The sequence below is a fragment of the Felis catus genome, chromosome B2 (assembly GCF_018350175.1).
Source record: "Felis catus isolate Fca126 chromosome B2, F.catus_Fca126_mat1.0, whole genome shotgun sequence".
NCBI classification, from domain to species: Eukaryota; Metazoa; Chordata; class Mammalia; order Carnivora; family Felidae; genus Felis; species Felis catus.
Window position 1 is genome coordinate 228499 of NC_058372.1, and position 116085 is coordinate 344583.

The window sequence follows — 116085 nt, forward strand, 5'->3', positions numbered from 1 at the left end:
AGGCCCCTCTCCCGGCCTCCTCTCCCAGCCTCCAGTCCCAGCCTCCTCTCCCGGCCTCCCCTCCCGGCCTCCTCTCCCGGCCTCCAGTGCCAGCCTCCTCTCCCAGCCTCCTCTCCCAGCCTCTAGTCCTGGCCTCCTTTCCTGGCCTCCAGTGCCAGCCTCCTCTCTCAGCCCCCTCTCCTGGCCTCCAGTCCCAGCCTCCTCTCCCGGCCTCCAGTCCCAGCCTCCTCTCCCAGCCTCCTTTCCCAGCCTTCTCTCCCGGCCTCTAGTCCCAGCCTCCTCTCTTGGCCTCCTCTCCCAGCCTCCTTTCCTGGTCTCCTCTCCCAACCTCCTCTCCCGGCCTCCAGTCCAACCTCCTCTCCCAGCCTCTTCTCCTAGCCTCCTCTCCCGGCCTCCTTTCCCAGCCTCCTCTCCCGGCCTCCTCTCCCGGCCTCCTCTCCTGGCCTCCAGTGCCAGCCTCCTCTCCCAGACTCCTTTCCTGGCCTCCTCTCCCCCAGCCTCCTCTCCTGTCCTCCAGACAGGTGCTCCTCCTGAGCCCCAGGCCCAGGTGACGGTCAAACAACCGTGGTTCTTCATCCGATCCCCTGCGTCCTTGGATAAAACCAAAGAAAACTCCCACTGTCACACGGACTGCTCACCCCTTCCCACCGGCCCGCCCCTCCGGAGGGTGCAGCCGTCAGTCCCCTGCGATGGCCAGGCCTGGAAGTGTGGCCAGTCCCAGCTGAGATGTGCCACAGTGTAAAATACACTCCGATATCAAAGACTTAGCACCAGTTAGAAAGAGCACAAAATCTCTCATTTCTTATCTTTAGAGCAATCACGTGTTGAAATGATAGTATTTGGGGTTAACAAAACATTAAAATTAATTTCACTTTTTAGAATATGGCTACTAAGGAAGTTTGCTTGGCTCACGCTGTATTTCTACGTGGGACACACAGCTCTGAGTGCATATTATGGCCGTCCACCTTCCTCCTGCTGCCTTGGGCAAGAATAACCCAGCTTTGCCCAAGCCCCACACTGACAGCATGGGTGTCATTGGGCTGGGGGGTAGGAGTGTGGGGTGTGCAGTCACCATAAATGAGTGCTGGCCGCTGCTCTTTTTCTCTGTCTCCCCCACGGGGGGTTTGGTGCAGCCTCCTTGGAAGCCTGTGGCAGGCCGCTGGGGGCATCACTGGGGAAGCTGTCTGGGCTGTGCTGCCCTGAGCACCGCCTTATCTGGGTCCCGACACCCCCTACCTGCCCACTGCTTGCCCTGGGCCCGCTGATACCTGTAATCTCCCTGGGCACAGCTGGCCACGTTGCAGGGGCTGGGCTGGCATCTCTGCTCTCTGACTCAGTCTCCCTCCCACCCCCAAAGGAGGGACCTATCTGTCAAGTGTGGGCGGCCGAGATAGCAGCACTGACGTGCGTGTGGATGAACAGGAGGGAACGCTGAGCCCCAGGCTGCGGACACCAGCCCAGAGAGTAACCGAGGTCACCTCTGCAGCTGCGGCTCTTCGTCCCCCCTCTCCTCTGCTGCTTGTCCGTCTGGGACCGTCACATCTGTGGCTTTGGGACAGGGACAGAAGACCCTGGGTGTGTAGGCGGATGCCTTGCCTCTGGGCACGTGTGTGTGCAGGTGACCATGAGGGTGCCCGTGCGTGTGTGAGATGTGCCGTGTGTCCTGACCGCTTCCCCAGCCAAGCAGAGAGGGCGACCTTGAGGAGCCAGTGGGCACAGCAGCACCATGGCCTCGGCCGCCTCTGTGAGCAGTCTGGTGGATGAGGTCAGCTGCCCCATCTGCCAAGGCACCCTCAGGGAGCCGGTCACCATTGACTGCGGCCACAACTTCTGCCGCGGCTGCCTGACCCGCTACTGTGAGGTCCCGGGCCCGGAGCCAGAGGAGTCCCTCGCCTGCCCGCTCTGCAAGCAGCCCTTCCGCCCGGCGGGCTTGCGGCCCAACTGGCAGCTGGCCAGCGTGGTGGACAACATCGAGCGCCTCAGGCTGGCGCCCACGCCGGGCCTGGACGAGGAGGACGTGTGCAAGGAGCACGGGGAGAAGATCTACTTCTTCTGCGAGGACGATGAGACGCAGCTGTGCGTGCTGTGCCGTGAGGCCTGGGCGCACCGGGCCCACACTGTGCGCTTCCTGGAGGACGCAGCCGGGCCCTACCGGGTAGGAGTCTGTCTCCCCCACTCTGTCAGCATGCAGGCAGCTCCGGGTGCAGGGTCGGTGTTTGTGCGTCCGCACGTTCTGAGCTGTTCACTCACGGCCGACATGTAGCTCGGTGAACGTGCACCGAGCGACGGAGTGGCCATGACGTGAGAGTGTGTGTCCGCACACAGGGCCTCAGGACACAGGGTTTGTATGTGAGGGAATGAGGCCCAAACAGTACGGAACAGGCAGGAGTGTTTGCGTGTTCACCAGTGCGCGTGGGAAGGGGGGGGCGGCTGACTGAGTGTGTAAGTGTACTGTGGGAGTGGTCATGTCTGTGAGTAAATGCATGTTTGCACGCAGGTTGGGTACACGTATGTGGGGTGCAGCTTTATCTTTCATTAAATCTGAGCACCTTTGAGTCACTCACACACTGTTTCAGCAAACGTGGGTGTGTGCACGCATTGGACGGCGAGGGTCCTAACTGTACTTCCGAACGTACACCTACGTGTGTGTACCTCTACCCAACTCTGTTCTAGAGCAAGCAATGTTTAAAACAATTACGGACTATTCTCACATCATCCGAGTTTCTTCTCCCTTCCAGAATCACACGCAGGAAATTGACTGTATTCACAAGAAAAGGTTGTTTGAATTCGTTTCCTCAAGATCAGGGAGAAAGTGGGAATACTTTCAAAGCAGGGCTTGTCGAGCTCAGGACAGTCCCACAGACAGCTTACCAAAGGCGAAACAAGTCGGGGTGCTTATCCTGAAGACAGGAAGGCTCAGGGGGGGAAACCAAGGCACAGCAGGTGCTGGCACAGGTGAAGAGGACAGCTTCGATCACAATTCTTGGAAAGCGGAGCAAGAAGAAAAAGACCCCTCAGGCCACCAACCCCTGGAGGCAGGGGGTTGGATGGGATGACCCCTCTTTACAAGTCGATGCTTCCGTCTTAAATGGTTCATGCTCCTTCTCTCCAGGAGCAGATACAGAAGTGTCTTGAGGGTCTAAGAAAAGAGAGAGAAGAGATTCAAAGAATCCAGGCAAGAGAGAACCAGAGGACCCAAGTCCTGCTGGTAGGTCCGTGTCCCTTCCCAGACCCCTTTCCTCCGTCCGGACCCAGGTGGCCTGGCACGGAGGGCTTCCAAGTCACTCTGCGTGTGAACCCTGACTCCCTCGTGCAAATCTCTGTCCCGAATTTATCTTCCTGTGAGATTAAAGTTGTCATGACCTCATGGAATTGCCATAGAACCGAATGAGATTTTGTGTATAATGAGCTCAGTGCCGTGCATAGAGTGCACGTTGTGAAGGGCAGGGGATTGGGCGTCCCCATCACCTCCTCATCACCTCCCCTCGGGCACGTGTGCGCGTAGAAGCCCCGGCGGACGGGGCGACAGCCGTGCTGGGGGATCAGTGCAGCCGCGGGAGGGATGCCGTACTGTCTAGGGACCTGGGGGTTGGGGCTCTGAGTTTCCACCAAGCCCCGGAGGGCATGAACCTGGGCCAGAGGGAGAAGGCAGTGAACCAAGGAAGGAAAAGAAAGCTGAGGAAGGGAAAGAAGGAAGAGAAATGACCCCCCTGGCCTCTCCTCCTGCCCCTTCAGTCGCAGGTGGCCACCAAGAGGCAGAAAGTGATTTTCGAGTTTGCGTATCTGAGCCAGTTCCTGGAGGAACAGCAAAGCGTCCTCCTGGCCCAGCTGGAGGCGCTGGATGCGGACATCTTGAGGCAACGGGAGGAGTTCGACGTGCTGGTCAGTGAGGAGATCTGCCGCTTTGGCAGCCTGATCTCAGAACTGGAGGAGAAGAATGAGAGGCCAGCGCGAGGGCTCCTGACGGTGAGGCCTGGTCCCACGTGCTCGCCTCTGAACCCCTGCACCTGCACCCCCTCCCTCACAGGCCTTTGACTGTTCATCCCACTGCCCATCGGCAGGGAGAGCTCTGTTCGTGCCGACCTCTCGGGTGGTTTGTGAGGGTCCAACAGGAAAGTGCGGCTGAACGCGGCACTAAGCATCGAGTGCTTTGCAGGCACCAGGAGCTCTTTCCAGGGCATCCTGTGCCATGTCACCCCCACTGGTCAGGAAGTTCTTCCCGGTGCATTTCACTTCTGCACACAGGAGGGAAGACACGCGGCTCCCTGCTGGGGGTGCTGAGAAAGCAGGGGGCCTGGGCCTCCAGCCGGCAGCCAGGTCGCCGAACTGTATGGATCCATAAGATACAGGGCTTGGTGTCTGGGATCCTGATGCCTTGTAAACCCTAAAGCTCTGTGACTCTGGGATCGGGGGCCCTTTGCCTACCGGGGAACACGGTGTTTGTCTTTTCTGGGTATAAGGAAGTGGGGACTGATCTGCTCTCCCCTCTTTCTCGCAGGACATCAGAAGTACTCTGCTCAGGTGAGTCGTGGGCTGCCCTCCCCACTCCCGCTTGCGCACAAGCACGCTTCACCCCATGTCTGCACACGGCACCCTCATGTCAGGGGCAAAAGCCCTCAAATGCATGTCCACACGCAGCTGCCGAGAGTAGGTAGTGGAGTCCATCCCAGAGGAAGAAGCTCTGCCCATGGGAACTGCACCTTCACGCCTGGTCGGCAGGCAGCCGGCTGAGTCTGGGGACATTGCCATGGGGAACGACGATTCCCAAATCCCGACCTTCGTGTGCCCCTAGATGTGAGACCAGGAAGTGCCGGAGACCAGAGGCTGTGTCCCCCGAGCTGGGCCAGAGGATTCGGGACTTCCCACAGCAGGCCGTCCCACTGCAGAGGAAGGTGAAGCTGTTTCTGGGTAAGAGGACCCGTGAAGCCTGGGCTGGGAATGCCCTCTGCGTGGCCTGCCCCATGCTCGAGTGACGTCTGGCAAGGCTTATGCCCCTCTCCTGTCTTATCCGCACATCTTTATAAAATATGCTCGTCAGTGGCACCTGGGCGGCTCAGTCAGTTAAGCGTCCGACTTCAGCTCAGCTCATGATCTCACGGTCCGTGAGTTCGAGCCCCGCCTGGGGCTCTGTGCTGACAGCTCAGAGCCTGGAGCCTGCTTCAGAGTCTGTGTCTCCCCCTCTCTGCCCCTCTCCTGCTCATGCTCTGTCTCTCTCGGTCTCTCGATAATAAATAAACGTTAAAAAATTAAAAATAAAATATGCTTGTCAGGATAACGTGACAATGAGAAGAGATAATGAAGATGAAGATTTCTGAAAAGATTTAACTGATTGGAAAAATAATTAAATAAATCTGATCTATTGGCATTAACCATTATAAAATAATAATGGTTAACAAAACCTGTCATTCTCAATACTTTAAAAAAGAGGCATGATAATTTTTTTTTTAATTTTTCTTAATGTTTATTTTTGAGAGAGAGAAAGACAGAACACTAGTGGGGGAGGGGCAGAGGGAAAGGGAGACACAGAATCCGAAGCAGGCTCCAGGCTCCCAGCTGCCAGCACAGAGCCTGACGTGGGGCTTGAAGTCACCAGCTGCAAGGTCATGACCTGAGCCGAATTCGGACACTTAACCAACTGAGCCACCCAGGTGCCCTGCATAAGTTTTTCTTATATAAAGTTTACGTATTTATTTTGAGAGCGAGACAGGGAGAGAGCAAGCGGGGGAGCGGCAGAGAGAGAGGGAGAGAGAATCCCAAGCGGGCTCCAAGATGTCAGCTCCGAGCCCGACGTGGGTCTTGATCTCACAAACCGTGAGCGTCAGAGGCTCAGCTGACTGAGCCATGCAGGCTCCTCTGCACGATAAGGTTTTGATGGTGAACACTGCTCATTAATAACCAGCAGCACTATTTCTCTCTGCCCTGCGTGGCTGACCTGTCTCCCTCCCCTTCCTCCCACACGGCTGGGCACACGGGTGGGAGACCCCAGAAAGGTTGTGGTGACGAGAAAAGGTGTGAATGCTCAGAAGCGGGTCAGGCCTGTGGCTCTCAGCCCACACCCACAGGACATCAGGAACGCTGCCCCTGGTCTCTGAACGGCCCGCCCGGAAGAGGCCTGCACTCAGTCCACCCTACAAGTCCGCCCAGAGGACTGGCAATGAAGAGCATTGTACTCTAATCAAAGGCTGGCCGTTGCCTATTCCAGAAATCATTTACAAGGAAAACAAGAAATAAATTAACCCCTTATCTGCTCTTGGAGTAGACGTTTCCGGAGCACCTCACATGTCCTGAGCTCAGTGAGGTCTACCCAGGGCAAGGGCAGTGACCCACGACCTCACCCTGGGATCCTGCTAGGAGCCCATGTCCTCGGCCATCCGAGTCGCAGTCAGGCTTTGGCAAGCGCTGCAGGGATCTGAGGCCAGGTTTTGAACCACTAAACCTTTGTCCCTTCTCTCTCTGGGGCTCAGTTTCCTCTTTGTGAAATGTTCTGTGGTTTTGTGAGACTAAGGGAATCTCATCTTGTTTCGCGTCCTCTCTACAGAGAAACTCTGCTTCGAGTTGGACTATGAGCCAGGTGAGCAGCGGGTGTCAGAACGGGAGGGCATGGGAATCTGAAATCGAAACGGAAAATTTTGCAGGGCTCTACGCTGGGCATGGCCAGAGTCCCCTGCCCACACGTGAGGAGGGGGGAGAAAGGTTATATGGGACTGGGACAAGGTGTTATCAGGGAAGGCTTCCCGGATGAGGGGACTCTGATCTGGTTCTACAATTAACAAGTGACCCGGTGACACACACACTGCTGTGCCTGATGTGCACAGTGACTCCAGCAGGTGGGAGGGAGGGCCTTCAGGTCTTCTCTGGAGGTGCTGAGTGAGTGGCCATCTCTGTCCCTCCGGGCTTTCCCCACAGCGTGCCTCTCTCTGGACCCCCACACCTCGCACCCGAAGCTCCTGCTGTCTGAGGACCACCAGCGGGCTCAGTTCTCCTACAAATGGCAGAACTCGCCGGACAACCCAGAGCGTTTCGACCGGGCCACCTGCGTCCTGGCCCGCGGTGGCTTCACAGGGGGGCGGCACACGTGGCTGGTAAAGCTGGACCTGGCCCACGGGGGCAGCTGCACGGTGGGTGTGGCCCGTGAGGATGTGCGGCGGAAGGGGGAGCTGAGGCAGCGGCCCGAGGAGGGCGTGTGGGCCGTGAGGCTGGCCTGGGGCTTCGTCTCAGCTCTGGGCTCCTTCCCCACGCGGCTGGCCCTGGAGGAGCAGCCCCGGCAGGTGCGGGTGTCCCTGGACTACGAGGTGGGCTGGGTGACCTTCACCAACGCTGTCAGCCAGCAGCCCATCTACACCTTCACTGCCTCCTTCACCCAGAAGGTCCTCCCCTTCTTCGGGCTCTGGGGCCGAGGCTCCAGCTTCTCCCTGAGTTCCTGAGAGGGCACGGCTGCCCTCCTCCAAGTCCAGGCTCACCCGGGGGAACAGAAATGTGTCGGCTGAGGACTTTGCAAGGACCAGGGCAGTGCCCTGCAGTCTGCTGACCCACCTCTCTCTGGGACCCCCAGCAGAGGCCAGCGCATGCGGGGGGAGGACCCTGGTGAGTCCCAGGTCTGGAGCTCTACCCCAGCCTGAGACCAACCGGCTGTGTGATCACAGGCAGGGCACAGGCCTACGTCACGTCTTCTCCCAAAAACATCAGGTTCGTTCCCTCACACCCTCCAGAATCATTTAGTGTGTGCTGACCGTGAACCAGGCAGGATGGCAACCCCTGGCGGTCTGAAAAGGAAAAGGAAAAACTTCGGGATCTGAAGGAACGCACACACCAGACAGAGGACATGGGAGTGATGGAGGCTGGGGACGGGCCGCCCTGGTGGTTGGGGAGCTCAGAGGATGGGCCCTGGCCCCCCGGGAGGGCTTTCTGGAAAGGACGGCTCTGAGAGATGAGTGTGTTCAGAGGGGGAAGAAGGGATGGCTGACTGGTGGCCCCAGGCCATATTGGGCCGCAGTCCTTATGAGACACTGACGCCACTGAGGCCTCCCTCCACTGGGGGGCTCTTTCGCCTGAGACCAAGGTGTGGGCCTTGCTGGGAGGCGAGGCCATAACCCACGGACCCTACATTCCCCTGCAGAGAATCTTACTCCACTCTGCTGATCGCCACCTGGGGCCTGGAAAGGGTGGGCAGGGGTGAGGCTTAGCTGTGGAGCCAAGATGCAGGGGTGCAGAATAGCAGGTGGGGGGGGGCGGGGTGCTGGGTAAACTGCACCAGAGTTCACACAGCTCCAGGCATCAGGGGGAGAGGAGGGAGCCAGCTCAGGGAAGGGCACGTGCAGGACGCCAGGAGAGACCAGGCCGCGTGGGGCCACGTGGTACGGGGGATGCCGTCCGGTGCGGACCTGGGACAGGCACGAGCACTAGAGTGTGGAGAAGGACTTCAGTCGCCCCGGGTGGAATGTTAACTCCTGTGTGCAATAAAAGCATTGTCTTCATGCATTTTAGTCACTGTCTTCCTTTCTGCCTGGACATAGCCCTCACCACAACCCCTTAGTGTTACCTGTGTTCGCTCTGCTTCCATACCAACTAAATGTTGGGCCACCTCCTCACTGGCGCCCAGGTCGGCAGGTGGAAGAGGCAAGGGCACCGGGAGCTGGAACTGCGGGGGGACTGATGGCTCCCTCCGGGCGTATTCATAGTGTTTCATATAAAATGTTGTATATTCAAAACAACGGACACATAACAAGTCTCTGTATGATGATAATACACATCCAAAATCCCAACACCCGGGGTTCCACCAGAAAGCGGATTGTGTTTTTCTGTTTATTTTTACTGGTGTTAGCGGGGTCCCCACCTGCGGGGGGCCTGACACGCATCACGCCCCCTAACCTTGGCCACTCCACAAGGCGCATCCCCTTCGTGTCCCGTCTTCAAGGGAAGGAAGCCAAGGCCTGGTGAGTTTGGGCTGTGTGTGCAGCAGAGGTGGTGCTCCCAGGGCCGTAATGCTCGTCTGACTAACGGGTCTTAACCCCTACACGGCACCGCCCTGTTCCAAGACAGGTGCGGTGGGTCCCGGTGAGCAAGTCGGTGCGGCCACAGTCCGCACGACGACTGGGACTCAGGACGACAGGACCTATTTCTCATGCTGAGCAACACAACCACTCGTGCGTGAAAACGCTAACGCTGCCGCTCCGCCCCTCACCCCTGCTGGTGACGCTTACCTGACCTGGAGGGTGGTGTCCGTGCAGGGGAAGAGGGTAGATCCTGAAACACGGTGACTCCGTGAAGCTCCGTGCTCTGCTTGTCACAGATCTGCTCGCGGGGTCCCCCCTCGAAGGGCTGATGCTCCGCATCACCTCCTCCAGGACCCCACAGGTCTGCACCTGAGTTTTCACAACTTACACTCCACTCCACGACTAAGAATGGAGGCTCTCTCAAGTTAGTGCAGAATACCAGGAAAACAGACATGCAAAGAAGGAAAATGGGATTTTCCACCCCAGGCCTCATGGGAAGGTACGGCTGGGGCGCCGGGAGCACAAAACCAGGCCTCAGAGCACGGACTAGAGATTTTAAAATGCTGATAATAATAATAATAATAATAGCAGACACACGCAGCCCTCCCTCTGGCCTGTCACCACATTGAGTATTTTATACGCTGACTCTCACCACAACCCTGCAGGGTCGGCCGACAACCGTCCCCGACGGGCAGGTGGCTAAGGGCAAGCGGGCACATCCCATGGCGCACACTAGGGCTCAGGTGATGTGGCTCCACGTCCACGCTCAGGGCCACCACCCAATACTGCATTTGTGTGTCTGGAACTGCTAGAAAAGGACATGAGGCCCAGAGACAGGGCGACCCTGGGGCCACTCAGCAGGACGTGTCACCACACTTGCTCCAATACGTGGCTGCGTGCCTGCTTTCTTCCGCTACGGGTCCTCTGGTGCCTAGTGACATGTTCATCATGGTCCCACTTTGAATTTCCAGGAGAACCTGATGTGCAATGAATTATCATCCCTCACCCCACAGGCTGGCCTGGCCATGCCTCTGCTGGTCGGGCCAGCGGAGGACAGAGAGCCAGGCAGTCACCTGCAGGGGGAGTGAGACCCTGAGGCCTCCAGCCTCTTCCCAGCCCTGGTGGGATATTTGTGGACAATTCTGTGTGACATTAGTCCTAACCATGATGCAGGTGTTCTCAGCTGTCACCTGCAGGGCTACTCTTGGCTAACGTCCTGTTCCCTGATTCCAGGTCTCCTGTTCCTCTGATTCCTACAGCTTCCTGCCAACTCACTGTCCCCTCTCTTTTCTGAACATCCACACCAGAGCCTTCTCAGGCCCCTGCCCCAGGTCCCCTACTCCCTGCCCCGACTCCATGCCATGCAAGAGTCAGAGAGGTTTACCTTAAATGCTTCGACACCACATGAGGGTCAGAGGGCATGATGTGACCCAAGTCTCACAGCCAGCAAACCCCAGGACAGCACCCCTCCCAACACACACACCAGGCTGTTCCAGAGACACACAGGGGCCAGAACAGGGAGCCAGACCCCCCCCTACAGATGCTTGGAGGGGGCCCTTCCCCAGACTCCGCGAACTTCACCGGACCTGCAGACAGTCTCTCCTCTTCCTGTGCCCTTAGCCAATGATGTTCCGCCATAACTTTTCCTAGCTTCAGGTTCCTGTGGTGGAACCACTTCTAGAGAGATGTACATGCCTGTGTGTCAGCCCCAGAGAGGCAGGTTGCTGGAGGGGGCAGATATGGGGGCCCTGAGCCCGGGATGAGGAAGAATAAAATTCTGCCCAAAACCAGAGAGTCCTAGAGGCGCCAAGCTTGGGTTGAGAGGACCAGAGCTCACTGAGTGGAGGACGGTGGGGTGAAGGGAGCAGAGCTCACTGAGGGGAGGACGGTGTGAACAAGCAGTGGGTAATTTTTTAAAGTGTTTACACAAAGAGAACTTAGTAACAGAACATTTTCCCCTTGACTCAGGGTGTTATTCTCCCAACACCTAAATGCCATGTGCTGATTCCCGAGACGCTTCACCCCAGGGAAGCCAGTCTTGCGGGACTGACTTAGCAGTTGTGCAGCCTCTGGTGCCGGGTCCCCCCCCGCCTGCCGCCCCAGTCCTGGTGATGGTAGACCAGGGCCTCTGTGGGACACAGACCCACAGCCCGAGGAGGCTCAGCCTCTGTCTGAATCTTAAATCAGCATCTCGTTGGGTCCCTGTGTCCCTGGAGCTTGGGACATACTCAATGGTTTCTGTTCCTAAAAAAGTTTGCTTCCAGGTTTTCGATAAACAAAAATGAAGAAGTCTGGTGCTGATATCGACATAGGCCTTTAAGAATTAAAGTAGAAGGAGAAGGTGGGGGTGTCGCTGAGGGCTCTGGAAACATGCTTTTCATAACCCTTTTTAGATCGGTTACCAAAGGCACAGAAGACCCACAAAGCCGTGGTGGTGATGCTGTATGGTACGGGGACAAGATCACACAGAAAACAGAAGAAGGCAGAGCTTGCAGACAGACCTATGTTTACAAAGGAGGTTGAATTTCGGATATAAATCAGTGAGAGAAGGGACAGAATCTGGACAAGACCACGTTGTGAAAACTGGCTTCCAACAGTAGAGAAACATCCAGCCAGTTCCTCCCTGGAGCCGTATGTGAAGGTCGCGTCTAGACAGGTTAAAGACCCAAGTGTAAAAGTGAAACTCTTAACGTTTGTAGAAAATAATGTTAGAGAACAAACTGTGGCCTGAGGGTAGGGAAAGACGTCTGAAAAGGAACCCCAAAAGCACAAACTATGAGGGAGTCATTTGATTACATCAGCATCCAATACTGCGGTCCAGTGACAACAGCAGGGACAACGCTAACAGGGAAAGGCCAGGCTGAGAGATGATACCCACACGTCTGAAGCCAAAGAGACTCAGGTGTGGAATATAAAAAGGAAAGCCTACAAATCAGTAAGAAGGCAGGAACCCAACAGAAAAGTTTGCAAAGAACACAAGTAGTTAAATCACAGAGGAGCACCCGGAAATGCCCACGTGCGTGTGAATGGACACGCAGACTCACCAGTGATTAGACAGATGGGAACTAACGCAACAAAACTAACAAAGAGCAGACAGCTGAATAACGGGGGACGTGGGGACACATCTGTGACATACGGACCACCCAGCAGGCTGGGCACAGCTGTGCTGGTGAGGGCACTGCCCTGCACACACCTTCCTCTGTGCCCCAGGGGCTGGTTTCTGGGTAGACGTCCCAGGAGCTCCTAGGCTCACAGCAGCATCACTGTGGTACCAGGGACATGGGTTCATGTCGAGCCCAGCCCTGGGAACGGGGGAGGGCAAGGTGACAGATGCTCGTGGACACGGGGACCATGTGACACGCAGAACGTGGGCTGACCCTAATAATGTGCAGAGTAGAAACACAAGAGATAGGTGAGCCTATGGCAGTATTTTGTGAATTCAGCACGCCACACAAAAGTACATTTTTCCAAGCCACCTACAAATAAAAATCCAGCAAAGAGTTGCCACGGGCAGGGGACGGTAATTAAGCAGAAAAACAAGTAAAACAAGACGACAGTTGTGGGCTGGAGATAAGGATGTGCTGCTAACTGAAGAGTGTGGCTTCATTTACCACATCCTCCCACAGAGGTCAGAAAAATAGATTTTAGATTCTTTTGTTCCTGTCGCCTGTTTATGAGGAATGCCTTTTATCTTTACTGTTTGTTTGTTTTTTTTTTTTTTTTTGGTCTCATTTCTTCTTGTAAACTCTCATTGCGTTGGTGAAGAAGGGATGTGCGGGTGGGGGTGGGAGTTCAGAGGTGACTTCGGCCCGAGTCTGTGGGTGAAATCGAGGTCAAGGTCCAGAGGTCGGCAGAGATGTCCAAACAGGGAGACGGAAAATGGCAGTGGGCAGAGGTGACCGGGATGCTACTGGGTGTCACCCGCGGATGGCAGAGCAGAGCTGAGGTGGGCGGGGAGGGGTCCATGTGAATGGAAAGCTCCAGCAAGCCGACAGACCTTCCCCTGGCCACCCTCGCAGCCCACCTTCTGGGCCTCACCTCCTCAGACGCTCTTTCAAAGCCTCTGCTTCAAAGGTCACGGGCTCCCCGGGAATGAGGGCCCCGGGGGCTCCTTCCCAGGCCTCCCCACTCATGGAGGTGACTGTCCCCTGTCCCACCCAGTTGCCCCCACACGCCCATCCCCCCAGCACTGCCCAGCTCCTTCTTCACCTTTCCGGGAAAGGAGGCTTTCCTGGGCTGCTTCCCTAAGGCTTCTCTATCTCCAGCCTATGCCCTCCATTTTCATCCTGATTCCCCAAACTGTCAACCCCATGTTTCCAGCCGAGAGCTAAGTCTCTCAGGCACCATGGGGGGCTCAGATCGGCCAGGCCATCGCCCCCACTGCTGTGCTGTGCGGTCTCCGTATTTCTGTCCCTGGACTCATCATCTGCTGCCATCGCCCCTGACACCTCAGTCCCATTTTCATCTTGACCTGAGTTATCCTCTCTTCCAAAGGGCCTCTCGTTACCAAAGATAAGCCAGAGCTCCTAACCCCGCGGCCTGGCTCTCGGGGACCTGCCTGCCCCCCCGTCCGTTCCCAGTGCTTCCCCACCAACCACAGGAACTGTGTGTGCTGCCTAAACACACTCTTGTGGCCTCACCTTCCCTCCGCCAGGAGCACTATCTGCCCCTCCCTGTTGGAATCGCGCCTGACTGTCTCCAAGGTCCAGGTCAAAAAGCCACAGTCTCTCCTCCTGGTGCACTTTAAATTTAATAGAGTCTGACGTCACGTACAAACACTGTATGAATGAAAACAGGAAGCAAAGATAGTAATAAAGATAAATGCATGAAATAATCAAAGATAATATAGATCTACCATTTATAATGTTCAAATGAATAAGGTAAAGTTCCCTTTTTTTAATGGAACCATCCAATTTTTACATTAAAGTAATATTTAAGTGATGAATCGCTACGTTCTGCTTCAGAAACCACTACTACTCTATTTAACTTGAAATTAAATAAATAAATTTTAAAAAGAAAAATAAATATTTAGTGGGTGAATGTCACATGAATATGCATTCATTATAATTAAAAATCAAAATTGAGGGCACCTGGGTGGCTCAGTCAGTTAAGCATCCGACTCTTAATTTCAGCTCTGGTCATGATCTCACGGTTCATGAGTTCAAGCCTCGCATCAGGCTCTTCACTGACAGTGAGGAGGCTGCTTGGGATTCTCTCTCCCTTGGCCCCTCCCTGCTCACTCACTCACTCTCAAAATAAATAAACTTAAAAAAAATCAAAATCAAAATTGTACAAACGTTTGCTTTCCTAAAAATACCTCAGAGAGAAAAGGACAGATTGAAATATAGGAATTAGTGCTACACCTCTTTTGTCATAATGAATATTTTTTAAAGGTTTGTGATCCTACCAGATATCAGATAAAATGTGGCTTCACAGTAAAAAACTGACTGAAAAGAGCCTTGAATAGTAATGAAAAATGAGAACCTAGCAATACTGAACCTCCTTCCCAAAAGGTTTACTCGCAAAATGTGTAACAGAAGAAGTGGTTAACAGACCAAAGGTACATTTTCCTGATACACTAGCCAAAACAAACTACCACCTTTCAAAGAGTATGCTCCTGGGGAGCCTGGGTGGCTCAGTCGGTTGAGCGTCCAACTTCGGCTCAGGTCATGATCTCACAGTCCATGAGTTCGAGCCCCTCATCTGGCTCTGTGCTGACAGCTCGGAGCCTGGAGCTTGCTTCGGATTCTGTGTCTCCTTCTCTCTCTGACCCTCCCCTGTTCATGCTCTGTCTCTCTCTGTCTCAAAAATAAATAAACATTAAAAAATTAAAAAAAAAAGAGTATGCTCCTTATGAGGCCAAAAGTGTCCCAAAATATGGATGAGAATGCAATCACCCATGGGGACACCTGGGAGGCTCAGTCAGTTAAGCGTCCAACTTTGGCTCAGGTCATGATCTCATGATTCAGATGTTCAAGCTCCGAGTTGGGCTGTGGGCCAACAGCTCAGAGACTGGAGCCTGCTTCGGATTCTCTCTCTCTGCCCCTCCCCTGCTCACACTCTGTCTCTCTCTCTCTCAAATATAAATAAACACAAAAAATTTTTTTAAAAAGAATGGAATCACTCATTATGTTTTATGAGGGAAAAGGTGTTGATGAAGAAACCTGACGATGTCCACAGAGTCATGCATCTAGAAAAATGTCAGGAAATTAGCTTCCGGGAAATACAAGCTTAACAGACTCTCATTTGAATCTGCAAACACCAACTGCCTAAAAATAAACCTTATAAGATATATAAGTACTGCCAATATACAGTTTAAATAAAGGCAATTTAACATCTGATTCAGAAACGTAAAGGAAAATGCTTCACAACATACTCTGCTATTGGTTGCAAAGGTGAAACGAGGCCTCAAAAGTCATAATTCTTGATGCAAACAGGTTAATGCAAAGCCAGTTGCAGTGAGGGTCTCTCTGTGAACCTGCCAGCCTGCGTCAGAAAACTCCTCTGCTGGGAAGCCATCTACGAAAGATGAGTACACGAAAAGATGCTGCTGGAGTCTTTTAAATGCCATAAAGCAACAATTATCAAAACTACATAATCACTTCAGAACAGAAAAAAAATCAACAGGCTGGAACAAAAAAATATATCCTGGGGCGCCTGGGTGGCTCAGTCGGTTGAGCGTCCGACTTCGGCTCAGGTCACGATCTCGCGGTCCGCGAGTTCGAGCCCCGTGTCGAGCTCTGGGCTGATGGCTCGGAGCCTGGAGCCTGCTTCCAGTTCTGTGTCTCCACTCTCTCTGCCCCTTCCCTGTTCATGCTCTGTCTCTCTCTGCCTCAAAAATAAATAAACGTTAAAAAAAATTAAAAAAAATTTATCCTGCTACGATAAAAAATTTATGCCAAACTATGGATGTGGAAAAGACCCACTATTGCAGAAACGATTCGGGGACAGCTGGAAACCAGCACAAAGAAGAATTAACATGAAGTCACATAACGCAGTATGTTGGATTCCAAATAACCCAGGAGTTGACTAATCTCTAAAATGAAATGAAACAGAACAGTATAATCATTGAGATAAATTTCTGGATAGGACATGGTGATGACATTTTTTTAAAAGAATAGAACTGATTTAAATACAAATTTCTAAAATTTTTGCCCCCAGAACGCAATAAAACAGAAAAGAAATAACCAGAATAAGAAGAATGGAAGTTAGACATAGCAAATACAGTTTGTTACCCGAAAGACAAACGACTCTGATGCAGTCACGTAACATCGGTGCCCTGGTTTCAGGGTGAAGTGTAGACCGTGTGTCGACCTGGAGATTAAAGCCTCACCAACAATATTCACAGTCCGGCGGCTGTCAAGGGCTCCAACAAGCACAGACACCGCACAGGGAAGCGGTCACCGTCTCTGTTTAATTTACAAAACGTCATTCAAAGAAACAGAGACAGGTGAGGGTCACAGTGAGGCCTGATTTCAGGATTGTGCAAGGATGCCCACAAACACAGCCAGGCCCTGCTGGGATCCCTTATCTCGCCTCTGCGGCTGCCCCTTCCAGACAAGCCCATCCCTGGACAAACCGTCCTCACTTGGCCTTATGAACACACGGAATCCCTGGTTTCACAGCTCACACTGGGGTCCAGACACCTGCCAGCCCTCCTTCACTCCTCCCTGGCATCTCTTCCCTCAGCTACACACACATCCTCCTCCTTGCTCTGCACACCTTGCACACCCCACACCGCAAACACTGTCCCTGCGGCACTAAGGAGGTGAACCCTTCACGCGTACCTTGTCCCAGAACAACCCCCACGCTGACCCTCTCCTGCCCTTGCCTGGCACTCAGCATTGTCCGACCCACTCTGCCACATCTACCCTCTCTCTCTCTTCCCTCTCTCCCCTCTCCCCTTCTCCTTCTCCTCCTCCTCTTCCTCCTTCTCCTCCTCCTCCTCCTCCTCCTCCTCCTCCTTCTCCTTCTCCTTCTCCTTCTCCTTCTCCTTCTCCTTCTCCTCCTCTTCCTCCTCCTTCTCCTTCTTCTCTCTCTCTCTCTCTCAGCATCTGGAACTCTTCTCAAGACCTCATCCTGCAGGCTCTTCCTCCCTAGACGCTCTTTGGGAATATCACATCAATTTCCTTGAATTTGCACTTCATTTGGTGGATCCCGTGCTGGGTCCTGGGGACTCTACCCCAGGCTCTCTGGAGACCTGCGTCTCATACCCAACTCCAAATCTAACACCCAGCTTACACTCAACTTGTCCTACATGACCCGATGCTTCCTTCTCACCTGCTCTCTGTTCCTTCTCCTTCCATCATCCACCCCCGTGCTATTGGGACATCCTGTAAATTCAAACTCTAATTACAAATTCTTCAAATACAACAAGGCTTTTCCGGACTTGCACCCATGCCTGGTCTTCCCATTGGTCAGCTTTTCTTCTAGGTCTCAGCTGGGAGTCACCTTCTCCAGGAAGCCCTCACCAACCGTGCTAATGTGGGTCACCCATGACTCCATCTCAGACCCCTGTCTGCTTTCCTCACAGCTCAAAAAACACTAGCTTTTGTGTCTGTCTCCCTCCCCAAGCTGCAAGGGCCCCAGCAGCAGGGACGGCATCTGTCTTGTTCACTCTATTCCCAGAATATGTTGTCATTTTTAACACACTTTAGGAACTTATTTGTCTTTCGCAAGTGAACAAACATTGTTATTTATTTCGGGCTTCCTGTCCTAATGTAAAGGCACCCTGAGGGCGAGGATTCTGAATCATGTCTGCACTTCCTACACCAGCATGGCACGCTGCACAGTGCACGGAGCTGAACGGGCCACTGGTGAGCGAACAGATTTTCCATCCTGCACCAGGCTGGTCAGTAGGTTGGAGAGGTCTCCCTGTGCTCTGCACGGACGGGAAATAGTGTCGGCAGCCAAGACCTGGCCTCAGGCTTCTGCATGATTTCTCCACCTTCACCTGCAATCTGGACTCCTCACCCTAAATTATAACATGTTCTCAACAAGTCAAGTGTGCAAAAGGTTTTGGATATTCATCTTTCATTATTGGATAGAAAGGCACAATAGTGAAAATACGTCGATTTTCCATCCAAGCAAGTGCTCACTAGATCGGGGCTGGAGGGTGGGCAGGTTTGTAAAAATAATGCTAAAACTAATGGGAAAAATAAGCACAATGGATATCCACGAAAATTCTAAAAAACAAGAGTATCCTGAGGGTTCTAAGACCCACCTGACATTAAAACATTACAAAGATGCAGTGTTTAGATGGTTTGGCACACAGGCAGGAACAGACAGAAGAACAGAGGAGAATAGATAGTTGAGAAAATATGCACGTTTATATAAATATAAAGCATACTGTGAGGCTGGCATTCAAATCAGGGGGGAACTGTGGGTTATTTGAGAAAAGGTGGTGGGAAAAAATGATCAGAACTTGGAAGTTACATCACATTGTCACCAAAATGTACCCTGGATGTTCCAAGACGTACGTTGGAGGATATTCACTGAAACATCCCATGTGACCGCAAAACAAAGCAGTAACCTGGAAATAACTCAATGTCTGCCAATTCGTGGTTCACTCATAGAAGTGAATACCATGTGGTTGTTGAAAAAGAATTCATCTTTATGTACTAATAGAAAAATGGGAAAATATCCAACATGTACTTTTAGTTTTTATTTTATTTTTTAATTTTGTTAATGTTTTATTTATTTTTTGAGAGAGAGAGAGAGACGTAGCACGAGCAGGGGAGGGGCAGAGAGAGCGGGAGACACAGAATGCAAAGCAGGCTCCAGGCTCTGAGCTGTCAGCACAGAGCCCGACATGGGGCTCGAACCCACGAACTGTGAGATCATGACCTGAGCCAAAGTCAGACATTCACTGAGCTACCCAGACACCCCTCCAACATGCACTTTTAAATGACGAAAATGAGTTAGAAAAAAAATTAGAAAATCTGTGTGTGTGTGTGTGTGTGTGTGTGTTCCAAAGAGTAGATTCACACACGCAATTTTCTGGAAGGATGATACACAAAAAACTAACAATGGTTACCTCCGGGAAACAGGAAGATTTTTTTTTTTTTACTTCACACCTTACAGTGTTGTCTGAATGTATCACCAAGAATATGTAACTTTTATGATAAACAAATTGAATAGGATAAAAATAACCACTAAAGGAGGAAGGGAGGGGGAGAAGGAAGGAAGGAAGGAAGGAAGGAAGGAAGGAAGGAAGGAAGAGAAGGAAGGAAGGAAGGAAGGAAGGAAGGAAGGAAGGAAGGAAGGGAAGGAAGGAAGGAAGGGAAGGAAGGAAGGAAGGAAGGAAGGAAGGAAGGAAGGAAGAGAAGGAAGGAAGGAAGGAAGGGAGAGAAGGAAGGAAGGAAGGAAGGAAGGAAGGAAGGAAGGAAGGAAGAGAAGGAAGGAAGGGAGGGAGGGAGGAAGGGAGGGAGGGAAGGGAGGGAGGGAGGGAGAGAAGGAAGGAAGGAAGGGAGGGAGGAAGGGAGGGAGGGAAGGGGGAGGAAGGGAGGGAGGAAGAGAAAGACAGAATCATGTACTAATTTCCAGGCTTTGATACATTTGCAAGATAGATAAATACTGTATTATTTCACTCATGTACAGTATTTAAGAAACAAAACAAATGAGCAAAGGAAAAAGAGAGAGAGAGACAAGCCAAGAAACAGACCCTTAACTGCAGAGAACATACTGGTGGTTCCCAGAGAGGAGGTGGGTGATGAGGAAGAAGGATGCACCTGTTGTGAGGAGCACTGGGTGACGGGTGGACGTGTGGAATCACACTACATTGTGCACGTGACACTGATACTACACTGTTGACTATACTGGAATTTAAATTTTAAAAACCATGATTACAAAAGTCTCATAAAATATACATATATCTGCAGGATAATTATCAGGGATGCAAAGCCTGATGACATTTCTCACCAAATGTCTAGTTCAACCAGGGGAACCATATAGTCTCAGTCCTGGGGGCTGTCAGGCCCACGTCCAGCCTACAGACGAGCATAAAATGAAATTACATTTCAGATATTTCTATATGAAATCGTCAGGGAAAATGTATTACAAAACTGTTGTTAAATAAAGATGGAATCGAAAGGCATAGAGTTAACAATATACAGGAAATATAGGCATGGTCGGCAGTTAGAAGCGTTTTTGTGGATGCTTTGATGTTTGTGGTCAGCTTTTTAATATTTGTAATTTGTCGTCATTGCAAGTAAATATGTACTTTAGCTCCTAATTTTACAAATTCTCATTTTTGGATCCTTTCTCTGGAAAAGGCCCAACGATGTGTCAGCTCCAGCCCACAAACCTGGAGCGCCCCCCCCGCCCCAACGAAGGTCGGGAGATGGTGAGTGTCACGCAGCCAGCACCGCGGACTCGAGGCCCTAACGCAGAACTGGGGGCGGGGTCCGCGCGGCGGGGTAGGTGCAGTGGGGGTGCGCAGAGGCAGGTGCTGCAGCAGGCGCGGCGGCAGGTGTCAGGTCCGCAGAGGCAGGCGCGCCCCCAGCACCACGATCCGGCCCGCGCTCCCCGCAGTTTTCCGTCCTACCCGCGCACCTGCCAAGTTCCAGGCAACGCTTTACCTCCACTGAAAGTGGGGCAATATAATCAGGATTGCCCCCAAATCCGTCGTGCTTTTTTAAACGCACTCAGTCCCCTACGCGCGGAGGGCGCGCTCCTGGCTCATTCGCGCGCGCGCCCAACGGCGGTCCGTGCCCCAACAACCCCAACGTTCCCAACTGCCACCCGACCACAGCCCCCCAACGACAGACGGTCACCCGACCACGGCCACCCGGCCACCCTACACTCGGCCGCTCACCGGACGGGCCAGCAGCCCCTGGCCCGCCCGACGCCGCAGGCCTGTGAACCTGGGTCTCGACCCTCCAGACAGAGAGACTCGCCCCCCAGCGCCCTGAGGGTGGTCACCAAGCAAGTTCCGTAAGTGACTCTGGAAAAGATTAACACTTGATTTCCCACAAGAGAGGCAGCCTCAGAAACCGGCCTCTGAACTTTGCCCTGCAGGACCTCAGCCTTTCAACTCACCCCGGTTCTGGCCCATTTATCAAGAGCCCTAGGAACCGTGGGGCCCAAACCGATGGAATGGAAAAGCTTTGCTCAGACGCGGAGCCCGCGGAAATCTTTGTTCACTTACAGGTTTTTAATGCATCATTAGCACCACTGCGTGTGTCCTGTTTGGCTCCTCTTTCTGCCTCTAGAGCTTGCTCAGCTCCCATCACCGTGTCGCGTCCTGGTCTGCAAACTGAGACCTATCAGGGGCTCTGGTGCCACAGGGCATCCCCTTATGCTGGTGTTGCACTGAAGCTAGAATTTTTGGGTTCCAGCCTATGCACTGAGCCTGGGAAGGAGGACATCTCCGAGCCCAGCTCTTCTGGAAGCTAGAAATGAGTCCCAGCCCTGACGGGGGTGCGGGGTGGGGGTGGGGCTATAAGCGTGCACAAGGAAAGTCCCTGCGGACTTGACTACTGAAGAAAACAGGTTTTCCAAAGGAAGCTCCACAGGAGGACAAAGCGCCAGAAAACCCGAGGCCTGGATCAGAAGCGTTTCCGTTTCCGCCGGCCGCCAGGGGTGCACTGAGCACCTCCCGCTTCCTGTAAGTGCAGACAACTAAAGAATCTGGATAAAATATTTTCAGAGTACTCCAAAAATGGAAAGTTTGGGGAAGGAAAGGGCACTGTAGAGGTGAGCCGGGCGCTTGGGGCTGCTTCTGGGACATTTGCTGGTTCTGCAGATTGTGGACTTCCCGGGCTGTATTTTCGGCAGCCTTTGAAGGAACTAGAAGTGAAGTCCCAGGCCCCAAAATGTCGTGTTGAACTTGTTTAAGGCGACTCTAGACTGCCAGTGTCAAAAACGAACATCTTTCTGGGTGTGGTAGGCCTAGTATTTCTACAGATATGTTTTCACATATCTAGCTCACAGGTGGAAATCACCAGGCCCCAGAGGGGAAGAGACCAGCAGGACGGGAAGCAGAAATGAGAGAAGAGAAGGAGACCCACAGAGGACTTCAGACATTGGGGTCACTGGACACGGACAGTGCTATATTGGAGAAAATAAAGGCCAAGCTGGAAAGATCCAGCAGAGAACTAGGAATTACAAGATGCACAGCAGATTTAGCGAGGGGAGCAAGACTGAGGCCGTGCTGGGCACGACAGTCATACAGTCATGGGAACGGGGTGTGGTGGCCTTGCTGGTGCATCTGTGACCAGGAATTGGAAAGATCACAGCCACGTGGAGAGAGTCGCTGACCATTTCCAGTTCAGCTTCTCTCAAGACAAAATGATATAACCAAAAAAATGAAACGATGTAATTTTTACGATGTAATTTAATTTTTAAAAGGTTATATACATTCACTTGATTCAAACATTAATACACAAGGGGCGCCTGGGTGGCTGAGTCAGTTAAGTGACCAACTCTTGATTTTGGCTCAGGTCATGATATCACAGTTCATGGGTTCAAGCCCCACATTGGGCTCTGCACTGACAGCACAGAGGCTGCTTGGGATTCTCTCTCTCTCTCTCTGTGCCTCCCTCCTCTCTCCCTCTGTCTCTCAAAATAAATACTTTTTAAATGTTTTAAAAAATTAGTACATGAAAAGATGTACATCAAAAAATTTACAACCACCCCGCCTCTGTTCACACCTCTGCCATGACCCTCTCCTTGCCCCACAGGGAAACACGTTTATTAGTTTCCTTTGTGTCCTCTCATTGTGTCTTTATAAAAGGAGTGAATCAAGTATATATTTGTATTTCTCCCTTTTATTAAGGAAAATTTGCACAGTAAACACTGTTGTATTTTTACTTAAGAATATAGCCTGAAGATTTTTGTCTAACCCTCTATAAAATGTCTCAGTTTAATATAGCAACAAAAATTAGCGATTTTGCACCAGCTTGGGTGCTGATGATGGCCAGATGGGGAAACAAGGTCATGTGAGAACCTTTATGCTCAGTGTTAAAGGGAGAACTTTCCCAGGACTGGGCTCTGGGCAGGGTTACACTGCCACCCTGTGTGTGGTGTGTGGCTGCCTCCCCACCTGTGACAGCTGCCGGGCCACCTTTCCCACGTTTTGTTGTGATGCAGGATGTTAAGTTGGGAGTGTCTGGGCAGCCAGGGCCAGCAGCTGTCCCGTGCTACCTTGGCCAGAGATATCGCTGGAGACTGGGGAGGGGGAGGGTCAACCTGCCCCTGCAGACTCAGCAGAAAGTCTTAAGTTGATTTCATAAACTGGACCATGAAACTGACCTGGGACCAGCAGCAAGCGGCAATCAGGTCCCTAGGGAGCTAATGGGTACCAGGACACTGTGAAGCCAAGAGTAAGCCAGACAGGGGCGCCTGGGTGGCTTGGGCAGTTACGCGTCCAACTTTGGCGCAAGTCATGATTTCACAGTTTGTGAGTTTGAGCCCCGCATCAGGCTCTGTGCTGACAGCTCAGAGCTTGGAGCCTGCTTTGGATTCTGTGTCTCCCTCTCTCCCTGCCCCTCCCCTGCTCATGCTCTGTCTCAAAAATAAACATTGAAAAAATTTTTTAAAGAGTAAGCTAGACAAATAGGGAGGCATTTCTTGTTTGCAACAGAAGCTGTCCATTTTAAAAGCCCCCCTAAATTATCCAACATGTAAAGCAAACCAATAAAATGTAAATTTTGACACTTGGGTTAAAAAAAATTGACAAATGACATTTGATCTCAAGATAGCTGGGAGAGTTTCTTTTCCGGGGAGAATTTCAGACCCTTTGGAAACATTGACCTTTTTACCTGACTCTCCAGGGTCAGCAGCGTCTGATCAAAGGTACATTCTTTATGTACAGGAAAGTCCTAGGCCAAGGTCAGGAGAGGCCCCCTAACTACTCCCATGCCCACCCCACCCCGAGGCAACCGTGCAGAGAAGCTTGTCTAAGATTCAGGAAAATGGAGAAGATAACTCCAGCCAATGGGGAAGGAAGATTACTTAGTGTCACTAGATAAAGTACAGAGAGGATGCTCAGATAAACTTGAACTTCAGATAATTTTTTAGTATAAGTATGTCTCAAATAATTGCACTATCACCTGAAATTCAGATCTAGCTGGGCATTCTGTGCTTTTATGTGCAAGATCTGGCAAGCCTACTTGTCAAGTGTGGGTCCAGAATATCTGTCTGACTGGAGAAGGTAGTGTGTCCTGAGAGGGGGTTCAGGTGGAGGGCAGGGGCCCCTGGTGGCCTGTAAACACCAGCAGAACTTCAGACTCCATCCTGGAGGAAATAGGAGGTGATTTGGTTTTTCAGTAATATTGAGGGTTTGTCTAGTTGTAAAAACAAGTGTGCTAACTGCAATATACGTGGACAGCACAGAAGAGTGTAGGTTAGCTGTGCACCTGCCAAGCAGCAGGGGCAGCTGTGACATCTCACTGTTAACTGTCTGCAGGGTGTCGCGTAGTTAGTACCCGCTGGGCCTGATTCACGCTCTACTGAAAACTGGGCCCCTACCTCCTACCCCCTCCTGCTCTACTTTTCCTCCATGATCCGTACTATCTTCTAACGTGCATGGCGTCTGGTTAGCCCAGTCTGGCTGTCCCTGGTGGGTGATGTCACCAGTGCTTAGAACTGCGTCTGGCACGTGGAAATGCTGAACACCTGTGATCAGGTGCACAGTCATTTTCTCTGAATGTTCTCACAAGCTGCCAGCACGCAGCCCAGAGAGATTGCCAGGGCCCCGCCCACCTGAGGGTCGTGAAGTTGCCTGCATGGAGAGTTTGTGATGTGTCTGGAGGGAGGTGCAAGAGGTGGGGAGAACCCCGCCCCCCCCCACACACACACACGCTGGTGAGGACCTGGGAACTCAGAGCTGGGGGTGAGACAGAGGACGGCTCCCGAGCCATACAGGAGTTAGTCTGGGCGGTGCAAGCAGCATACTTACTGTCTCACAGCTGTGGGGGTTACAAGTCCATGATCAGTGTGGTTTGGGGCCCCTCCCCTTGGCTTGCCACTGTCCAGTTTCTTGCTATGTCCTCACATGGACTTTGCTCTGTACGGGGCATCTCTGATATCTCTGTGTCCTGATCCTCGCTCGTGAGGACACCAGTCAGACCAGATTAGAGCCCACCCTGGCGGTGTTACCATGCCTCCAGACGGCAGCTGCATAGAGAAGTAGTAGGGTTAGGGCTTCACCAGGTGCATTTCAGCCCAAAAAGATCTGAAGTGTGGAGGCCATGGGAGAGGCAGGCCTCAGCACCAGCCTAGCGTTCAGAAGGCAGGTGTCCTGCACACCCGAGTCCCCTCTGCTAACACCTCCCGCCACAGGATTTTCCAGCTACTGTCCTGGGTTCCTCCTGGAAGGCGGTCCAGTCTGTGGGTGTCTTTGTCAAGATGTGGCTCTCAGAGTGGGGAATTACAAAGGTCTCTGTGCTGGGATCCGGGCACAGCAATTCTGTGGTACAAAAAGCTAAAACAGTCCGATGTCTTCTGACAGGAGTCTGTTTAGATCCTCAGCTGCAATCATATTTATGTTTCTGACCACTTTTCTCTGATGTCATATATTGCAGAAGTAGCATAATTATGGAGGGTAGGCAGACTGTGTTCAGGTTCTCCGGAGAGACAGAGCCAACAGGATGCATAGAGAGAGCTTTAGAAGACTGGCTCATACCACTGTGGGGCTGGCAGGCTGGAATTCCGTGGGGCCGGCCGGCAGGTGGAGCCCCCAGGACCCGTTGATGTAGCGCCTGGAGGCAGAATTCTCTTTTCCAGGGGAACCTCAACTGATTGATGAAGCCCACCCACCCTAGGGAGGCTCATCTGCTTTACTCACCTAAACGTATCTTCACAGCAGCATCTACACTAGCCTTGACCAAATATCTGGGTACTGAAGTTTGGCTAAATTGACACACGAAATTAATTAACCAGGCCCTCACGTAGGCCAATCCAATGATTGAAACACTATATTCCTTCTTTGGAGAAATGTCTGTTCATGTCTTCTGCCCATTTAAAAAAATTTTTATGTTTATTTATTTTTGAGACGGACAGAGACACAGTGCAAGCAGGGGAGGGGCAGAGGGAGAGGGAGAGGGAGGCACAGAATCCGAAACAGGCTCCAGGCTCCGAGCTGTCAGCACAGAGCCCGACACAGGGCTCGAACCCACAAACTGCGAGATCATGACCTGAGCTGAAGTCGGATGCTTAACCGACTGAGCCACCCAAGTGCCCCATCTTCTGCCCATTTTTAATTGGATTATTTGGGTTTTAGGTATTGAGTTGTATAAGTTCTTAACATATTTTAGATACTAACTCTTATGATTTCACCCATAGGGGGAATTTAAGAAACAAAACAAATGAGCAAAGGGAAAAAAACAGAGAGAGGCAAACCAAGAAACAGACTCTTAACTGCAGAGAACATACTGGTGGTGACCAGGGGGGAGGTGGGGGGATGGGGGGGAATGGGTGATGGGGATTAAGGATGCTCCGGTGATGAGCACTGGGTGTTGTATGGACATGTGGAATCACTGTATTGTATACCTGAAACTAATATTATATAACATAACACTATGTTAACTAACTAGAATTAAAATAAAACACTTAAGGGGCGCCTGGGTGGCGCAGTCGGTTGGGCGTCCAACTTCAGCCAGGTCACGATCTCGCGGTCCGTGAGTTCGAGCCCCGCGTCAGGCTCTGGGCTGATGGCTCGGAGCCTGGAGCCTGTTTCCGATTCTGTGTCTGCCTCTCTCTCTGCGCCTCCCCCGTTCATGCTCTGTCTCTCTGTCCCAAAAAATAAATAAAAACGTTGAAGAAAAAAAATTTTAAAAATAAAACACTTAATTTTAAAAACTGAAAAAAAAATTAAAATGAACAAATGAGTCAAGTAAGGACGAGGTCTCTCTGGATTCTCCCCCTCACCTCCCACCCCACTCCTGCACCTGGGGCAGGGGGTTCAGGCAGCTGGGGGTTTCTCCCAGCAAGAGGGAGCCTGCCAGGGTGTCTCCCCACCTGCACTGGCCCAGCCGCCTCTACGTTTATGCTCATGTCTTTTAATGGGTCTCTCAAGGGAGTAAAAGGAACGTCACATTTTGTTGGATTTTTTTTAATTGCATAATTGATCTTGTTTGTGAGCAATTCAGGCCCATGTTGTATAGCATGCATTAACTATTACTTACAAATGGACTTCATTACTCCATGCATTTATTTTTAGGGTTGTTTTTCTCTGTTGTTTGTTTTAACAGGCCTGGTTTTTGTAGAGGACTTTAAACTTTGTACTCCTGTTAAGCGGGGTCATATGATAACCTCACTCAATCTACCAAGTCATTTTAATCATCAAGATATTTTAAACAGAGATGTTTTTATTTATTTCAATTTCTAATTCCTATTTTCAGCTAAGCACAATCTCTCTCTCCTAGGGAAACCAGGTGCAGGGAGTCTCTGTCCTCTTACCTTATTACTCCTCCACAGTCCTTGACTTACCTGGACTCTGAAACCCTTTTCGGAATCTGGCTTACATTTTACTTTTCCGATAACATGCTTTCTAGTTGCCAGTTGACTGCATTTTATATCACTTGCCTTCATGCTTTCTGATATAAGACAGTGACCATTCACATTCCTACCAGCAAAGTATGAAGGGCCCTTTTCCCCCCACATCCTTAACAGCTTTGGAAGTTTAAAAAAAAATTGCCAATCTGGGGAGTACAAAGTTTTATCTCATTATTATGTCTGTATCTCATTGTTTGTATTTTCCTGAGTAGTAGGGAGTTTGAACTTCTTTATTTTAAAATTTAAGAATTGCTTTGAATATATATTTATATCCTGTATTCATTTCTTATGTTTTTTCTTTTTTAACTAAATTGTTTTATTTTGGAAAAAAATATGGAGAAGAATAGAAAGTAGTAATAAGCACCCTTGTAACCATAGGCTAGAATTAACGAATGTAAACATTTGCCAAATTTGCTTTAGAGTTTTGTCAAATAAAATGAAATGTTAGAGATAAATTGGAGGCTCTGCTCCTCTCCCTCTGTCCCCAAGAGGAAATGCACCTGCGCACCGAACATGTGCCTGCCTAGGCATGCACCTGTGCCTCCGTCACATACACATGAAACCACGGCCCTATGCAGTGCTTGGTGTGTTTGTAGATGTGTATAAATGACCTCACGCTTGTTACTGTTTGAGACCTGCCATATGAATAAATGCAGAACCGAGGTTTTCGACCAGAGGCTTTGTCCCCCAGGGCAGAAAGGAAGGGCCACTAGTGAGTAACATGAAGACATATGAAAGCGTACAGCACACTGGGAAAGATGCAGACATAGTCAGATTCGGAATATCCTCACAATGTAACAGCGGTGTGTTCACCACTTACCGCCAGCATAAAGGTTAAAAGACAAAAGTATTATTTTCTAAGTTTATCTATTTTGACAGAGAGCACAAGTTGGGGTGGAGAAGAAAGAGAAGAGAAAGAACCCCAAGCAGGCTCCACACTGTCAGCACAGAGCCCGATATGAGGCTGGATCCCACAAACTGTGAGATCATGACCTGAGTCTAAACCAAGAGTCTGATGCTTAACCAACTGAGCCACCCAGGTGCCCCTAAAGGACAAAAGTATTGGGGCACCTGGGTGGCTCAGTCGGCTGAGTGTCTGATTTCCGCTCAGGTCATAATCTCATGATTTGTGAGTTCAAACCCCGCATTGTGAGTTCGAGCCCTGCATCAGGCTCTGTGCTCCTGAAATCAATGTTGCACTATATGCTAACTAATTTGGATGTAAATTTTAAAAAATTAAAAAGAAAAATTTTAAAAAAATTTTTAAAAGGACAAAAATATTAAAGAATAATTAGAACTACAGTAACTGGTTAATGGATATACAATATTAAAATATGCAAAATGTGACATCAAAAAACATAGAAGGGGGAGTAACAGGTAGAGTTTTGTATGTGAACAAAAATAAGTTGTTATTTTTAAAAAATATCAAAAATAAGTTGATATTATAAGATGAAACAGACTAGACTGTTACATCTATAAGACGTTTCAAGTGAGCCTAAGTGTAGGCTAAAAAACTTGTAGTAGGGAAGGGAATAGAGTGTACCACTGTGGAAAATCATCGGTTTACAGAGGAAGGAAGCAAGACAGGGAAAGGGGAGATATCAAGCAGGCAAAAAGCAATTAACAAGATGGGAATACTAACTCCTTATCTATCAACAATCATTTTAAATGGAAACAGATTAAATTATTCAATCAAAAGGCCCAGAGTGGCATTACTGGATCAATAAATAAGACCCAGTGATCAATGCTGCCTACAGGAGACTCCCATGTTGGCAGGAGCCAGTGTGGAAAACTATACAGGGGTGCCTCACAGAATTAAAAATAGAAACACCATACAATCCAGTAATTCCATTGCTGAGTATTTACCCTAGGAAAATGAAAACAGTCATTGGAAAAGACATACACACTCTTACGTTTACTGCAGCATCATTCACAATAGCAAAGATACGGAAGCAGCCCAGGTGTCCACGACAGATGAGTGGATAAAGAAGACGTCGTGTGTTTGATGGAATGTTACCCAGCCACTAGAAAGATGAGATCTTGCCATTTGCAGCAACAGGGATGAACCTAGGGGTATCACATCAAGTGAAAGGAGTCAGAGAAATACTAACACTATATGACTTCACTTACACGCTGTAAAAACAAAACAAACAGAAGCATACTCGTAAATACAGAGAACAAACTCGTGGTTGCCAGTGAGGAGGGAGGTGGGGGGATGGACAAAATGTGAAGGGGATTATGAAGCACAAACTTCCAGTTATAAAGTAAGTGGGTCACAGGGACGAGAAGTACAGCATGGGGAACATAGTGAATGACACCATAAAAACGTTGTGTGGTGACACATGGTGACTATACCTAGAGTGGTGAGCACTGCAAAATGTACAGAACTCTCGAAAAAAATGATCTACACGCGTGTGTATATGTGAATATTATTCAGCCATTTTAAAAAGGAAGGAAATCCTGCCATTTGCAACAACATGGATGGAACTTGAGGGCTTTGTGCTGAGCGAAATTTCAGACAAAGAAAGAGAAATCCTGTATGGTCTCACTTGGATGTGGAGCCTAAAAACATCACACTTGGAGAAACAGAGAGGCAGTGGTTGGCGGGTGGGAGTGGGGGCTGGGGGATGGGAAGATGTCGGTGGGAAGGTACAATCCTCCCATTGGAAGATGGGTAGGGACACCTGGGTGACTCAGTCGGTTGCGCGTCTGACTTTGGCTCGGGCCATGATCTTACCGTTCATGGGTTCGAGCCCCGCATCGGGCTCTGTGCTGACAGCTCGGAGCCTGGAGCCTGCTTCGGATTCTGTGTCTCCCTCTCTCTCTGTCCCTCCCCCCTCGTAGTCTGTCGGTCTCTCTCTCTCTCAAAACTAAATAAACACTAAAAAAAAAAAGAAAGAAAAGAAAAGAAGATGAGTAAATTCCAGGGATGTGTGTACGGCTGGTGAGTGTAGCCAACAATATCTACCTTATACCTGAAAGTTGCTGCAAGAACACATTGTTAGTGTTCTGACCATAACAATAACAAAACGCTAATTATGTGAGGTGAAGAACATTAATTAATCTGTCATAAACATTTCACAATATATGCGTGTATCAAATCGTAACGTTGTGCACCTTAAACTTAGAGGATATAATATGTCAATTATATCTCAATAAAGCTGGAGAAAAAAAGTCAAATGCCTTCAGGGCCTGGGCAGACAAGAGGTAATAGGGAGTCATGAGGAAAATAGCCACCTTCTCTAAAGGCACTTAAATTATCGTTATTTTTGTTTATTTTTTTAAGTGGCTTTACACCCAATGTGGGGACCAACGTGAGGCTCGAACTCACGACCCTGAGTTCACAGCCTGAACCGAGATCAAGAGTCTGACGCTGAACGGACTGGGCCTTCGTGGCCCCCCAAATTATCATTATTTTTATTTTTATTTTATTTATTTTCTGTTAAAAATTTTTTTTAGCATTTATCTATTTTTGAGAGAGAGAGAGAGAGAGAGAGAGAGAGAGAGAGAGACAGAGCATGAGCAGAGAAGGAGCAGAGAGTGAGGGAGGCACAGAATCCAAAGCAGGCTCCAGGCTCCACACTGCCAGCACAGAGCTCGACACGGGGCTTGAACTCACAAACTGTGAGATCATGACCTGAGCCCAAGTGGGAAGCTTAACTGATTGAGCCACCCAGGCACCCCCCAAATTATCATTAGTTTTAAAATCATGATGCCAGTCAAGCAAAACCTGTCTAAAAGTTAAATTCTGCCTCCAGGGGCCAGAAGTTAGGGTGAGTCTCAACTGTAAAATATTATACAGATGTTAAGATGCTTTAGTTAAACCTCAAAGAAAACAAATGTCTCTTCTCTCTCTCCCTTTTCATAACATTTCTGAAAGCCTCGGCTTCCAGCTCTTGCTCTGATTGGGGCCCTTTTCCCTCAACACAGAGGGCAGGAGAAGGGTTGGTGAGGCTGGTATTTTCCTCGTCCAGACACGCCACATGGGAGGGCAGTGGGGATCAGCGAAGCGCTGAGAAGCAGGAGGAAACACAGACCAAACCAAAAATGGGGCGCAGACCCTCAGTAGGGAAGGAGGGAAATCCCCAAGGAAGGCAGGCTGCCCCCAGGGCTGGGGGCGGGGTGAGTCCCCTGCTCTACCTGCTGCACTGGGAGATGATTGCTCCCTTGTCCTTCCAACGGGAAACATTTCCTCCTCAGATGCATCCCTCAGAATGGGGAGTCTCAGACAGTCCTATGACTCTGAGGAGATGCTGTTGGCAAATCTGCTGGAGCAAATCCAAGCCCTGGAGCCCTCAGTCGTGCAGCCAGGAAGGAACAGGCTCTGGGCAAACACCAGAAGCTCCTCTGTTAGGTGTGCCGTGTCCAAGGACCACACAGCTTGGGTAGAAGCAGTCAGTGTTACAGGAAAGCCAGTGAGCCCTTCCCCAACCCCCATCAGACCAGGGTTCCATGGCTCACAGGTCAGAGTTTAGACAACTGAGACCTGTTGAAATCAAGGCATAATGGAGAATGGGAAGGACGTGGAATTTTGAGTCAGAAAGTTTGGGCTCGAGTTCAGACTCCTGAGTTCACCGTGTGACCTTCATGGAATCGCTTCACCTCCCCGAGAGTGGAGCACCTCACCCTGCACGTGGGGCCAGAGCAACCCTCCAGATTGTTGGTGTGATAAATGAGGGCAGTTTGTGGAGGTTCCAAGTAATCCCAAAGCACCGTCCAAACATCAGCCATAACGAATTAGTTACAATTGACAACATTCGTCGCCTGTGGGTCAAGGGGGCTCTGCTAGCAATGGCCCTGGACTCCCCCTGGTGAGCCTCAGCACCATCCTGGGAGGTCAGATGCTGCAATGAAGCCCAGAGAGCTCCAGGCACACCTGCCAAACTCTCTCCCCACAGGGCCGATGTCACAGGTTCAAGGACTTGCAGGAAAAGGAAAAAGCCACCGTCCAATGAAGGTGAGAGGATTAAGGTCTTCACGGTAGAAGAACTGGCTGTGGGTCCCCCTGTCTCCCTGTACCAGGGGCTCCCTTGTCCCACTGGCCACGTAGGAAAAGCCCCCTAATGGACACTCAGAGACCGGGACGGGATGCGGTGTTGGAGGGGCAGGCTGGGAGGGGCAGAGAGAATGGTGGCCGAGTGAGTCAGGGTATAGCTCCTTCCACATCCAGTCTTGTATTCCTGCCTCAGTCTCCTCCACCCGGGGATACCGGTGCCAGCCATAGAATCAGAAATACCATCGTTAGGACCCAGCTCTGCCCCTCACAGCTCCCCACTAACTGGAGAGAGGCTCCCCCGTTAGAAAATGAGGATTCTGTGAAACCACCAGCCTCTTTACCGGGGGTTTGTGGGTTTGTGGGAAAGCAGATTACAAACCGAAAATCCTCTGGAAATGTGAGCACTAGACCCTTAGATACTAAGTACTGGGTACTGAGGTCCTCAAAGGCGAAAATCATAAAATATAAACAACCTAAAAGTAAAACCGAGCACACAACAAGTCCTTTAATGACTTCCTCCTCCTCCTTGGGTTTCCTTCCCTCTAGGTCCGCCCCAGCACACTGATGGGCACGGTCCCCAGTGCAAACTCAATGCAATCGGAAAATGGAACCCATGCGCTGGAGGGACCTGTGAGGCCACCCCTTCGTCTGCTGAGTGTCCGGCTTCCTTGAGCACAGGCCCAGCCGGAACCCGCGAAGCAAGCAATTGCCACAGGACACAAGCGGCTGCCACATCAGGTCCTAAGGGAGGAGAATGTCCGCCTGTCAGGCACCAGGTCCTAAGGCAGGAGAATGTCCGCCTGTCAGGCACCAGGTCCTAAGGCAGGAGAACGTCCACCTGTCAGGGTGAACTGGCTGGCTCAGGAGGCAGCGAAGGGAAAGAGACTAGTAATTTCACGGGAGCAGCTGAGCCCTGTCAGGAAGCTGACTGACTCCCTGAAGGCCCAGAAGGGCTGGCTGCCAGCCCGCTGCTCCTGGGAGAGCCCTGGTCACAGGCGGGAGCTCTGGCCACCTGACAGGACAGCTGTCTGCCCGCCCAGCCCAGGAGACATGTGAGCCGTGTGTGCAATTTACAAGTAGAATGAGCAACACATATATAATTTAGGAATATATTGCGAGCCATGTATGTAATTTAGAATTATATTGCAAGCCTCACATGTGATTTAACATTTTTTTTCTAGTAGCCACATTAAAAAGATAGAAAAGAAACAGGCCAAATTAATTGTAATAAAATATTTCATTTAACCTATTATATCAAAATATTACCATTTCAACCGGTTAACCAATATTTTTAAGATATTAATGAAATATTTAGGATCTCGGGGGGTTTTTTTCGTACCGAGTCTTTGAAACCTGGTATATATTTTACACCAGCAGACCTCAATCCAGATCCAATGATTGCAATTACATATAGTCCTACCCGATCAGTACGCTTGCCTTTAGTGGAGACGTGTGTGGGTGGCACTGAGTCAGTTTTGGTGGTTACTGAAAATTCGGCAACATTACAAATCTGGTTCCACGTCACAGCAACCACGCCTTCAAGTGTTCAGGCTCGCGGCTACCACCCTGAGGCACAAATCAAGCTGGGAACCCTCTAGAATTCGCCCCCCACTGTCACCAGTCCAGAAATCCATCTCTGTTCCCAGAGGGTCGTGCGGACCCAGCCCCAGTGTTGCCTCGGGTCCAGTCCCAGAGACAGAGTCCACCCTGGATGCCGAACCCCTACCTGGTCCCCAGCATTCAGCCCTTTCCCGCTGGCACATCTTCTCAGGTGGGTGGAGGGGCGGGGGCTCCCCCTCTACTGCCCCCCCCCCCCCCCCCGCCCCCAGGGCCAGCACTTCCTCCTGGAAGCCATCAGACCAGTACTGCCAGTCTCTCTTCTGGAACAGGAGAGGTGGCTTGTGCAGGATGCTGGCCCTCCAGTGCACTCTCCTCCCTCACAACATCCCCTACATGGCAGCCAGATACTGGGGGGGGGGGGGGGGCACCTAAGCTGAGCATAACAGCAAGTAGGCCGGCTGCTAGAAAGAATTCCCTATTTTCCTGCAGCTCCTGCATGGCTCCTGCTCACCTGGATGGCTCCTGGCCCCCTTCTCCATCTCCCTGCACCCCACCTCATGGCCCCCCATTGCTAGCACTGGCCTCCTGACCCCCAACAACCTCCCCACCCAGGACCCCTGTTGCCTCGGCCTTCCCCTCCCCTGCGCCCCATCCCCTGGTCTCACCCTCCAGCTTAGCCACACCTTCCTAGGAACAAAGGCTTTCACCTTGACACCCTGTTCCTGTGACCTGGAGAAAAACTCAGTCTCTATCACAGAGAGCCTGGAGCACAAGTAAGGAAGAGTCTGTCTCCTCCATTCACCTTCCTCTAGGGGATTCCTCTGGAATCCCACAGAAACTGGCCTGTGATTCCTATGTGCTGGTAATAATGGCAGGTGCTTCTGAAGCCAAGCTTTCTGCTGAGTGCACCCCTGCTTCCTTTCAGGCATTTTTACATACTGTCTCCATCATGTTGTATTTGTCTGCCTCCCTGACTCCTGTGAGAGCCACAGAGGCGCCCTTGCCTGGGCAGGTGGCTCTTGGGGGACCAGAGAGGAGCTGGGCCCTGCCTTCCCAGGACCCTCGACGGGGACTGTGTGATCTCCAGCAAGTGACATGTGCGTCCTTGCTGCACAGCAGAGCTCTGTCTCTTCCTACAGAAAAAGAGAAAATAGAGTCAAAGTCACTGACAATCTGGGGAAATCCCTCTTCCAGCCTTGCAGGAAAACAGAAATCAGCCAGAACAGAAGCGGATGCCTTGGGCCTTGGATGTTTGGTCAGATGTTTTTTTAAAAACTAGTCTGGGTGTATAACCAGTTCAATATCTGTAAGGACTGTGCTGGTCTAAGCCCGGAGCCAGCTCAGCTGGACGGTTTTCTCCCTGGAAATATCACAAAAGCCTTCCCACGTGCCTGAGGAAAAGGACGGCCAGGGCGATGCTGCTGCCACTTCACACTTGGGGGGGGGGGGGTGCGGTAGGCTCCAAGACGCGCAGGTTTGTTTTTCTGCCCACCCTCCAGGTGCGATCTTACCTGGTCCAGGCTCCACAACCCCTAGTCTGAGGGTTGTTTTCCTTGATGGGGAATGGGAAATGGGGGGAAGAGGTTGCTGGACTTTGCAGGCACCATGCTCCCTGATGGGGGATGGGAACCCAGCAGGGGGTGGGGGTGGGGGATGGACGTTGTAGGCAGGGATGGGAAATGGGCGGGGTGGAGGGGCTGGACCTTGTAGGCACAGTGCTCCCTGATGGGGGGATGGGAACCCAGCGGGGGTGGGGGTGGGGGGGCTGGACCTTATAGGCAAAGTGGTCCCCCATGGATGTTGGGGGGGGCCCACATGGACTGCCCTCCAGGCTTTAGGGGTGGGACCCTCTCTCACCACACCCCACTCCTAGCCACTTCTTTTGAAGCTAAAGCTGAGGCCCCCAAGCAGTTCTGTCCTCAGCACTTTCTCACTGGTTATCAGATGGTGAGGAAGGGACCAGTCCCTGCTGAAGAGCTGGTGGCTGCTAGCCACAATTGCAGGTGGGTGCTTGACACGCGGCCAGTTCAAATTCAAGTGTGTTGTTAGTGAAGAATGCACATTAGATTTCACAAGAATTAGTATGAACTAGAATGTAAAATATAACAATGATTTCTCACTCTTTCTGTAGAAATGACAATATTTTTAAAATATTGGGTTACATAGTATATATAACTAAAACTAATTTTAGGGGCTCCTGGCTGGCTCAGTCAGAAGAGCATGCAACTCTTGATCTCGGGGTCATGGGTTTGAGCCCTACACTAGGTGTAGAGATTACTGAAAATAAATTTTTAAAGTATTAAAATTAATTTTATTAAAAATTTTTAATGTTTATTCATCTTTGAGAGAGAGAGAGAGAGAGAGAGAGAGAGAACACAAGTGGGGAGTGGCAGAGAGAAAGGGAGACACAGAATCCAAAGCAGGCTCCAGGCTCTGAGCTGTCAGCACAGAGCTGGTCACGGGGCTTGAACCCACGAACGATGAGATCATGACCTGAATCGAAGTCGGGCATTTAGTCAACCGAGCTACCTAGGTGCCCGGTTTTAATTTTAAAACAGGTTTCTTTTTACTTTATGTTGATATAACTACTAAAAATTCTAAATGATATTTGTGGCCTACATTGTATTTCTACTGGACAGTGCTGGGCTAGACAGGTAACTCAGAGAAGCAGAGAAGACATCTCTCAGTGTTGTCTACCTTCTTGGTCCACTAAGAGCGAAAGGAAGAGAAATCCAGCTCCCATTTGCCCACAGCTTTGCAAATCATGGCCCTGCTACGCGTCCTGGGTGCCCCGCTCAGCCTCTTGGGACTGTCTCCGTCTCATTTCAGCTCTTCCCACAGACACATCCGCGCTGATAGGAAGAAAGAGAAAGGCAGATTCTTCAAAAGTGTTTAGAAACCACATCAGGAGCTGTGCGTTGGGGGCTGGTGGTTGTCTCTGCCATTTGGGGAAAGTGCGAAGGGCAACCGGAAAGAACTCTGTCTCGAGGATCCCGGGAAAGCCAGATTTGGGTGCGTGCGCTTTCCTCAGCCAGCTGGGAAGAACGGGCACACGGATATGCTTTATTATTTGAAACTTAAGCAACTCCCCAAACAGTGACTAATCCCAAACTTTACGAGAAAATTATAAATTTACTCCTTCACTCTGGGATAAGAGAGGAGAAGGAGGGACAAGGAGGAGCGGCGGGCAGCTCCGAGTCGGTAGAATTAGTGGCTGTCAGGCACGTGCCGGGTTTCTGGACAAGGCCCTCCGGGTGTGAAGTCAGGACAGCTCAGGGCACGGAGACCCACCAGAACAGCAGCTTTTGCGAACCATCGGAGACAGTCCCGCCACCGGAGACGGGAAACCTCCGTCCCTCGCGCTGTGTGTGGAGCTCAGCGGCACTTTCCCCGCACTGGAGCATTTCTACTGCTTTGCTCCCACCGACCTCTCTTTCCTCCTTTCCTTCTCACCAAACCCCACCTCTCAAGTCCCCATTCCGTCCTCTCCTGTGGGCCTCCCTTGCTGGGAAGACCACCCCTCCAGCCCTGCTCCTTCGGGGAGGGGGCTCGGGCTCAGGGAGTGTGGGGGGTAGAGGGGAGGAACAAGCCGAGGCTGCGGAGCCCGGGCGGGCGTGAGGACTCGGAGCGGGGACCCGGGTGTGCAGGGGTGGGGACTAGCCCTGGCTAGGGAGCCCGGAGGGAGCAGGGACCCGGGTGGGCCTGAGCGCAGCGGGGAAAGACGACCCCGGCTCTCCCCCCCCTGCTTGGGCGGTGGTGCGCCCCGGTGGCTTAGCCAAATCCTCACTCTGTTCAAACAGTGATTTACCGAGCGGCAGTGGAGCCGGGCCTGGGGCCATAAACCCTACGGCCCGGGTCACACCCTGCGTCCCCCACCCCGCCCCTCACAGCCAGCAGAGGAGTATTAATGCTGCAGCGAGAAGGCGTGAGGTCCTTGCAGGAGGCACGATGAGGCCCCGTTCCCACGCCCTAACCCAGGCTGCAGCCCCGCCACTCAAGCCCTGAGGAAGGTGGACGTAGACGCGGACTCCGGGCTCAAACGCAATCACCGCGCGCGCGGCCGAGTGGCGGACGCACCGCCCTGCACGCATCCCTGTCTCTGAGGGGCTCCACCTTGGAAAAGTACTGGAGTTCAGGAAGTCTGAGCCCCAGATACCGTGTTACATGTGCGAATCAGGGATCCCCGGAAAAGGGAAGGAAACAGAAGACAGGAGACAGGTCAGCTCTGGGCGCTGGAACGAACCCCCCACCAGCTCCCCCAGTCCGTGGTGAATTTAGGGACTGATGTCAAGGAGGGGGAGGGGCGTGACTGGGAAGGGAGAGCCCCTCCCGGCTGCAGCTCGGAGGCAGGGGGCTGGACCACTGGACCCAGGGCTTCCCCAGTTCTCCCCCTCCTCATGCCGCGGCCCCCAGAACTCTGGGAGCGACCTCGGCTCGCCCGGACCGCGTCAGTTCCCAGGGTCTGAAGACAGTGGCTCATGACCTCCGTCCTCGCGCGTCTTGGATGCACCTGCCGACCCCGCGCGAGGCCCGCCCCTGCTCTCCCGCCCCAAGACGGGGAGGCGGAGCTCCGAGGGCCGGGGGCGGGACCTGCATGGTGGGCGTGGTCTCTGGCTGGCTCTGGGCGGGGCTTCCTGGTGCTGGAGACCGGGGGTCGCAGGTTCCCGCCCTGGCCTGCCCTCCAGGGATCTCCCGGGGCGTCCGGGCGGATCACCCGCGCGAGGAGGCGGCCTTGCATCTGCTCCTTCCCGTTCGCGGGCTCCTGTTTCGTGGTGTCCCCAAGTCCTGAGCCTTAGGGTTATTTCTCCGCCTCCTCCCCGCGGTCCCCTCACTTCCGGATGTGCCATCGCTGGCAGGGTGGAAGCCAGGCTTCCGGGAGCCCCTTAAGGGAGGTTACACTCTTCCCGCTTCCCCGGCCAGGCCTGACGTCTCTGACCGGCCTTAAATTTTGCTTCGTCCTTCCGATCCCCTTTTCCCCACGATGCCTGTGTCGACAGGAAAGCCTGAAATGCACGAAGACTCCACCCAAGGCCGTTCATTGCAGCGTGTCTTGTAATAGGACTGCGCAGGCTGGACGCCACCCAAATGGAAATCGGGGTTACGGGTGAAGACACCGCCCCAGAGAGAGCATCCTGCCTCATTCTGGTTGATTGGCAGGCAGAGGACTGGACAGCAGACCCGGGCCTCGCTTTCTCCTCCTCCACCTCATTTCCCCAGGTCCCCATGCCACACTGAACGCAGCTTTGGCCCACCTGGATCTCCACCTTCCTGAGGATCTGACGCTGAACAAGATCTCTCCAGGCCAATCGGCTGAGCTGCCCCTCACCGTCTATCCAGTTTGCAAATGAAGAGTATCTATGCTTTATTCTAGGATGACCCCCAGGATATATTAAGTGGAAAAAGAAACAAACTAGGCAGGGGGGGAGGGGGGAAGATCCCTAGGTAGATGTAAATATACATATTTGTTTGCTTATACTTATTGATGAGGTTTTGGGTTGATGGAGGGTTCGTGGGGTTTGGAGCCGACAGCCAAGAAAGAATTGTTGAAAACGTCTTTACTGCAAAAAGGTGATTTTATTAAAGCGCGGGCCAGGACCCGCGGGCAGGGAGAGCTGCACTGGGGTCGTGTAGAAAGGCTGGTTATACGCCATGGACTTGGGGGAGGTAAAGTCAAAAGGGAAGTTTCCAAAGAGACTTTCACAAGCTCAAGACTTACCAGAGGCCTAGCTATGGTCAAGCTAAGGTTGTTTCTCCCTCTAGCAAAGCATCAACATTAAGATAGTAGGGGGTTCCTGGACTTCAGGCTGTGATGGGACTGCCTTTTCCTGGTAAACTGGTGGAGACTCTTATCAGTTTAATCATGTGTGTGTGTGTGTGTGTGTGTGTGTGTGTGTGTGTGTCCTTTCCTGTTCTTGGGTAGCTGGGAGTGTCCAAGGAATATCACACATGTCCCACCTTGGGAGGGGGGGCGGTGCTGTTAGCCTGCACTCTGCCCTCAGCTTTCTCCACGATCCCTCATCACTTATTTTTTTATATGTGGAAATATAATCGAAAGGCTAACAAACAGTTACCTGGGGGGTGGGGGGGGGGAGGAAAGGGCAGTCGGTCTTTTCCGTATGTGCCTTGTCTTGTGCATTTGACTTTGGACCTCCCCCCCAACTGGCCTCCTAGATTTCACTCAAGTAAAATTGACTGTTGGGTGCCTGGGTGGCTCAGTCGGTAAGAGTCCGACTCTTGGTTTTGGCTCTGGTCATGATCTCATGGATCGTGAGTTCAAGCCCCGCACCAGGTTTCACACTAACAGTGTGGAGTCTGCTTGGGATTCTTTCTTCACCCACCCCTCTGCCCCTCCCCTACTCACTCTTTCTGTCTCTCTAAAAAAATAAATAAAATAATTTTTAAAACAAAACAAAACAAAAAAGATCGACTGTATATGACAGTGCCCGCTCCCCATGCTGTGTGCTGTCTCCTTGACCAGCTCTTGTCCCTTCTCACAAGATTGTCCCCAGAAAGCCTTTCCTGACATCCCGCTAGGGTTGTTGACTGGACCGGCTCAGGGGCACCTCCTCGTGAGCATGTAGCAGCCCCCAGGCCTTACCTCAATCACCACACTATCTCCATGAATCACAACCATCTGAGAGGTTCCCCCAAAATCAGGACTCCCACTTTATTTGCCTCTTGTCTTTGGCACCTGGAACCGTCTGTGGTGTGTGTGGGTGGCCCATAAATACTTGTTGAGTGAATGCATAACTGGTTCTGTCCCTTGTGACAGCACTTCTGGCCATCTTCGCCCACATGGCCTAGGTCCAGACCCTCAACGTGGATCCCAGAGGGCAAGAATGAAGAACAGAACCCAGGACGTTACCAATGTCCTCTCGCCAAAGACCTCCAGAAACACACCCGTAGTTAAACAAGCTGGGCTTATTTTTCCTAGCGGCAAGACAGAACACACAGCACAGGCAACTGGCCAGCATCTCTCCAGTGCAGGGGCCAAGGGCAGGCAGCCACTAGGTGGGCTGCTGAGGCACGAACGTTATCTTGAGTTAAAAGTCATCAAAACACAGCAAAATGCAGGAAAAACTCTCTTCCTGTCCTCACCTGCCTAAATTTACATGGGAAAGGAGAGCTTGAGACTCCCCTTTATCTCAGAAACTTATCTGCTTGAGAAGGCAAACTTTGGTTTTCCAAATATCTACCACCTTCCTGTGAGGTCCTTCCCCACCTTGTATCCTCAGACCCTGACCCCCAACTTAGCTCACAGAAGCTCCATGTTGCCTCATCGTCGTTGGAGTTTGAATGTCTGTGTGGAAGCCCATTGCACACGATTGAATTTCGTTTTCTCCTGTTAATCTGTCTCAGGTCAGTTTGACTCAGTCCAGCCAGAAGACCTTCAAGGGCACAGGAGAGTCTTCCTCCTCAACAGGGCTGTAGGATCCAGGCTTTGTTGGGACTTGTCAGGCGGGGCTCCTCTGTTCCTCCTCAGTGGGGAGCAGGGAAAGGATGAATACGGGGCGGCTGGGGTGTGTGCGTGTCGTGTCCGTGAGGAGTTCCTTTCAAGGTAAAATACCTTTCCAGTAGAGCAAGTCTCAAGTGAATCTGCAAAGTGTCTGACCCCCAACCCAGACCCTCTGCATTCAGCCGTCTTGGTCAGCACCACCACAGCCATGGAAGGGGACAGGGGATAGGGGAGGCCGTGAGCAGGGAGGCCAGCTGCCTTGGCTGCAGCCTGGGCAGGATTTTTGCTCTGCAGACGTCTCGTCTCCCATTCTCCCAGGGCAGAAACTCTTCAGGCAGTCGGTCCTCTTGGCCAGAATGCTTTCTTTGTCATCCTGCCTGGTATCACAGCCTCCTGAATGACTCCCACAGCTACTCATTTGAGCCCTGAGGAAAACCTATTAGATATGAATTCTTTGTTGGTTTTGTGACAGTGGCCTCTGACCAGACAGGCTCAGCTCCCCGGCCCCCAAGAGCCTTGTTGTCTCTGCTCCCTGCCTTTTGGGGTGATGACCTCACCCTTGCCATCAGTTTCAGGGATCCAGTGACTCACTGCAGATGCCCGGCACCTGAGGTCTCTGGGGATGCTGTCTAAGGACACGGACCGTGACCTTTCGTCCTCCAGTCCAGAGCTTCTCCCTGTTAGCGATTCTTCTCTGTCTGGGAGCACTCCCGCCTCCTTCAGATCAGCACTTCTGGTGACTGCCTCCTGCACTCTCCCTCTCTGCCAGAGCTGGGGTCTCTTCAGTTCGGGTTCCTGCCCCCCACCCAGTGCCAGGGCTCTCCCGTCCCCCTCCCCTGCTCCCCCCAGTGCCAGGGCTCTCCCGCCCCCCTCCCCTGCTCCCCCCAGCGCCAGGGCTCTCCTGCCCCCCTCCCCTGCTCCCCCCAGTGCCAGGGCTCTCCTGCCCCCCTCCCTTGCCCACCCCAGTGCCAGGGCTCTCTAGCACCCCCTCTCCCCCCTCCAGCGCCAGGGCTCTCCCATCCCCCTCCCCTGCTCCTCCCAGTGCCAGGGCTCTCCTTCCCCCCTCCCCTGCTCCCCCCAGTGCCAGGGCTCTCCTGCCCCCCTCCCCTGCTCCCCCCAGTGCCAGGGCTCTCCTGCCCCCCTCCCCTGCTCCCCCCAGAGCCAGGGGTCTCCTGTCCCCCTCCCCTGCTCCCCCCAGCGCCAGGGCTCTCCTGCCCCCCTCCCCTGCTCCCCCCAGTGCCAGGGCTCTCCTGTCCCCCTCCCCTGCTCCCCCCAGAGCCAGGGCTCTCCTGCCCCCCTCCCCTGCTCCCCCCAGAGCCAGGGCTCTCCTGCCCCCCTCCCCTGCTCCCCCCAGCGCCAGGGCTCTCCTGCCCCCCTCCCCTGCTCCCCCCAGTGCCAGGGCTCTCCTGCCCCCCTCCCCTGCTCCCCCCAGCGCCAGCGCTCTCCTGTCCCCCTCCCCTGCCCCCCTACCCGTCCCCCCCCCCAGTGCCAGGGCTCTCCTGCCCCCCTCCCCTCCCACCCCAGCACTGGGGTTCTCCTGTACTCCCAGCACCAGGGCTCTCCTGCCCCAGACCTTGTTCTCCTCCTCCTCTTCCTGGAGGGTTAGATCTGGGTTCTGCCAGTTGGACTTGCTTTAAGATCTTGAACAAATGACTTAAGTCTTTGGGCTTCTGTTTTTGCATCTGTAAACTGTGGGTAATGATAATTACTTTTTACTATGCTGTATGGATTCTTTTTCTGGTTTTGTTTCTTTACTGAACAAGCAATTAATGTATACATTCATTTATAAAGAATTTACACCAGACATGTAGAATGAAAGTCTCTTTCAGCCACTGTCTCCCTGAATCCGCATTTGATGTGGTCCCTCAGGATATTTGTGCATTTACATAGCTATCTGTGTACATATGGAGATATGATGGAAATATGTGTGAGTATACATATGTGTATTACTGAAATAGCTATAAAATGAGTATGGTGGAGATGATGAAGAGGTCTGTTTGTGGACCCGAGAGAGGTCCGAGAGAGGCTGGTGGTTAACAATAAAGGCTGTCGTTTTTATTAAAACTAATCAATAGATAATGCTACAATTGCAAGACCATTTACAGCATTTACAGACACACAGGCAAACCCCACAAAGCAAAATCAACTAAGAGCTACAGTGGTGGAGATGGGGTGGGCTGTTAGTTTTTCTCCCTGGCCCCTCTAGTTAGTGGACTTTCTATGTGCATGTGTAACTTTGATTCACATCCTGAAAAATAACTGGTGTTCTGTGTTCCTGTTTTTCCCACCAGCCCCATGGAGACCCGCTGCCCACCCCTCCCTCAGAGCGTACCACACCCTCCCTTCCTCCCCCTTCCTCCAGTCCATTCCCACAGCCCAGCGGGTGCAGCCCCCCACCTCCCTGCCTCTCTCCCCCCTCCCACACTACCCCTGCAGCCAGACCACCTCTGAACCTCACCCAGGAGAGCCGGGCCAACATTAAGTTTAGAAGGACCAGCTCAGCATTCGTCTGAGCTGCAGCCCAGGGCAGAGGGCAGGACCCCCAGCCTCACTACACCCCGGATCTCAGCTTGCTGAGCTGCCCACGGGCTGCAGACACACCTCCTGGACCTTCCCAACTCCATGCTCCCTGCTCCCTCAACAAAATCCTCCCCGTGTGCATGTGTCTTTAATATGGAATCGAAGTTCAGAGCACAAAACAATTCTGCACTTGCTTGTCTTTTAAACATGGGTCTTAGAAATTATCTCGTGTCAAATAGGTCTTCCTTGTGTTTAACTGCTGCATGAATTAGATTCGGTAACGTATGCAAAAGCACTCTGCATGCTTCCTGGCACGTGGGAACATGCAGGGAATGTCTGCTTCCTTCCCTCGAGTTCCTATTCCTCCAGCACAAAGGACAGACACCCAGGACAGACGCTAGTCCTAAGGCCCCCTCCCCCCTCACTAAGTCCATCACAGCTTCACATCCAAGTTCACACACCCGGCTCCCTGGAGCTCTCGCACACACCCTCCTCGCTGGGTCTCACCCTGAAGCCCTCTCACACCCTGTCCTGCCACCCACTGGGGGAATATGTCCCTCCAGGACCAGACTCGTCACTTCCTGCGGGAATGCTGCCCCCACCCTCGCAGCACAGAACCTGGGCAACCCCTTGGGCCCCCAGTGGCCCAGAGCAGGCGTCCGGGATCCCTGTCTCCACCCTGTCCAACACGTCCCCAGTGTAGGTGGTCCAGGTGGTCCGGGGTCCCTGCCTCCACCCCATCCCCCACCGTCCCGGTTCAGGTGGTCCGGGGTCCCTGCTTCCACCCCGTCCAACACGGTCCCCCACCGTACCCAGTGTAGGTGGTCTAGGGTCCCTGTCTGCACCCCACTGTCCCCTGTGCTGGCGGTCCAGGGTCCCCCACTCTCCCCCACCGTCCGGTGCAGGCGGTCCGAGGTCCCTGTCTCCACCCCGTCCCCCACCGTCCCTGTACAGGCGGTCCGGGTCTGTCCATCCAGTCTGGTGAGCCCTGCCGCGCCCTGATTCAGGGCCCACTTGTCTGCAGCTCCCGCCCTCTTAGGTGGGGTGAACCTGCACGCCTGGTTAAAACCCCTCCTGAGTCCCCCCTCCCTCCACCCCCCCCCAGCCGGGTGCGGGACGTGGCGGTGCAGGTGTGTCCTCCTCACAGCCCGAGTTTGGGTTTCGAGGACGCTCAGCACCGGGAGGGGCTCCGGGAGGGGCTCCAGGGGGGCCGCAGGACCGGGCCAGCTGCCCCCAGACCCGCGGGCGGGTGGTGCGTGCAGAGCCGGGGGGAGGGCTGTGGGGTGCGTCGAGGCTCCTCAGGAAGTCAGAGGGAGAGGCGCCTGCCCTAATTGGTAGGCCAGGTGCCAGCAGCATGCCAGTGATGTTTTGGTGACAGGTCACCCGGGAAGAGGAGGGACAGCGTGTCACGTGGGGCCCCTCCGGCTCGGTTGGCTTTTCTGGGTCACCCTCTGCGGCTGCCTCCCTTCTGGTTTCCCCCGCCAGTTCCGCCTGGTGTCTCTGACTCATGGCCCCTGCCCCTACTCTCTGTGCCTCCATGTCCCTGGGGGTCAGCTGGGGGCAGAAGCACTGAGGCCCCACCCTCTGGCCCAGTCTCTTCCTTGTGACACTGTCACACACGCTTCGGGAGTGGTTAGTGAGACCCAAGAATGAAGAGGCGGTGAAGACTGGTCTTCCTTGGCTCACGATGGCACGTGTTTACTGGGCGCTGACAGTTCACACTTGACCCCTGACGACCCACCACGCCACCCCGGCAGTGCCCTCAGTCAAGGGGCCCTTCCCTGCTCCCACATCCCACCTCCTGCCCCTCTGCCTCCACCCACACCAGCAGCCTCTTCCTGCCACCTGCCTCCTGAGCCAGGTTCGCCTCCCCTGGAGCCAGAGTCCTCGAGACCCTGCCCGCCCCCCCCCACCCTCCCCACCCCTGCCCCAGGGATCCCTCCTTCCAGCTCCAGCCACCAGGCCTTCAGGCTACATCCCACCCATGACAGTGTTGCCTCAGGGCCTTTGCCCCACCTCTCCCTCAATCGGCACCACTTTTCTCCTAGTGCCTGGCCAATCCCTTCACCTTCCTCAAATCCTTGCTCAAATACCACCCGCTGAAACTGTAACCCAGACCCACCTACACACTACTCCCTCCCTTCCTTCCCAGCTTCCTGTCAGGCATTTCCCATTTTTATCGACCTGTCTTCCCCATCAGAATGGAATCCCCATGAGGGCACATTCTTGTCTGCCTCATCCTCTCTGAGGCCCCAGCTCCCAACACAGTCTCTGAAACACTGTCGAGGCTTCATAAATATCTGTTGAATAAATGAATACAAATGATTTCCTTTGATCATTAAAACAAGTCTCTGACATCAATATAAATGTCTCCACTCTATAATCATAAAACTGACAAGAAGTGAGTCAAATCTTGGAAATCCCACTGTTTCTGCATAGGGTGTGCATTCCTCCACACTGGGCAGGATCTTACCTAGTTTAGTCACAATGGGCAAAGATCCAAAATGAGGGGTCTGGACTGATGGGTTTCCCATCTGCTAGAGGATGTCTCCAACCTCCCTGGCTGCCTGAGTCCAGCCTTAGTCCTTCCTGGAACCAGGAAGAGATTTAATGGCTTACCGGTCCGCTGGGAGACTGTGGACCACAGGGCCGTGGGAAAGCGTTCCGTTTCTGGCTTCTACACTCCGTCCACCGCACTGACTGAGCTTGATTCTGTCCAGGAAATGGGATGAGGACAAGCAGAGGGAGAGCAAGAATAGGAAAGCAGATAAGGTGGAGGCGCGGACACGTAGGGAGGGAGAGAAGGACCAAGCAGGTAAGTGCAGGGGAGGGGGTGCTCTATAGAGAGACCCAGAGGAGGTGCCCTGGTGTCCCTCTGTCCGGGCCTCCTCTTCTGCAGTCCCATGTCAACACCCAAAGCTCACTTTGCATGAACCTAGTCCATTCCCATGGCCAGGAACTCAACCTTGATTCCCCTGAACCCCAGTGACCAGGATGGTACTTCCATCAACAAAACCCTTGAAGCTGGCCTGCTCCTTTCCGGGGTCACCGCCTGCCACCTAGATCATTGGAGCACGTTCTTTCTTCAGGACAACCAACCCACAAGACTCTGGGGGCCACCACCGGCTTGCAGAGGCCCTGGGTCACTCTTATTCCACACCTGTCTCGTTCAGCTCCTTCTAACTGGAGACCCTGTGTGGTCTGGTCTCTGCCTGAGTCTTCATCTACTGGCACTACCTTCACCTGCAGCTCACCATATACCAGCTCTCCTTAAATCGGCCCCCATTGGCCCTTTCCTCAGAGTCTTTGTAAAGCTGCTCTCTGCCCCTGGAATGCCCTTCCCTCCTCTCTGTGCCTGACGAGCTTCTTTTTTTTTTTTTTTTTTTATTTATTTATTTTTTTAATTTTTTTTCAACGTTTTTTTTTTTTATTTTTTTTATTTTTGGGACAGAGAGAGACAGAGCATGAATGGGGGAGGGGCAGAGAGAGAGGGAGACACAGAATCGGAAACAGGCTCCAGGCTCCGAGCCATCAGCCCAGAGCCTGACGCGGGGCTCGAACTCACGGACCGTGAGATCGTGACCTGGCTGCAGTCAGACGCTTAACCGACTGCGCCACCCAGGCGCCCCTGCCTGACGAGCTTCTATTCATCTCTCCGGTCTCCTCTTGAACGTTGGCTGCCCAGAGGGGCCTTCCTCAACACCCCCATCTAAACCAGAGCCCTGTGCCAGGTCTTTGTGGGCTCACCAGATTCAGCAAATGGAAACATAAGACATCTACTTAAATCTAAATCCCAGATAAATAATCAATCATTTTTTAGTATAAGTATTCCCCATACAGTATTTGGGAGATATTGATGTTAAGAGAATTCATTGTTTATCTGAAATTCATATTTAACTGGACATCCCATATATATATATACACATATATATGTGTATATATATACATATGTATATATACACGTATATATATATGTGTATATATATACACATATGTATATATGTATATATATATATACACATATGTATATATATATACACATATATATATTAATGTTTTTATTTATTTTTGAGACAGAGAGAGACAGAGCATGAGCAGGGGAGGGGCAGAGAGAGGGAGACACAGAATCCAAAGCAGACTCCAGACTCTGAGCTGTCAGCACAGAGCCTGATACAGGGCTCGAACTTAGGGACTGCGAGATCATGACTTGAGCTGAAATTGGACGCTTAACTGAGTCACCCAGGCGCCCCTGGACGTCCCATATTTTATCTGGCAACTCTAGGTATGTGGAATGATGTCCCTCCCCTTCTATTTGGAGAGGTTGGAAAGTAAAACAAACTCTACTTCTCAGGAACTTTTGCAGCTAGGGTTTCCCCAGTTGGATGTAGTTGTATGACATTCAAGAGGCAAGAGTGAGGGAGGCCCCCCTCCTACAGCAGATGAGGTGGCCGAGCTCCAGCAGACACGTGGGAGTGGGGGCAGTGCTTCTGGGAGTGCTTCTGACTGACTGACCTTGAAACCAAGAGTCCAGCTAGAGCCTTGTGACCTTCCAGGCCTTTCCATGATTCTCTTATCACGTGGTTCCTTGTATTGAATCCCTTGCCGCCGACCAGACCAGACAGAGAGTAGTTTCTTCTCCCTGACCTGGTCCTCAGCACCTGCAGCTCCCTTCACGGCACTGTGTGGACATGCACATGACTGTCTGGTGTCTCTCTTGCTGTCCACAGGCTGTGGCCGTCATGCTGATTGTCATACATCAGTGTTAGTGTGCCTGGACCTCATCATTTGCTCCTTCTACTCCTGGTCAAGCAGGGCCTCACCCTGAACATACAAGAGTGGTCAGTGAGCACCTCTTTATTTGAAATGAGTGTAGAAGAGACAGGCAGCAACCTTCCTGCACTCTTGAGGGATGGGGACTAGAAGGGCTGGCCTGCTCGCACCCCAGCTACCCTGGATGAGCACAGTCACCCCTGTGGACCCCAGTTTTCTCATCTGCAATGTAAGCATTAGGCTACGTGGTGATAACGTCCCTGTCAGTTCTAACGCTCTACCCATCTGGGATTCTGTGACCTCAAAGTGTGAGAACAGAAGCCAATTAGCTGCATCTGGTGCCCGGCACAGCTTAGGAAATCGTCTGTTTGGAAGGCTTGTTCTCGCTGCGGGGGGTGGACATGGAAACGGATTCTCATCCCGAATGTGAGGGGGCAGAGGAGGACCAGACTTACAGCAGGAAGGGAGGTGAAGGCTGCTGGGTCTGTGTATGCACAGACCGACACTGTAATCCTGGCTCTTAGAACACAGCCCAGCGCCTGTCACCTGTCAGGGCCTGTGCACCTCCTACCACACCACTGGTCACACTCAGAGCATTAAGAACTGCCCCCCTGCCCCCCAGCCTGGGGGCTCCCTCTCACCACCCAGAGCTTGGCTCACACATCACCCCTCAGAGAAGCGTTTTCTAACACCCTGTCAAAGTCGTGCACACCTCCTCCACTTAATTCCTCTTATATTACCCGCTTTATATTCTTCAAAGCACTTATCACATCTATAATTATCTTGTTCATTTATTTGTTTACTTGCTTATGGTTAGTCTTTCCCAACAGAATCTAATTTGCCAGAGGACAAGGGACCATGGCTGGCCTGCTCACCCTGTACCAGAGTTCCCAGCACAGTGCTCGACTCAGCAAGTGCTTGCTGGGAGCCCACCTGAATGCAGGAGCAAATGCATGGCCCCTAAGGGGACTCTGCTGGGGGGGGCGGGGGGAGGCGGGATGAGGAGGTCTGGGGACACACTGGAGGGAAGAATGAGTATGGAATGTTGTAGGGCAGTTTAAAGGGTGGATAAAGTGACATTGCTGTGTGTGTGTGGGGGGGGAGGGTGGTCAGAAGGACACAGAACAAATGAGCATCCAGGATAAAAGTGAGGGAGGAACCCCCCCCACCCCCCCACCCCCCCGCCACAGGCACCATTAGCCCTGAGCAGGGGCTTCAAGGAGGGGGACAGGAAAGAGAAAATCAAGTCTCAGAAGACAGGACATAACGCCTCAGGGAAAGAACACAGGGGTGGAGGCAGTGGGTCTGAATTTCAGCAGCTCTACCTGAAAGCAAATCCTTAACCCCAGGAATCTGAGTCATCCTCTCAGCTCAGAGCTGCTACAGAGCTACAGAGCGCGGGCTGGGAGGGTGCTGGCCTTGCAACCGGGGTCATGTCCATGAGTATCAGGTTGATCTGCTGGAAACTTCATCCTCTGTCTGCCTCGAGCCCCCTTCCCATCAGGGCTGTCTCCCCAGAGTATGTGCAGCAATTCTTGGGACAGCTGCACATTGTAAACAGCAGAGTCTTTAAAAAAAAACAAAAAAAACAAAAAACACAAGTCCTTACAGAAGCAACCGACATTGAAGAAAGTCTTGGGCAACAGGGCACAGTGAGTGAGGCCTGAGAAAGAACTGCGCTTCCTTAATTAGGCTTCTTATCCCCTGAGATCTCTTTCTCCAGTTTTCTCCCCAAAGATGCCTCACGATTTTGGTTCAGGCTTTTCCATTTCTTTCCCACTCAACCCAACCTGCCCTTTGTTTACAAGTCACAGCCTCCAGGAGGCCTTCCTGAAATCATTCCCACTCATCCTACAATCTGTCAACATAATCCTCAGTCCACCTTTACAACTCAGTAATGACAGCTCTGGGTGGATGATGGGTACACCTTTGTGCACCATCACACTCCCTAACTCGGCAGTGGTGGATTCTGGTGGATGAGGGACAAAGCTTCATCTGCCTTGTCACATTCCCTGAGGGCAAAGACCTGGACTGTCTGGTCCTCAATCTCCCAAACACCTCTCTCCGCCTTAACACCCCCTAAAGACTTGTGAACTCTTTGACTGGATGGGGATGTCATGGATATGGAGGAGAGCCAGGCTGAAGAATAAACGAAATGAGAAAGAAGCAGAAGAGAAAGAAAGAAAGTAGCAGATGGGCTAAGGCCTGCCCCACCTCCACCACCTCCCAGTGCAGGTTCTCACTTTCCACAGTGAGAGGGGAGACCTCCTGGAAGCAGCTGGAAAGGGGTGGGGACTGGGATGAGGGAGGCGGGATCCAGTCGCCTTCAGTCGGCCCACAAAGCCAACCCAGCACATACCAAGGGTCACCTCCACCCATGTAGCTCTCTGGAGGTAGAATGAGCCCAGAGCAGGGATCAGAGGGTTCAGGCAGAGTTATTAGGGATTCTGGCAGGGAAGGGAGAAAGCCTTGAGAAGTGAGACATTTCCCGGCAATGCCCATCTCCAAATGTCCACCCCTGCACTACGTGTCTGGAAGCCACTAGGTGTGGGCTCATGGGGAGCACCGGGCAGAGGCTGAGCAGAAGCACTGTTAGCAGGAGTCCCTGACGTTTGTTTCTAGAAGGCATGTGATGACTAGACCATGAGCTTCCAGAGCACAGGCTGAATGCCATGCCACATACTATGTGGGTGTCCCCCAGCACCACGCCTGGCCTCTGCCAGTGTGCAATGATTGCTGACCGAGGAGAAGAATATTGTGCACATTTAGAAGGTCTAAGCAGAGTCTGCCAGAGGACACTTCAGTTTGCCCAAGAGGCGGCAGGCAGTTCAATGGCTGGGTGCACAGTGAAACCTTGGTTTGCGAGTATGATTTGTTCACAATTATGCTTGTAATCCAAACACTTGCATATCAAAGTGAATTTCCCCATAAGAAATAATGGAAACTCAGGTGATTCGTTCCACAACCCATCATTCATATAAAAATGATTACAATATTTTTTTTTAATTTTTTTTCAACGTTTTTATTTATTTTTGGGACAGAGAGAGACAGAGCATGAACAGGGGAGGGGCAGAGAGAGAGGGAGACACAGAATCGGAAACAGGCTCCAGGCTCTGAGCCATCAGCCCAGAGCCTGACGCGGGGCTCGAACTCACGGACCACAAGATCGTGACCTGGCTGAAGTCGGACGCTTAACCGACTGCGCCACCCAGGCGCCCCAAAATGATTACAATATTGTAATATAATACAAAAAAATCAAGAAAATATAAAGAAAAATAAACAAATTAACCTGCACTTCCCTTTGAAAACTTTCACGGCTGGTGTGAGGGAGGCAAGAGAGAGGAGGGTTCTTGTGTAGAAAGACTTTCACTATCACTGACAGAATCACTGCCACCTGTTGGCTCAACGGAATCTTTCTCTGCATGGGGGTCATTGTATACGCTCGCACGGATGTTGACTACAGTGCAGTGTCGATAAACTCTTGTCATATACTGTATTTAATGTAACTGGCGACGAGGCAGCAGAGGAAAGGGTCTATATCTGCAGGCAGCCTGACCTAGAATGAAGCAAAGCATTCCTAAGCTCACTTTTCTGGAAAAGCAAAGGACTGTCCACAGGTGCTTGGAAGTAACAAAAAATACACTAGTGCCAGTTACGGGCACCTTCCAACGTGCTGAAAAATCACTGATTTGTGCCAAACACCTCGGCCTGAGACTGAGCATCCGAGCATGGAAGACGATCACCCACAACCCGGGGGGGGGGGGGGCGCGGAGAGGGAGAGAGAGAGAGAGAACATTGGCTCAGTGTTGATCATGTGACATTCCACATCTCGTACTACTTGTATTGCAAGACATCGCTCGTTTATCAAGTTAAAACTTATCAGAAATGTTTGCTTGTCTTGCAGAACAAGATACTCGCAGTCAAGGTTCTACTGTCTATTTATTGAGACCTGCTGAGTGCCAGGCACCATTCCAGGTTCAGGGAAAGCATGGTGAACATAATAAAGGCTAGGTTCCTGTTCCTATAAAACTACCTTCTATTGGACAGAAACAGCTCAAAACAGATAAGCAGACCATTTCAGATGGTGATAAATACCACAAAGACAGTACATCTGGGTAAAGATGAGGAAAGCAACTTGAGATACAATGGGGAAAGACATCCTCTCTTGAAGTGTTCCATGTGGCTTGAGCCCTGGATGACAAGACGGACACAGCCTCGTCCAGCTCGGGAGGAAGCGGGGCCCGAGCAAGTGCACACACCTGGCGGGGAGATCAGCCCGTGTATGCTCAGGGAGCAAACAGTGTGAGCCCTGCATCTAGCACAGCGAAATGGGGCTGATTTGGGGAGGGTAGGTCCATCTGCACACTTCACCCTCATCACGTCACACAGTGGGGTCACCACGTGCCTAAACATTGGGATCTCCTGGAAAGCTTTCAAAACTCGATGCCTACCTCCTCCCCCCCATGCACAGAGATTCTGTACAGTTGACCTGCGGTGTCTCCTGGACATCGGGAACCTAAAAGCTGCCCAGATCATTCTCACGTGAACATGAACAAAACTGCAGAGCAGACCTTGCAGGCCGCAGCAGGCACTTGTGCTGTGAACACCAGCTCTCTGAACACACTCGCGTGCCATTTCCCCACCTCTCCAGGCCCAGATCTGGAAAGGACCCAATGTCTGAAAGGCCCTGAGGAGGGGATGGAATCAAGAAGATGAAGTGATCCGAAGGAAGACAGAAAGAGAATGGGCAAGAACACCAAGAGACACAGGGAACTCCAGAACATGTGACAGATTGAAGGGGCGAAAACAAACAAACAGGTGCAGAGAGTCCCAAAGGGTCAGAGATTTGTGGGACAGGGGAAGCAGAGCCTGCCGTAACAAATGATCACAAACGCAAACCGCGCACCCTTACCTCACAGTCCTGTAGTTCAGAAGTCGAAAGTGGGTCCTACTGGGTGAAAATCAAGCCATCTGCAGGACTGGAGGCCTCCTGGAGTCCATTGCCTTCCTTTCCCGGCTCCGAGGGGCAGTCCGCTTCCTCTGCACGCAGCCCTTTCCTCAGTGTTCAAAGTCAACAGTGTTAGGCTGAGTGCTTCGCACACGTCTCTCGCTGGTTGTTCTCTCCTGCTTCTGTCCTCTGCCTTTAAGGATGTTGTGGACCTTGAACCCTGTGGATAATCTAGAGAAATCTCTCTGTTTCGAACCCAAGCGATCAGCAACCCTAAGTCCATCTGCAAACTTAATTCCCCTTTGCCCTGGAAGGTAACAGATTTACAGGTTCCAGGAATTAAGACGTGGACATCTTGGGGGACTGTGACTCCATCTTCCACAGCACGAAAGCCCGTTTTACAAAACAGGTTTGGGTCGTATCTGTAGCTGTAGGTCTTATGAGCACTGAGCTGAGAGCTTTGTTCCAAGATAAATACACATGTGTTTATTTGTGAGGGTTTATCACGGTGTCCAATTTGAGTGTCTCCCCGGTAAGTGTGGAGCAGAGGTGGGGAGAAGGGTGCCTCAAGGGCTGCCTGATCTTTATTATGTTTGTCTTCGAGCTGCTGCTCCCCAAAGACCTACGGCTGCCGCATTGTTCTTATTGACAATAAAACTAATGACAGCGTCTCTTTGCGTGTTTTCTTGGAGTACGTCTCTGTGTCCCTGAGAAACCCTCGCTGTCCACCCCAGTGGTATTCAGTGTGTCTGAGACTGGGTACATCTGTGGCCTCTGCATTATGTGAACGCCTCTGTCCGTGGGGAATTTGGACGTGATGGGTGAGCAGACAGGTCTGTACAACAGTGTGTGCGAGCACACTCGTGGACAGATGTTTACTTCCCCACAAACCCTGCAGGGCAGGCAGACAGACAGGCCTCCCGTGAGAGCGGCAGAGGAACTAGCAGGTGGAGGGCGTGGGAAGAGAGGAGAGGAGGGAAGAGCCAGGAGATGGATGAGAGGGGAGGGAGAGGAAAGATCAGAGGGAAGATTTTGGAAAGCAGAGGGGAGGTTTTGGGGATCTCAAATGAAACAGAGACAGCGGGGAGTCACAGCTAGGGCACAGATCAGGGCTGGCTACAGCCCCGCTTCTGCTTATTCCGGGCCTTTGTGCCCTTGGCAAGGCCAGCTCTCTGGGCCGCTGTTTACCAAGAGACTTGAAATAGATGAACCCTAGGTACTCCCCAAAGAAGGGTGAAAAGTGGAAATAAAAACCCACACCGGGAAAAACTGAGAGAAAGAACTAGAGACAGGTGGGGAGAGAGTAGAAGTAGGGGAGGCCCAGCCAGACGTAGAACTGACTCCCGGAGACCTGAGCGGGGGCGCCTGCTCCCCCCTCCCTTACCCCACAGCTTCAGAGGGTTCTTAAGCCCTTAATAGGTAAGGCAGCAAGCAGGGAGGAAAGGAAAGACTCACCAGCAGTGACAGCACACACCAGACCGAGGCCTGGATCCTCGCTCCCGCCTCCAACTCCGGGGAAGTGGGTGTGCCGGCCGCCTGGAGTGACTCACACCCCGGCGATGTGGGCGCACACGCCGAAAGCGAGCCCGGGCGCTCTGCCCACCGGCTCAGCACAGGCCCGGGGCGGAGATGAGATTGGGGCGCCGGAGGGGTGACAAGGAGGCGACCCCCGCCCTCACGGTGCGGCCTTGCCCCCAGAGCGCCCCCTCCCGAGCACCAGCTCGCCCCGAGGACCCGGGCGCGCGCGTCCCCCGCCCTCCTCCCCCAGACCCGAGCTGGGAAGCTGGAGAACCAGGTGAGCTGTTGCGCAAGGCCCGGTGTTTACCTGCCGCGGGGGCCTCCTCCTCCCTATAAAGCCTGGCGCGGCGGGGAGGGCGGCGGAGGCCGCCACTGCTCGGAGAGGGGCCACAGCGCGCCCGAAGGTTCATGCGCCGGGCGGGGACAGGGCCCCGCGCTCGGCTCGCAGCAGGCGCGGCCCGCGGGCGGGGGTCGCGCTTCCCATGGAGGCGCCCGAGCTGGGCCTGGGGCTGGTGCAGCGTCTGGAGCAGCTGGCGACGTGCCCGCTGTGCGGGGGCCCCTTCGAGGACCCGGTGCTGCTGGCGTGCGAGCACAGCTTCTGCCGCGCGTGCCTGGCCCGCCGCTGGGGCGCCCCTCCGGCCGCCGGCGACCAGGCGCCCGCCCCCGCCTGCCCCTGCTGCGGCCAGCCGTGCCCCCGCCGCAGCCTGAGGTCTAACGTGCGGCTGGCAGTGGAGGTGCGCATCAGCCGGGGGCTGCGCGACAAGCTGGCCGAGGCGGGCGCCCGCGCGGGGAGGCGCAGGGGGGGTCGCATCCCCACCATGGGCTGCCTGGACCCGCGCGGAGAGGTGAGGCGGGGCCGGGGGCGCTCTGGGGCTGTGGGGGCCGAGGAACGGGGCGGGGTGACAGCAGTACGTGGGGAAGAGGGGAGCGGGTCTCAGGCGCGCAGAGGAAAGGAGACGGGACGCGGAGCGCGGGAAATGCGGAGGGGCGGGGTCTGAGGGGAGGGTGACTGTGAGGTCTGGGGGGACCGCGGGGGTGGGAAACAGCCTGGGGGAGGGCTCAGGGCTCGAGGGGGACGGCGGGGTCTTGGGAGGGGGACGGCGGGGTTTCAGGGGGAGGAGGACGGTGGGGTCTGGAGGAGGGATGGCGGGGGTGGAAAACAGCCTGGGGGAGGGCGCGAGGGGGACGGCGGGGTCTTGGGAGGGGGACGGTGGGTGTCGGAACCAACCTGGGGGAGGACGCGGGAGGGGGGGGAAGGCGGGGTCTGGTGGGAGGGCGGGGCGCGAGAAGCCTGAGCAGAGAGAAGGGCGGCCAGGGGCCATCAGTGGAGGAGGGCAGCGTTCGCCGTGCTGTTGGTGAGCGTCCTGCTCCACTCCTCCCAGGGCCCCTGGCCGGGAGAGGCGACGGCGGAGGCGGGGCCCGTGAGCCTGCAGCCCGGCCTCTGGCCGGGCCCCTCCCCTAACCCTAACCCTAGCCCTAACCCTAACCTTCCCTGCCCCTACTCCCTGCCCGACCCCCAGGCGTCCGGGACTCCTGACTGGCTTCTCCCCAGCAGCCTAGCCGGTCTCAGGTCTTGCTTCCACACTTTGAAGTCTACATAGACCTAATTAGTCCAGGTGTAATTGGCGTGATTAGGCAAATTGCCCCTCCCTTCGCCACCACACTGGGCCGCTCCAGTCATCCCCACTGGACAGTGAGGGGGGAGGGGAGTTCCTGGTGTTTGGAGGGCATCCAGCGCGGTGTCCCGAGCTGCTGGGCCTCCTGGGACACATTGGAGTCCAGCTGCCGCCTAGGCCAGGGTAGAGACACAAAGCCAAGGGCCCAATAAACGCCACTGGGCTTTTATGGCAACAGGGGAAGCAGCTTTATTACAAGGCTTTTATACACCAACTCTTAGCCCCAGGGCTCGGGGGTTTGGTCAGAGTGATGGAGGAGAGGGACACCCTCAGGAAGGTAGATTAGGAGACACAGAATGAGGCCGGGGGACTCTGAAGGGTGAAGGGGGCAAGTCCCAGGTGTGGATGAAGCTGGGGAAGGGGAGGAGGGCGGTGGGCGGTGATGGAGGGGAAGGAGGGCCATGAAAGGACAAGGGAAAACTGAGGAAAGGGGGAGCCCAGGGGTGAAGAGGTCACTGTGAGAGGTGCCGGGGCTCACCAACCGAGTCCCAGCTACCTGAGGGAGGGGAGGATAGGGAGGGCTGCCCAAGGACGAAGCCCAGAGCTCACATCCATGTTCTCTTCTGCCCATACCAGGACACGAGGAAGACATGGAGGAGGTGAGTTCCGCTTTACTGCTCCTTCCTTTCTACCACCAGCTGCCACATCCGTCACCTTTTCCGTGGGCTCACCTCTCTGTCCTCACTCACACACAGCTTTTCCGGGCCCCAGAGATGTCAGTGAGGTCGGGGTGGGGGCGTCAGAGGGCAGAGGGTGTCTACGGACTTCCTGACCCTTCTCCCTCATCTGTCCAGACTTGACACCCCAACACCCAAGTCATCTAACTCAGACGACGACGTCCCCGAAGATTATCCAGTGGTCAAAAACATGCTGCACAGACTGACGGGTAAGGGGGGAGGGAGGGATGCACTGAGTGACAGTCTTCCCTCTCAGACAAGATCGAGTCTCTTCTGGGGTCTGTGGGACTTCCCTGAGGCAGCACTAAGCAGCACACGCTGAGGGGCTGGACCACAGAAACCCACCGTGTCAGCTCTGGGAGTCGAGGCTGGTGTTGGTGGGATGGGCTCCTTCCACGGCCCTGCCTCTCTCCCAGCCTTCCCCCTCAGATGTCCTCTCTGTTGTCTTCTCATTGTTTTTCTTCTGTGCTCATCCATCTCTGGGTCCAAACTTGCTCTTTTTGTAAAGACACCAGTCACATTGGGCCAGGGCCTGCCCTAATGACCTCGTTTTAACTTAATTACCTCTGTAAAGACTCTGTTTCCAACTAAGTTCACATTCTGAGGTCCTGAGAGTCTACAACATTTCTTTTCGGGAGGAACATAATTCGACCCTCAACGTCAATCCTCAGTTCTTCATATTCCAGCAATTCCCCCCTCTTATCTGTCGCGACCCTGGAAAGTCAGCTGCTTCCACCACTCTTGCTCTGTCTCTGCCCCTGGGGCTCTGGACCTTCTCTGCAGCCCCCCGGGGGGTGGGGGGTGGGGCTCCTGGCTTGCTACCAAAGCTGCCAGCCAAAGAGGAACCTGTCTGGCTCAGTCGATAGAGCATGCAATGCTTTTGTTTTGTTTTGTTTTGTTTTCAGTTTTGGGGGGGGCGGGGTAGAGGGGAAGAGAGAGAGAATAAATCTCAAGCAGGCTCCACATTCAGTGCAGAGCCTGACGGATTCAGGGCGTGATCCCACGACCCTGGGATCATGACCTAAGCTGAAATCAAGAGTCAGCCACTCAACTGACTGAGCCATCACCCAGGCACCCGCCCCCTCTCTTTTTTTTGAGCATGCAACTCTTGATCTTCGGGTTGTGAGCTCTAGCCCCACATAGGGTGTAGACATTACCTACAAAAGAACTCTTTAAAAAAACAAAACAAAACAAAAGCCTGCCAGGAAATGTGCCCCACCCTCCTGTTACCTACCATACCCCATAACCCAGGATACTTCTAGCACCCCAATCCAGAAACCTTTCCTCAAAAGCAAACCATACACACAGGGCCGGGATTGTTTCTCTCTCCTCCTCTGCCCCAGGCCACTCCCACTTTTGCCTGGGGTCCCAGCACCCCCTGCCAGTCCTCCTCCTCAGGGCCACCTTCCTTCCGCATCCTGCTGACCCAGTTCCCACGCCCCACCACCACCACAGTAGATGCGGTATCAGTCCTCACTCCTCCCTGGAAGTCGGATCAGCCCCACTCTTCTCCCAACCCCAAACCCAAGCAGCCTCTTCATGATCTTCGCCCTGTGCCGCCTTCGCCAGGCCGGCCAGGGCTTCTCCAGGACGGTTCTACGGAAGCAGCCCGTCCCTGCGGCGGTTGTCTCCTCCCGCTCTGGCCCCACAGCTGCCTCTGGAGCAGTTGGGAGGCCTCTTTGGTGCCCTCTGCTGCGCAGACCCCCCTGACCCTGACCCGGCCCCCCTCTTCCCCTCCGCAGCCGACCTGACCCTGGACCCGGGCACCGCACACCGCCAGCTGCTCATCTCAGCGGACCGCCGCAGCGTCCGGCTGGCCCCGCCGGGGACGCCCGCGCCCCCAGACGGCCCCGCGCGCTTCGACCAGCTCCCGGCGGTGCTGGGCGCGCAGGGCTTCGGGGCTGGCCGGCACTGCTGGGAGGTGGAGACCGCGGCCGCCGCCGGGGACCAGGAGGACGGGGACCAGGACAGCGGCGAAGCCCGCTACGCCGTGGGCGCGGCCGGCGAGTCGGTGCGGCGCAAGGGCCGCGTGGGGCTGTGCCCGGCGGGGGCCGTGTGGGCCGTGGAGGGCCGCGCCGGCCGCCTGTGGGCGCTCACGGAGCCCGAGCCCACCCCGGTGGGCGGCGCGGGCCCCCCGCCGCGGCGCATCCGCGTGGACGTGGACTGGGAGCGCGGCCGAGTGGCCTTCTACGATGGGCGCTCGCTCGACCTGCTCTTCGCCTTCCAGGCGCCCGGGCCGCTGGGGCAGCGCGTCTTCCCGCTGCTCTGCACGCGTGACGCCCGTGCCCCGCTGCGCATCGTGCCGGCAGAGGGCTGAGCCGCCTCCCCCCGCCTGTGCCGGGGGCCGCCTCGTCCACACACACCCCCACCCAGCCACACTGTCTCTTTTCTCCCAAGCAGGAAGATCTTGGCTGGCCTCCGGCTTCCTGCCCCTCCCTCTGGGACGCTTGCCACCTGCCTCTCCACGGCTGCCTGCTACCCTGGACCTGAGCTGGGGAACAGGCCCTGCCCCCCAATACTGGGCAACGGTGGTGTCCACTACACAGAGGCCCCGCTAGCCAAGCGTTCCCCGCCCACCCCTGCCTCTGCTGGTCTCGGAGGGCCCAGTGCCTTCTCCTCTGGCCACGGTTCCGACTTCCCTGCCCAATCTGAGGTTTATTCACCAGACTCTGGCGTGGGTCTCAGAGCCCTCCATGGAGCTCAATGCCGTTCTGGGGAGGGGGCAGGCCAGCTCTACTCCATGGTGACTGCTTCCTTTGCTCACAGCCTTGTCCTGTTAGGAACCTTCCTGACTCCCCCCTGCACACACAGTAAGCCAAGGCTGCTACCTCCCTTTCCTCTCCTCAGCAGGGGGGGTTGGCCCAAACACCCCCAAACCATCCCTGTACACAGCATCTCATCTCTCCCCATATGTATAAATGGGCCCATATTTAACACTTTTTGAGATGTTGGGTTATTTATTTTGTGCATCTGTGGCAATAAATGAGATCTCAGTGGTGGTATGATTTGACTCATCTCTGCAACTGTGCATGGCAAGAGGCCTAGGAAATGATCTCAAGATCCCAGTAAGGAGTGGGGAGGGCTGGGAGCTGGGCATCTGGGCTGGCAGAAACATCAAAGCCTAGGAAGGAAGGGGTAAGAGTGTAGTGTAGGGGACGTATCCCCATCTCTTTGCTCCCTCCCTTTCGCTTCCTCTCCCAGGGACCCAGGTCCCTGGGACAAAGCTGGATCTGTCTCTGAAGCCACAAGATGCAGGAGAAGGCTAGCTCTAAGTGGCCAATCCCCAAGCCAGCTTTGTCAGATCCTGTATCACGTGAGAAGGGTGAGGAGAGGCCATCACTATGTCCTTTTCCATTAAAGATGATAAAGCAAAGACCTCTCTCTCTCCCAGCCCCTCTGGAGGGCATGAGGGGGTAGGGTTGGGAGCCCACACATCCCACAGGCTTATATAAATACATTACTGGAAGTGCTCCAAGCCAGGATTAACAAGCATAGCTAGGGCAAGATTGCCCGGAATCTAACTGGGACCCTGGCAGTGAAAGCTGGGACTGCTGAAAACCCAATTTAAGTGTTTGGGACTCAAATAGAGAATGCAAGGGGCCAAGAGACCTGGATCCCAGGACAGGCAGTTTGGCAGTGAGAACAAAGGGAAGAGACTGGAACCAAGACGCCTGGATCCCAGGAGAGCAGAGGATGAGGACCGGAAGGAGAAATGAGGGCTGGGAGAACCCAGAAGCCTGGGTTCTGGAATAGCAGCAAGTCAGAATTCCAGGATCTCTGTTCACCCTCCTCTCTTCCTCCCTCCGTCAGGCAGAGGAGAGGGCAGGAGGGGGCTGGAGAAGGGGTCAAACCATGGGTTTAGTCCCCAAGTAGCCACATGAATACATTCAGGGCCAGACAGACACAGGAATGGTGGGGCAGAGAGGAATTTAGTGCTGCATTGGCCCTGGAGGAGGCTGGGAGGGGTCAGGAGGCTGGGGAGGGGTGCTGGGGCTCGGTCCTGGGGTTGCACGACGCCGTCCCTTGCGGTGGCCCCGTACACAGTGTGTATGACCACAGCCCTCTTCTTCTTCCTCATCGCTCTCAGTGGAGCTCTCGCCAAAGGCCCGAGGTTTCTCATAAATACAGCAGCCTGGATTTGGAGGGAGGAGCCCAGTAAAAAAGGGACAAAAGTTAAGATACAGTCAGTTCCTCACCCACCAGATCTCAGTAACAACTGCTTCCACCGTGCAAGACCCAGCTTCCCCAGGCCCACCCCCCGGGGACTCAGGCCCCCAAACCCTCCTCCTGTTGGCCAGGGTCTAAAGCCTTGCTTCTGCCCGCTGATGCCTCCTGATTTCAGGCCCTGGTCTGTCCCAGGACAAGCCCTCCCTCCCTTTTCCTCCAGTCTTAGCCTCATGTCCCCGATGCCTGGAATCACCGAGGCAGTGACAGGCCCCTGGGCAGGTGTGAACAGGTGTGAGAAGTAGACAGTGACAGGCTGCGGGCAGGTGTGAGAAGGTGGCAGATGGGCCTGTGGGTAGGTGTGAGCAGGTGGCAGACAGGCCTGTGGGCATGTGTGAGCAGGTGTGAGCAGGTGGCAGACAGGCCTGGGGGCAGGTGTGAGCAGGCGTAAGCAGGTGGCAGACAGGTCTGTGGGCAGATGTGAGCCGGTATGAGAAGGTGGCAGCAACAGGCCTGGGGGCAGGTGTGAGCAGGTGGCAGACAGGCCTGGGACAGGTGTGAGCAGGTGGCAGAGGGGCCTGTGGGTAGGTGTGAGCAGGTGGCAGTGACAGGCCCCTGGGTAGGTGTGAGCAGGTGGCAGACAGGTCTGTGGGCAGATGTGAGCCGGTATGAGAAGGTGGCAGCAACAGGCCTGGGGGCAGGTGTGAGCAGGTGGCAGATAGACCTGTGGGCAGGTGTGAGCAGGTGTGAGCAGGTGGCAGACAGGCCTGGGGCAGGTGTGAGCAGGTGGCAGTGACAGGCCCCTGGGCAGGTGTGAGCAGGTGGCAGACAGACCTGTGGGCAGGTGTGAGCAGGTGTGAGCAGGTGGCAGACAGGCCTGGGGGCAGGTGTGAGCAGGTGGCAGATGGGCCTTTGGGTAGGTGTGAGCAGGTGTGAGAAGGTGGCAGCAACAGGCCTGTGGGCAGGTGTGAGCAGATGGCAGACAGGCCTGTGGGCATGTGTGAGCAGGTGTGAGCAGGTGGCAGACAGGCCTGTGGGTAGGTGTGAGCAGGTGGCAGTGACAGGCCCCTGGGCAGGTGTGAGCAGGTGGCAGACAGGTCTGTGGGCAGATGTGAGCCGGTATGAGAAGGTGGCAGCAACAGGCCTGGGGGCAGGTGTGAGCAGGTGGCAGATAGACCTGTGGGCAGGTGTGAGCAGGTGGCAGACAGGCCTGGGGCAGGTGTGAGCAGGTGGCAGTGACAGGCCCCTGGGCAGGTGTGAGCAGGTGGCAGACAGACCTGTGGGCAGGTGTGAGCAGGTGTGAGCAGGTGGCAGACAGGCCTGTGGGCATGTGTGAGCAGGTGTGAGCAGGTGGCAGACAGGCCTGTGGGTAGGTGTGAGCAGGTGGCAGTGACAGGCCCCTGGGCAGGTGTGAGCAGGTGGCAGACAGGTCTGTGGGCAGATGTGAGCCGGTATGAGAAGGTGGCAGCAACAGGCCTGGGGGCAGGTGTGAGCAGGTGGCAGACAGGCCTGTGGGCATGTGTGAGCAGGTGTGAGCAGGTGGCAGACAGGCCTGTGGGTAGGTGTGAGCAGGTGGCAGTGAAAGGCCCCTGGGCAGGTGTGAGCAGGTGGCAGACAGGCCTGTGGGCAGGTGTGAGCAGGTGTGAGCAGGTGGCAGACAGGCCTGGGAGCCGGTGTGAGCAGGTGGCAGACAGGCCTGTGGGCAGGTGTGAGCAGGTGTGAGCAGGTGGCAGACAGGCCTGGGAGCTGGTGTGAGCAGGTGGCAGACAGGCCTGTGGGCAGGTGTGGGCAGGTGTGAGCAGATGGAAGAGGGAAACACTCACACTTTGATGAGCGGCGTCCCATGTGCTCGTTGTCCACAGTGTCACTCGTCCATTCTACCTTCTTCTCTGGCTTCCGCTTCCGTAGTTTGATGGTCAGGCTCCGGTTCTCCTGGAAGGTTAAGAAGGACGGACAGACACAGCTAGCTCCCTCCTCCTGACCTGCCCAGCTCCCTCCCGGGGGCCCGGTTCAGTCAGTGCCCCAGACAGACCAACAGAGGAGCCAAGTGCAGGGAAAGGACAACTGGAGCAGGTCTCTGACCTCAAGGAGACCCTTGGGGGGTTGTGACAACTGCTAGGACATGGGGAAGACACAGTTCCTAACCTAGGGAAGGTCCCAGCAAGTCTTCAAAGGAAAACATAATCCTCGCTGTTTCTCCGTCTTCCTCCCCAAATCCTCCTCGGTGGTATTAGTACCTGAGCACGATCTCCTCAGTCCCCAGTACCTAACCCTTGACTCCCATAGAGAAAGAACCACGTCCTGATCTCTCCCATCCTCAAGCCTGGCGCTCCCCTCTTCTTACCTACCTACCCCCTCGCACCCACGCGTCCCCCCATAACCCGGGGGTAACGACTACACCCTCTCTTTCTGAAAGCAACTCAACCCGTTCTTGCAGGCAGGCTACTTGTGTCTCTATTTCTCAACAGTCCTCCCATCTCGCCCTTCTCCTTCCCGCGACCCCTGCACCTCCCTTCACGCCCACCCCTTGCACAAACACGTGCTGGCAGCTGTGCTGGCGGCCAGGCTGCCTGCAGCCAAGCCTTCGCATGGAGCCCTTCGTTCCCCCCGCCCCTCCCACCCCGACACCCCGAGCTCCGGTCCCTGGGTCTCCAGCCCCGCCCGCGCGCAGCAGCTCCTGCGCCCCGACTCTAACTCTCTGTCACGTGTCGCCTGAGTAGCCTCCGGCAGCATCTCTACCGCTGCCCAAAGCCCCAGTACTGGCGACTGTCCCCGGCCCAGGTATCCGACCCCACTCGGCCCACAGCCCTATCCCCTCCCTCCCGGTATCACCGCCCCCCCCCCCCCGCCTTTCTCACGGGCTCGGTTGTCACGGTAACCGTTGTCTCAGTGACGGTCTCACTCAGCCCGGCCCCTGCCTCGGCCATGGCTAAGGCTGAGGACAGGGAGGAGGGGAGGAAGGGGGACGACACGCCCTTCCTTTTCTCTGTGTCTCAGGGTTCTAAGCGGGCCGGGCCGGACTCAGGGTGGCAGCCAGGATCCTCCACCTTCTTTTTTCCCCCTCCTCCTGGGCCTCCGTTTCCCCACCCCTGGGGAGAACCTGTCCAACCCCACTTCCGGCCCGCTGCTTCCGGGTGTGACGCACTCCGTAGTTCCCCTTCTCCCTTCCACGGCACTGCACGCGTCTAAGCGCAGGCGTCGCCGGATTAGTTCCGCCGTAACGTGACAGTGCGCAGGCGCAGCCAGCAGGAGCCGCTGACTTGGCGGAAGAGGCGTCACTGCGGGTGTGGCGCGTGGGCGGCGGGGCGCAAGCGCTGCCGAGTAGCGCCAGGAGGGGCGGTCCGGAAGGGCAGAGCCCGTGGGGCGCCGCAGCGCGGGTGTGGGGATGCGGGATAGGGGTGCGGCCCCTGGTGCAGTGGGAGCGGATGCGGATGCTGCCCGGTGCAGTGGGGTTGGGGGTACGGGATGGGGGTGCAGGTGCAGGGGAGAACATCCGTCCTGGCGGTAGTAACCACCCCGCCTGAGCCGGTCTTCCGTTTCCTTGCCTCTGGGAATGGAGAATTGGGCCCCAGGAGCAGGGAGAAGCACTCGATCACGAATGGGTTGTGGGGTGGGGGGCACCTGAGTGGCTCAGTCCTGGAGCGCCAGACCCTTGATTACCAGTTGGGTCATGATCCCAGGATCGTGGGATGGAGTCCTTCGTGGGGCTCCGCACTCACAGCGCAGACCTTGTGTGAACTTCTCTGTCTCTCAATATAAATAAACCTTAAAAAATAAAGTAAATAAAAGAATGGGTTCTGGCGGTCGCCCTGTGTGTGTGCAGGTGTTGGGGCAAGGTCCTTAATGGGGCCTTCAACCGGGATTGTTGCTGGCTCTGTGTTCGGCCTTACAGCTCCCAGCCTGATGGGGAAGCCCTGATGGGGAAGCTGTAGGACTAACATCTTAGACACTGAAAGATACTAATCTCTTCTGTGAAACTGAATTTACTTACTTCTTGCCAGCACGCTCTCTGGGGTGGAGGGGAGTACGATCAAGCACAGAAATGGTCGTAAGTTTGTGTGATGATAGAAACAGGTGCATGTTTCTAAGGAAGCAAAGAGGGGTAAAAGGAACTGGAAGGCAGCAAATGGCTTTTTGTTTGGTAGAGAGCTGTTTACAAATTCAGTGTGTGCGCTGAAGAAAATGCAGTTTTGCGTTGCTTGGGATGTAAGAGGAGTATCAGGTGAGGCTTGGCAGGTAGGTGCGTTTATGCAGGAGGTCCTGTATGTTGCTCAGAAACTTGGACCTTACCCAGTCGGTGTTATGGGCCAGGGGAGGCTTAAAATGGGGTAGATAAAACAGATTTGTTTCAGATTTCAGAAGCGGGGTGGGAAAGTTCAGATGCACAGTAAAGTCTGCCCTGCGCATCCCTCCAAGTTGCTATGGGGGTCAAACAAGACAGGGTAGGGGCACCTGGGTGGCTCAGTTGGCTAAGTGTCTGACTTCGGTTCAGGTCATGATCTCATGGTTGGTGAGTTTGAGCCCCAAATCGGGCTCTGTGCTGATAGCTCGGAGCCTGGAGCCTGCTTCTGATTCTGTGTCTCCCTCTCTCTGCCCTTCCCCTAGTCACACTGTTTCTCTCTCAAAAATAAACTTAAAAAAAATTAAAAACAAACAACAAGACAGGGTAAGTCTGAGAGCCCTGAACATATAAAGGCCACACAATTACAAGGTAATCATGGTTACTATCACCCTTTGATCACCCTTTAAGCCAAGGAATGCAAAAATACAGATTTCCAGAGTAAATCTGAATATGTTGTGTTTGAACTACAAGTTTTTGGTTCAAACTGATAAAAATCAAGATACAACTCAGCATGTATAGTAAAGCCCATTAAAAAAGACAGTATCTCTGTGCAGTGGGATTCACAAAAAAATTCTCTTCTTTTTGCCTCTCTATATATGATTACGATGAATATGTATTACATTTATCTCAAGGGCAATAGCAAAACAATTTTCAAAGTGTCCATTGGTACCAAGTACATACTGTTATCCCTTGGTAACAGATGTTTTGTTGTCCAAATTCACATGTCAAGAGATCTGGTTAAGTTACCTGTTGAATATCCCACTCTCCCAACTCCTATGTTTGTTTCCCTAAACTCAGGAACCAAATACATTTAGTGATGGAAGATTATAATTACTTTTTTATATTAGTCCCATTCTTGGCTCTTTTTTTTTTCTTTCTTGTTCCAATTTATATTATTTTTTGTAGCTTATATACTCACTGAAAGAACAAATATATCTCTGTAAGTTCATTTAAATTCCTGTCAGAACAAGACATATTATAAATAACATACAGATGTCTGGCTTATATAAAAAAATATAACTTTAATAAGGAAAAATAGAGTAAGTGTACTCTGGGGACAATGACACACAATGATGTCCTATGGGAGCAAACCATTGCACCTAGGATGGACAAGGGATCCAAGAACCCGATATCCTTCACCTTCCAAGGAAGAGAAGAGGGAGGGATCGCTGAGTCGCCCAGAAAAAAAAATCAAGAGTCTTCTTTCTCCTGAAACCTATGGAGAAAGAAACGAGTCATTATATTTGAGCAAAAGAAGAGGCTCCAGCATAAGACAAGACATTCAATTAAAAGATCAAAGGAGGAGGGACACCTGGGTGGCTCAGTCGGTTGAGCATCAGGCTCAGTTGACAGCGTGGAGCCTGCTTGGGACTCTGTCTCCCTCTCTCTCTGCCCCTCCTCTGCTCACACTCTCTCTTTCAAAAATAAACAACTAAAAAAAAAAAAAAAAGTTAGCAAATGGGGCACCTGGCTGGCTGATTCCAGGTGCATGTGACTCTTGATATCAGGGTTCTGAGTTTGAGCCCCATATTGGGTGTAGAGCTCACTTAAAAATAAAATCTTAGGAGCACTTCCTAAGGGTGGGTGGTTCAATCGGTGGAGCATCTCTTCTTTTAAGTTTATTTGTTTAGTTTGAGAGAGAGCAAGGCGGGGGAGGGGCAGACAGAGAGAATCATAAGCAGGCTCTGCACACAGATCCCAACGTGGGGCTGGAAGTCTGGAACCCTGAGATCACGACCTAAGCCGAAATCAACGTTTATTTATTTTTGGGACAGAGAGAGACAGAGCATGAACGGGGGAGGGGCAGAGAGAGAGGGAGACACAGAATCGGAAACAGGCTCCAGGCTCCGAGCCATCAGCCCAGAGCCCGACGCGGGGCTTGAACTCACGGACCGCGAGATCGTGACTTGGCTGAAGTCGGACGCTTAACCGACTGCGCCACCCAGGCGCCCCCCTAAGCCGAAATCAAAAGCGGGATGTATTAACTGGAGCATCTGACTCTTGATTTCGGCTGAGGGCATGATCTCAGGGTCGTGGGATCAAGCCCTGTATTGGGCTCTGCGCTGAGCGTGGAGCCTGCTTGAGATTCCCTCTGTCCCTCTGCCCCTCTCTCTCCCACTTGCGCTCTAAAATAAAATTTTAAAAATAAATAAAGTATGACTTAGAAATTGGGAATTATTAATTATGACAGAAGATATTTGAAAAATAATGAAGTAGAACTCAAAAAAAATTTTTAAGTAACAATAATTGGAATAAACTGAAGACAGAATTAGTGAACTGTAGGAGGCTGTAAGAATTAACCCAGAGGCAGCATGACGAGAAAAGGGATGGGAAAAAATGAAACACAGAAGGGGGCTTAATAAACTGATTAGAGCTCTAGAATGTGAAAGTTGAGAACATGGGGTAAAAGCGATATTTAGTGAGATAATGGCTGATAATTTTCCAAGGATGACGGAGGAAAATAATCCTGTTTTAGAAAGTCCAACACAGAATCAAGAAAAGAAAGCACATCCTGATATACTCTGGTGAAACTACAGAACATCAAAGACGAAGGACTGAAGGCACACGCGATTAATGCTCAGAAAAGGAAAACTAACTCGAGTGTAGAGGAAATTCCAACATAACATGCGAGCAATACTCGCCTTCCAGTTTTCCTTTTGCTTTTACATATCTCAAAAGGGTTAGTTCACTGGCTATAAAAAGGCTAAGAGAAATGTAATTTTCAAAAATAAAACCCCACATATCCCCCTATTACCTGAACTGTACAGAAATTAGGGATGGGAACAGAGAAACTAACGGTTTATCCCGCACAGGGAGCAAATCAGCGCATCAATGTGGTTAGCGAACAGAGAAGGGGCAGAAGGCAGCAGGACACGCACCTGCAGCTGGTGCAGGTGTAGAAGACGGTCTGCCCTTCGTCGGCTGAGCGCATCTGCCGGGTGTGGTAGGCCATTCCCTCGTGGCCGCATCGCGAGCAGCGCCGGTCCACCTGGCGGGTCAGCACGGGCGTGTCAGGGGGTCCTGGGGGGCCCACCCGGAACCAGAGCCCACGGTCCTCACACCACACGCTGCTGCTGCAGACACCCCGCTTCCCTCTCCGGGATCTGGGTCCCGATCTCTGCGCTCACGCCTGCATTTCCTCCCCGCGCTCCCTGCTGGGGCCAGTCCGTGACGTCGGTTACTTACCACGGGCCCCTGGAACTCAGGCCCCTCGTCCGCCGCCACGGGCACCGCCGTCCCCACCTTGTGGAACACAAACGTGGTCCTGACCACCTTCTGCTCGAAGTCTGCGCGCAGTGAGAACGGGTTATGGACATGGGCGGGGAGGGGGCGCTGACCCCACTCCCCGCGCCCGCAGGCTCCGGCCGCCGCGCCAGCCCCTCACCTCGCACGTCGACGGAAAAGCCACAGCGGATACAGGTGACCGTGTCCTCAACCCCGGGCAGGGGCAGGATGGAGCCGCAGTCCGGACAGAAGTCCAGGTCCGACTGGAAGTGGGAGCGGGAGCGCCCAGAGTCCATGAGCCACACGAGGTAGGGGTCTGTGCGCGCGCTAGCGGCCGGTCTCCCCGCCGGTCTCCCTGTCGGTCCCTGGTCGTGGGCGGGTCTCGCCGGTGCCCTCCACCGAGCCCTCCTCCTCTCCGCCGTACCGCGACTGCGCAAAGCGTGTCGCGCAACGCGAGGCGAGCGCCATTGGTTGTGACGTCATACGTGAGCGCTACCGCGACCGGCCTGTCCCCGCGACCCAGCTGCAGGCGCCATTTGCTGTGACGTCATAAGTGAGCGCGGCTGTGGCCGGAGGTTCCCGGAGCCGGATCCGGACGTCTGCGGAGGACGCAGGGGCGCTGCCTTCCACCTGGTTCTGCGGGTTCGGGAAACTGGGTAATGAGCATTGCGCCTCCGATCGCTCCCCCCCTGAGGATCCAGTCCTGGGATAGTTGTTTTCTTGGATCAATCGTTGGGGCGCTGCCCCTGAAAAACGAAGGAGCCTTCCCGAATACTTGATTTCTTGGGACTGTGCGGCCCTAGAGCCGGAATTTCCCTCTTGCGGCTGCGCTGAGGATGAAAGCTCAGCTCGGAGTCCGGACCGTCAGGTTCCTGCGCTCCCGGGGCCTCCTGCCCGCACGCCCGCCTCGGGGGCTGCCCTGGGCCCGAGGAGGAGTGAGCGGGCTTCTTGAGGCGCAGGAGGTGCTGCGGGTGGATCGGGGGAAGCGGGACAGGTCCTGACACGCCTCCCAGGTGAGGCCACGGCCGTGGGTAGCGTTTCTCCATGCCGTAGGCTGACTTCGGGTCTGGGACCCACCTCCACTGGGGCCTCCGGCTCCTGTCCAGCCAACTGCGAATTGCCGGCGTCCACTGGGTAGACAGCAGACATTTCCGTAATACGTGAGTTAAAACACACAAGACCGAGCTGTTTTCATTCGTCTGTAACCTACAGTCTAAAGTAGAAACTCGTGATCCTGAAGGGACGGCCTCTCGTTGGCGGTCCTACTTCCCTCCCAGCCCACCAGCCCAGCCAAGCGGACGGCTGTGCCGAGTCCTTTACATACGGAGTGGTGGAGCCACCACTGTACCTTCTGGAGATGAGCTGTGATTCCCTCCTCGGGAAGGGCCCCGCTCCACCGTTTTCTGCAGTAATGGAAACACACAGTAGTGAAGGGATTGAAACTCGGAGCAAGCTACTGAGCAAGACAGGCCCCATAATTTCACTTACCTGGCTGTCACGTGGTCTTAAGGGGGTCTGGTGCTGAGCCCATTGTGTAGGCAGTTTCTGTGTGTCCTTTGGAAATGGACATCGAAATGAGCTCTTCCCCTCTCTCTCTCCCTTTTCACTTTGACCAGTATTCAGTGCCCAACCACCGTGAGCTGAATACTGTCCTCATGTGCCAGCGTTGTGAGGCGTGGCCCTTTCCCAACACAACATCACTGATGAGGCACTTATGCCCAGTCTTTAGGCCAAGGCTGGGCTGCAAAGTTGCAGACTATTATCTGACCATCAGGAGCACAAAGGATTAGAATGCAGTCCGAGTACTGGGAGGGCAGAGTGAGAGTCAAGGACCAGCACAGGACACGGAAGTGCTTGTACACCTTAAGGGAGACTAGCAAGTGTCCCAGCGAAAAGGGAGATACGGCAGTACAGGGAATGTAAGAGAGAAAGATGCCCATGTCATGTGATAGGGATGATCAATCAACAGATCATTTTGAGCACTTGGGATCACATACTCATGTTAGGTGCTGTGCTAGATTCTGTGTATGGAGAAATATTTTTAAAATATCAACATGGGTCATTGCAACGTATGTTACCTAAAAGTTAAATTAAAACAATATAAAAGTATTTATAGGCAAACAGGAATGTGCCTAAGAGGTCAGGGAGATCCAATGTTTGATACCAGATTCATTATAATAATATAACCGCATTGTGTTTGTAGATATAAATTGTAGTTACCACCCTTTAAGAGTCTAAATTTCAGCATGAAAATGTTAAAAATGATACAGGAATATGGGTGTCTCGGTGTAAACCCCGATTGGTTTTCAAATGAATCGTAGAAGTAGAAAATGTTAAGTGTTCAGAAGGCAAAATCACTGTTACATAGAATCATCCAGAAAGACTTTATAGACAGCCAGGGCTTGACCTGTGGAAGAGAGATGACTGCCATCTTATAGGGACTTACCATATGTCAAGCATTGTGCGAGGCTCTTCCATCTAAACCACCTTTGTTCTTTATGACCCCTGAGAAGCAGGTTTTTGTCTTACATCTCCATTTTATAGATGAGGAACCTGACTTAGAAATGGCTACTTGCCCTGAGTCACACACCTCAGAAGCCGTGGAATTAGGGCTCAAACAGCTTGGGCAGGCTTCAGAGCCCATGCTCTTTACCATGAATAGCACAAACAGAGGCACAAAGGTGATGTGCCAGACACCCCCAGTGGCTCCACTACGACCTCATAGTGACTCAGACCGGGAATGACACATGAAACGTTGGCAGCCTTGTGTAGCCATCAGCCTGACCAATTACAAAAAGTCACCCCAAATTCCTATCCTAAGGGGGTTCAATGGGGAATGGTCTCATAATGGATCTGGGGTGAAGGATGAGTGGCCGTGTAAGGCCGGCAGGTGGAGGGGTGGGCAATCAGATGAGAACAGAGTTTCAGAACGAAAGGTCGGAAGGCAGAGATGCTGTATGTGCTGATAGAGGCGGAGAGGGCCCGGACCGAGAAACTGCGGAAAGAGAACAGACTCCTGACCCTGCGGTGTGGGACTGTCCCCAGAGAGGGCGGCTGGAACACTGAGCCGTCCAGCGGAGATGTGCCTGTGCAGCGCCTCACCAAGGAGCGGGTCTCTTCCCTCTCCCAGTCCCAGATTCGAGACTCAGAGCGGCTCATGTGGGATCCACGGGACATGTGTGCTTTTTGTTTCTATGAGAAGATTTTATGCTCTTATTAAATTCTCCATCACAGGGATGCAGTGGTTTCCCATGGAGGACATGGCCCTGGAGTAGCCCTGCCTCTTAGCAGGTTTTCTCTTTCTGGGGGGACATGCCCTTGGCCTTGACCAAAACACTTCGGTTTTTTGGTTCAGTCAGTAAGTGAGTAGATATGTTCTGACACTGCTTACGTGCCAATCTACCTCTGCCTTTTTGTCTTCCAGATTGTCCTGGGCTAAAATGTCTACAGACCCCAGGATTGCTACAGGTCAGCTGTCCCCACTGGAGAAGAAAATCTTGGTAAGTAATCTTCACGTCATATGGTTTGGAACTACTAGGAGAAGGAGCCTTGGGTTTAAAACCCTGCCCAGGTGACCCCTGTCTACACTGGCAGATGTGTTTCACTATATCTATGCTTGCAAAACAAAACACTATGTTGAAAGCACCCAATACTATATTTTTAAAGCACTAGTTATTGATTTTGGTGGGGTAATTTAACTTTCAGAGCTCATGGGTTCACCTAGGAGTGATGGGAGTAGAAATGACAATTATTACACCCACATATCTTTTCTGGCTGTCAGTAATGAGGGTATGCTCCTGTTTAAATGTGTTCAGAGTAAAAAGATGGTCCCATTATGAAATCCTCTACCTCACTTTGACAGAGTCTGGGTGGTGTGCATACAACAGCGACAAGACAACTGATAACTCAGAAATACCAGGAGGAGTACGAGACACTGTGTAGGGAGCAGGCTCTTTCTCATGACTACTGGCTTGCCAAAACAGAGTCTTACTATAATAAAAGAATAGTGGAGATGAGGGAACAAGAGACAGGGTGTGAAATGGAGAAGAAATTGAAGGGGGAAACAACCCAAAGCGTGGAGAGACAAAAACGGTATTATTTGGTTCCTGCGAGGGAGGGGGGACACATAGAAAGTCACATCCAGAGAGCAGGCCAGGTCAGAGAGGTTAAGAATAAGACACGTAGGCCATTACTACAGGCTCCTGGTGAAACCACCTTCCCCAGAATTGTGCCAGAGGAGCACAACATCCTGAGTGCACAGAGGAGAAAGCAAGTGAGCCAGAGGGAGCAGGTACAAATTAAAGGTCACCAGGAACGCATGCTGCGGGGCAGAGAGCTGGGAAAACAGAGACTCAAGGAGGGAGTCTTGAGAAGAGGCCAGAACACGCCGCTGACCCATGGGAGGCACAGGAGAGCAAAGAGAGAGGTGAAGGAGTTTGAAAGCATCACTGCATATCCACTCCTGCAGCCATGCAGTAGAAGTCGGATCAAAGTGAATGTTCTTGTGGAAAAGAATAGAGAAGAAGGGAATACTGCCGTAAAACCACATCAAAGAGAATTCCTAACTATGCCTCCCTTTTTGAGAAGCCAAGTGGGAAAAATAAAAGACTAGTCGAGTTTCAGCGCTTTTAGAATAAAATCATGTCTCCGAAGTGGACTTTGTTTTTTGAACTATTTCCCATCTCTCCCCAGAGTTGGGTGAGATCGCATCTGTATCACATGGTTCTGGACTTGAAACCTGGCTGTTTTTAGTTGGCCTCTCTGCTCAGGTTGCTAATCCTCTGATGTTGTTTTTCTCCTGTGTTGGGTGGTTGGTCAATGATCTGAGTGAGGGGTTGTTCTCAGACACCTCCCACCTTGCCCCTGCCCCAGCCCTTGACGGGTGTCCTGATGAGACTGCTGAAGGTCAGTGTTGGGTCTTTGATTTCACATTCATAATTTTATCAGGGAGCCACTAATGGGACCCTACAGTTTTGTTTGTTTGAGGAACTTCATTCTGACAGCCTCCTATATGCCAGGTATTATTAGTTACTGGGAGTGAATGAAAAGAGGTCCCTGCCCTTGATTGGTTCACGAGTAATGGCATAGACCACTCCCCACTCACAACGTGGCCTGGGTGATGCTGGAGGCGTGCACAGGCCCTGTGCAAAGGAGGGCACCTGGCCAAGCCCAGCTGAGCAAGGAGGGAGCCCATGGGAGGGGAGTGGTTTCTCAGGTTGCCTCCAGCTCCACACGTGGCCATGAGAGCAACATCTTCCCAGCATTGGATCCACTCAGAGGTAAAGCAAACTCTCTCTCAAACAGATGTCCTCTAACACTCATTGATAACTCAGAAAACAAATTTATGCATTTAGTGGGAATTTCAGTAGCCAAGCAGAATGAAATTTATTGATTTCATTTTCAGTTCATTTTCTTCCCAGATACCTAAAAGTTGGGAAAGTAGGGGTTCAGAGGTGGTGAGTAGAGAATCAGAGACATGGAAAATGCACACCGTGGGGAGTGTCACCCTTCGGCTGTGGGGGTCCTGATGCCCCCCTCCTGGGCCTGCTGCTTGCATCCCCCAGTGATGGGGCTGTCCTGCACTGCTGCTCCTCAGCATGATAGCCACCTCCCACCTGTGCCTCCTGCACACTGCCCTCGCCTTTTCTGGCCTTGCATCACCATGTCCCAGTGGTGGACCCTCAGCCTTGTAACAGGGTGTATTGTCCAACTTAGAAACCCCAATCAGTAGGGTTAGGGTAAGCCCTTTGAGTTGAGTGGGACTGAAAAGCAATCTGGTACACAACTGTAGGGGCGCCTGGCTGGCTCAGTCAGTGGAGCAGGTGACTCTTGATTTCAGGGTCATGAGTTCGAGCCCCACGTTGGGTGTACAGATTACTTAAAAAAAAAAAAATCCAGGGACACCTGGTGGCTCAGTTGGTTGCTTAAGTGTCCAACTCTTGTTTTCAGCTCAGGTCAGGATCTCGCAGTTCATAGGATTGAGCCCCACGTTGGGCTCTGTGCTGACAGCGTGGAGACTGCTTGGGATTTTCTCTCTGCCCCTCCCCGTTCTCTCTCTCTCAAAATAAATAAACATTTAAAGAAATACATAACCGTAAGGGATTGTTTACCATGAAGGTTTTCAGTGCTAGCCACGGTGAGGTCGGCCTCCCTCTTTCTCCTCCAAGTCTAGTGTAAAAGCAGCTGGTGATTGCGAAAGGCACTTTCACAGCTCATCCATCTCAGAGTAAAAGTCTGGTAAGAGGGTAAGTTTGGCCAGACCTGACTCCGTCATGTCTACCTCATAACTCACCTTTCATCTCCTTGAACGGTGTGTGAACAACCATCTTTACCCCAAGCAACCATGAACCATGAGTCACACTTAATGCTTTTCTTCTGTATTCTTTCGTCTTCTCAGTACAAAGTGAATATACAAATGAAAATGTCTATGTCCAGGCACCCACTGCTGAGGCTGAGACCTGGAACCCTCTGTGCTCCCATTTACACCCCTCCCTCATCCCTAGAGGCAGTCACTGGCCTGAATTTTGTGGTAATTAACACCTTTCTGTAGTTTTTGTCATCTATGTATGTATTCCTAAGTGGCATAATTGTGCATAGTTACCTGTTTATGGCATGTATATAGATGAAAATTATATAATTTACTTTTGTTCATTAATATTTTTTAATTCACCCATGTTGATGTGAAACACTATTTCATTTCCTTTCTTTTTTTCCTCTTTGAAGCACGTCTTTTAAAAATTTTTACCGTTTATTTATTTTTGAAAGAGACAGAGCACGAACAGGGAAGAGGCAGAGAGAGAGGGAGACACAGAATCCCAAGCAGGCGCCAGGCTCCGAGCTATCAGCACAGTGTCCCACGTGGTGCTCAAACTCACCAACTGCGAGATCATGACCTGAGCAGAAGTCAGATACCCGACGGACTGAGCCCCCAGGCGCCTCTGATTTGCATGACTTCCTGGATAACATGTTCTCCTGGGTTTTCTCCAGCCTCACTGGTTTCCCTTCTGAGGCTCCTTGGTTGTCCTCCTCCCCTCCCCAGTCTCCTGGTGCTGGGGGTGCGTCAGAGTGACTCATCTCCACGAGCCTCACGAGCTCTACACGGTCTGTTCCCTGAATCTCCACCATCTAAGTGTGTACTTCTTGGGTAGTTCATTCCATGACATGAATATACCACATCTTAATTACCTGCTGTATTGTTGAGGTCATTTCCAATTTTTGGTTTTGTGGGGGTTTTTCACATTTATTTGAGAGAGAGTGAGTGGGGGAGGGGCAGAGAGAGAAGTCCAAGCAGCCTCCCCAAGGTCAGTGTGGAGCCCGACCTGGGCTCAGTTCCATGAACCAAGAGATCATGACTTGCGCTGAAATCAAGAGTCGGACGCTCAACCAAGTGAGTCACCCAGGCGCCCCTGTTTTTGTGTTTTTTATTCTACAAATAGTACTTCTGTAAACATTTTTGTTTAAGCGTGTTTCTGGGGCACAGTGTGCAGGAGTCTCCAGGGCATCTAGGTTGTGGGACCTTCACGTGACAAGCCTGTTCCTGGGACTTGTTTTCATTCCACTGGTTTTGTGCCCGCAGGCCTGTTCTGTAGAGCCTGTTCAAATATGTATTGAAAGAAGGAAGGACATTTGTTAACTGCTGGAAACAGCTGTGTCGAAGAGGGCCAATCCCCCAAATACAGGAACAGTTGATGATGTGCCACTCTACCTTCTTAGGTCCTGTCCGTGCGTTAACATAGTCTTTCTTTGTTCTTACATTTTATTTGAGGTACTAAAATACCTTAATTTGTTTTTTAATACCCTTCAGTAACATTCATGATTTTATTTATCCCCTCTCCAGAACTATCTTTGATGCCTTCCAGACAAGGTCACCCCCATTTTCTCTTCTCAAGGCACCTGGCATCATCATAAAGTTTCACTGAAGTCTGGATAAAAGGGTTCCCAGAGGAGGAGGACAGGGAGCTCACATCCCTGGAGACACTGGTCAGGACCTCTAGCAGTTCTCTGTTGTCTGTGGGACAGGTGTCCAGCTTTCCAGCCCTGAGCACTCCGTGGCTTCAGAGGAGATGCGAGACACTGGAGGCCCATTGACTGATTCATTCCACACGTACTGAATCTTGTTAGTCCACACTGTGCTGACTGACTGATGGAAGGGTGGGTAGGGCAGGGTCCTCCTCATCGTGTGAGCTTGCAATCTCATGGTCCAGATGGAGATTGATAATCCTAGTACAGAAGTAATAAAGCTAATAGAGACATCTAAGTGCCTCAGAAACTGGAGAAGGACTGTCTGGCCCTTTGGACTAGAGCTAAAGAGCCCCTTCGTGAAGGTTTACAGCTTTACGGAATAGGTGGATGCTCGTGCTGAAGGGGAGAAGTTTGATAAGCAGATGAGAAAGAGCACGTGGGCCCAGGAAGCAGCAGGTGCACAGGACCCACACGTGAGTGGATCTGGGTGAAGGCTAGGGCGGTGCCTGCAGCCAGGAAGAGCTTCCCTGTCTGGACAGGTGGGGATTGTGCAGCAGCAGTCTGGCTCAGTTGGTACGTGCAGAAGAACAAGGATGGGCAAAAGAACGTGGAGATTACTGAATTAATACAATAGCATTAAGAATCTGCCATTCAGTGTTTGTGCTGATATCACTGGCATCCACACTTCATTAAAATAGGCTTGGAGGGGCACCTGGGTGGCTCAGTCCTGAGTTAAGCATCCAACTTCTGCTCGGGTCATGATCTCACAGTTTGTGAGTTCAAGCCCCGTGTCAGGCTCTGTGTTGACAGCTCAGAGCCTAAAGCCTGTTTCAGATTCTGTGTCTCTCTGCCTCTCCCCTGCCCCCCAAAAAACATTTAAAAACTGGGCTTGGAAATTGAGGGGAAAAGTTGAGTTTTAACAAGATGAAAATGGATCAGGAAGTGCCACAAAGAATATAGCTGTTGGCACAAAAAGGCATGAGAGTACAGTTCTCATCCAGCCAGAACTATTCAAAGGAGAAGTCACCAGAAAACAGGTTGGAGCCAGGAAAAAAAAAAAAAAAGTTGATAGGGATGTGTACTGGTACATCTCTGATGGTAACCAGCCCCACGTGGATCTAAAGTACAGCTGGTTGAGAGGCCTCCCCAGTCCCTTGCACATGTGCCCCACTCCACTGTCATTATGGGGTGATCCCTTGCACAAAGGATGCAGGTGTCCCCTCCCAGCCGAGAGCATTGCTATGGAACCTACATCAGCTGACATGACATAAACAGAGTAAGCCCTGTTTTCCAAATGCTCCTGTCACACCACTTGGTTTTTACAAAAGACCTGCGTGAGCACTTGTTCTCCCTAACTGAAAAAAACCTGAAGAGGATTTTGGCCTTTATGAAAACAGTCACTACTTGTACCTACAGGTCTTTGCTAACAGGGAAGCAGCCTGATGCAAGCCTTCAGAAAGTGGCAGAAGCATGCATCTTGTTGGGAGAACAAGGAAGACCGGTGGAGTCAGATCTTGGGGAGGTGGCCTTTGATCACCGTACCCTCATGGTTTCTGAGTTGACAAGCAATTGCCAAGAGAGGGCCACTAAATAGTTTGTGAATGTTGGTATTTTCCAATACTTGGGTAAGTTTAGCCCAAGCAGCAGACTTGGTGGCTGTGTGCAAACGGTGTAGTTGCAAACTGTTAGGGTTCTCCACGTGATTACGTTTTTACAGTGATAATTTCTCTCCAAAACCAAAGACGCCCGACAAATGCATCAGATGGATTGATAAGTTGCATCTCAAGAAGATAAGAAAACCAGGAAACTTGTTACTGGAGGAGTACCCCCAGCTGATACTGTTTCCCCCCCCAAGTTTTCCCCATGCAGATGTGGCAGAAATTCCAAGGAGGTAAGGCACAGGGAAAAAATACACATATGTGAAGAAAGGTGTTTCCTTCACATGGCTTATTTTCTGTGTGTAGCAGGAGTCCAGGTGAGCTGTTTAGAGACAGAAAAAACAAGTCTTGAGTGGTGGGTTCCAAGTATACTAGGGACTCTGGAGTTTCTTATAATAAGCTCAGGTCAAGAGTCTGCCCTGTAGAAATAATGTTGGTCACAGGGATGAAAGCACAGGGAATATGGTCAAGACTATGGTAATAGCATTGTATGGTGACCAATGGTGGCTGCGTTTGTGGTGAGCACAGCAGAAGGCATAGGGTTGTTGAATCATGTGTTGTACATCTGAAACTAATGTACCATCGTGTGTCAACCATACTCACACTTTAAAAAATAATGCTGGAGGCACCTGGGTGGCCCAGTTGGTTAAGCGTCCACCTCTTGATTTCGGCTCAGGTCATTATCTCACAGTTCATGGGATTAAGCCCCACATCGGGCTCTGTGCTGACAGTGAGGAGCCTGCTTGGGATTCTCTCTCCCTCTCTCTGCCCTTTACCCCCCTCAAAATAAGTAAATAGAAACTTTAAAAAAATAATGCTGAAAATTTTGATGAGTTGAAATCAGCAATGTCATGGTCAAATTTTCTTGCTTGCAAGCCTTAGAAACTTACTTGGGTGAGTATAAAGAAAAAAAAATTCAGTAGAAAGTATCTTAAATTTTTAAAGTCTCTCAAACCACTGGGCCTCACAAGAGACTAGAGCCAAGGCAGTAAGCATACCTGCCAACTCTTGTTTCTGCATCTTTTCGTGTATGTGCTCATTCTCTTTTTCCGCTCACTGTTGCTCGCTCTCTCTCTCTGTTCTCACAGTGGAAAATGGCATCTCTGCGTCCCCACAACCTCAGGCTATCACCTCTTCTTTCTCTCTCCTCTATATCCGACTGCTCCCTCCCAACTGGATCACTCAGTGACCTATAGGTACCCTCAGCTCTCTCCCATCTAAGTCAGCTGTGCTAGTCCTTTGCAGTCCTTCAAAGCCACATCCCTTAAAAAGTCTGTATCAGCTGCCTGCGTTCTGGCCTCTCTGCCCATCACTTCACCAGGCCCCCTTTCACTGAGTCATCAAAGAGCTCCATGCAGCTAAATTCAATGGACATTTAAGGGTGGAGTGGAAAAAAGGGAAGGTGCCAACAACAGACACAAGACCTGACAGGCATTGGCAGCAAAGACAGCATGGAAGGAGCATCGACACCTTGAGTGCTGGAATCCTGTCCTTAGGAAACAGGAGGGCAAGGAAATCAATAATCCTGAGGAGTAGGAGATGGGCAGGGAACCAGGGGAGCCCATTCAAGGAACCAGAGTTGGGGCCAAAGGAACCAGATAAGTGGACAGTTGGAATACTCAGGATAAGAGACCAGACTAAGAGTAGAAAGGTTGACAAGACTGAACTGCCATCTTGGATTCCACCAGGGATGGGCAACCAACAGTTGAGAGTTAAGGAAGCCCAAAACAGAAACAGGTTGTAAGGTTACAGGGGCAGGAGACAAAGCAGACAATTACAATAACCCTCTTACTGAGTCAGGTATATGAAATAAGACTTTGAACTCATTGAAGCATGTCTGATAGTGACTTTAGCCATGAGGTTAAAGTGCTTCAGGATGTAAGGTTTACAAGATTGGCGTGTTTTATGTGGGTCTAATTATAAAGCCTTCCATCGCGTTAGCATCACAAATCAGAATAAGGCCGAACAAGGGTACATCTTACCCCTCGAGGAGGATGGTAAGTAGGTCAGCAATGCCGTGCTAGCATAGGCTTTCTAAAATTTACCTGTTACCTACTGCCAATTCAAATAGTGAGTAAGCTGTACCTCACCTATCAAAAATCATGTTTTTGTTGGTAACATCATAGAGACTAGAAGGATAGTGGTGCAGGGGAGATATAACACTTATAAAGTGTCTGCCATGCATCAAACAATTTTTTCATTTAATCATGAACACTTCTTGAACCCAGGGTGATTAATATATCCTGACTTAGTTAAGAATGAACTATCTAAAGTCTCCCATATTGACATAGAATTTTGTTGACAGGAAGAAGAAATTTAGCCAATAGATATTTCTCAAACTTTCTGGGGTGCACATGTAACATATCCAGATATTCCTTTATGTTTATATACATATTTTATACATGTAAAGTTGTGTTCTCTAAGTGTGGGAGTCTGTCCCTTTTTGCTTGTCCAAGCTCTCTTTTTCTGGTAAGCGAAATCCCACCCTCCTTGTCTTACACAGTTGCTTCCCCCCAGTCCCAGCCAACTGTACCACCCTACTCTCTTGGAATAGTGATTGACATCAGTGTAGCCAGTGGTCAGCTACAGTGGTTGGCATGTGACCTGAATGGCACCAATCAGAATCCTTTCCTGTTTCAACAGGAGAAACAAGAACATTTTTTTTTTAATGTTTATTTATTTTTGAGAGAGAGAGAGAGAGACCATGAGCAGGGGAGGGGCAGAGAGAGAGACACAGACTCTGAAGCAGGCTCCAGCCTCTGACCGGTCAGCATAGAGCCCAATGCAGAGCTCAGACCCACAAGCTGTGAGATATGACCTGAGCTGAAGTTGGATACTCAACTGCCTGAGCCACCCAGGCGCCCCAAAACAAGAACATTTTTATAAAATGTATGGAAATCCATTATGTGTGTGTGGGCCTTGGGACTTAGTGAGCAATGTATTCAATCAAGCGGTCATTACCCTTATAATCTAGGACCAAGTAAATCCCAGAATCCTAGTTTAGTACTGAGCCAGAATAAGTTTGAATCTCTTAGCGCCTCCCCTCCCTCTTTTGGCTGGGCTGCTGCCAAGGGGAGGTACCAGCCTGGCCAGCCTGGGGGTGTCATTAGGCTGTGAGGGAAAAGAAAGAAGCATCGTGTCCAGGAATTTCCAAAACAGGTCTATATAACCTGTCCGGATCATTACTCAGGAGGTAGCCAAGACGAGATTATGCTTTTAGGGGGATAGGAGCACAGGGCGACCAAAGCTGCCTTACTAAGGCAGACTAGGAGGAGGTGAGGGGAAAAGACTAAAAAACCTCCCTTTCAGTCAACTTTTGACAAGGCTGTTCAGCCTGTGAATGGTGTGGTAGGAAGCATGAAAGATCCACTAATTACGTTGAGTATCAGCCCACTGTCAAGAGGCTTTACAATAAAAAGCACACCATTGTCAGACTAAAAATGGTATGAAAAGCCAAAACATGAGGCAGATTAGTTTCAAGGGCCACAGTGCTATTGCTGGAGTAGGTTGATTGGACCAGAAAAGAAACATGTACCCTAAAAAAGTGTCAGCAGTGGTGAGGCACCACTGCTCTCAGAGAAGGTCAGAGATCCAATCAAGTCCATGTGCCAGGAGCAGGTGTGGAAAATGCCCCTTGCTATGTGGCCTCCCTCCTTGTGAGACAAATGGAACAGTCACAAGCCCAAATCAGATCCTGACCCTTTACTTCGTGCCCAGTCGATGATGGTGCACGTCTTGCTGCATCCGGGATGATGATGCATCCAGGCAGCAATGGGGGTGATTCTCCCTCAGCACATTGATTCCAGGCCCGTCTCATCAGACAACAGGCTCCTCAGATGTTAGGTCAGCAGTTGGCTTTATTTCTGTCTCCAAGGAGAGATTTGTAACCAGCGTAGCTTTCCAAGTGCCCGACCGAATAGCTAGGCCATTGGCACAGCCCAAGGGTCAGTAGAATTACAGGAAGGCTGATCTGTTGGTGAGAGCCATGACAGTGGCCCTGAGTTCTGCCCCCCAAGTAGAATGACAGCCTCCGTGTCCGGCTGTGAGTAACTGGCTCTGAGGCTGAATGTCTGCATCAGCCAGAGACAGCACTGGGTTCTAGCTTCACTGAACCCCAGTGGTCCAGGTCCGGTGACCTGAGAGCACTGCTGAGCCAGCACTTTGCTTCAGACGGCAGACTGGGGGATAAATCCTCCCCAAAGGGACATCTGCCACTTTTCCACGTAGAACTGAGACATTTGGGCCAGGCCAGCTGCACCCCTAAATGTACCATCCCCCTGCGACAAGCAGGGCTTATCAGATCCCTCCCACTTGGTGAGAATTTGAGTCCAAGTTGACCAACCTGCAAATGTGACTATGAAGCCAAAATGTCCAAGCTTCCTTGGGTCAGGTGTTTAGTTTTAACAGGAGCCCAATAACAAAGTGCATCTTCCTTTCAAAAGGAATGTATCCAGTGACCATGTCAGGAAGGTGGTGGGTCCAAAACTGAGGGTGCCACTGTTGGGTTAGAGCCTTTGTCAGCAAGATCCTCAGTCACAGAGACTTGTTTCTGTTGGTTTGAAACCTCAGGAATTTTCCTCGGCGGGGTGGGGGTGGGGGTGGGGAGTGGGATCTGAAACAGGCCACCATACATGGAGGGCAAGGAGTGACTGAAGAAAAAGGCAGGCCACTCCAGGTTGGTAGGTGGCAGTTTTAATAAGCAAGGGACTCACATATGAACTTAGTATTGGGTGCCCACACACCTGTCCACCAGAATCTAAAAGTTTATATAGAGACCTTGACTGGGTTTGGTCATGTATTCAATCCACGTGGTGTCAACACCACCTGCTCCCTCAAGACTGTGTCCCTGAAACAGCCCCCCTTGTGAGTGCATCCTAAGGACAGAGAGCAAGTGAGGACCCTCTGATTGCCCAGGGCCTGCTCTCTGGTCAGCCATTGGTCACGTCCTCTGGATGAGCTTCTCCAACAGTGGCTCCGTTGGCAGAGTGCTTGCCACAGCTTGCTAGATCGGTGCAGAGGTCTTTCGCTTTATTGCCTGTGTGTGAACGAGGAGGTCGGGCAGTGGTTATAGACCGAGAACCAGGAAGTCGGCACGGGCTTTTACAGTTTGCAAAATCTGTCTGTAAACATGGCTTCCACCAAATCCTCAAAGGCGGCTACCAAAATGGCGTCCTGGTTGTTGCTAGATTCCAGACCAGGGTCTGTGTCACCAGGCTGGTGCTCAGCTCAAGGGTTTGTGTCGGTGTTTGGAACCACACAGATGAGAAGCAGAAGGGTTTCTCCCTTGTTCCCTTCTCGTCAGCCTTCAGTTGTACCAAACCCAGGCCCCAGGCTCCATGCACAGAGGTGGCCCCAATTCCAGTCCTCCTCCCAGTCCTTCTCTCCACACCTGTTGAACTTCAGTGTCTGCGTCCTATCTTGTTCCACATTGCTGTTGCCCTTGTCCCACCCCTCCCCACATTTCAGAATGTTCCTCTGCCTCTGTCAGCAGAGCTAACTTGGTTTCCCTTACCTGGTTTCTTCTCATCATGGTGCATCCGGTGCTGCTCTCTGTCCAGGTTATACATTCCTGCTACTCAATTGAGCGTCCACAGCACTGAGTGCTGCTGGTGACCAAGACTAGGGCTCTCCCAACCCCCTCCCCAAACCTGTGGTCCAGTGCGTGTTGAATACACGCACGGCACGAACTCCCTATTCGTTCGTTCCCTTGTCTCCTTGCTGACCCTCAAGACTTGAGGATCAGATCAAAGTGGCAAACTATGGTCTGGGGTCCAGCTGCCTTGTTTTCCAAATGAGGTGACGTGTAACCAGGGCTGGGATTTGAGCAAGGAAAGAGAGGCGTGTCTGTGCACGTGCAGGGTCAGATCCTGTCTATTGAAAGGCTGCTTTTGTTTTCTCAGGCTTAATGGAAAGCACCCTAGGCAGCCCTTCCCCTGGCCTCAGGACGGCCGCAAGTCCGCAGGAGCCCCTCCCACTTTCCCTCCCGCCCAGCCCCCACCCCCAGCAGCCTATCTGACTCTGCAGGCAGACTGGGATGGTGTGTGCCCAGGGGCTCCTGGAAGAGATTTAAGGCTGGGCGCCTGCCAGCCACACAGTGCTGGCCCTGGAGACCGGGAGCAAGGCGTCTGCTTTCAGGCCCCATGCAGCGGCAGGCGGGCTTTGGGACCCTTTCTCACCTGTACAGCCAGAGTAACTAGCTACCTAAGGGGATGCTTCAAGGATTCAGTGGAGGAGGCCATGTTTACAAAAGTACTTTGTAAAGCCCGTGCCGACGTGAAACATAAAAGATGATAGTAATACAAAATAGAAAAAGTGCCAATCGAGTGGAGAAAATAAATGTGGTATCTGTTGGACTGATTGCAAAAAAGAGAGATACCACTTGAGAAGGTTGAACTGAGTCAGGGTAAGTGGCCCAGGCCAGCAGAGTCCCACCCCACAGAGTCCTCTGCTCCCCGGGCTGCAGCGTTGAAGTCCCCATGTGTGATCTGCCCTTTGCCATCATTGTTCTTTTTATCTTATTATTTAAAAACTTTTTAATGTTCATTTATTTTTGAGAGAGAGAGATTCAGAGTGCCAGCAGGAGAGGGGCAGAGAGAGAGGGAGACACAGAATCCAAAGCAGGCTCTGGGCTCCGAGCTGTCGGCTCAGAGCGCTACTGGGGGCTTGAACTCACGGGCTGGAGATCACAACCTGAGCCCAGATCGGATGTTCAGCCCCACTGAGCCTCCAGGCACCTGGCCTTCATTTTTCTATGATGCTGTTTACCTGTGTTTGCACCTCTCCTTCTGGGGGCCTGTGGGTCTCGTTTTTCTCCTTTGGGCTCTAGATGGTGGTTGGAGGTTGTGAGTTTTAATCGGAGATCATTTAATCCTCTTTTTTCAAGAGCAAAGGAAGGTTGAGAAGGAGGCGAGGTCCCGGTGCTGGGTGGGACCAACGGTGACTGCGGGTGGGAGGGTGGGCTGCTGAGGGGGCGGGCTCTCTTCCTTTCTGGCTTCTCAGACAGTGAACCCTTGACCTTGGCTGGGCCACCGGGCGGTGGGCTTGTGCAGCCTGGCTGGGGGAGCAGGGCTGCGGGCTCGGAGGCGCCCCATGCCCCGGAGTCCCCGTCCCCAGTGCACGGTGGGTGAGTGGGGCGGGGGGGTGTGGAGCCCGCGTAGATAGAGGCACATGCGGGGTCTCTGTCCCTCACTCGTCTGCCCAGACCTCGGCGGGCAGGCGGGCATCGCGCCCCTCACCCTGGAGGAGCTCTGCACCGCGGGGACCCCAGGGGAAACCTGGGTGTCCGGGTGTGGCCCGCGGTGCTGGGGCATCAGGGCCTGCTCAGTGCAGTCTGGGTGGATAGGGGGACCTCCTCAGCCCCCGCCGGGGGGAGTTAAGGGGACACACTGTGCCACATGGCGCTGAGCCTTCTGTGTTGTTCCCCGCTGGTGGGAGGCTTCACCCCGAGGTCGCAGGGCTGGGCAAAGGCCGGAAAGGGTTCTGGAGGGCCGAGCTGGGGGCGCGTGCAGGGGCGGGCGGTGGGGGGACGAGTGCAGTTGCGGGGGGGGGGGCACGTGCAGGGGCTCTGCCCGCCTCGAGGCCTCAAGGGCCCAAAGCTCACCAGCTGTAGCTTGGCGGGTGAGTCTGGGTTTGGGTTGCTGGCAGAATTGCTGTGGGACAGACAATGGTTTGGGGGTTGAGAGAGAGACAGGGTGCAGCCTGGGGATAGGGAGCTGGCGACACTTCCCTGGGGGGATCTGCCTCCTGGGAGGGCAGGACCCGGGCCACGAGGTGTGCTGAGCCTCCCCTAGCCAGCCTCTTTCCCCTCCGAGGGTGTGGATGTGGTCAGTGCTGGGCCGATCCGGGGGCCTCTTCCCTGAACCCCAGCAGATGCTGTTCCCACCGCTCGTGCAGCACAGGGAAGCCAGGCCTTGCCGGTGGGCTCTGCTGGGCCAAGGGTGCAGTCGGGGGGGGATGGGTGGGGGGGAACTGGGGGCCGGGGGCTTGCACAAGGGGTTTGTGACCCATCCAGAGCTTGTGCTGCCCAGGAACCATTTCCTCAGTGGTGCAGAGGCTTCCAACACAACTGTGCTGGGGCCAAGCTTGCAGGCACCTCTGGGATTCAGGTTCCTTAGCGTGGGTGATTGTCACATCCCGGCTGTGTGGAGAGGGTCCTGTGGTCCAGAGAAGACACTGTGGTCACTCAGTTCCCCTCTTGCTGCCTCGTCTTCTTTCCCTCTGACCGCAGGTTCCTAGAGGTGGGCGCCAGCCAGTGACTCGGAGCAGGAACCGAGGGCCAGTGTCTTCGGAGCCTCAGCCTGGTGTCCCCGGACGCTGGTGGCTGAGCCCTGGTGACCGGCCTCTGAAGCCTGAACCAAAGGTGCGCTGCGTTGTGAAAGAGGGGACTTCACACCGGACGACAGCCCCTCGGGGCAGAGACCTTGGCCTTGGAGAAGCCATGCCGAAGCCGGAGGCGTCTGCAGAGCCCCTCCATCTGCTGCGTTTCCCGGAGACCAAAAGCCCCTGGAAGGAGTGCGGCCAGCCTGGGGGGCCGGGCCAGGAGGGGAGAGAGCCGGAAACAGACACCATGGAGAAGCCTGTCCAGCGTGTGCAGAAACTGCTCCCTCGGGTGGAGGAAGACGCCCAGCAGGAAGCCGCACGGAGAGAGTGCAGGTGGAGGGCGTGGGTGCAGGTGAGGACCCCCAGCTGGGGAGGGCGCGGCTGTCCTGGACCCTGGAGCACTTCTGTCTGTCCCTAGTCTGTGGTCTCCATCTGTGGTCCCTGTCTGTGGTCCAGCGGAGTTTCCGACTGTCCCAAGCTCAACAACTCCAGGACACGGGGCTGCCAGGACTGTCTGAGCCTCCACCCCACCCAGGAGCCCTTCCTAGAAATCGGGGAGTGACGGCCCTTTTTGTCTACGTATGTGCCCCCTACCCCCTCCCCCACGCACATCTTTTCTTCCCTCCTCTCTATTCTCTCCCTCTCTCTCTCTCTCTCTCTCTCTCTCTCTTTCTCTCTCTCTCTCTCTCTCTCTCTCTCTCTCTCTCTCTCTCTCTATATATATATATATATATATATATATATATATTTATTTATTTATTTAATTTGAGAGAGAGCATAAGAGAGCATGTGCACCTGAGCAGAGGAGGGGCAGAAAGAGAGGAGAGAGAGAATCCCACGCAGGCTCCTCACTGTCAGTGCAGAGCCTGATGTGGGGACTGATCTCACCAACTATAAGATCATGACCTGGGCCAAAATCAAGAGTCGGACACACAACCCACTGAGCCACCCAGGGGCCCCGCCTTCCTTTCTGTTAGATCAATGTTGCTGGCTTTGCATTGGTCTTTTCCTATTTCTGCCCCCCTTCCATGGTTTTCTTTCTTTCTTTTTTTTTTTTTTAAGATATCTCTGCACCCAGTGTGTGGTGCAAACCCAGAACCCCAAAATCAAGCGTCACCCACTCTCCTGACTGAGCCAGCGGGCACTCCCCTTCCCTCAGTTTTTAAGCCTCGTCCTTGGATGCCTGTCTCATTACAGACTCCCTGAGTCTCTCCTGCTCTTCCAGAAGCCAGTCACCTTTGAGGATGTGGCAGTGAACTTCACCCAGGAGGAGTGGATGTATCTAGATGCCAGTCAGAGGGCCCTGTACCAGGACGTTATGTCAGAGACCGTCAGAAACCTGATGTCTGTAGGTGAGAGCCTGGGGCTCACAGGGCTCTTGGGACATCTGGTTTCCCTCAGCAGGCAGCTCCCAGTTGGCTTTACTGACCCCGTATCTTCCTTACCTTACAGGTGTGAAAGGTGTAGGTCACTAAGCTTGGGGTAAAAAAAGAAATAAAAGCCTTTATGAAGGCAAAGATAATACTTGTAACTTGATGACAGTTGGAAAATGTACCCATTTATCTGAGTAGTGTTGATTGAGTTGCTCCTATCGTGTGCCGGGGACTTTGCTAGGGGTCTCCTCCTCACCTAAGTGTCCCACATTGTGGTCCTTAAACCAAGGATATGGAAGGAGGTAGCCTGTTGTTCCCATTGGATAGGAAAGGGCCAGGCCTGGGGCCTCAACCTTCTCTCCTTCCCACCCCCGAGTCGGCATCTTTCTGTCTAACCCAGATCTGGTCACGAAGCTTGAAGAAGAAGAACAGTGGAGGACTGAGCTCCAGCTCCAACCCCCAAATGGAGAAGGCCTCCCTTCAGGTAAGTGTGGCGAAGGTGAAGGCGGGAGGAAGGTAGGGGCCAGGACATGCCCTGGGTGGCTGGGAAGCTGACCCAGGGTGCCAGGGCTCAGGCACCCTCCCCCAGCCCGCATCCTTCCAGGAGAGCTGGGGCCATTCGCTCACGCCCATGGCTCCAGAGGAATACCTAAACTGTTTGGGACAAGCGAGCATCTGGAGTCTCTAGGATTGGGCCATACATAGACTGCTTACGCTCCTTCCGAGAGAGCAGACAGGAAGGGACACGAGCTCAGTGCTGAGCTCACGAAGGGGACACTTGTGCTGACCACATGCTCCGGCTCGCACCTCTCATCCCAGCTTGAGTAGTGAGGGCACCACCCTTCACTTTGGTGTCCCCGTTTATATAACACATGAGGTCACCTATAGGAGTCAGTGGGAGCTTCTGGAAAGTGGATTTCCAGAAATGTAGGTGTAGCCCAAAGTTCTGATCTCTGATCTTACTGGAAGATTCCACTTTAAAATTTTTATTTGCTTTGAATTTGGAAACCCAGACGTCTGCTCTGGCTCTAGCCTGTGAGGCCCAGAGTAGGAGAGGGAGGGAGGGCAGGCCAGGGGGGCCCTCTGGTGAGTGGGTCTTGTTAACCTGCCCCCCCCCCCCCCGCCCACTGCAGGAAGCAGGAAGCAGGAGCTTCCAGAAGGGAGTCCAAGCAGCAGGGGCAGAGATGAGGAGGTCCCCCTTGCTTGCAAAGGCTCAGGACGACCCTGTGCCCCCATGGGTTCCGGGCCCAGGGCCCCTGAGTGTTCAGCCCCCCAGGCCGGGCCACCGTTCACCTGCCACGTGTGTGGCAGGACTTTCAGGAAGCGCTCCAACCTGCACAGCCACCAGTTTGTGCACAATCCCCACAAGACTAACAGCTGCGGCCAGTGTGGGAGGTCGTTCCGGAACCCCAGGGACCTCAGCTACCACAGGCGCATGCACCTGGGGGAGAGGCCCTTCTGCTGCCCACTCTGTGACAAGACCTACTGCGACGCCTCGGGGCTGAGCCGTCACCGCCGTGTGCACCTGGGCTACCGGCCCCACTCCTGCGCCCTCTGTGGAAAGGGCTTCCGGGACCAGTCTGAGCTCAAACGCCACCAGAAGACCCACCAAAACCGGAAGCCGGTGGCCAGGGACTGGAAGCATGTTGTGAGCCCTCCAGGCTCCAGCGCTCTGTCTTGGGAGCCCCTGGACAGGAGCCAGGCGAGCAGCCGGGAGCCCGCGGCCGGGACCCGAAAACCTGTATTTGGAACCAAGGGTCCTGTAGCTCAGACCCAGCCACCTGCAGACAGGAAGCAGGCGATCGCTGTGAAGCCTCGGGCACCGGCCACAGCAACCCCGGGGCCTGAGACCGGGACCCAGGAGCCTGACACCAGAGCCCCCTGCCTGGACACCAGTTCCCCAGCGAAGCCTTCAGGACTCCAGGTCTCCTCTGGCCCTCGCTGCGCCCCGACGCTGAGCGGGAGAGCCTGTCCGTCCAGCCACCACAAGGCCCACGTCACCGAGCCACGCTGCTGCTTCCGCTGTGGCAAGGCCTTCGGGTCCCTGTCGGGGCTGGCCAGACACCAGCACACGCACTGGAGGCAGCAGGTGTACCGCTGCCCCGCCTGTGACGTCTGCTTCGGGGACAAGGAGGGCCTCGTGGGCCACTGGGGGGCTTCCAAAGGCAAGGACCCATGTCTGGGCAGCCCCCACGCGTGCCGGGCGATCCTGGCCCAGTGGCTTGGCTTCTTCCGAGACACCTCCCCTTTGGCAGGAAAGGAGCCGGTTGTGCCCCGGGATCTGGGCCCTGGGCCCCCAGGAGAGGGCAGTGGGGAGGGGAGAGGGGGTGCAGAGCCGAGAAAGCAAGTGAGGCCGTGAGGGTCTCGGGACATGAAGAAGCAGCCGTTCTGTGCGCCTGCGTTTCCTAGTCCTGACCTCCGGGCACAGGAAGGGGTGAGGGGTCACGAGGGAAATGCAGAAAGGAACAGGGGTGAGCAGTGGTTCACGGAAACCTGTATTATCATTACTTAGCACCTGCTTGTTTCTTTGTGTCTGACAGACCATCAAGTAGTAATTGTTGCAGAAAACAGTGGAGGCTCTGATGGACGGGAGGGAAGGGGGCTGCGGGCCACGTCCGGGCTCCCCAGGGTCTCCAGCAGCTCGCTCACTCAGCTCTCATGGTTTGGACCCTTCCTGCCCCTTCCCGCAGCCCTCCACCTCTCTGCCCTGCCCCTCAGGACTGGCATCTTGGAAGAAACAACCACCATTTTCGAGGTTAGAGCACTGGAATGTGCAACAGGGGGGTCCTGGTCACAGTCCGAGGCTGAGAGCCTGCTGCCTGTGTCGCTGTCCAGCTCAGGTGACCTCATCAGGGAGAGGAGCGCCCGCCTGGCTGTGGCCAGAGGGGGCTTCCAGAAAGTCCCTGCAGCGAGGAGGCCAATGAGTGAGTGTTCAACATGGGGGATCCGCATCCTGAGGGCCGGTCCATGGGCCAGTCCAGCTCAGAAGGGGTTTCCTGGAAAGAGGAGACAGTGACTTGAAAATCTGTCAGTGGTTACCATCACCAACCCATTAAACCCGAGGACAGGGAAAGCCCTGGCGAAGCCTCTCTCCTCCATGGTTGGTCTTGGAGGTGAGGTGCCAGGTGGCTGCTGGACAGTGTGGGAACTGGGCAGTGCGTGGGAGAGGCCCCTGCCTCCCCCTTGGGGTCGCTCAGCTGCCCCCACTTCCTTTTTCTGCCTTCCTGGCCCTTGGTTCTCAGCTTACAAAAGGAAGAAAGGAAGAAAACTTACTTAGCTCTTCAAGAAATTGCCCTGAAAAAAGAGAGAGAGAAATGGGTGACCGGTGGAAGATGACGGGCCCCCTCCCCACATAGTCCCTGAGGAGTCTGGGGTTGGCCTTGGGGACACAGGGGCGACAAAATCCAGTTCCCTGCATCTTAAGCCCTGGTCCCACTCTTTCCCTGTTCGGGGATGACCTGGTGCCCCATTGCTCTGGTCACCCTTGTGGCCCTGTGCACCTGCCAGTCTCCGATGCAGCCAGTTGTAGCAGATGACCAGGGCAAGCAGGGGTCCGAGCACCGGCACCAGCGTGAACAGGGTGATCTTCCAGCAGGGCACCCTCAGGAAGTGCGGGTCTGGGTGGGTCACAGAACAAACGGGATTAACGACTGTGTGTCCTTTGAGCCCCACCCACCCGCACTCCTTTCATTGTCGGCATTCTCAACCTGGGCTCCAGGAACCCACAGGGGTCTGCAGAGAGCTCAGGGCGTTTGTGAACTTGGGGGAGAAAAGCAGTATGTCATCAGCAGTGCCTGTGCTTTTATCGCAGGTGGAAACCACAGATGACTTTCATTCCCATTGGGGTTGTTGCTGAATTCTCAAAATGTTTGCCAGTGTTTTGAAATTGTAACTTATTAGACCTGCTGCTACATTCTTATTTAAAGCATTTTTGTTATTTAAAGAAACATTCGTTACTATATTACAGATCACATGTTACTAAATGCAAATGTGTTTATATTTTGATACCTGTATTTCAATTCAGTGGTTCTCTTTGCACTCCTCTGTGTTATGGTTTATGTGTACATTTAAAAACATTTTTCTGGAAAAGGGTCCATTAGACTTTGCCAGAATGCCGAGGAGATTCACGGGACAGAAAGAATCTGCATGAATCCTACAAAACAAAGATCTTGGTCCTCCCTGTTTGGGTTGCAAAGACGTGTCTGTGTGTGCACGTGTGCGTGTGGCCTGCACGCTGATGCGATGCCCTGGATGCTCAGATTGCCCGCTCGCAGCCGGGAAGGCTGCTCAGAGCAGGGCCCTGTGCTTTGCTTATGGCATCTTCCAGTTTCTGCAATGTCCACACGACTACTGTTTGGGCCCTTCTGTTGCAGGCGCTCTCCTGAGGCCCTGGGCAGCCTGCAGTGGACAGAAAGGACAGAGACTGTTCTTGAGGGGCCAGCGTTCTGTCAGGCCTTGGTGGCTTCTGTCTCCCGAAGCCGCCAGGCACGGTTGCTTGTTCTGTGCTCTGGAAAGCTCATTTCCACCATGTGAGCTCAGGCGGTGACACATAAGTACTTTGTTCTCCAGTCAATTCTGTCGCCTCCCCGACTAGACCTCAAGTGTATGTACGAAAGATCGGCTTACCTCCCCTCTGTAATGTCTGAAAAGGGAAGTGATGTGCAGAAAGTCCCTGCGATTCCTACAGAACGGGTTAGCACGGAAGGCTATTAGCACGTTTGGGACAGAAATGTAACAGAAGAATTTGCTGTCAGCATCAATCCTACATGCAGACAGATGTGACTTAACGCAGAGAGGGAAGGAGAGGCAGAGGGCAGACAGGAGGCCAGCCAGGAGCCAGGCCTCTTATCACCCGGGTGACCCGGGGAACCGGGGCCCCAGCACTTACCGAAAGTCCGGTGGAGATTCTCTGAAAGGGAACACATGAGCCTGTGTTACTTAAAACTGTTTCTAGTGATACAGGGAGGAACTGCCTCCACCCCGGCTGACAGCAGGTTGGGGAAGCCAAGTTGGCGCAATTTAAATGCCACAGCCTTTCCGTGGGAAGGGGGCACTGGGAGGGTATCAGAGAAAATGGCCAAAACCAAAGGGAGGGGTGGCAGATGGAGCGAGACTGAAACTCACCTATCTCTGCCCGAAGTTTTCCTAAAACAGAGAAAGGCAGCATTTTTAGTGCCGGCGCTGGCATTGGACGGGGCCCCTTTGGCCCCTGGCAGCCGGGGGCCCTGGCTTTACTGTCGACCCTCCCCCGGAAGGTTCTCCATTCCGAGGCCCCTTGGCCCCTCAGGGCTGTCACTTTGTAAATCTAAAGCCACTTCCTGTCTGAATGGGGACAGGAGGAAGGAAACCTTCAGGAGGACTGGTACTTAGAGGCGGGGTCCCAACTGGACGCTTTGCATCACAATATCCCCTGGGGCGGACGGGCGGCTTCCACCCCAGGCTGTTCCTGCTCCGCCACGTGAATGGAGGTCACCGGGTACCCAGGCGAATTCAAGGGGACAGAGGACCCCTTCATCGCTCCTGCCAGCGTGCCCTCCCCAGGGGTGGGATGGGGGACAGGGTCCTGTGTGTTGACTTTGAGGACACCTGGAAGAGAAGGCTCTGCACGGACACTCGGGGCACAAAGGGACTTCTCGGACAGTGTCGGACGGAGAAGAAGGAGGAAGTGTTTTGAGCACCTAGTACGTAGCGGGTCCTTACTAACCCTCCTCCAGACACAGACCCGTCCAACCCTGCAGCTCAGTCTCTCTGTGTGGTTCGGGTGGGGCCAGCTCTGCCCCCTACAAGGCGGTCAGCCTCAGTAAATACCGAACCTGTCTGGGCCTCAGTGTGTCCTCTGTAAAATGGGCCGTCCTACATCGGGCCTACCTCAGAAGGAAATGCAAGGTCCTGTTACACAAACGAAAGCACCGGGCAAGACGTAAAACTTGTCATCGTGGAGTTTTGAACCCAGAACTCACTCAAAACCACACATCAGTCAACCAAGCTCTAGAGGCCAGCTGGGTTCAGGGAAGGGTCCCAACAGCCCACCGTGCAGCCTGTACCTCTCAGTCTGTGCTGCAGGCAGAGGTAGACGAGGCCCAGCGAGATCTGCAGGAGGAGCACGGGGAGGACAGCCATCAGGACCAGCACCCCGGGGTTGATCCAGTAGAAGGGATCTGAAAGGCAGAACCAGGCTGCACGCCCAACACCAGCACAGCGCCTGCGTGCGTCCAGTGGGCCAGGAACAAGCGTCTCCCGGGGTCAAAGAAGATGGCAGAGCTGAGCTTGGCCTCAAAGGAAAGGCAGGTTTGCTTCCAGGAAGGGCTGGTTATTGGCAGGGCTGTTCCCTAGGCCAGTCGCAGAGTTCTGAGAACCAGCTAAGACTCGGGGCTGGGCCTCGAGGCCGCGGGGGTGACATAGAGAAAGGTTAAGAACCCTCTTGTGGAGGGTTTGAGAAAGTAGCACCCACAGGGTTTATGAGTAGGGATGTGGTAGGCCCGTAGGAGGGCCGGCCTCTGGCTCCCACCTACCATTTCCTTCCTGGGATCTTGTTCCCTGGGACCCTTTGGGCCGGACTGATCTCAGCGTGCCCGGCTGGGGTCCAGCCCTTTTCTTCTGGCTACCCCCTCTGGGGGGCCAGATAAAGACCCCGCTGTCAAAGGTAGGGGCTAAGTCACTGCAGGCAGCTGGTCCAGGAGGCTTCTTAGGAAGAAAACCCTTGGCGCTGCAGGTTAGGCTGCGCGAATTGCTACGCTGACCAGAAGGAAGTGCCAGTCCCTCTCTCAAAGTTCTCACCAGCAGCCACCTGCAGTGGTTTAGTTAGCAGCTCGTGCTTTGCCCACCTCTGTCCCTTCCCACAGGGTTAGAACCACAGACAAGAAAGGGAGTGATACCAGCCTTTCTGAAGTGAAGCAGTAAGGACTCTATGAATGCCTGAAAAATTAAACCGGAATCGAGTGAACTTCCCTGGCTCACAAGAAAAGTGCAGGCAGACCACGTGATGAACGGTGTGGGAGACCCCACAGGACACAGGCGAGCGGTGGGTCCGTTGGGGTCAGACTCAAACTAAGCAACATGAAGATATGTTTGTGAGGCAGTCGGGGGAATCCGAACACAGAGTGGGTATTGATGATGTTAAGGAATTTTTGTTAATTTTAGAAGATATGATAAGAGTATTGATTTATCTCTCATTCGAGGGATAGTTTTCCCCAGGTGAACAACATCCTGCACGTGGGGCTCACGACCCGAGTCACGTCACGTGCTGCTCCCCTACTCCATTCTCCTACATTCCCGAGCCTTTAGCCACAGGATGAGAAGGCCACCTAGGATCCGCCTGGGGAGGGGGGCTGAGTGGGGTCGTGTGAAGCCGGCCGATTCTTGCCGGAAGGTGGTGCGGTCACTGCAGTATTTGTCGGCTTCGTGTGCCCCCGGCTTTCAACACCGGAGAGTTCAAAGACAGGGTCAGAGACAAGGAGTAAAACCACCAAAAATGACAAGAAAAAAAAAAGCTGGAAAGAGAGATAAAAGGCTGGAGAAGGAGGGGGTTTCCTTTCAGTCCTAGGTTCTCAGATTCCTGGCTCCCCAGGCGAGGCAGGCAGCCCGCATTTACTTGTAAATCAGTCTTTTTTTAGACTCTGAGGCCTGTGGACTCTGGGCTGGGAGAGGGGGCTGGAATGTGAGGATCAAAGGAAAGCTTTCTCCCCCGAGGCGGTTTTGGTTTCTCTCCTTTCCCTTCTTTTCTCTTCTTTCGTTCTTTCTTTTCTTTCTTTTCTGTCTGTCTTTTTCTCTTTCTTTCTCTTCCCTTTCTTTCTCTTCTTTCTTCTTTCTTTCTCCCTCCATTCCTTCCTTTCTCACCCCTTCTCTCTCTTTCTTTCTTTTCTTCTTTCTTTCTTTCTCTCTCTTCTTTCCCTTTCTTTTTTTTTTTTAATTTTTTTTCAACATTTATTTATTTTTGGGACAGAGAGAGACAGAGCATGAACGGGGGAGGGGCAGAGAGAGAGGGAGACACAGAATCGGAAACAGGCTCCAGGCTCTGAGCCATCAGCCCAGAGCCCGACGCGGGGCTCGAACTCACGGACCGCGAGATCGTGACCTGGCTGAAGTCGGACGCTTAACCGACTGCGCCACCCAGGCGCCCCTCTTCTTTCCCTTTCTTTCTCTTCTTTCTTCTTTCTTTCTTTTTCCCTCCCTCCCTCCCTCCCTTCCTTCCTCTCTCACCCCTCATCTCTCTCTCTCTCTTTTCTTCTTTCTTTGTTTCTTTCTCCCTCCTCCCTCCCTTCCTCCCTTCCTTTCTCACCCCCATTCTGTCTCCTGTTTTCATCCTTCCTTTCCTGTGGGGGAGGCAGACAGGAGGGGGAAGGATGGAAGGCAGCAGACTCCCCTTCCCTGCAGGTACAACCCCCCAGTAGACCAGCTGTGTGCACAACAATCTGTGGCTCACAAAGCCATCTTCACATCCCTGCCTCTTCTCCAGAAACAGTGCTTTGTTATCTCGCATACAATGCCACCTCCTGGTCCCGGCACAGCACACAAAAGTAAACGATTGTCTGGAGAGCCGGTGGGGAGGAGGGGAAGGGCCTGAAGCCCGGGCCCTTGAAACATTTTTGTTCTTCAACAGGAAAGCCCCCTCTCTCTCTGCCTCACCCTGTCCACGTCTTCACCAGCCTGTGATAACGCCAGAGAACAAGTGCCGAGTCACCCGTCATACAAACGGGAGAGGAGGCTCTGAGGAGGGGTCGTGCTCAAGGCACGGCTGTCACTTCCTGGGGTCGCGCTCACTTCGTTTGCTTATCCACCTGGACCACGTTTGCCAAGCATGGGGTTTTCAGTGATGTTCCTTGTCTGAGGAAACACCACAAACACATCCACTGAGAGATTCATTCTACTGGGGTTTGGTCATTTTGACTCGTTAGGAATGACGCCTTTGTTTATAACAAATGCAGGAAAACATTCCAAACACTCGGACCAACTTCCAGATTATTCGCAATCCCATTTGGTGGCACGAAATAATCAGAAATGACTTATTTTGGATTTTGCTGCCTCTATTTCTCAGGTTTTTTATTTTGGGTTTTCTTTATCTAAAAAACTTTTCTTTAGGGGCTCCTGGGTGGCTCAGTTGGTTAAACGTCTGACTTCGGCTCAGGTCACGATCTCATGGTTTGTGAGTTCAAGCTCTGCGTCGGGCTCTGTGCTGACAGCTGGGAGCCTGGAGCCTGCTTCAGACTCTGTGTCTCCCTCTCTCTCTGCCCCTCCCCTGTCTCTGTCCCTCTCAAAAATAAACATTAAAAAAAGTTTTCAAAAGGGCCTTTAAAAAACTTTTCTTTAGGGGTGCCTGAGTGGATTGGTTGGTTAAGCATCCAACTCATGATTTTGGCTCAGGTCGTGAACTCACGGTTTGCAGGATGAAACCCCAGGTTGGGCTCTGTGCTGACAGCACAGATCCTGCTTGGGATTCTCTCTCTCTCTCTCTCTCTCTCTCTCTCTCTCTCTCTCTGCCCTTCGCCAGCTTGTGCTGTCTCTGTCTCTCTCAAAATAAATAAATAAACTTAAAAAAACTTCTTAAATTTTCTCTCTACATACCCACATACTAGAAGCTCTTTTATACGGGTGCATAAATATGATCACATGGAAAATTATGGTCTCCCCTTTGCTTGGATCTCACTGTGTTCTCCCTCCTCTCCCCTCATCCCCCAAAGTGAACCACATTCCCTGAACTTTCTTATGGGTTTTCTCTCATATCTTACTGCAATACATCTGTATCTACATCTACACTCAAACCATGAGGTCCTGCGTTTGTTTCCTACATTTCGTAGCTTGCTTGTATCATTCAGCAGTACGTAATGGCCTCAAAGCCAGCAGCGTGGTCCTGAAACAGTATTTTCTTTTCCTTTCTTTTAGGTTTATTCAGTTATTATTTTGAGAGACACAGAGACAGAGTGAGAGGGGGAAGAACAGAAAGAGAGAGAGAGAGAGTCCCAAGCAGGCTCCCTGCTGTCAGCGGAGAGCCCGACTTGGGGCTTGAACTCACAAACCGTGAGATCGTGACCTGAGCCCAAGTCAAGAGTCGGGCGCGTATCCGACTGAGGCTCCCACGCACATGATGCCTCTCCCGGGACTGAGGTGCTTGGTTGGGGGATCTCATGTCAGCTGCGAGGAGGACTGGAGTCCCCGCCCCGGCGGTTGGGACACCACTCACCCTCCACTTTGAGCTCCATCGCGGCCTCCTCCTGGTAGGAATGGTCCCGGAAGAAGCAGGTGAAGCCTCCTTCATCTGAGAACCTGACCTTCCGGATCCTGAGGGTCACCTTGCCCTCGCCCATGTTGTCCTTCAGCAGCTCCGTCCGCCCCCGGTACTCAGGGGCCTGCTCCGCGTCCTGATCCCGGCCATTGCGGTAGAGATGGACCACCCTGGAGAAGGGGGGCCGGTACCACCCCACCTCCATGCCCGTGGCGTTCTTCCCCGGGTGCATGCGGCACGGCAGCTCTGCTTCATCCCCCACCAGAGCCCGGATGGGGTGGCCGGGTCCTATGACCCTGAACTGTCCTGTCCAAGACACCCAAGAGAAGAGAGTGGGTGTCAGAGGGAACCGGGACGCACGGGCCAGTCTCGGGGGGCCCCTCTGCAGCACTGAGGGGAGAGGCCGGCTTTTACGTGGGATCCTGGAAGCAGGGAGCCGCGGCCTACAGAGGAGCCAGAGGGGCCCCGGGCGGGAGGGACGTTCTGGTGTGTGGTCACCCTCCTGCCGGCATGGGCATCGTGGACTCTCCAGCCTGGCCTGTGGGTCCCGTCGCGGGCAGTGGCCCAGCACTGGCGGTTTCCCTCTCAGGAGGGGGTGGAGAGCCCCCTGTTTGAACCAAACCAAGCTGTCCCCACTCTCCCCTGGAGGGTTTGCCTCACCCCCCCCCCCCCCCCCCCCACTGCTTCTCGGTCCTGCGTCCTTGTCCACACCCTGTGCCCGGAGCTGGTTCCACGGCCTCCCTCCGGTCTGTGCCTCAGCCCATGCTCCCAAACCTCTCCCCTTGGAAGGTGTCAGCCAGCCTCCCAGCTGCTGCTTCCTCCATGACACACGCAAGGACTTGGCCAGGGAGAGCAGGACTGGGCCTCCCCATTGACGGCCCCCTGAGGTCACGCATCTGTCTTCTGTCTCTCTACTTCTGCCAGCACAGGACAGCCAGGCTCCGCCATAAACCCCGGCCAGCGCTCAAATGTGTGCAGGAGGGTTCTCGAGCACGACAACAGCATGCCTCTGGACACTGGCAGAGATTTCTCAGGGGACGGGAACTACCGTGTCATATACCTCATCATGCCTGGACAGCAATCCAGGAGCTGTTACCAGTGTCTGCCTGTTCGGTTGGCAAGAGACCCCAGCTGGAAAGTTGGGTCAGAAAGAGGTCAAGGAAGGCCCGGGTGAAGGCCGCGCTGTGGGCTCTGGGGTCTCTTCTGAAGCTGCAGCCGGCCAGCGAGGCTTTCCAGGGAGGGGGCCGGGTCAGCACGGCCGCGCTGGACAATGTGAGGATGACTGAAGGAGGTGAGCCCCGGGAAAGCAGATGTTCTGCTGTTGGTCTCCCTGGGCCTCCCCAGAAATAAAGAGAACTCTTACCTGCGTAGCTGAAGGACAGCTGGAGGAGGAGGAGGAGGAGGGAGGGAAGGCTGGGTGGAGGGGAGCTCCATGCGCTTGCCATCTGCACTGTGACTGGGGACAGAGAGCCCCTGCAGAGAGGTGTCCCCTTCCTCTGACAGAGCCCGAGGGGAGGACCCGGGCGGCCCGGAGCAGCCCCGGAGTCGCCCCTGCCAGGCACTTACACAAAAGGGCTACTGACCAGGGGACGCCAGGGTCGGCCTTCCCCACCCCCTCCGAGCCGCGGAGCAGAGGCTGCCTGGTACTGGGCCTCCGCCCGCCCCTCCCACCAGAAAGGCTTGTCCGCGGGCCAGTGAGGCTCCTGCAAGCCCCCTCTTCCTGGCCAGCAGGGGCAGAGGGTTATCATTGGCTTTTGGAAAAGGAAGGACATTTCTACTGCCTCATGAGGTCATGGCCAGGCCTCTCTCCCTGCCCTCTCAGCTCCTCTCTCCGACACAAACCCAAGCTCCTGCCTCACTCTCAGGTGTGTGCCCGACCCATTCCCAGAGAATATGTTTTAGAAGGTCATGAACGAGCGCCATGAAGGCATCCTGAGCTCAGAGAGGCCGACGTGGAAGAAGGAAGTTCGCGGAGGCAGGTGGCTGGCAGTCAGCGTAGCCGCCCAGGACCCGTCCCCCAGGCTTGGCATCATGCTCCGATGGCCTCTGTGCCACTGGGGAAAGGGGAGACGTTGAATGGAAATACACCTTTCTCCTTACCCTCAGAAGCAGCTGCTCACTGAAGGGTGAAACTAGTATCATCACTGATTGGAGAACAAAAACAAGAGGAAAAAAATTAAACTTCCTTACAATTGCAGCCCGTCAACAAGTACTTGAAACAGCCACCTTCCTCTGGAAGCTCAGTGGCCCCCAGGTTCCTACTTTGCTGGAGGCAAAAGGCAACCTTAGCTGGACATCAGCCAACATCCACTTTGACATATAAAATTCCTTTGCGAACCTCCTTTACCTCCACCCCCGCCCTCCCCAAGGTATATGCCTGCAATCATCCTCCAGGCTTATGGCCGCTGATACACAGCGGGAGGGTCTCAGGACCCAGGTTTCGCTCCACTGTAGTCAGTGACCTAACAGCAGCTAGCCCCTCAAGGCCCTGGGAACCTTGCTCCCAAATTCCTTACAGACTTAACGCTGTCCCTGACCCCCTCCCAACCTGAGGGTATGTAACCTGTCACTCCTCAGAACCCCACAACCGCCCACGGGTCCTGTCCTCATGCTTTCATGAAACCATCTTCTTTTTTTCTTTCTGGACTGTTCACTCCTCACCCCAACATTTCCACATCAGTCACCAAATTTGAAAAACATATTTGCCAATCTTGAAGCAAGGCTGGCTCACCAATAAGAAAACAAGGTCAGGAGGGACAGTTCAAAGCCATGTTGTCCAATACAGTAATCACTAGCCACAAGTGGCCATTCGAATTAAAATGAAATAAAATTTAAAATTCAATTCCCTGATTCACTAGCCTTGTTTCGAACATGCAGCTAGTGGCTAACACATCGGACAGCACAAGTAGGGACTATTTCCATCATCACAAAAAGTTATATTGGGGGGCGCCTGGATGGCTCAGTCGGTTGAGCATCCGACTTCAGCTCAGGTCACGATCCTGCGGTCCGTGAGTTCGAGCCCCGCGTTGGGCTCTGGGCTGATGGCTCAGAGCCTGGAGCCTGCTTCGGATTCTGTGTCTCCTCTCTCTGCCCCTCCCCTGTTCATGCTCTGTCTCTCTCTGTCTCAAAAATAAATAAACGTTAAAAAAAATTAAAAAAAAGTTATATTGGGCAGCACCGCTTTCTGGTTTTGTGGGAGGTGAGCCCCAGGAGCTGGGAGAACAGACTGGTAGGGGGTGGGGGAGGCTGGGTCCCTTCCCACTGCAAGGTGGCTGGATTGGGCTGCTCTGGGGCTGGGGGGGGGGGGTCGTGAGAGTCCAGGGTTGCAGGGGTGAGTCAGATGGGAAGAGCAGCCTCTGTGCTTGCCCCACTGCCTCCTCAGTGGGGTTCTCCTTTTCTGAAACCAAAGTATCCTGCAACAATGTTCTTCCTCCTGCACATCCGGGAGGGAGAGCTGAGCCCAAGCTCATTCCCAGGGCGGAGCTTGGGGTCATGGGGTGCCTGAAATCACCCGCTGTCAAAGCTGGGTGGGAGATCAGGTGGGCTGCAGGGTCTGGAGAGCAGAGAAGCCAGGCCATCGAAGCCACTTTGGAGAACTAACAGCAAACACCACAAAACCCTTACCGAATGCCTCCACGTGGCGGTGCCCTGAGTGGTTTCCATGTGTTAATGCATCCGACCCTTACAACAGTAACACAATGTTAGATTATTATCACTCGTCTTCACAGATGAGGAAATGGAAGCACCCAAGTTAAGTGAGGCGCTCAGGGTCATGCACCTCGGGCTGGCGTCGAGCAGGGTGTTCTATTCCAAAGCCAGTCACGTCACCTCACTCACCTGCGAGCCCTCGACTACCTGAGGTCCTGGAGCTGGGCAGCTATCCCGTGGACGACGGGGTCTTGGGGCAGAGGTGACCTCAACAAGGGGAGGGGCCACCGGCAGAAAGGAGGCCAGTAGTGTCGCCATTTGCAGAAGTGTGGGTGTGGGGGCATCAGGCCTGTGAGGTGAAGCCGCCCTGTGTTGGTCAGAGCCGGGCATTCCTCTCAGCACTTAACTGTCACCTTCCCTGAGTTTGCGCAGCACACATTATGTGACCTCACAGGCATCCTCGGGTTGTTTTTGTGTGCATCTCTCCGCAGTATTTCCATTCAGTCTACACCTCTCCCCATGTTTGCTAACAGGCCAGGTCCACGGTCACGTGTGCAGAAACACACCTTAAATACAGCATCTGTGTGTGTTAAGCAAGCTGCTGTCTGCAGGCGAAACACGCAGCACTCGCTACTTGGACTCCTAGGAACGCCGTGCGCTGTAAAGTCCTCCGGACCACGTGCAAAGTATGTAAACATGTATCCTACACGAAGGACCCTAGAGGCACTGCTCTGCGTCTTGTGTTTGCTGAGCAATGTGTAATCCCACATTAATGAATACCCGAGCTCTCTCGGGTCTTCCAAGTATTAACTCTTGTTTATTTGGTTATTCATAAGCATTTGTTTCAAAATCCAAAGGTACAAAATAACATACCTTGAAAACCTCCCCCCGCCCCCAGCCATCCAGAACCACCTTGTTCCCCTTCGCCACATGCCCATCATGGGGCTTGAACTCACTACCCCAAGATCAAGAGTCCCATGCTCTACCAACTACGGCAGCCAGGTGCTCCATGAATGGTAACAATTTATCTCAGAGATCTTTCCATACAAGTGCCTGAAGAACAAACTCATGCCCTACAGCTACACAGTATTCAATTGCACGGATGTATCAAACTTACCTTTCCCAGAACATTCAGGTTATTTCAGCTTTTTAAGTGTCTATGTATTCAGCTAATATAAACTAACAAATATTTCATAGGAAAAACCCTCTGTGTCACGCTTCATATTAGGGTCTCATAATACAAGTTTCAGCAAGACAGACAAGGCTCTTGGTTTCATGTGTGTCACATTCCAATCACCCTGAGGCTATATTCTGGTCATATGTCACCTGGGAGCACAAGTCAGTGAGTATCACGACTCCGTTTTCATTGTGCTCTGATGTATAATTTGGATATTGGTCTGCCAGGGCCAGCGACGTAATGTGAGGGTCCCCATACAAAGTGGAACTCTGAGGCACCTTGTCCAAACACCAGGGAAGGACTCCCTTTGTTGTGTGGGTTTATCCTTGATGTGTCTTGGTGGCATGTTTTTGTTTTTGTTATTTAACGTCACATTCTTTCAGGGAACAGATACTTAGGGGCTGAGGGCAGCCCTTCACACGTCCTGAGGCCCCACCTCAGACTTGCCCTGACGGGTGTGCCTGCCTGACCCTTCCTTTCCTCTTTGCCCGGCCCCTCCTGGGAAAGCGCCGCACAGAGGGTGTCTCCTGGGGGCCTGGGAGGCTGTCCTGCGGATGCGGGGACAACTGAAGGGCAAGAACAACCTGGAGCCTGGGCTCCGAGTCCCCAGCGCAGTCTCCTCGGACTTCACTTACAAAACACAGATTGAGAGATAAGACTGTTAGGAACTTCAAGGTGACGACACAGAGCACGAAGAGCCGGAGGGGTCTCCTGCTAAGCACGGGGTGGTGCGAGCGTCCCGGCCATGTGTCCACGGACTTAGTGCCTTCCGCACGAGTGGAGCCTGTGCGTTTGCCATTTTAATAAACACTGGGAAATTGCACGCAGTGTGTCTGTTGTCCCAGGGTACCCACTGTGTCTCAGCTTCTCCGTCGTCAGTGGGGGCATGACCACGTCCACCCAGGAACGCTGGGAGTTACGTGCACCTCCCTGTGAACGGCGCTGTGTTCACCCTGCGGCGACCTTCCTTCTGCGACCCTCTAGTGCTGTAAATACCAAGAGGAATTTGACATTTTCTTTTCCACCCTTGTGGCCCAGCTTCCATGGTATTTGTGTTGAAGTTGGTCTGCAGAGTCCCCGGAGACTCGGTGACTGACAGACCTAGGTCTCACTTGGGCCCATGTAACCAGGTGTGTCACAGGCAGGCTGGGGGCAGGAGAGCACTGGCCCCAGCACAGCTCATCCGGGAGCGCGCGCCGGGAGCCTGTGCGCACGCGCGCTGTGGTGCGGCCAGGTGTGTTCACCTGAGTGCTGAAAAGGCGGAGGAAGACGCGGACAGCAGTCTTCTGCCAGGGGGTTACGTTGTAACCATCCACGTCGTTTCCCCACGTCTGTGTCTTCCCCGCTACCACTCTGGAACGCAGCGATGTTTCCCTCTTTCGTGCAGAAAGGCGTCCAGCTCGTTACCAATCGGGGGAGGCACTTGGGTACGGCGGGCACGCATGCAGCTCGGGTTTGACCAAACGGTCGTGCGCGGTCCGTGCAGGCGGCACGGAGCCGTGTCGTGCGTCCTCGCGGGGCAGCACAGCCGGTGCAAGGCTTCGAAGGCGGACTGCGGCTCAGGACCACGAGGGATCTTCTCTGCCCCAGGGCGCTGGGGCCAGCTCCCCGTCCTTCCCGCCGCCGGACGGCCAAGCCCAGGTAACCTGTGGTCCTGCAAGAATATACGCACCATTTGTACCGATCTCGCCCCTTCCCCCCCTTGGCTTCTTTCGGCTCCCCCGGCCCCTCCCTTTTCTCCCGCATCCCTGCAGGATCCGCAGGGGAAGGCCCGGACGCGCCCCCCGGTTTGCAGGGCAACAGGGACGTCACGAAGCCGCCGCCAACAATTGGTTGCCGGGTCTCTGGGGGCGGGGCAGAGGAGGCGGGGCCCGGCGCAGGTGCAGCGGCGCGCTGGTCTCCCCGTTGCGGTCGGGCCGGCAGGTAGTGCACCGGCCCGGCCGCACCCAGATGCCCAGGGCCCGCTGGTCCCCACGTGCCTCCCCGACGCTGGGCAAACGCGCTGCTGGGCGTCTGGAACGGGGCACCTGTCGTTCTGCCCGTCACCTCGCTGCCTGGCCATCACAGGCTTTCCCAGCAGAGGAACCTGGGAGGAAGGGCAGTCGGCATTCGGGGGTGGGGGGTGGGGGGTGGGGGGTGGGGCTCTGGCCCAGGGGGTCCCCTTCCAGCGTCTTCACCTAGAGGAAGATGGGCGGAAGCTCGCATCCGAGCGGTCAGGTGCAAAGTCCAGCCTCAGTGTCTTTCCCCGGGACTGGGGATTATCCCGCCCACCTCATGGCCTGCTGTGAGGAGTAAATGACACAGGGCCGTGAGGTGCTTGGCCTGTGTCTGGCGCCGTTAGGACCACAACAGCACCGCTGTGCAGGGCCTGTGCCCGGGAAGTTGGGCCGGGAGGGCAGAGTTTCTGTTCCCTCCCAGGTGCAAGTGCAGGCTTCGCAGTAGAGGGATCGTGTTGAAAGAATGAATGACAAAGTGGACGCCAGCCTGGGCCCCCAGCCCCTGTGTTCTCCTCCCTCTCAGGCTGTGGGCACACTTCCCGCACTGTAGCCCCACCAGCTCAATATTTACCCTTGTACTTGATCTAGATCATACCAGTGTGTTAACTCAGATGTTACTGTTGTTGACTCTGGATCTTGAATTCTGGATTAAAGGCTTTGTGTGCGGATGAGGGGCTTCAGGTGTCTGCGGGCCTAAAGGGAGCAATCGTGAGGGGGAGGAAATGGATTTGCTGCCTTTCAGGGGCCAGGCACACCGTAGGTCACTGAACCAGGGTCTCCTCCCCTCCCTGCTCCCTGTTCACTGGCCATTTGCACAGCTTCCAAGACCCTCAGGTCCAGGAAATGAGTGCTGCTTCAGCTCCATCTTCCCTCCTGCTCCCGGAAGGGGACACACTGGTTTTCCCCACCAGTGACATTGTGTATGTGCCAGAGGTCACTGGTGCTTCTGCACCCACAGTGCCCAGGCTGGGGCGCTCAGGGACCCTCTGAGTGCCGAATGAGAAAACTGGGGTCCGGACTTTAAAAACTTGAGCTAAGGGGCACCTGGGTGGCTCAGTCAGTTAAGCATCCAACTCTTGATTTCGGCTCGGGTCATGGCGTCACGGTTCGTGAGCTCGAGCCCCACATAGGGCTCTGCTCTGACAGTGCGAAGTCTGCTCCCTCTCTCTCTACCCCTCCTAGCTCGTGCTCTTTCTTTCTCAAAATAAATAACTAAACATTTAAAAAAATAAAAACTTGAGCCAAATCAAATTGAATTAAACTGTGTCCTTTTGTTGAATGAACCTTATGACCAACCAGGGTTTTGGCTCCCCTTTGCTGTTGGTTCTTGGCCGCACGGGGAGTAGTTGGTATTGCTAAGTCGCTGGATAAAGGAGGCAAACGTCGTTACAGTTTTATCCCAGAAAAAACGTTGTGTGTGTGTGTGTGTGTGCAAACTATATGTTAATATATTTGCCTGCAAAATGTTTCATATGCTTGTTGAAACTGTTGATTCAGTTACTGACCTGCTAACACCCTGAAATCCAGCTGGCTTAGCCAGTCTGGTAATGCTATTCCCTCTGGAAGGATGAGGCCTCAGTAAGAAGCCAGCAAGCGACGAAGGGGTTATGGCCTTAAACTGAGCACGGAGCTGGATGTGGATGTGTGCGTGTCTGGGGTGGGTAGACGTGGGCACAGTGGCTTTGTGTTGGTCTGGTTGTACTTTTGGGGTGATTTCAAGCAGCCAGTGGGGCTACACACTATTGCATTCAAACCAGGGAAGGACACCGCTTATGAGCCTTCCCAGAGACGGGGGATTTCCTTGTTGTCTCTTACACTGTTTGGTATATTTTCACAGTCACCACATGGTCTTTATAATAATGATTGTTTTTTCAGTTACAAAATGGAGAAACCTAAACAAACAAACAAACAAACAAACAAACAAACAAACAAACAAACAAACAAACAAACAAAATGAGCAAACCTGAACAAAAGCTCCTTAGGGAAAATGCTCAATTTCTGAAGGGACCTCAGGCTCGTCTGGTAACGAGCGCCATCTGGTGGTCGCGCGGAATTACTGCTCTGGCGGGGGACTCGGCCAGAAGTCCGCGGGGAGGAGCTGGAGCTGGGAGCACCCCGGCATTCGCGAAAGCTGCGCACGATTTATACTTACTGAGACAGTGCTCCATCGGTGAACTCAGTTTAAGGACCTGATCGTGTGTGACACGGATATCGGATGCCAATCAATGCAGAAAATACTAATTTACGTTCATGTGGAGCTTTTAACCTCAGAACATTTTCCATGATAGTATTTGTCCCTCACGGTAACACACGACATAAGTACCTGTATTGAGATGATGAGCCTGAGGCCACAGGAGTCGTGAGGAGCCCAAGGCCGGCCAGACCTGGAGGCCTGGGCCGCAGGCTACGGACCAGTGTCCTTTTCCAGACACTGCTGCGTGGGGACATTCAGGTGCTCTACTGGGAACCATGACCTACCGGTCCTCCAACTTTTCTCTACCATTTGTATAGTTTTTGTGTTGGTTTCTATACCTTTTCATTATTTGTCCCGACCTGAAAGCTGTTTGGAGAGGTTTTTATCAACAAAGCTAAATTTATACAGAATTCATTTCATTTTTGTTATTAACCATATTTTAAATTGTAACTTCCTCTACTAGTCAGCACCATGTGCTTAAGCATCTGAATAACTCCACCTTTGCTCCACCACTAAGGAGACTTGATATTTTAGTTAGTGGCCATAAGAGTAGCTGTAGCTGGGGGCGCCTGGGTGGCTCAGTCGGTTAAGCGACCGACTTCAGCTCAGGTCATGATCTCATGGTTTGCTGGTTTAAGCCCCATGTCTGGCTCTGTGCCGACAGCTCGGAGCCTGGAGCCGGCTTCAGATTCTGTGTCTCCCTCTCTCTCTGCCCCTCTCCACTCGCACTATGTCTCTCTGTCTCAAAAATAAACATTAAAAAAATCAAAAAAAGAATATATGTATCTGGTTTGCTTTTTAAATTTTTTCTAATGTTTATTGATTTTTGAGACAGAGAGAGACAGAGCATGAACGGGGGAGGGTCAGAGAGAGGGAGACACAGAATCCGAAACAGGCTCCAGGCTCTGAGCTGTCAGCACAGAGCCCGACGCGGGGCTTGAACTCACAGACCGCGAGATCATGACCTGAGCCGAAGCCGGACGCTTAACCGACTGAACCACCCAGGCGCCCCTGTTTTGCTTTTTACATAATAAAATGAAAGCATGGATTTATTTTTCCGTCTTTGTGGATTCCAGCTTTAAAACTACCTTACCAGACTGCAAAGATTATGAAGGCTGACAGCTTGTCTTCTCGTGAAAAACAAACAAAACTTCAGCCAACTAAGATTCCTTTATGTACCTGTAATACTTTCAATGGTAGCTATGGGAGATATCGACCAATAACAGGACTTTCTTATGGGCCACTTGCCAGCAATGTCAGCACATCTGTAGGAAAAGCATTCTGGACCCTTTGTTTTCATCTTTCCGAGCAGACCTCTTGACAATGTTCTCTCTGTCAGCCAAGACTCCCCCCTTGATAAATATATATATATATATATATATATATATATATATATTTATGTATTTTTAAGTTTATTTATTTTTATTTTTTTAAAGTTTGTATATTTATTTTATACTTTACTTTATACTTTAAAAATATATATATTTTTAAAGTTTATATATTTATTTTGAGAGAAAAAGAGAAGACATGCCTGAGCAGGAGAGGGGCAGAGAGAGAGGAGACAGAATCCCAAGCAGGCTCCACACTGTCAGTGTAGAGCCCAGCGCAGGGCTCAATCCCACCAACAGTGAAATCATGGCCCGAGCCCAAATCAAGAGTTGGGAACTTAACCGACTGAGCCACTCAGGAACCCCTTTTTAAGTTAAAAAAATTTTTTTATTTTAGAGGGAGAGAGAGAGTGAGGGGAGGAGGGGGAGAGAGAGAGAGAGAGAGAGAGAGAGAGAGAGAGAGAGAGAGAGAGAATCTCAAGCAGGTTCTGTGCTGTCAGTGCAGAGCCCAATGGCTGGGTTTGATCTCACTAACCATGAGATCATTACCTGAGCTGAAAGCAAGAGTCAGATGCTTAACTGACTGAGCCAGCAGGCATCCCTTAAGTTTATTTATTTGTAAGTAATCTCTACACCCAACATAGGGCTCAAACTCACAACCCCAATATCAACAGTCTCGTGCTCCTCTCACTGAGCCAGCTGGGTGCCCCAAGAGTTCCGTTTGGATTTAGTTTGGTAATGCCACACACAATTGGTGAATGCATACACAATTCACCCAGTTTTACTGCATAGGAAGTGATTCCACAGAGAGACTCCCACATGTGGGAAATGATACATGTACAAAGTTATTCAATGCAGTATTGTTTGTAATTGCAGAAGGCTATAAACATGTCAGGGTCTATCAAAAGTGGACCGCATAAATTATCTCTGAGCCAGCCAGCCAGTGGAATATTATTTAGCTATAATGAGGCAAGGGGGAGCCCCCTGAGTATCGATACGGAATACCCCCTCAACTATAGTATGCTACTATTGTGTCATAAAGGGGAAACTTATTTGTTTACACAGCCATAGTCTATCTCTGGAAGAATACATAAGAAGCCCATCCTGTCCATCATGAGGCCTGGCAGCCATGGTCAGGGGGCTGGGCTGAGACGTGTCCGAGGGGGATTTAGGGGTGTAAAGGGAGTTACCCATTCATGGGCTAGAAACTTGCACACGTGTGATTATCTCAGTTAATCCCTACAACTCCAGGAGAGTATGTTATTATCCCCATTTCAAGAGTGAGGAAGGTGAGGCACAGACAGGCACTTCCTGGTGGGTTCAGGACCGACTGCAATGTAGTCTGCAGCCTCTGCCGTGAGAGGAGGCAGTGCCTCTGAACTTACCACTGCCCACACCTGGGGCTTTCCAGAAAGTTCCTAGTGGAGGGTGGCAAGAAAGGACCTGCTGTGGGCTGGGAAAGAGGAAAAACTCCATGTTTCTGTTTCTAAACCAAGGACACAACGTTCGCGAGTGCCTCCTACCTTTATCACATGATACACAAACCCATTCTCATTCCGTAAGAGAATCATTCTCAAACCCACTTCTCTCCCATAATACAATTTTTTAAATTTCTTATTTTAATGTTTATTTTTGAGAGAGAGACAGAGCATGAGCAGGGGAGGGGCAGAGAGAGAGGGAGACACAGAATCTGAAACAGGCACCAGGCTCCGAGCTGTCAGCGCAGAGCCTTACGTGGGACTCGAACCCATGAACCATGAGATCATGACCTGAGTCGAAGTCGGACGCCCAACCGACTGAGCCCCCCAGGTGCCCCCTCCCATAATACAATTTTAAGTACTAATACTTGGCAATGCTTCAGGCTTCCAGAGCTCTTGACCTTGTTTGAGTCTCATAACTGTTTAGTGCTGGCTGCTTGACAACAATCAGCGACAATAGGGCCATCAACCCTTTTTTTGGGTCCATCGGCTCTTAGCCTGTCTGTCTTCCTTCCTTCCTTCCTTCCTTCCTTCCTTCCTTCCTTCCTTCCTTCCTTCCTTCCTTCCTTCCTTTCTCTCTCTCTCTCTTTCTTTCTTTCTTTCTTTCTTTCTTTCTTTCTTTCTTTCTTTCTTTCTTTCTTTCTTTCTTTCTTCTTTCTCTTGTCTCTTCCCACATCCTACTTATGATTATCCAGACAGAGTAAAAGTTTCCTCTAGACACAGCTGGAAATTCTCCACCTTTGCCCCTGTTTCATAGCAAGATCTTGGGGGTAAGACCAGGGAGGCTGGTCTTAGGAAAGACACTGTCTTCAGAGCAGCAGGACAATCTTGCTGGTGACATCTCACTGTGCTGACAGCCCGATGTGGCCCACTAACCACTGCTAGTGCTGCCCCGTGGACAAGAACTCGTGCATGCACCAGACATCGACCCTGTAGAGCTGCTGCAGGCTCGTAGTGATAGGATTTAAATGTGTGGAGGATGTGTCCCCTGGAAGGAAGTATCTCACTTTACCAATGCCTAGGAGATCTTTGCCAAACAGTAGAGACCAGGCTTGAGAAGTGGTGAGATAATTCCACGCAGTGAGTGGGGTGACAGCTGAGGTTTGAGTCAGATGTTTTGTTGATTGATCTTCCCTTGAGCTTCAAACCAGGCAGCAGGTGCTGTGCAGCTCCTGTGGGGGGAGAAAATGAGCACGACGCTCAGGGTCCCGGCTCCCGTGGAGCTTGAGGGCTGCTCGGGAAGGCGTATCATTAAATAAATGGTTCCATAATTTTTAAAAAAGTGGCCACTGAGATGAGTGTTTTGCATGGCGAAGGTCGTGAGCTGGGAGAGCACCTGCAGGGTGGGGCGGGGCCTAGGTCAGTCTGGGCAATTCAGGGGAGGCTTCTCTGCAGATGATGTTTAAGTTTAAACAGGTGAGGGTGGCATGGGGTGTGCAGGCCAAAGAGGGCATGTCTGGGCTGCTTGCTTCCTGGGCAGAGAGTATCTGGACCAGTTCAAGAATGCAATCAGGCCAGTGTGGCTGTAGCACCATGAGTGACAAGAAGGAGGCCCAGGGATCTAGGCTGCAGCCCCAGCTGTGCTGGCATTGGCTGGGTGACCTGGGGCTGGCTCAGCCACCTTTCTGAGATGTAGTTTTCTCTTCTGAAAATGGATCATAATAATAGCACACCACACAGGGATAGCTGGAAGGATTAAGGGAGGTAACATGAACTGCTTGTAGGTTATGCACCACTAAGGTAGTGTGTTTCTGCTCTGATCGAAGCGTAATAAACACTGAAGCATCCAAAGGTGTGTCTGAGTCATGTCGGCCTTCAGACTCTGATATGATAGCAGAGCCAGCTTCACATCCGTTCCAGACTTCCCTTTCTGCTCAGATTGAATTGTCCATTTTGGTCCCTGGATGGGGCAGCCCCATCCCATCCACTGTAACAGGGTTATACTTGCTTTTTTTTTTTTTAATTTAAATCCAAGCTAATTAACATACAGTGATATATTGGTTTCAGAAGTAGAATTTACTGATTCATCACTTGCATATGACATCCAGTGCTCATCACAAGTACCCTTCTGAGTACCCATCACCCATCCAGCCCATTCCTACATCCTCCACCCCTCCAACAACCCTGTTCTTTGTATTTAAGAGTCTCTTATGGTTTGCCTCCCTCCCTGGTTTTATCTTAATATCTTATTTTTCCTTTCATTCCCCTATGTTCATCTGTTGTGTTTCTTAAATTCCACATGTAAGTGAAATCATATATTTGTCTTTCTGTGACAGACTTATTTCACTTAGCCTAACATATTCTAGTTCCATTCACGTTGTTGCAAATGGCAAGATTTCATTCTTTTTGATGGCAGAGTAATATTCCATTGTATATATATAAACCACATCTTCTTTATCCATTCATCCATCGATGGACATTTGGGCTCTTTCCATACTTTGGCTATTGTTGATAGTGCTGCTGTGAACATTGGGATGCATGTGTCCCTTCGAATCAGCACTCCTGTATCCTTTGGATAAATACCTAGTAGTGCAATTGCTGGGTCGTAGGGTAGTTCTACTTTTAATTTTTTGAGGAACTTACACACTGTTTTCCAGAGCGGCTGCACCAGTTTGCATTCCCACCAGCAGTGCAAGAGGGTTCCTCTTTCTCTGCATCCTCGCCAACATCTGTCATTGCCTGAGTTGTTAATGTTAGCCATTCTGACTGGTGTGGGGTGGTATCTCATTGTGGTTTTAATTAGTATTTCCCTGATGAAGAGAGATGTTGAGCATCTTTTCATGTATCTGTGAGCCATCTGGATGTCTTCTTTGGAGAAGTGTCTATTCATGTCTTTTGCTCATTTCTTCCCTGGATTATTTGTTTTTTGGGTGTTGAGTTTGAGAAGCTCTTTATAGATTTTGGCTACTAACTCTTTATCTGATATGTCATTTGCAAATATCTTCTCCCATTCCATTGGTTGCCTTTTAGTTTTATTGATTGTTTTCTTTGCAGAACAGAAGTTTTTTTATCTTGATGAGGTCCCAATAGTTCATTTTTGCTTTTGTTTCCCTTGCCGTCAGAGACTTGTTGAGTAAGAAGTTGCTGTGGGCAAGATCAAAGAGGTTTTTGCCTGCTTTCTCCTCGAGGATTTTGATGGCTTCCTGTCTTACATTGAGGTCTTTCATCCACTTTGAGTTAATTTTTGTGTATGGTGTAAGAAAGTGGTCCAGGTTCATTCTTCTGCATGTCGCTGTCCAGTTTTCCCAGCACCACTTGCTGAAGAGACTGTCTTTATTCCATTGGATATTCTTTCCTGCTTTGTCAAAGATTAGTTGGCCATACGTTTGTGGGTCCATTTCTGGGTTCTCGATTCTGTTCCATTGATCTCAGTGTGTGTTCTTGTGGCAGTACCTTACTGTCTTGATGATTACAGTTTTGTAATACAGCTTGAAGACTGGGATTGTGATGCCTCCTGCTTTGGTTTTCTTTTTCAGGATTCTTTTGTCTATTCAGGGTCTTTTCTGGTTCCATACAAACTTTAGGATTGTTTGCTCTAGCTCTGTGGAGAAAGCTGGTGTTATTTTGACTGGGATTGCACTGAATGTGTAGATTGCTTTGGGTAGTATCTACATTCTAATAAGATTTGTTCCCCCAACCCAGGAGCATGGGATATTTTTCCATTTCTTGGTGTCTTCTTCAATTTCTTTCATAAGCTTTCTGTAGTTTTCAGTGTACAGATCTTTTACCTCTTTTACCTCTTTGGTTTATTCAGTTACTTTCTGCTGTTCAGTGCAGGTCACACCTTCAATAACACTTGTGTTTTTCAATAAAACTTTCAATAATACTTCAATGAAACTCGTGTTTTTATGGGATTTCCAAGAATAGAATCTCTAGTCTGTTGCCTCAGATTTGTTCATTTGACTCCTAAAACATCTATTTGTGAATATTTTTTCATGTTTGTGCACTCACCTCCACACATCCTTTTCTGTACTTCTAAAATCCACAGTGCTCCGAAAATAAGAAAAAAAATTGTTTCTAACTCATTTGGTGGCAAGACCAGACGTGAAGCTATTTATGGTCTTTATTTACTGCACCTAATGTTAATAGTCATGTATTTTACTGCAGAAACAAGATTGTACTCTATTATGGATGTTACACCTGCAACACGTGTCAAATAACAGATTCCCCCACGTTCTGTAGTTTCTAATAGAAAACTGTGGAGATGCTTCTTCTCTTAGTATTATTCAGTATTGTGCTAGTGTTCTCTGGATAAATGAACAGTCATTATCGGATCCTGAACTGGACATAATGGGAGAGAAATATTTTGCAGCGAAATGAACAAACACACACCCCACCAACCAAATGCCCAAAAGCATACATGCATTATGATACATATGCTTTTTGGATTGCTATGAATTTATGTATATTCATATCTGGTATATACTCAATTACATATATTTAACTAAACACAGTTTAGTAAACATGTTTGCGTTGAAATCCTTAAAAATCTGAGTCTCTTGTTCCAGGAGTAGAAATACTCACTAAATGTGTCTGTGAGAACTGAATCTTTTCTACATCTGTTAACCTGACCACGTATACCCTGTAGAAGGAGGGACAGACAAGCTAATTATTTTCCTGTTTGTTGTTTAGGCTAACCTAGCATTTCAGCACCTCGTGTTCATCTGCTTATTACAGAAGGGCTCTCTTATGAAGGAATTATTTACAGAAGCAATGGGCAGTGTCAACTTTTTAAAAAACTTTTTAAAATGTTTATTTATTTTGGGGGGGGGGCGCAGAGAGAGAGGGAGACACAGAATCCAAAGCAGGCTCCAGGCTCTGATCTGTCAGCACAGGGCCTGACGCGGGTCTGGAACCCACCAACCAGGAGATCGTGACCTCTGAACTGCGAGATCATGATCTGAGCCGAAGCCAGGTGCTTAACCGACTGAGCTCCCCAGGCACCCCTCTGTCAGCTTTGTAATCTGGCTGTTGGCTCACAGCACCTGGGAGACAGCTGCCCCTGGCCCAGAGCACCTTGTGGGAAGCGGGGGTGGAGGGGTGTGTGGCCCTTTTTTTATTTCACTGAAGTTTTTTGAGCTCCACGCTCCGTTCCCCTGGATGTGCCTGTAAAGACATAATAGAAATGGCCTTATAATTTTCCTGTTTCCTTCTCCTGGCTCAAAAGCACCAAGGCCAGCAGTGTCAAGAACATACAGTGAGAGAGAACTGTGTGGGGAGCAGTGGAGAAGATTTGTTAAAGAATGGTTACCCCCGCCCCTGCCCTCTCCAGGCCCCACAGCTCTGTGAGACTGTCCCATTAGAGGAGGAGGGAGGACATGGAAATGGAACACGATGGGAAGGGTCCAACAAGAAAGCCTTGGCAGTCAGTGCGGAGTATGGAGGAAGG

The 116085-nt window shown here is 52.6% G+C and overlaps 7 protein-coding genes and 3 long non-coding RNA genes across 23 annotated transcripts; 4 read left to right on the plus strand and 6 right to left on the minus strand.

Annotated features, from left to right (window-relative positions):
- The first annotated feature begins 973 nt into the window (after positions 1–973).
- Positions 974–8478, plus strand: LOC101098631 (tripartite motif-containing protein 10). The gene is made up of 7 exons (XM_011282020.4): positions 974–2155; positions 3113–3208; positions 3736–3966; positions 4499–4521; positions 4793–4908; positions 6539–6571; positions 6907–8478. The coding sequence occupies exons 1-7, from the start codon at positions 1727–1729 to the stop codon at positions 7422–7424; spliced, it is 1446 nt and encodes a 481-aa protein (XP_011280322.2). The 5' UTR covers positions 974–1726; the 3' UTR covers positions 7425–8478.
- A 4759-nt stretch (positions 8479–13237) lies between these two features.
- LOC123385261 lies at positions 13238–21281 on the minus strand. The gene is made up of 3 exons (XR_006597462.1): positions 21142–21281; positions 15370–15512; positions 13238–13771 (listed from the first exon to the last, which is right to left on the minus strand). It is a non-coding gene; the product is annotated as an uncharacterized LOC123385261 (long non-coding RNA).
- Positions 21282–21464: 183 nt separating this feature from the next.
- On the plus strand, positions 21465–33698 carry LOC123385262. Its single transcript, XR_006597463.1, has 3 exons — positions 21465–21600; positions 32390–32448; positions 33034–33698. It is a non-coding gene; the product is annotated as an uncharacterized LOC123385262 (long non-coding RNA).
- A 15868-nt stretch (positions 33699–49566) lies between these two features.
- On the minus strand, positions 49567–55549 carry LOC111560400. Of its 2 annotated transcripts, XR_002742145.2 has the most exons (3): positions 55197–55549; positions 53706–53961; positions 49567–50360 (listed from the first exon to the last, which is right to left on the minus strand). It is a non-coding gene; the product is annotated as an uncharacterized LOC111560400 (long non-coding RNA). The 2 variants fall into 2 exon arrangements; XR_002742143.2 differs by lacking the exon at positions 55197–55549 and having other exon boundaries at positions 53706–55189.
- A 55-nt stretch (positions 55550–55604) lies between these two features.
- On the plus strand, positions 55605–60614 carry RNF39 (ring finger protein 39). Its single transcript, XM_023253566.2, has 4 exons — positions 55605–56104; positions 57512–57534; positions 57730–57821; positions 59355–60614. The coding sequence occupies exons 1-4, from the start codon at positions 55742–55744 to the stop codon at positions 59927–59929; spliced, it is 1053 nt and encodes a 350-aa protein (XP_023109334.2). The 5' UTR covers positions 55605–55741; the 3' UTR covers positions 59930–60614.
- On the minus strand, positions 60542–64899 carry PPP1R11 (protein phosphatase 1 regulatory inhibitor subunit 11). Its single transcript, XM_003985617.6, has 3 exons — positions 64635–64899; positions 63600–63708; positions 60542–61744 (listed from the first exon to the last, which is right to left on the minus strand). Exons 1-3 carry the CDS (start codon positions 64701–64703, stop codon positions 61542–61544), a joined length of 381 nt encoding a protein of 126 aa, XP_003985666.1. The 5' UTR covers positions 64704–64899; the 3' UTR covers positions 60542–61541.
- Positions 64900–67120: 2221 nt separating this feature from the next.
- POLR1H (RNA polymerase I subunit H) lies at positions 67121–69772 on the minus strand. Its single transcript, XM_003985618.5, has 4 exons — positions 69504–69772; positions 69305–69405; positions 68998–69107; positions 67121–67334 (listed from the first exon to the last, which is right to left on the minus strand). The coding sequence occupies exons 1-4, from the start codon at positions 69637–69639 to the stop codon at positions 67310–67312; spliced, it is 372 nt and encodes a 123-aa protein (XP_003985667.1). The 5' UTR covers positions 69640–69772; the 3' UTR covers positions 67121–67309.
- An 86-nt stretch (positions 69773–69858) lies between these two features.
- Positions 69859–92837, plus strand: ZFP57 (ZFP57 zinc finger protein). Of its 8 annotated transcripts, none has more exons than XM_045057009.1 (7): positions 69918–69999; positions 72768–72843; positions 77181–77778; positions 87191–87634; positions 88508–88634; positions 89056–89139; positions 89789–92837. In XM_045057009.1, the coding sequence occupies exons 3-7, from the start codon at positions 77728–77730 to the stop codon at positions 91012–91014; spliced, it is 1932 nt and encodes a 643-aa protein (XP_044912944.1). In that variant the 5' UTR covers positions 69918–69999; positions 72768–72843; positions 77181–77727; the 3' UTR covers positions 91015–92837. The 8 variants fall into 8 exon arrangements, with proteins under 8 accessions (XP_006931377.2, XP_044912944.1, XP_006931378.2 ...); XM_045057010.1 differs by lacking the exon at positions 69918–69999 and adding an exon at positions 70293–70356; XM_045057011.1 differs by lacking the exon at positions 69918–69999 and adding an exon at positions 70369–70503.
- Positions 70208–71925, minus strand: LOC123385263 (translation initiation factor IF-2-like). The gene is made up of 4 exons (XM_045057016.1): positions 71790–71925; positions 70832–70897; positions 70692–70746; positions 70208–70473 (listed from the first exon to the last, which is right to left on the minus strand). The coding sequence occupies exons 1-4, from the start codon at positions 71790–71792 to the stop codon at positions 70208–70210; spliced, it is 390 nt and encodes a 129-aa protein (XP_044912951.1). The 5' UTR covers positions 71793–71925.
- MOG (myelin oligodendrocyte glycoprotein) lies at positions 91128–100468 on the minus strand. Of its 6 annotated transcripts, none has more exons than XM_019830078.3 (8): positions 100238–100463; positions 98833–99180; positions 94700–94745; positions 93780–93800; positions 93544–93564; positions 92156–92272; positions 91929–91949; positions 91128–91651 (listed from the first exon to the last, which is right to left on the minus strand). In XM_019830078.3, exons 1-7 carry the CDS (start codon positions 100317–100319, stop codon positions 91937–91939), a joined length of 648 nt encoding a protein of 215 aa, XP_019685637.1. In that variant the 5' UTR covers positions 100320–100463; the 3' UTR covers positions 91128–91651; positions 91929–91936. The 6 variants fall into 6 exon arrangements, with proteins under 6 accessions (XP_019685637.1, XP_019685636.1, XP_044912950.1 ...); XM_019830077.3 differs by having other exon boundaries at positions 94700–94813; positions 100238–100458; XM_045057015.1 differs by having other exon boundaries at positions 91128–91949; positions 100238–100468.
- Between the last annotated feature and the right edge of the window lie 15617 nt (positions 100469–116085).

What these genes read in the sequence shown, in the direction of transcription:
- LOC101098631 (XM_011282020.4), top strand. Translation starts at nt 1,727, where the DNA reads ATGGCCTCGGCCGCCTCTGTGAGCAGTCTGGTGGATGAGGTCAGCTGC. An exon ending in AGAGGACCCAAGTCCTGCTG is followed by an intron (nt 3,209 to 3,735) that starts GTAGGTCCGTGT and finishes CTGCCCCTTCAG; the next exon opens with TCGCAGGTGGCCACCAAGAG. An exon ending in ATCAGAAGTACTCTGCTCAG is followed by an intron (nt 4,522 to 4,792) that starts GTGAGTCGTGGG and finishes GTGTGCCCCTAG; the next exon opens with ATGTGAGACCAGGAAGTGCC.
- RNF39 (XM_023253566.2), top strand. Translation starts at nt 55,742, where the DNA reads ATGGAGGCGCCCGAGCTGGGCCTGGGGCTGGTGCAGCGTCTGGAGCAG. An exon ending in GCCTGGACCCGCGCGGAGAG is followed by an intron (nt 56,105 to 57,511) that starts GTGAGGCGGGGC and finishes TGCCCATACCAG; the next exon opens with GACACGAGGAAGACATGGAG. An exon ending in CATGCTGCACAGACTGACGG is followed by an intron (nt 57,822 to 59,354) that starts GTAAGGGGGGAG and finishes TCCCCTCCGCAG; the next exon opens with CCGACCTGACCCTGGACCCG.
- PPP1R11 (XM_003985617.6), bottom strand. Translation starts at nt 64,703, where the DNA reads ATGGCCGAGGCAGGGGCCGGGCTGAGTGAGACCGTCACTGAGACAACG. An exon ending in TTACCGTGACAACCGAGCCC is followed by an intron (nt 63,709 to 64,634) that starts GTGAGAAAGGCG and finishes TTAACCTTCCAG; the next exon opens with GAGAACCGGAGCCTGACCAT. An exon ending in GGGACGCCGCTCATCAAAGT is followed by an intron (nt 61,745 to 63,599) that starts GTGAGTGTTTCC and finishes CTCCAAATCCAG; the next exon opens with GCTGCTGTATTTATGAGAAA.
- POLR1H (XM_003985618.5), bottom strand. Translation starts at nt 69,639, where the DNA reads ATGGACTCTGGGCGCTCCCGCTCCCACTTCCAGTCGGACCTGGACTTC. An exon ending in CTTTTCCGTCGACGTGCGAG is followed by an intron (nt 69,406 to 69,503) that starts GTGAGGGGCTGG and finishes CACTGCGCGCAG; the next exon opens with ACTTCGAGCAGAAGGTGGTC. An exon ending in TACACCTGCACCAGCTGCAG is followed by an intron (nt 67,335 to 68,997) that starts GTGCGTGTCCTG and finishes CTTTCTCCATAG; the next exon opens with GTTTCAGGAGAAAGAAGACT.
- LOC123385263 (XM_045057016.1), bottom strand. An exon ending in TAAGACCACGTGACAGCCAG is followed by an intron (nt 70,747 to 70,831) that starts GTAAGTGAAATT and finishes CCATTACTGCAG; the next exon opens with AAAACGGTGGAGCGGGGCCC. An exon ending in TCACAGCTCATCTCCAGAAG is followed by an intron (nt 70,474 to 70,691) that starts GTACAGTGGTGG and finishes CTGTCTACCCAG; the next exon opens with TGGACGCCGGCAATTCGCAG.
- ZFP57 (XM_006931314.5), top strand. Translation starts at nt 72,294, where the DNA reads ATGCTGTATGTGCTGATAGAGGCGGAGAGGGCCCGGACCGAGAAACTG. An exon ending in GGTGGAGGGCGTGGGTGCAG is followed by an intron (nt 87,635 to 88,507) that starts GTGAGGACCCCC and finishes CTGCTCTTCCAG; the next exon opens with AAGCCAGTCACCTTTGAGGA. An exon ending in CAGAAACCTGATGTCTGTAG is followed by an intron (nt 88,635 to 89,055) that starts GTGAGAGCCTGG and finishes TGTCTAACCCAG; the next exon opens with ATCTGGTCACGAAGCTTGAA.
- MOG (XM_045057012.1), bottom strand. Translation starts at nt 100,319, where the DNA reads ATGGCAAGCGCATGGAGCTCCCCTCCACCCAGCCTTCCCTCCCTCCTC. An exon ending in GCTGTCCTTCAGCTACGCAG is followed by an intron (nt 99,181 to 100,237) that starts GTAAGAGTTCTC and finishes TGTCTTGGACAG; the next exon opens with GACAGTTCAGGGTCATAGGA. An exon ending in GATGGAGCTCAAAGTGGAGG is followed by an intron (nt 94,814 to 98,832) that starts GTGAGTGGTGTC and finishes TCTGCCTTTCAG; the next exon opens with ATCCCTTCTACTGGATCAAC.